This window comes from Martes martes (genome assembly GCF_963455335.1).
Source record: "Martes martes genome assembly, chromosome: 6".
NCBI lineage: Eukaryota > Metazoa > Chordata > Mammalia > Carnivora > Mustelidae > Martes > Martes martes.
The window spans coordinates 68,574,096-68,718,274 of NC_137893.1; the positions used below are offsets into that span (position 1 = coordinate 68,574,096).

The following is a 144,179-nucleotide window of genomic DNA, read 5'->3' on the forward strand; positions in this document are numbered from 1 at the left end:
TTGTATGTAGACTTATAAAACAGAACTGCTTAGTGACACACTGCCATGTAGGGACAAGAAGATCCAATTAATGACTAGTAGGTGTGTGGATGGTAAAACCCACATTATTCCCTTGCTGGCCATTTCATTCATTGAAGTGGTCAGAAATAGCTCTTTAATGCTGATTTCTGCTTAGGGGGTTCTCCATGCTGAGGCCCACACTAAATGGAGTGTAGAAAAAAAAAAAAAAAAGACTTCCCCTTGTAACCCTAGTCAAGCTCAAATCCCATCTCTTCTGTAAGGTTTTCCCCAACTACCCTTGATCTCTCTCTCACCCTGATTCCCTGTTGCTAGGTGTTGTGCAATCTGGCACTCTATTACCTATCATTTTCTTCTCTGATTCATGAATGCATTGCAATAACCATCACTTCTGTCAGCTCTCCGTGAGCAAGAATTGCTTCCCGTTTCTTTGGAGTTCTTCAAGACACCAAGTTTAGGGCTTAGAACATATGAGGGGTGAGACAAATATTTGCTTTTGGTTTACTCATTTGAAAACTTGACCAGATTAAAAAAAAGAATCAGATGATTATAATGATGATGTTTATATTGCTGATACCTAATAACATATTTTCCTTCCACCCAATTAGAAGTATTGTCTTATTGGTCTCACAATGTGTAAGCCTCAGAATGCATTTCTCACCATAATTATTAACAAGTTACTGGGGCCCATTGTCCTTTAAAATAAATGTTTTCTAAAGGGTTGCGGAATAATAGGCAAATTTATGAAAATATTCAAGAAATTTCCCAGAGTAAGCATTTTGAGTGGTTATGAATCACTGGGTAACAAGCAAGACACATTTCATATGGAAAGAGGGGCTGGGTTAATGAATCTCTGAGATATTTTCCACCTCTTTAACATTCTGACACCTTCTATCGAGCAGCAAGGGCAAATCTCACATCATGCTAATGAGAACCTTTAGATTAAATATATTTGCATGTATTGGGATATATATGTAGCTCTATCAAAACCATGATCAGCAGCAAGGTGGTATTTTACTGAGCCAGTCCACAACAGCACAGGCTGAAAAAGGCTCCAGTGTGTCTTCATATTTCACTGATGAAAAACCGTCTGAAAAATGGTGTTTATAAAAACATTCCTTTGTTGATTGTCTACATCCCCTGCAGGGTTCAAGTGAGGGGTCTAAGAATTTGGGGAGGGCAAAGCCAGCGATGGGTGAATGAATCCTTTCTCACCATTCTAGAGGTCATCCTCAATAAGGCACTCTTGTGGGAGGTGGAAAGGAATCTGATGGTGCCTGTTTGCTCTGGCAGCCTGTGCCCTGAAGATGCACACATCCAGGGAGCGACAGAGTCATTTTTCCAGGCCAAGATTAACTTGTGTTTCCATAACACTGTGGGAAGCTGCAAATGCAAGCCACACGGGCTTGTCCCCAACCCGTGTACAAACAGCCGTCTGCTTCCAGAGATACCGTCCCTAAGTCACCTTTCGTTCATCGATGATTCACTTTACAAATTAAGGGAAGAAAAGGCCAAAGAGGTGTCTTTCGTATCTTAATGATCGAGGTTTATCAAAGAGATAAAGACTTTCTTCATCATTATTATCATCCACACCCACAACAAGAGAGGCAGCAATGTCAGCGGAACACCCAGACGTTAGGTCCCCGAGGCCTCCTTGCAAACCTCAGAATATCAATTAATTGCTGTCCTCGGTGTTCATAAACTTATCATTCTGAGAGCCAGTGTTCAAAGAGTCCTCAAAATTAGCTCTCTAACCATTACTGAGTGTAATTATACTTTGCTGACATAAATCTCATGGCTTAGAATTCTTCACAAATCACCTGTTCAAATCACCAGGTTCTCAGAATATAAGGTATCAGGATAGGTTGAAGCCAGAAGGGATATGAAGAGAAGTTAGGCACCATTATATGAAAAGGCTTAAAAGCCTTGTATATAGAATGTCTAGCTGCCTACAAACCATAAGCATCACAGCTCATGAGACACTATTCTGAAATAATAGGTTAATCCTTATTAATTTCTTCCATCTCTTTTTCTTCATAGCATACTCTGATTTTCCCTTTCTATTACTACTCCTTCTTGATTTTGAATGCACTTTACCTATGTATTCACGCTTTTACTTAAATCATCAATGGCAATTTCTGGCATTTTGTCAAGAAAATTTCTCTTTCAAACGCTGTTCAGACTTCTGTTAGTCAAATTAGTAAGTGGGCAGTTGTGTTTGAGCAGACTTTTCTAGCCATTCACAGCCAGCTAGACCAGAAACACAAAAACTTGTTTTTCTGAATCAGATATAGACATAAACATCATAATAGTTAGCCTTTTATCAACCATTAGTGCCTTGTCAAGCACTATACTATTTTATGTGCATTAACTCATTTAAACTGTATTACAAACCTGCAGAATAGAACCTGGGATTATCCTCATTTCTAAATGAGGCATAAGAGTTAGGTGACTTGCCCTGTCACGAAGGGAATGCAGACCGGAGATGAGATATATTGACATATAAGCATAGCTAAAATAGTAAATTAATTGTGCATCTTTGTGATGTCACATTTAATGGCTTTAATTAAAAAAAAAATCCATGAAGCACAACTATTGATTATGGCAGTGTGGTGGACAAGGATTTCTGAGCAACTTCCTACTGAAAGCAACTAAAATGCTGACTAAGACAAATCCATCAATAACCTGGCAGTAAAGGAAAGGATAATTAGAGGACAAATACTAGGTGAAATAAAAACCAGACGGGTGACCTGAATTCTGCTTTTATCTTAAGGGTAGTCAGTAAAACCTGGTGGGTTTGAGCTTATGAAATGAAAAGACATATAATTTACTTAAACCAGGGGTATATATAGGGATATACACACACACACACACACACATACACACACACACATATTATATATATAATGTATATCTAGATATATAATATAAATGAATCTTCATTTATAGTATAAACACATATATACATATATACTAGCATATAAATTTATTTATAGTATACACACATTTTTTCTGAAATGTAACTATTGAATACATGAAAAATCTTTTTGTGATAGAACTCACTGTTAAAACCATTCATAAATGAATGATGGTTTCAGGGTTCAGAAGCAATCTCTAATTTATCTTACAAATGATCTGAACAAGATCTAAAAATCTGTGTGACTCTCTGAGGATCTTTGTGAGTGACCCATAGGCCATAAAGTCTATGTAAGATATGCAGATGTACATCAACTGGGAGAAACATGAGAAACTGTTTTCTAGGCCTAGATAATAATTATCTTTCAATATAATTATCCCTGTGGCACATATAAAGAGAGACTTGACTTTTCTAGAGATCCCTTTTACAACTTTGTGTGTAAACAAATGCCACGCACATTTTGTATCTTTGAAAATGCTTTTGGTGTAGGATGTTGTTTTCCTGGGTAGGTCAAAATATTCCATCTCCACAAGGAGCTCATAGACTTGTTTCTACTTGATCAGTGACTTGGGTAATTAAAAACCTTGTGCATGAGACCAGGGTTGTTACCAACATCCAATTTAGGAAATACATCTCTCATAAATGAGCATTTTTCCTTCAGGGAAGAGTTTAGTCACCTGGCTCTTGTACCTGATTATTAATTCACCGTTAACTATTTTTAAAGTGATTTATAATCACTACAGGACTGTCTTTCAATAATTTTGGCTCACTACTGACAAATACAATGCATCATAGGGTGTTTCCTCAAAATACAGACCCCTGGTTTCTAAAGATGAAAAGAATATTGCAGCGTCTTTAACTGAGGTTTGGATGATCTGAACTTCTTTAACTAGAAGCAGAGTTTGCGTTGCTTGTACTACAGATATTAACTCAGTTTTTGTTAAGCAAACAAAGAAACAAATATTACCTTAAGAGAGTTATCTTAAAAAAAAAACAGCTATGCTTTAAAACAACATTGAAATGACTTGTAAAAACTTTTCAATGACTCAAAATTTTTTACTCTAAAAAAATAGTCATTTAGAATATAAGTAGCTGAAGAATTTTTGGAAATTGAGTGCGGGGAATACAGCAATGAGAAAAGACAGACTGGGGGCGCCTGGGTGGCTCAGTCCTTAAGCTTCTGTCTTTGGCTCAGGTCATGATCCCAGGGTTCTGGGATCGGATCCAGCTCCGCATAGGGTTCCCTGCTCTGTGAGAAGCCGGCTTCTTTCTCCCTCTCCTCCTCCCCCTGCTTGTGATCCCTCTCTTTTGTCTCTCTCTCTCTGTCAAATAAATAAATAAGATCTTTTTAAAAAATTATATATATATATATATAGACAAAGAGAAGTCTGGCCTTCATGGAGTTTCCATTCTGGAAGGGAAAGGCAAGAGCACATATCACGTTCAAGCATATTTATACTATGAAATGTGGTCCCGACATTTAGAAATACCCTTATTTCTTTTCCAAGGATAAAGAAGCACAGAGCAGGCATAATTTAAAAATTATTTATAATTCTTTTTAGACATTCCAGAGCAGTAAAAAAAAAAAAAAAAAACTTAAGATAAAAAAGTGTTTTTTCCTTTCAGTCAAAAATAACAAATGAATGAAAAATTATAATAACTGCCCACCTATGAGAGATCCACATCTCATCCTTTGGCCCCACAGCTGGATCTGCCCTTTGCTCTTGTTTGCTTGTCTATCAAAATCTATAGTCTTTGTTTAGATTAGCTGTTTCAATTGATTTAAACCCTGGATTGTGTTAAATTTTTAAGCAATATTTTGATTATTTCTGTTAAATTACCTACTCATTTTGATCACTTTGTGAACCAACTAATTATTTGGTCAATTAGTCTAACTTGATCAGAACACAATCCAGTGGTCTATGAAGTTGGACCCTTATTTAACTAAACTCTGAGGCATCATAATAAGATTGTTTCTCAAGAAATTTGAGTGTTAGTTGCTGCCCATCTGTTAACAGAAATGAAAGACTGTGGTTGATGAGTAGGCTACTAACGGTCCCAAACCTGTCACAGAGCTCAGGGGTCAAACAAAACTGAAAACCTCAGTGTAAGGGAATTGCATCTATGACTCTCTCTTCCATGTCTGTAATGACTTTGGTGCTACAATCACTCCAGTTGCTGAAAAGAAAAGGCTCCAAGCTATGATCCCCAGCCACCTCTTTGTCCCCAGGATTAGTCATAGGTCTGTACTACAGGCTGGTGTTCCCTACTATTAGTTCTAGAACAAGTCATCTGGTACATTTAATCCCCCAGGCGTTAGAATAAACCACCTTTTATGCAAAGGCCAATCCCCAGCAAAGTCTTTCCATTGGAAGACATATACAGTTTAAAAGAGTGTTGAGGAGACCATAAATATTCATCAGGATGATGAAAGGTTCTCCAAATATTTGTGATTTGGAAAGTCTGGGGTCAACCAAATATTCCTAAGTCAAGAACATGCCCCAAGACTCAGCCTTCTGTCTAGGTGTGAATTTAATGGCTAAGAGCATAGGTAGTCCTGGGTTCATATCCACAGCCACTAACTAGCTCTGCTGTCTTTTGGCCAGATATCTGCCCATCTATGTCCTTAATCTATAAAACGTTTGTATGGTTATCATGGAGATTTAGAAGTTAGCAAATAAGTGAAAGCAAGCACTTAGCTCAGTATTCAGTAAAAGTTTGCTATTATTAGTTGTTTTAGGTGTAATTTTATTCTGTGCCTGGCTTTCAACTCCAGAATGAATGTTATCTAAAGCCATTTATTTCAAATTAATATTCACAATACATAACTGGATATAAAAATAAATGAAATTCACATTAATGAAGAACAAAACAGAACATATTAAAGATCACCATATAAAATAAGCTTGAGTATACTGTAGAACATGATGACTGTAGTTGACAATATTGAATTATATGCTTAAAATGTGTTAAAAGGGTAAATCTCATGCTAAATGTTTGTACTACAATAAAAAGAGAGAAAAATTAATAAAAATAAATAAGATTTAAAAATAATAAGTTCAGTTTCTTGGTAAAAGATAAGCATGAGTGTTCTTTCATGAAAATTTGTTTTAAATTATATATTTGGATGGAAGAGCTGTGTGTGTGTGTGTGTGTGTGTGTGTGTGTGTGTGTATATACATGTATCCCAGTGTAAAGTGTATTTCTTAATATGAATCATATCCAAAAAGCTAGAGAAGCACTGATCTAAAGTTCACTGTGTTAAATTAACTTGTTGGGTCTGATAGAAATGAACCTCTGTTCTTGGTGGAAAGGCAAATGTTCAGCAAAATCCCAAATGGCCCAGCAGTTCTCATCTTGGTATTGTTGAATAAAATTCGGTGGTAATGTGGTAATTAAAAAGGCTATATGTAGGAATCATATTAAGTGGCTTAACTTGACATGAGTCAATGGCTTCCCGAGATTGACTCAGGGTCTGTGAGTTCATTGTGTAAAACGAGGTATTTTGTGCCCAATGCACCCCTTCCAAGATGAAAGCATGAAACCATAAATTGCATTACACTGGGGATTTGATGCTGTTGTGCTAGGCTGCACTGTTGACATGTGGGCAGATAAACAGTTGGTGAATAAAAAACATTCTAAAAAACAAACAGAACAAACAAATTCTTCCTCCTCTTCTGCATCTTTGTCCACATGAATGAGTTGTGTATAATATAATAGTATGGCTTTTAAAAATTAGCTTCAACTGATTTGTGTTCACTATCTCAAACAGATGAAGGGGATTCTTAATGAAGTGGCTAAAACCAATTGCATAAACATTCTTGGTAACTAATGAAAACAGTCCGAGAGTATAGGGACCTGATTCTTTCACCTTTCCCCGCTCCAGGGAATTAAGGTCTCACATAACATGGGTTTCGTTCAGTGTTTTCCACTCCAACAGAAGTTTTCTTTGTGAGACTCCTTCAAGTAGCATACCGATGGGGCTAAAGGAATGACTTTTAAAAAATCTGTTCTGTTTCTTTCCCCAGATTTTTCAAATATATTAACTTTGGTTTCAGCTCATCTTTCCCACAGAAAAAAAGTGGGGGGAAAAAAGTGCTTGTTTTCATCTGGCCTGGGCTATGATGTTTTCCTTCGGTACAGAGAGAAGTTGAGAGGCCATGTGTCTGGGTCACAAAGACAGATCTCAGCTGTGTTTTTCAATGTGCAGGTAGGTGGTCTCAGCCTTCTTGGCAGAACACAGTAGTCGTATAATAAAATGACTCCAGGGACAAAGTGCCTTTGTCAACCTGCCATCAAAGACAGGGATTCCTCCTCTCCTAATATAACAAAGTTGTTCTCTTCAGTGTTGCAAACCTTCAGAAAACCCCAAACCCTGTAGGGTAAAGAAATCCAAATGAGTCCCTCCCTGAAAATAACAACAACGACGACAACAACAACAAATAAAAAAGTTTCTTTAAGATGTGTATGGATCACATCAGTGAAACCTGAAGTGTACCTGAGTTACAGAAATATCACGTGAACAACACAAGAACCACACTAGTGATACACAGCTTTGGTGGACAAGCGTTGAGAGAATCACACGCCAGCCACATAAAATCTATTAGAAAATGCTAGAACCACACAAGCTATGTTGTATTATGCAACAGATAAGGAGTAAAATTCTGCCCATCACTCCATTCATAGGAATAAAGCCATGACAACATTGTGATCAATTAAATTACATAGGCCATGGTCTCTTGCAGAAATCTTTTATATGATTCATATGTTTAGAGATCTCAGACTACATAAATTATGGCTTATAAACTGTTAGTGGCTTGGCGAAGGTATTTAGAAGCCTTAACTAGTTCCACATGGAATAACCAACTGATTAGCATATTTTATGATAATATGTTTCTTTCATCTTGTTTACTTTAGCTCCCTTTCCCTGCATTATTTTTATATATGGCAAAAAAAAAAAAAGTCAAATAAGCCAGATACTGAATTCTCAGTTTCTTCAGCATTGCATGCATAAATGTTCATTAGAGGACACGATGAAACTGAGTTGGAATTTGGGATGCAACTATAAAAAGAAATATTCCCTCTCCCAAGTCTAGGAAGGAAGATTGAGAGGTGACACAAATAACATTTTCAGGTGTTTATATAAGGGGTAGGCTTAACTCATATTTCTTATGGATGCTTCTGTAGCCTCATTAAAAGAAACATGCAACCAGAGTAGAAGTTTCTGGGTTAAAAAACTCCAAGAGCATAAAACATTATTTGTCATTTTAGTGTGGGGTCACTATTCCAATACAGCATCTTTATTGAAGACTGCTACCATTATCTGTGTCTTCATAGTCATATTTTTTACATTCACAATATATTATGATTTTAATCATTTTATGACCAAACTTTGTGATATCAATTGTTTAAATTTACATTCCATCTAAATGTCTTAAATACTACTACTCTTTATACTTGAACTAGTTTCTTGAATGGCAATTTAGTCCTACATTTCATGTTGGGAAAAGGATAAAATTAATGAAGAATAGCTTATGAGTTCATTCCCTGCCAATCTAATTTAACATACTTCTCTTCTAAGGTCAGGGAAAGCAGCTTTGTCCCAGCTATCCCCCTCACAAATGTAAGTCCTTGGCCCCACAGTAGATTCAATAAGGAATCAAAATAGAGTTCCATCACCAGTGCTGAGCACACTACTGAAATCCTAGGACTTAGAGACAGTGGGTTCTAAATAAGAACATTTTCATTTCTTTTCATTGATTATCAATAAGCCAATGAGTCAAAGATGCTGAACCAAAACCACAGAGGCAAGATATGCCTATATAATTTCTAACTAGAGAAACAACTTTAGATAGCAGGAAAAAATGCAACAAATCTCTGAGAATCTTGGTATTTGGAGGCAAGATGGAGTTTTGCTCCACCCCCACATAAACTGTGATTACTACTTTTACTGTTTAGTGTTTTGTTCAGTTGTTTTTCAGGGGTTCCAGTGATAACCTTGTCTTAATGGGGATTCCATGATCTGAGAGATCTCATCAATAGGAAGTTTATTCTAGTGTGGTTCTTATGTTTTTAACCAGACATTTTTGAGGTCTTGATGAAGTCCAACTATTTCTGTGTGGACCACATGAATTTTATGGGAGTCATTCCATTTATTTTTATTTAGGGAGGAACCTGTCAGGAATTTCTTTTACCACAGAGCAGACACTTTTTGTGATTATTATTTGTTCTTTGTAGAATACTGATGGAGTTTTTGATGTGTTAAAAGTCCAACAGAGCTGAGAATTTCAAGGTCATAAAGGAGAATTTGGAGAGAATATAAAAGTTTATGGGAGAGAAAATAGTTTCTAGCTTGGCAATTGACAAAATGAAAAATGATAATTATTAGTTTGGGTCTCATGATTCATTGTTATTTATATAGATACTTCAATTATTTTAACTATATTGATTGGTAAATTTGGTAAGAAATCAATAAATTCACCAAAATAATTATCCATACTGGTAGTTTAATCCCTCACAGGTGAAATATTGATTTGTTTGACAATTCATTTTTCACTTTTCAATTATTTGACATTTTGGAGATGAGAATTAATCTAGAGTGGTGAGGAAAAGTCAAATCTAAATGTAAAACATCCTAACTGTATTTTGGTGAGGTTATTGAACATAGAAGGTAAAACATAAAGATAATAGGGCAAGACATAGCATTGACAACTCTTTGTAGGAAGTAATGGAATAGTATAGAGTACACCATATTACTCATATCATTTAATTGTAAAAGAATAAAAAACAAGGAGGAAAAAGAGAATTACAAAATTTCTTTCATCATGATTTTAACCTTAGCTTTCATATTCATCTCTTCACAGACGTGCAAATGTCCTACTTATTTTTCCTTATCCCATAGGGGTTTTTGTTGTTGTTGTTCTCTCTGCCAAAAATACCTCCCTTTCGCTCTCTGTTGGTCAAATCCTCGTCCTTCATGATACTCCCCTGACTGTTCTTATCAACCCTAATCTCAATCTTTACTGCTGTGAATCAGAATTCTCCAAAACAGAAGAATTGAAGCATTTGTTTGTCTTCCAACTTTAGTAGATTGCAAGAGTTTAGTGAAACAAAACCTTGGTTATCTCACAATAAACTAGCTCACTACTCCTAAGAGGTATTTAAAAAAAAAAAAAAAAAAAACAACCCTAATGTGATAAAAAGCAAGGGGAGAAATAACAAAGGAAAGACAAGGAGCAGAAAGGTGCTGGCAGTGAACAGATAAATTAATCCTGTGAATCAAGTGAAAATACAGCTTAAAAGAGGCAGTAACCCAGCATGTCCAGCAAACAAAAATTATGGGACATGCAAAGAAACTGGAAGATTTAATCCAAAATCAAAAGAAGAATCAGTCTATAAAAGAAGACTCACAGATATCAAAGTAAGACTTTCATCAGAAAAATGGAATTGTAAGAGGGAAATTAATGGAAAGTACAGAATGGAAAATACTGTACCAGAAATGAATTCATTTGATGGGCTTAATAGTAGACTGGACACTGCTAAAAAAAGGATCAATGAACTTGAATTTAAAGATAGACCAATAACATTTATGCATACTGAAGCACCAAGAAAAAATAATGCAAGAAGAAAAAGAAAGAAAAGAAAGGAGGAAAAGTCATAAACTTACAAGTGTCTGAGATCTGTGATACTTAAATGATACAATTGTAGTGAACCCCAAGCAAGAAAAATATAAAGGAAACCAAAACTAAGTACATCATAGTCATTCTGCTAAATGCTAAGGGTAAAGTGATCTTGTTAGATTACATTCCAGGAACTACCAATAAGAATAAGAAAGACTGAGTTCTTATTAGAAACAACAGAGGCCAGAATACAGGAAGATGACTTCAAAGGACTGAAAGTAAAATACACACACACACACACACACACACACACACACACACACACATATATATATATATACACACATACTATATTAAAGCTGATCAAAGAAAAATCAATGCTGAGAGAATTCATTTTCAACAAATCTGAGCTACAAGAAACACTAGGAGTTCTTCTATAGAAGGGAAAGTGATACTTGTGAAAACTCTGATTGGTGGCTATAAATAAGGAACATCAGAAAGGAAACCATCCACAAATCATCAGAAGAATGATAAACAGAAGCCAATCTATCTTCAATGTAGCTTTGAGACATCTTGAAACCTCAGAAACATGCACACACACAGAAAGAAAGGAAAAAAAAAAGAAAGAAAGAAAAAAGAAAGGCTACCAAAATAGAGGTCAAATAAGGGTATGTAAAGATGGAGGAAAGGAATGACAGCGTTCAGTCAATGCTGCTGGAGCAACTTTCCCTTATCAAGTAGTACATAAGATGGTTTTCAAATGAAAATCTCCTACTTACAACCATGGGAATGCTGTATGAACTGCTATGTGGAGTTTCCATGTACTCCATTTGAAATTAAGTCTTAAGAGCTGGAAAGGCTGAGATGCATGGGGAATCCCATAAACAAGCCACATTGACCATTTCCAACATGGCTGTCCATAAATTAATCTTAGCTTAGCATGTAGAATAATCCTTTAGTTTGTGACCCAACTTCCACCTATGTTCCTCCAAAAACTAATCTCAGTATAGTATCTGGAGGGATCCTTTGAAAATTTGAATTAGATAATGGTAATCCCATTTAAAACCCATTGTGACTTCTCATCTCAGTCAAACCCAAAGCCAGATCCTTACCAAAGCTTATAAAGTCCTCTGCAATGTGACCCTCATAACCTCTCTGAAGCCCTCCCCATCATTCCTACCATCCTAGTAACATTTGGCATGTCTGCACACTAGACATTTTCTTGCTTTAGGGCCTTTCCTCCTTCATTCCAGCTGTTCTCTCTAACTGGTATTCTCTTGCCCCACATACCAGCAATGCTGGGGACTTCTCCAATGTCATCATTTCTTAAATTCACCCTTTTATTTATTTATTTATTTATTTATTTATTAAAAAGATTTTATTTATTTATTTGACAGAGATCACAAGTAGGCAGAGAGGCAGGCAGAGAGAGGGGGAAGCAGGCTTCCTGCGGAGCAGAGAGCCCAATGCGGGGCTCGTTCCCAGGACCCTGGGATCATGACCTGAGCCGAAGGCAGAGGCTTTAAATTCACCTTTTTAATAAGGCCTTCCCTGATCAATTTTTTGTACTCCTTTTCCATCCTCTCTATTCCCCTTTCCCGCTTTTTTACTACATAGCATTTAAAACCATCTGATACAACTATCCATTTCACTCGTTTCTTTACTCTGTCTCCCTTTATAGAATTATGTTCCCTGCTTAATTCTCTCCTGCATCCTCAGTGCTTTGAATAATACTTGGTGCAGAGTAGGTAATTCATGAATATTTACTGAATACATCAGTAAAATAAGAGAGCATAACTGTTGCACAGGGGAGAGAAACATTTATGAACAGATTTGTGAGTGATTCACTAGAAAATTCTGCTGGGTGAAGATTTTGTAAGAAAATGTTTCTTTCCAAAACTTTAAAAAAGCTTGTTTAGTTTCCAGTTTTCCGAGCCTCAAATTTCCTTTCTGTAAATTGAGAATCATAAAATACATTATGTCATGGGGATGCTGTGAAGTCTAAATAAAATTAAAAGGCATGGAGCACCAAATACAGTTGCTAGCAAGTTTTTACATGGAGAAGTGTGTCTTCAATATGTATTGCTCCCCATACCATTTTTATTTACTGTCATCCAGGGAAACCCCCAAAGTATCTCAAGAACCATACCTGGGACCGTATTACTCTTCTTCTAAGGGGGGAAAAATGTCTACCTTATCCACCCACCAACAAACCGAACAAAAATAGTCTTTTAGTAAGAAGACAGTCTGGGGCTTCCTTTATGGTTCTCCAAGTTTTTTTTTTTTTCCTCCTCAATTTGAAAAGTTAGCTAATCTTGTCCAAATTCTAAAAAAGTAACTTTTATAATTATTTATAAGTACATAACTTATGAAGAGATGTTTGCAACATTTCTTCAAGATTATCTCCACATACATAGCTATCCTGAGTTATGCATAAAGATGCTCATCCAAAAGTCATTTGCTGGATTTCCTAGAAAAGAAAGACAAAATGCAACATGGTTACCCAAGATTTTGTGATGTTTCTGATTAATTTAGAAAGAAGAAAAGAATCACGGAAAGAAAATGTAAATATTAACTCAACCATCCTAATGGGTACTTAAAATAATATGATAATGTTGACAAAGCACAGGTGAAGTGATTGGATTTTTGATATCCTTTCCCAGCCTAAATGAATTAATCTCTGATTTGTAAAATATTTGTAAAATGTTTCCACTTATGGAAATATTTTTCATCTTTCAGGGTCCTCTGAGCCCTGATATTTTCAATCCCATGTTCTGGGTTTGTTTCTGGGAAGAGCATTTCACCAGAGTTATCATTTCCATGGAATATCAGAGGTTTATCATTTGAAACTTTGGAGCAAATTTTAGCAGCTGTGTTTCATTAAAAGCCCTAACCCAAGATAGTGTTCAACTACAGAAATACATAAATCTCCCTCATTTCTTACTTTACTTCTAAGGAAGAAACCTCAAGCTTCATGTGATAATCTTTTTTTCCTAAATACATGTTTTTGATCAGCTTCTTTGACCTCAATAAAGCATCTTAAAAGGTGTCTTGATAATAAGGTATGAGGGAAACCAGTGTCGTCCCCAAGCACATGAAGTGTCTGGCTTGTCCAGGACTTACCCTTACTCCTCTGTTATAGGACCTGCTGGCTGCCATTTTGTTTGCTTGATAACTTGAGTTCAGAAAGTCAACAGAAATGTTATATAGTAAGGACATAATGAAAACACAACCTTGAGAAAAGATTACTTTTTATCTTGAGATAAACCAAGATAAATTGAGAAACCAATTAAATTGAGAAACCAATTAAAACTCTATTATTAAATTTATTTTATGCCTTATGCAAGTTATCTATTGGCATTATATGAATATTTCCTAATGGCTAAGGATAGACTGGATGGGAAGACATGATCAGTAGATCAAAGTCAGGAGCAGGGTAATACACTAAGTGAAACTGTACTGGAATTTTTCTTTGGTATAACTATATTCAAATAATTATAAATTTGATTCCCTTAAAGAGCTCTCTTTCTTTTATTTTTCTGGTCCCTTCCAACTTCAGCCTTTTTCATTCATATTTCTCATGCTATCCAAAAGACTACTTCCTTGTTTCCATCTTCTTCACTAAAAGAAAAAATGAGCAACTGTCTCTTAAATAGGTTTTCTTAAATTATTTTATAATAGATCACTTTTCCCTTGCAAGAAGCAAAAATATTGTACCTGATCAAGAGAGATATGGGTTGGAAAAATTTCTGACCATTCTTGACTGCTGTTGTTTGGGAATTCTTATTTTTTTCTGTGTCACTTAAAGGACAAATCAAACTTTTTAGGGGAAATAGTATATCCCCATTAATTGTGTATAGTTATTTGGGATGCAGAATTTTTTTTAAATTTTTTAAATTTATTTGTCAGAAAGAGAAAGAGAGGGGCGCCTGGGTGGCTCAGTGGGTTAAAGCCTCTGCCTTCGGCTCAGGTCATGATCTCAGGGTCCTGGGATCGAGCCCCACGTCGGGCTCTCTGCTCAGCAGGGAACCTGCTTCCCTTCCTCTCTCTCTCTGCCTGCCTCTCTGCCTACTTGTGATCTCTGTCAAATAAATAAAATCTTAAAAAAAAAAAAAGAAAGAAAGAAAGAAAGAGAAAGAGAGAGTGCACAAGCAGGAGAAGCTGCAGGCAAGAAGGAGAAGCAGGCTCCCTGCTGAGCAAGGAGCTTGATGCAGGACCCTGGGATCATGACCTGAGCTAAAGGCAGATGCTTAACTCAGAGAGACACCCAGGCATCCATTGGGAAGAATTTATAAAGCATTTGGCATCCTCTTCAAAAATTTTTACTTTCTATGTGGTTCAGAGGTTTGAGTATCTGGGTCTCATTGAGAAATCGGGTAATGTCAAATGAACTCATAAGAACATTAGCAGGTAATTCCTGCTCTGCCACCAGCTATGTGAATCTGAGCAATTTAGTTAAACTTTCTAGGCCTTGACTTTAAAATAAGAACTTTTAACTACATGTCTAAGATCGTGCTGGGTTCTAGTTTCTTTAATTCTGAATACAGAGAGACAGGTCAGTTTATGGAAGAAAAAGGGCTTCAATTTATTATGTGGTGCTTTTGGAATATATTTTTTTCTAATATGCAACAGATAATCTCTCAACCATGTCTTAATTTTTCCCCTTGGGATAAATTAGAATAATAATAATGACTTCAGGGATGACTGGGTAGCTCAGTTGGTTAAGTATCCGACTCAATTTCAGCTCAGGTCATGGTCTCAGGGTCATGAGATAGAGCCCTGCTTTGGACTCTGTGCTGAGTGGGGAGACTGCTTAAGATTCTCCCTCTCCCTCTGCCCACCCCCACCCACCCATCACAGGCACGTTTGCGCCAACTCTCTTTCTCTCAAAAAAAAAAAAAAAGGCATTAACTGGAGAAGGGTTTCCCTTCCTGTACCCTTAGATAATGTTTAAATAATATAACATGCAATTGACAATCAAGACCTTAAAGGCAAATGGAAAAATAAATTTTGATATAAAAATATACATATTACATTTGTAGTATAGCAGAAAAAATGTATGAAGTCACATTGGCCCAGTGTTCTCACATTGCGCTTTTCTTTGATAGGAAATTCCTGGTAAGGGATATGTTGTAAGAAAAATACAGTTCTCACTGAGATGTCAGTGCATTGGAATTTCATTTCCTAAAGAATCCCACAGAGAAGGCAATGTGTGGGGGCTACTGTGTGTGGCAGAGGCTGTAATACCATTTCTCCCAAAGTACCTTCTCAGACTCACCATGATAAAAGAGCACTGAGGTAGGTCTCACAAGAAATTGTAAACAACTGCCAAGAGTTAAGAAGACTGACCCAAAGCTCATGACTGAGATGAGCCTGTGGTAATACCTTTGGCCCTTTTCTTGGTAATTCTTTAATCAAGGTCAGATGCTTGTGGAAGAATATTCCACTTTTCAGATGACTCCAGGAACCCACCAAGGGACATAATAGTGAGGGTCATCCTGTTGTGTGTCTGGGTTTCACTTTCTCTGACTTCTTACTCATTTCATAAAAATTCCTGCCCGTTACACCGTTTGGGTCATTTGGCTCAATTCACTGCCTTAATGACATCTGCATCTTGTAACCTTTCTGAGTTGTGTATTTTCAGTTTAAACGTGTTCGTGACAGTTTTACTGTCACAAAATGAACTTGTTTGTGCTGGCATTTGCCAATTCACAGATGTCTTATTTATAGGATACAAGAGGGCATTTTTCTCCATTTAGAACACACAGCTCATGAACCTTCACAGTCTTAAAATTCTACTTAGCCATGAAAGCTGTGAGAATAGCACTGACCCAAGATTAAACACACTTCGATTGGCCAAAATCCAGAACAATGGAGTTCAGTGAATATTTAGAAAAAAAATTCTGCTGCTCAATCCCCCATACCTTTTAATGACTTGAGTGGCTTTGTGGATTGTGCAATGCATGTTCCTCTCACAGTTTGCTGAGACAGAGTTTACGTGATTGCTTTTAGTGGAAGCTGGTTATCAAATAGTCTAAGAGGCAAGGGGCTTACTTCTAGTGGAGTAAGAAATCAGTGTCTACTTGCATCAGAAATGCATTCATTGATTCAGTGGGGCGTGTTTGTTTACTGCCTACTGTAATACCAAGCGCTGTTGGTTCTGAGGGTACAATGATAATCAATTTAGACGTGATCCTTGCTCTCACTAATCTCAGACAAGAATAAGTGGACAATTATAAGACAATATATAAACTGCTGGGATGAGGCAGTACCTAAAAGGGATGCCCAACCGAGACTATGAGGTTGGAAAAGGCTTCCCTAAAGATACAAAATCTGTATTGAGACCTGGAAAGTGATCTGATGGGAGCCAAGTGTTCTGGTTACCTACTGTCACATCACAATCGACCCCCAAACTTAGAGGCTTTATGCGACAATTGTATTATGTTTCAGTTGTATGGGTAAGGAATTTGGGTAGGGCTTAGCAGAAAGATTCCTGTGCTCTACGTGAAACTCAGACACTGTGTTCTGTTCCAACCCCTATCACAACAGAAGCACTTCAAGGCTCACCAAGAGTGAGAACCTAAGAGATGGAATCAGACTTCCCCTGATCAAGGCTCATCTACCCTATAGCATTATGTCTTCAACATCATATTGTTTCCTAATGAGTCATGTTTTCCATCCAGATTCAAGAGGAAGAGATACCAAGGTGATGAGTAAAAGGAGGCACAGTTCTCTGGGGAGCTAGTTGCCTCAGCAGGTGATGAGGGAAAGAGGAGAAACTGAGTCTCAGGCAAGAAGAACATGGCTTTTTGAAGAATTAGAGAGCTTAGCTGCTCTATACTCTGTGGCAGTGAAATACATGATATTTGCCTCCTTTTCTCTTTATCCAATACCAATCACACTTGTCATTTGGGAGTTACTATTTATAAGATTTTTTGGAATATACCTAGCCATTTTTCTCCTAAGAAACTGCATAGCTTCCAATTTGCCAGAGGGAAGAAGAAACCATGAAAGCCACTGACCATGATCTGTTGCCATTTGACCCTTGCCTGAATGTCTCAGAAATCTTTGAACTACTCAAACCCAGTATACCAGCCAAGTTTGACCTATGGAACAAATATTTTCTGTTATGACATGAAAGGACTGGAGCTTGTATGTTACACCCTCGTCAACGTAACGACTTAATACTAACTTGTCTCTATCATCATCTGATACTATGCTCTTTTCATAATATATAATATGAAGTCCTTTTCTTAATTTGAGGCAAGCCTCTAATCTTATCCATTTTTCTGCTGATTAATCTCCTTTCTATTCCTCCTGGTAATCAGGGCCAAGAAAAAACTGGTCCAAGATCTGAGAAAGCTGAGAGGGACATATTCCAAACACTATGATTTTTAAAAATAAGGCAAACCCTACTTGTTATAATTCATGTGAGATCACCTACTGTTTACTGCTAATCAAAGGGTGTTACCTTCATTTCTACTACTTTGTATTTTTAATTTAGGTATAAAATGTATTTTTTTAGATTTAGGGCCTCAAGGCAAACAATTTCTAGGTTAAAAAAATAAAACGATAATCACTTGATTGTGTCATAAATGGCTTAATCAAAGACAAAGACAATTTTTTTTTCTCTTCCTCTTCTGGGTAGACGTCTATTTGAGCTGCTTGCACATTAAATCCACACTTTATATAGGAAATAACTTCTCACCTGATAGGCCAAACATTTTTCTTTTCTTTTCTCTCTTTTTTTTTAAAGTTTAAACAGAATATAATGTTTTGAGATCTAGAGGGCATCTTTACTCACCTGTGTTTCAGATATTCAGCACAGTATTGTCGTGAACTGTGCACAATTTTCTTTTTTTTTTTTCTATTTAGAAAACTTGCTTAAATTCCTTTGCAAAGAGTGCATGTTATTTATCATAAAGCCTTTGTTTGAGTCTAAAGTGCTGGTGGAGACAAAGACCATTGTAAGTTTCCCAGTGGAGGAGAGACAAGACATCTTCAGAATCCACCTGCCTAATGTTCAAGTTGAAGTTTGAATAGATGTGACTAAAATTCTCTGTCTTCCTTCTATTCCTTCTAATCTTCAGCGACATTTACTATATACTCTGACATGTCAAGGCTGAGTGGGTATTTTTTTTATTAACATTTAATGTACTATTAGCCTGAGTGGGTATTTTTTTTTAGAAATTAAGGGTGGATCTGGTTTCATGCCTGGGTTGCCATATTGCAGACAGGGGATGTATGGTATGAATGCCAAAGTCCAGAGATGGAGTGGCTTTGAGTGTGTGAGCCCTCTGGACATTGGCAGAAATCTTGAAGGAGGGTTTTGGACTTCTGTGAGCATACATGTATGTACAAGCCAATCTTACTAAGGTCTGGATGGGGTGGGAGAGTCACCGGACACCTTTGTCAAATGAAGATGGAGATAATAATAGAAACTATATGAGACCATCTATAAATTGTGACATCCTACAGAAAGGTAGTATTATTTTTAAAATACAACTTAAGCCTGTGATTAACATTCTTATCTCTAATGGGTTTATGAAAAAGGAAAAGAAAGAGAAAATAGTCATCATGAAAAATGGCACATTTCTACAAAGAAAATACTAGGTATGACAGACCCGTTAAGAATTAGTCTCTTTACTTGGTAAGTGATATTTTAAATTTAGTAGACACAGTACTCTTTCTGTTAGTTAAGAACAGCCCTAAACAGTGTCATCAATCTCCAGTAAATGTTAATGAATATTGTTTTACATGTAGGTGTCAAAATGAAATGTCTAATATGAAAATAAAGTCAAACCATTTAACGTATCTTACTCTGTGACAACATGAGATATAACTGAAATTACATTTAATAGGAAGAAATTTTTTTTTTTTTTTTAGCAGAGAAACTGCCTCACAGGATTTTGGAACAATATATTTAAGCCATTTATATCAACATGTCTATTTTGAGATTATGCATCTTTTTCTTTTAAAGATTTTATTTATTTACTTGAGAGACAGAGAGCATGAGCGGCGGGGAGCAGAGAGGGAGGGAGAGGGACAAGCGGGCTCCCCCCTGAGCACAGATCCCAGTGTGGTGTTGAACCCAGGACCCTAAGATCACCACCTGACCCAAAATCAAGAATAGGATGCTCAACTGATTGAGCCACCCAGGTGCCCCAAGATTATGTATCTTCTAGCTGATTATTGTCAAATTTGACAGACATGATTAGAAAATAACAACAGTATCTTGGTTAGAGCCATTTTTCACTATCGTTAAGAAAATAAAATGCCCATATTTCGATTTTGGAATAATGGTATTAGTATAATACACTGACCACTAGATGGAGACAAGCCCTCCTAACTTCACCTATGTTCCTTTTCTTACTGTGAGTAGAAACCGGAAACAAAGGATGAGGTTCAAGCAGTACTGGATGCTCAGAATCATCACAGATATAGGTCTTCTAGGCTTCATTTACCTCCAACCCTACAGGTCTCAGGAGCCATTTAGTCGGAGGAATGTTTACACAAAATTTTCTACTATCATTAGAAATAATTTCCAAACTATGGTGACCATTATAAAAGCAGGTCCCTTTTCCTTTTCTAAATAATTTATCCAGATCTTCAGAATTCTTTGTTTTTGCTTGTTTATTTTGAGGTTTAGTCAAATTGTTTTTTGTTTTGTTTTGGTTTTATTGTGTTATGTTAGTCACCATTCAGTACATCATTAGTTTTTGATGTAGTGTTCCATGATCCATTGTTTGTGTATAATACCCAGTGCTCCATGCAATATGTGCCCTCCTGAATACCCATCACTGGGCTCATCCATTCCCCCACCCTCCGCCCATCTAAAACCTTCAGTTTGTTTCTTGGAGTCCATAGACTCTCATGGTTCAACTCCCCCTGTGATTCCCACCGCCCCCTCCATTTTTCCTTTCCTTCTCCTAATGTCCTCCATGCTATTCCTTTTGTTCCAAAAATAAGTGAAACCATATGATAATTGGCTTTCCTTACTTGACTTATTTCACTCAGCATAATCTCCTTCAGTTCCATCCATGTTGATAAAAAAGTTGGGTATTCATCCTTTCTAATGGCTGAGTAATATTCCATTGTATATATGGGCCACATCTTCTTTATCCGTTCACCTACTGAAGGGCATCTTGGCTCCTACCACAGTTTGGCTGTTGTGGACATTGTTGCTATGAACATGGGAGTGCATGTGGCCCTTCTTTTCACTACATCTGTCTTTAGGGTAAATGCCCAGTAGTGCATTTGCAGTGTCATAAGGTAGTTCTATTTTTAATTTTTTGAGGAAGCTTCACACTGTTTTCCAAAGTGGCTGCACCAACTTGCATTCCCACCAACGATATAAGAGGGTTCCCCTTTCTCCACATCCTCTCCAGCATTTGTTGTTTCTTGCCTTGTCAGTTTTTGCCATTCTAACTGGTGTAAGAGGGTATCTCAGTGTGGTTTTGATTTGAATTTCCCTGGTTGATAATGATGATGAACATTTTTTCATATGTCTGTTAGCCACTGTTTTTGATTAAATGTCAGAAATAGTCGTTCAATCATTATATTATTCAAAGGATATTTGGTGTTCCAATTTCAAGTGATTGTTTGCTTTGATATGATATTTAGGGAAAACTGACATGAACTCATACTCAGGTTCTTATGTGATATTTCATCATATGACTGAAACAGATTTAATAAAATCAAGATTCTAGTCACTACTTTACATTCTAGCATCATTCTTTCCCCTCCCCTAACAAGCACTTTATCCAGAGGTCCTCAAACTTGCTTATAGTGTTTTTTTAAAAAGATTTTATTTATTTATTTGACAGAGATCACAAATAGGCAAAGAGGCAGGCAGGTATTGGGGGGAGGAGCAGAGAGCCTGATGCGGGGCATGATCCCAGGACCCTGAGATCATGACCTGAAGCTGTAGGCAGAGGCTTAACCCACTGAGCCACCCAGGTGCTGCCGTTCATAGTGTTTTGTAAAACTCTGTACACTCTCATACATTGTAAAGAAGATATCTATATTTTTTAATTATTTTTGAAGAATGAGATTTCCAGTGCACTGTAAAGTGGAATAAGCTAAAATTTTTAGGTACTTTTGTATTACTCTTTTTACTATTCCAGTGGGATCTAAGATTATAGCATATGACCATCACCATCACCAATTTTAAAGTTTTTGTTTTGTTTTGTTTTGTTTTGTTTTGGACAGGGAAAGAGAGAGAGAGAGAGCACAAGGAGGCAGAACAGAAGGCAGAGGGAGGGGGAGAAGCAGATTCCCCACTGAACAGGGAGCCTCATTCAGGGGCTCCAATCCAGGACCCTGGGATCATGACCTGCGCCAAAGGCAGACGCTTAACTGACTGAATCACCCAGGCGCCCCAACCATCACCCATTTTAAAAAGGCATGATCAAGCCTTTCCTGTGAATGTTCCTTTTTTCTTCTTAAACTCACATTTCCCCCTACCAAATACCCTAATATATTTTATGCTTGGAAGCCATTCAACACTCTACCACATTTTTCTGGCACAAAAATATGTGTCCCTACCATTACATTTTCTATGTGTTTGTTATCTGGTTTTTATCTAAATCCTACTTATTAGATTGCAAACTTCACATGGATAGAAATTTTTTTCTGTTTTGTCACTGCTGACTTCCTAGTCCTTGAAACAGGGCCTCATACAGAGTAAGTGTTGACTAAGTACTTTTTTTGAAAAAATGAAAGTGGAATTTAAAAGTTTTCAGCTTATCTATGACCAGGAAATTCTATGTTTTAATTGTTTTGTCTAGTTTGAGTTATCAAGACAATTATTATTAACATTCAATTTTAAAAACAATATAAAATACATTAAACTGTTGGTAATTATTAAGACAAAAAGTAAAATGTTGTTAGAAATAGTTCTCAGTAAGGGGAATGAGGATTTTCTTATTTTTATTTAGTCACATATCCCGGGAGGGAATATTACTTTTTTAAAAAAAAATTTAAATTCAATTAGCCAAGATAAAGTACATCATTAGTTTCAGATGTAGTGTTCAATAATTCATTGGTTGTATATAACACCCAGGGCTCATCACATGCCCTCCTTAATTCCCATCACCCAATGATCCCATCCCCCCTTCAGCAGCCCTCAGTTTGTTCCCAGAGTTCAGAATCTCTCATAGCTTGTCTCCCTCTCTGATTTCTTCCTTTTTGCTAGAATGAGAGTTGTTTCAATTCGCTTTCATTATTGAACTTTCACAGATGTAAACTAAAAAAAAAACTTTTATCACATAAATAAAACTGGGAGGCGACTTTCAGAGCACTAGCATTTACTTGTTGAACTACACTTAAGTGCCAAAAATATCTCATTATCTGTCATTGAAAGAATTTTAATAATCTATCAGTTAATAAACTCATTGGGTTCTTCTTTAGTTTTGCTGGAAGTTGAGCGTTAAAACACTTGACTGGCAATGTGATGTCACAAAGACACCAGGGGTCCATTGTCCTGTTGTTTCATGTCCTTGAAGTATGCATTCCCTGGATGTGCATTTCTTTTGTAAAGTGAAAGTGGACTATCTAAAAAGGAAGGGGGCAGTCATGACAGAACGGGAGGAAGAGTGGGGTCCTACTTCCTTCAAGACACTTTCTCAGATCTGCACACAGATCATTTTGAGGAAAGGGTGCAAACCGAACTAAAACACCTAACAATATACTGTCTTAAAACTGTGCCACACACTATTTATTTTTTGTAGATGCCCAGGTTAGCCCAATATTAGGGCCACTGTTCTAGGCTACCTTCCAATTCTTTAATTCTTCGGACTCACACTACTCTGAGCTGATGGAGCGCAAGTAGAGTGCTGCCCTCTCTGGTGGCAACGGGAACTGCACCAGCAGAAATATCCCACAATAATGACGTGCAAGCAGTTCCTGTTGGGCCAATCAATGAACTACTACATAGAGCATTAAATGATCCTGTACTTATCTGAACAACACAGTCTTTCCACCTGATGGGCACAGTTGGTCATAAGCCAGTCCAGGGACGGTTGTGTTTTCTAACAGATTTTTTAACCATTTGAGCCAGAATAGTGTATCTAATTACTAGAATTATGACCACTATAGTTTATTGAAAAAACCACCATGATGGTGCAATTAAAAACATATGTCTCGTCTCTCTAACCTGATGAGGTAGGCAGTGCTATATCCATCTGCTAATGATAAATATGAGGATGAAAGCTGGTGAGAAACTTGTCTAAGGTCACATAGGCAGTAACAGATGGCATAATGGCCACCTAATGAACATATATAACAATATCTACTCCGAGTAATAACAATGACAATAATAACAGCATGTAACCCTTACTGAGCACTTACTGTTATTCAACTCTAGAGCATTCCGGCTGGTGAGTCTCAATGATGAAGTATCAAAAACCTTGATCTTTGAATCATAGCAGTAGCAAGGAAGTAACACTTGAAACACTCTTGCTTAAAATCATACACTTTGAGAAACGTGGTCATTTGAAGTTATATTAAAACCACAAGATTAAAAACAAATTAATCCTAACCTGGAATATATCAGAATACCACCCACATTAAAGCAGATGTGCTTAAAGCTGGGAGCCAATCAGAGTTGCTCCCTATGTTTGATAGCCTTCTTCAAAATCTCTGCTTGTCTAGAATTATTTTCAGGTTTTTCTTGGAGAGGTTGTGTTTCTGAACACAGATCTCTCTTGTCTGGCAAGTTTGATAAAATTGGCTTTGTATTTTAGAATCATGCTAAACTCTGAATGAAACATTGTTCTGAGCATTTTATTTATTTATTTAAAGATAGATTTATTTATTTATTTATTTATTTTAGAGAACAGAGACAGAGAGAGAGGAAGGCAGGGACAGAGGGAAAGGGAGAGAGAGTCCCAAGCAAATTACACACTGAGTGGGGCTTGATCTCACAATCCTGAAATCATGACCTCAGCTGAAACCGAGTTGGATGCTCAAATGAGTGTGCCACCCAGATTCCCCTGTTCTGAGTATTTTAGATGCTCAGATGCCCCTGTTCTGAGCATTTCATCCTCAGAACAGTCTCATGAATCATTCTGACCTCCATTTTACAGATGAGAAAATTGAAGCACAGAGAGGTTAATAAACTTACTCAAGGCCACATAGGAAATAACAAAGTCAAGATTCAATCCAGGTAGCTTGTGGCTGCCGTATGGTACGTGCAAAAAATGTTTTTTTAAAATTCATAACTATACTAGAAAAACAAAGAAAAATCTCTCACTGACCAGAAACTGTAGGGAATAACTGAAAGATGGAAAGCAAACAGGAGTAGGGCAACATTGGGTAGACCTTGGGAGCAGAGGGGGTGGATGGGGAGAAGAAAGAAGCAGGGGTAAGTAACTCTTAGGTCGGTCCAATAGCAGGAATATCTAGGAGGTCAAACTCCTACTACATGACTTCTTTGCTAGGCAGAATGTTCTGCATCCTGGAGGCACCAGTAGATGGGAGCTTGGGTTAGAGAAATGAGGCAGAACTCCAAGTGGTTGGCAAGACCTAGGGAAGTCCTCACACACAGAAGACTAGCTGCTGAAGTATTCAGTGCAGTGGAATCTGTCTCTTTCAGGCCATCTTTGGGCAAACAGACTGCTGCACAAATATTAACAGCTCATCACAACTGGTAAACCCTCCTTGGGTTGTGCAAACACACACAGCAGATAGTCCAATCAGAAATTTCAGCCTTCAATTGAGAGCACAATCAAGAACCAGTGAACATTTAAGAATAGAGTGAAATGGAGCCTACATATTTGAGTAACCAAAAAATTTACCTAAAAACTGAGAATTCTACAAGTAAACATGGAGCACATAAAAGAAATAATTAACAGATCATGAAAATTAAAAATCTGACCATAGAGGTTAAAATTTGAGACAGGACTGGTAGATGAAACAAAACTGGTCACATATTAATAATTATTAAAAATAAGTTAATGACAGATGCATAGATTTAATTATAATATTTTTCCTATTGTAATATGTTTGAACTTTTCCATGATAAGGGACTACAAATCATTGTCTTAAAAAAGCTGAAAAGAAAAATTAATATGATGAAAGATCAAGCCAAGGAATTCTTATAGAACACACCACAAAAGATAAGGAAAATAAAACTTGTTTCATTTCTCAAGAAAAGTTAAATAACATAAAAGGTAGATCTGAAAGTTGTGACAATAATCTTATAGAAGTTACAGAGGAGTGATGGGTCACAACATACAAAGAATTAATGAAACTGGGTTGAAAGGGATACCAAATTCTGGGTGGCTCAGTCAGTAAAACATCCAACTCTTGATCTCAGCTCAGCTCTTGATCTCATGGTCATGAGTTCAAGCCCTGCACCGGGCGCCATGCTAGCCATGGAGCCTGCTTTAAAAAAAAAAAAAAAAAAAAAAAAAGGACACCAAATAGCTAATAGACAGTGTTAAAATCAAACACAAATGAGAATTCCCTGAGAAGACAAAACCAGTTAGTCATACAAGCAAAGCTTAAGTTAGTTTCTGTTACAAGACAAGTGAAGTTAACTTGACCAGGGTCACTTCTTGGTTATGCCTCTGAAAATCATAAACAAAACTTAAATAGTTACCTAAAATTGATATGAGGTCACCACTAAACAATTCCCTTTCATTTAAGAAAATTCTAATATTGTCATCAACCACTGTAAAAAATAAACACTGCCTTCCTACTCTGTAAGCTGTTTTGTAACAATATACTTCCATGCTTTAATCCATGTTTTACTTTGCATGCTTCTGGTTTGCAAACTGTCTTTTTGGTGTGTGCACAATACATTTTTACTGATTTCTATTAAGTGATTTGTTGATTTCATTCCTGCTTTTTCATGAGCTTTTGACAACAGGTAGGTAGGTAGAGCTAGCTAGCTAACTAGCGAGGTAGATAAACTACCAGTGACACCAAAATTCCTTGTGTGGACATCACATAGCAAAATTTATAAAAGGCAATGTAAATGTAATGAGTAAATGACAGAGGCAGAAGTCAAAAGTGCGAAAAATTTCAAAAGTATTCTTTCCGTTGCACCACATCGAAAGCTAGGTTGTAGATTTCTGTTAGTATTTCTTCCTTGTAAGGCTGCTGCGAGAATACAGGCTGAAACATGGGTCCACAAGTTATGGAAAGTATGATAAAAAGCTGTAAATAAAAGGGATTAAAGTAATTTGAAGTTCAAGAGCACTAAATGATAACCTTTCTATTGACAGCAAACAAAAAAAGAAAAGAAAAGAAAAAAGTCCAGATTAAAGTTCTCTGTATTATGTTTTTTGTAATGTTTTTAAATGAGTTTTTAAAAGATTAAATATATACTATTTCTGACATTTTTAATACAAATATCTTTTTCACACTTCCATTTTCTATTTCTGAAGGCCTCTTCCACATAGATATAACCCAAAGAGTTATGTTTGAATATATTATTTTCTGAAGGGGATTTTATCCTCATTTATATAAATCATGATTTAAAGATTGTTTTAGCTGAACTAGAAAGCCCAGTCCTTATTGTGAGGAGCCATATTTTGTTTTGTTTTGTTTTGTTTTGTTTTCATTTTTCAATTGCACATGCCCAAAGACAGTGCCTGATTATTTTCAGCTGGTAATGGATTCTAGTTCTAGGTTGTTTGTTTGTTTGTTTGTTTGTTTTCCTCTCTGCCCTATCATCCCATTCAAATGATTAATTATCAACAGATATATATGACACTGGAGAAGCATAACAGGACATTATCATTAAGGCAAACATTTTATCATTTCATGTGGATCATTCTCTCTCAAGTTCTTTCTCTTATATGTAAAAGTTTTTGTATATCAATTTTTCATAAGACAGGGAATAAATGGTAATTTTCTTAACCCTCTGAGTATAACTATTAATGATTCATCAGAATGGTAAATATATGCAGTTTTAAAATTTTACCATTCTTGGTTGTCCCTCAAATGGGACTATCCTTAACCCTGGAAAAAGAAACAGAAAAAAGCATGTATCACCTAATGAAGCAAGATTAAAGCATAAGATGTTCACAGAGTGAGAAAAGTTAGACTCCTAAATGCATTTATTAGAAAATAAGACTGTTTTGAAAATTGATGAGCTTTTTATTCAAGAAGCTGGGAAAAAAACCTACAGAAAGAAGAGAGGATCTTAGGTATGGAAAAGCAGAAATACATGAAATGACAACAGAGAAATAATAAAAGGATCAGCAACTAAAATATGGCTTTTAAAATGACTAATAATATGGCAAATATTTTACATGATTGATATAATAAAAAAAGACATAAGTAACAAATTAAATAGTAACAGGACATAAATAGAGATCTAATGCAATTGTAGACGTCATTTGTGAATGCCAGTAACAATTTTTGTTCCATACATTTAAACGAGATCAAATGCATATTTTATAAAAGAATTGGTAATAATTGTGTTAAAAGAAACAGAAAAAAAAAAACAAAAAACAAAGAAAATAACTAACTGTTGGCACAATGAAAACAATTATTTCAGCATTCTATGGGACTCTGACCTTTCTCTCCAAATTAGGACTAGAAAATTCTAGATGTGAGTTTTATGAAATGGTCAAAGGATGCAGAACCTCTACTATGTGTCAACTGTAAAAGGAATGAAAATTGCCAAAATTGCCAACTGGTTCTTTTATATTAATATATATGATATATAGTAATACTGAAGCCAAACAAAAATAGTACAAGAAAAGTGAACTATATAGTACAACAAAAATAGTACAAGAAAAGTGAACTATATAGTACAACAAAAATAGTACAAGAAAAGTGAACTATATAGATGAAACTTCATTGTGAACTTGGAGGTGAAAATTTAAATGAAGTACTAAGAAATTAAATATAACATTTATTAAGGACCTATCTTAGTAGGTTGAAAAAGAAACATATGATCAACTTAGTATTGTTGAAAGAAAATTTAAGAGACTATTTTTAATGACCTTAGGATGGGGAAGGAGTTCACTGTGGATAAACTGGAGTATATTGATTTTAAGAACATCTTTTTGGCCAAAAAAAAAAAAAAAAAGAAAGAAAGAAAGCCATACTGATGAACAGGGTTTTGAAAAATCTGCATTTTGGAGTGGATATTTATAACACCAATATCCAACAAAGAATAACTATGTAAAAGTAATGAATAACTCCTATATCTTTAGCAAAACCAAGCAATGGATTGGAATAGAAACTGAAATCTCATGAACACGGTAAAGAGGCTAGTAAAAAAAGAAATTCACACTTGAAAACCACACTTCAGATTAACAAAAATTGTGTCTATTGTTGGCAATGTCTGGTGTTGCTAAGGTTTGGAGCCTGCTAGAAGTGTAAATTGTTATATCCATTTTGAAATTTGACATCAAATAGAGTTGAAATCTAGAGAACCTGTGGCATATGTGCTCAAAGAGATATGTATGAAAATGTTCACCGTGTCATGAGTAATGGCAACAAAATGAAAAAGATCGGGCTGGTAAATTGTAGAAAAATCTTGAAAATTGATATGGGACACTAGGGAAATGGTCGACAGCCGCCCATATCAACTTGAGTAAGTTTCAAAGGCAATAGTAACTGAAGAAAGGACATTACTGAAGGATGCATATGATACAATTTACGTAAAATCTTTTTTTTTTTTTTTAGAGATTTTATTTATTTGACAGAGAGAGATCACAAGTAAGCAGAGAGAGAGAGAGAGGGAAGCAGGCTCCCCATTGAGCAGAGAGCCAGATGCGGGACTCGATCCCAGAACCCTGAGATCATGACCTAAACCGAAGGCAGCGGCTTAACCCACTGAGCCACCCAGGTGCCCCTACGTAAAATCTTAAAACATGCCAAACAACTCTGGACATTGCATTATAATAGGGCAAACATGCATGAGAATGAGACCCAAATTTAGGTTGGGTCTCTGGGAAGGCAGAGATTGAGGAAGGAAATGCCATAAGATGTGAAAAAGGTGGTCAGGGGACGTCAGTCATATTTGTAATGAGCTGTTTCTTAACAACAACAAAAAATAAAAGTTGAAGCAAATATGGTTAACTGTTAGAACCTGATGGAGCTTCATAACTAGGTCTTGGTTCCAGACACTTGCTATGGTACAATCTTACCTTCTGTATATTTGAAGTATTTCATGATAACGAAAGTAAATTCATTAAAAACAAGAAACTGGAAGCAATTCTTTAAAAGAAAAGGGGGAGAGGGTTTGGCAGGGACTTTATGCAGGATGGAATTGTATTAAAATGTTTCACTTCCTGCTCTAAAAACCTGGGGACTTCATTTTAAGGAAATCACATTCTTATCTTAACCTCAATCTTCTGGATAAAAGTTTAGGTCTGTTTTCCCTGACTTTTGGAATTTTTCCAAATGCGATCTTTCAGCAGTAAGGATTCAGGGGTCTTATGGTAGGAGTGTCTTTGGACAATGTGATCATTAAAGGAAGGTTACCTTGAGAAGTGAGAAAAATGATTTCTTTAGATTCAAATCAAAGTTTGGATGCATATTAAGGAACAAACAAACCCTGTATATATACTCTGTGTGATTAGGGGGAAAAGTTTGTACCGCCTTTTTTTTTTTTTTTTTTTTTTTTTTGGTTAGCTGTTTCTGGAGAAGATTTTAAAAAGAACTCTTTATAGTCTCTTTTGAGCATTTTGTTTTCTTCTTTTCTGGGCATGGTTAACAAATTAAAAAGCCTATTTCCTCTCCACAGCTGTGCGTCATTACCTTGGGGACTATTATGGGAACAAATTCTAAAGGAGTTCATTCTGCTGTCTAGCAGCAAGAGCTTTTAACATAAACAAGCCTGGAACCTCCTTGATTGTTCCTCTACTCAGACTGTCCTGCCAGCTGACTGTGGTGCCTTCCCTGATAGCAGACCCCTGACCTCTGAAGTAATGCTGCCCTGAAGATACCAGGATGCAAGCACAGGTCTGAAGTAAATTCAGTAACTTTGCTTACTGATGAGGTCCTGAAGAGGTCATGGGTGCAGCATCCGCAAGTTATGGGAAACTGGATTGTTCAAGGATATTGTGTGGTATTTAATTTTTTTTTTAAAGATTTTACTTATTTATTTGACAGAGAAAGAGAGATCGCAAGTGGGCAGAGAGGCAGGCAGAGAGAGTGAGGGAAGTAGGCTCCCCCTGAGCAGAGAGCCCAGTGCGGGGCTCCATTCCAGGACCCTGAGATCATGACTTGAGCCGAAGCAGAGGCTTAACCCACTGAGCCACCCAGGAGCCCTGGATATTGTATTTTAAACCTATTGGTATTTGTTAATTTTTACTCTTCCCATGAAAATGAGAAACTAAAACTAATTTTTTTTGAAAAATCAGTATTTTCCAGTAGGGAAAACTAACATATTTTAAAGTTCTGACTTCTTAAATAGCTGAAATAGCATGTTATACCAAAGATCCATCCACGAAATGAGAGTTTTATAAAGATTATTTAAGGTTAACAGGACGATAATGAAGCCGTTGCTGGTTTTGTTTTTAATGCTAGTTTGACTTCAAGTATTTAAATTTACTTTGTTTGCTAGGTATCCTCACCTTATCAGAAAAAAATTTACTTAACAAGACTAATTTGGAGAATTGAGAAAGTTAAGACTTTGGGAAATGGGACAAGGGTAGGGACAATATAATTTTCTAGGATATTAACCATTTATCTGCTTGAGAGACAAACAGAATGATGTGGGTGCTTACTGAGAATGAACTTGACTGTATATAAAATTAATAAATCCTAGTGGATCCTTCTAATTGACTTGCAACAATAAAAGGATGTTCGTAAATGGTGCTGGCATATGGTCAACTCCAGCTGAGATCACTGATCTCAAGACTCTTGGATTTTTAGAGTTGGAGCAGTTTTTATATCGATGAGGAACTATGGCTCAGACAGGTTAATGGACTTGGGCAAAGCCACACATCACAGTGGTCTAGGTATCTTTTTTTTTTTTTTTAAGATTTTATTTTTTTAGAGCAGTTTTAGGTTCACAGCAAAATTGAGAGGATGGTACAGAGATTTTCCATATACGTCCTGCTCCCATCCAAAAATCCCCCCACTGGAGTGGTAATTTGTTACAAGTGATGAAGCTATATATCATAATCACCTAAAGTCCATAGTTAACTTTAGGGTTTTTTTCCTTGGTGTTATACCTTCTATGGGTTTGAGTAAATGTATAATGACATCTATCCATCATTATGATGTCATACAAAGTATTTTCACTCTCCTAAAAATCCTCTGTGCTCTGTACTTTGACTATCCATTCTCCCTCCCCAACCCCAACCAGCAGCCAACCCTTGATGACCACTGATCTTTTTACTGTCTCCACAGTTTTGCTATTACCCCAAGGTCATATAGTTGGAATTATACAACATGTATCCTCTTCAGCTTGACTTCTTTCACTTAGTAATATGCATTTTAACTTTCCTCCATGTCTTTTCATGGCTTGATAGCATGAAGAGCTGAATAATATTCTACTGTTGGGATGTACCCCAATTTATCCATTTAACTTCTGAAGTATATCTTGGTTCATTTCAAGTTTTGGCAATTACAAATGAAGCTTCTACGAAACACCCGTATACAAGTTTTTTGGTTTTTTGTTTTGGGTTTTTTGTTGTTGCTGTTTGTTTTGTTTTGGCTTTTTGACGTTAGTTTTCAACACTTTGGGGAAATACTAAGGAGTGCAATTGCTGGATTATATGGTAACAGTATGGTTATCTTGTTTTTATTTTTATAAAACTGTCTCCCGAAGTGGCTGTACCATTTTCCATTCCCACAGTAATGAATAAGAGTTCCCGTCGCTCTTTCTCCTCTCCAGCATGTGGTGGTGTTAGTGTTCTGGACTTTGGCTATTCTACTGGATGTGTAGTGGTATTTCACTTCTATTTTAATTAGCAGTTAATGATAACATATGATGCAGAACATCTTTTCCTACGCTTATTTGTCATGTGTATATCTCCTTTGATGAGGTGTCTGTTAAGGTCTTTGGTCCATTTTTAAAGCAGGGTCTTATGTGTTTTTACTATTGTGTTTCAGGAGTTCTTTGTATACTTTGGATAACAGTCCTTTATCAGATGAGACTTTCACACATATATTCTCCCAGTCTGTGATTTATCTCTCATTCTCTTGACATTGTCTTATCCAGAAATTCTTAATTTTAATGAAATCTCATTTATCAATTATTTTTTTCATGGATCATGACTTCGCTGTTGTATCTAAAAAGTCATTGCCACATCCAAGGTCATCTAGGTTTTCTCCTCTGTTATCTTCTAGGTGTTCATAGTTTTGCATTTTACATTTATGTCTATGATTCATTTTGAGTTAGTTTTTGTGAAGGGTTTAAGGTCTGTGTCTAGATTCTTTTTTTGAGGGGGGGGGTGGGTATGGATATCCAGTTGTTCCAGCACCATTTTTTGAAAAGACCATCTTTGCTCCATTGTATTGTCTTTGTATCTTTGTCAAAGATCAGTTGTATATATTTATTTATGTCTATTTCTGGATCTCTATTGTACTATGCTGATCTGTCTATTCTTTCTCCAATGCAACATTGTCTTGATTACTGTAGCTTTACAGTAAATCTTGAAGTCAGGTAGTGTTAGTTGTCCACCTTTGTCCTCCTTCAGTACCATGTTGGCTGTTCCGGGTCTTTTGTTTCTCCATATAAACTTTAGAATCAATTTGTTGATATTCATAAAATAATCTTCTGGGGTTTTGGTTGGGATTGCGTTGAATCTGTAACTAAGTTGGGAAGACTTAACATCTTGACAGTATTGAGTCTTCCTATTGGTGAATATGAAATATTTCTCCATTTATTTAGTTCTTTGATTATTCATAGCTTTAGTTTATTTCATTTCCTTTGTGTCCCAGTCATGCCTTAATTATATGATCCTTTCAATCTGAGACCATAAATAATGCCCTATTAAAGAAGTTTCCCCAAAACTCTTCTAGAGCCTTTCTGAGAGCTACTTTACCCAAACTTCCAAAATTCTTAGCAAATTAATGAAATAACCTTTTGTTTTGAAATTCAATATGTTTAGAAATTCAATATGAAAGATATTATGCTCTGTTCTGGAGGTGAAACAAACTAAATCATTGTTCCTCAAGAAGCTAAGCTTGATGGTATAGATGAGACACCTGTAGAAACCTACCCAAAGATTTTTAGGGGTATTTGTGCTCAGGAGATATCAGGGACTTGATTTTTCCTATCTCTTATTATCTTGAAACAAGGTTATTACAGCTGAATTACAGTGGGATTATTTGTTATTTGAATGAAGATTGTGTCCACATTACATTATCCCAAGTGATATTACCTGATATATAGGAAGGAAGGGTTTTATAATTGGTGGCATCTTGGCTTTGGCTATGGTGCTTTCTTAATATTTTGGCTGGCTTAATAAGCATTGTCATTTCCTATATTAAATGGTGTATCCTACACAAAACATAGACCTAAATAGTGCTGTATATAATTATCATTGTCTGTATGTTTTTTGGTGTGGTTGTTGTTTTTTTCTTTTTTCCTCTACTGTCTTAGGCAGAAATCTGTTCCAAATTAAAATAGACTTCTGATTAATCATTTGGAAAATGGCCTTCTGTTTGCCAAAGATTTATTCAGATTCTTTTATTGCAATATTATTAGCATTTCCATTTTTCCCTCTATAATCCATATTTTAAGATTAAATTTACAAAATAGGAGGTTATCCTTGAACTAGTAAAAAAGGAAAAAATCCAAAATCCAAGAATGTGATTATAACTTGGTGTAGTCATGAAAATTCATGCTTCCAACCCACACACAAGACAAAATTTTATTAGTGTACAGTTTGTACTGTATGACCTTACATTTCAGTCTGTCATGCCCTAAAAATGCTTTTTTTACTTGGATAAGTAATAAAATTCACCCAATGGCTAAGGCTGTTTTATGTCTGATTTCCACTATGTGGCCGTACAACTTTTGGGAATGTCTGATCAGTGCCAAACAAGAGCATAATTTTACCAATTGTACATCTGTTGGCAGAATGTTTGGTGTTTGGGCTCTGTCTCCCACTCAGAATTTTATCCTTACATGTAGTTTGTCTAGTTTTTATTTTACAAGTCCAAGAAACAATTTCATTTTGGCCTAAAACACACCTTTTTTTTTTATGTACATTGTAGTGGTTTTCTTGCTGTTACTTTTGAGAAGAATTTTAATGAACTCACAAAAAGTTGAATTAAATTAAAATATACACAACAAAACATTAGGCATCTAGAGGTTCAGAATCATGCATTCAGAGGTGACCTGGTTGGTTCTACCACTGAGTAGCTCCCTTACTTAAGAATTTGCCATTCTTACATAAGAATTTGTCATTGTAAAGTTGTGCAGGTGAGGTAAACACACCACCAGGCAAGGTAGGCACAAGGCAAGATTTATTAAAGGCACTCTCCTGCGAAGTTTCAGGGCTCAGGAGAAGGGGAGCCAGGAAAGTCACACCGGGAGCAGGTTGGCACTCTCTCAGGGGAAATTCCGCAACTGGGGAAGGGGAAGTCGAGGAAGTCATGCTGGGAGGGTGTCAGTAGGGTCTTTTATTGGGCCAACGCAGGGCATGGGTTCACATCCATACATGGTAAGGTATTTGATAATCGGAGGGTATGGCGGGGGGGGGGGGGTCCTGATACTCCTGTTTCCTGCATAGGTATCGGGTTACCTATGGAGACATGACCTGGGCATACATCCTTTTGGCAGGAGAGTCAAGGGTTAAGGAAGGGGGGTGGTGCTGGAAGATGACGGGGTGGGGGGGGGTGGTCATTTCTACTGTTCCTCCTGCATTCCTGGAGCCTCCAACCCAACACCATTACCATGTAATGCACTAAAATGAGAGTCCAAAACCCACTCACATGAAGTAAGCCCTTTTCAAGTCACATCAGTACAAAAATTCAATTAAAAAGCCTAAATATGTCATCAGACAATTGCATTGATCAAGCTCATTACTAAAAGACAGGCAGTATCTTACCAAGTCGATTTTAAACTTCCTAGATACGTAAATTCTTTGGAAAAACGAAAGGACAATATCTTGGGATACATGAAGAATAGACAGGGCATTAGTCCTATATGCATCTGACTAAACACAATCCAGTCTTCTCAGGAGCTGCTTTGAGAGAGGGAGTCCCAGCTGTCAGCTTGGAATCTTCTTTTCCATAAGCACTTCCCTGTGCCAGTGGGTGGCCAGCACATGGCAGTTACTGAGTCAAGTCTTAAGCATACAAAGAAGCCCCTCTTCTCCAGTGGCAGTCCCAGGCACCTCTGACAAGAATGGGGCCATCTGGTGGGTCCCCAGCCTCTCAAGCTCATCCTCCATCTCTACTTATGGTAGAAATAAATTTTGGAAAACTGTTTGTTTGCTTTCCCCTAGCAAACAGATAGACATGCTCGTCTAAAATAACTTTTTCTTTCACTTTGCAAACTTGCTATTTTATTTCTAAAATTCTAGGATTTTCAAAATGTGTTTAAATGGGGATTTTCTAGCTCTAGCAGCAGGCTTAAGAAGAAGTAAAAACTATGGCACCTAAGGGAATGTATAATTGTGAATAAAAATTGAGTGGCTAATAATGTGAAGAAGTTTTTTTAATATGTATTTACAAAGTTGATGGTGTTGCTTAATTAACAATATAGTATTCAACATTCAAAGACAGGAGGTCATAAAATGTGACATGACTTAAAAGGCAAAACCTGAGGAACATCCTTAACACAAGAGGACAAAGAAGAAGGAGAGCCCAGAGAGACAGAAAAAGACTGGCCAGAGAGGAGATGTATTAGGAGAATTAAGGGATTGACAAAGGCCATTGAATGATAAAAGTAGGGTCTCTTTTACAGTGACTTAAGATGTGATAAGACAATGAGAAAGAGAGTCAGTATGTACAAACATTTCTTCAAAAAACTATTTGGTTGTCAAAGGGAGGAAAGAAGTAGAGTAATAACTAGGGGAGAAAGTGGAAATTGGAAAGATCTTAAAAGTGGAAGAGGCTTGTATACTTTTAAAATACTAATAGAAAAAAATCCAGTTGAGAGTAAGGAACTTTAGATACAGGAGAGGAGGTAGGCAATGAATAGATTAAATTCCCTGAAGGAAGTTGGGAATGTTGGCACCCAGACAATGAGTAAACAGAGTAGCTTCAGATGGAAGAAGAAGCATCTCTTCCATTATGTTTGTGTGGATAGATACATAGATAAGTAGATATAGAGATAGGTAGATAGATATGCATATACATCTATATCTATCTATCTGACAAGATGATTTGCGAATGCACATACTTATGTAATTTTGATAGTTCTCATCTTACAAGTAATTTTTATTTTGTATTATTTTATTTATTTTATTAAATATCATGATATTTAAAAATCAATCCATGGGGCACCTGGGTGGCTCAGTGGGTTAAGCCTCTGCCTTCAGCTCGGGTCATGATCCCAGGGTCCGAGCCCCGCATCAGGCTCTCTGCTCTCTGCTCTGCGGGGAGCCTGCTTCCTCCTCTCTCTCTCTCTGCCTGCCTCTCTGCCATCTCTATCTGTCAAATAAATAAATAAACCTTTATAAATAAATAAATAAATAAATAAAATTAAATAAAAATCTATCCATAACCAAGCCTCTAATGATTGTCATTCCTAAGCCTGGTTTTATAACTAATATTTTTATTTAATGTAATTAATGTAATTAAATGAATTTCTCCCTTCTGGACAGTTTTGAGAATTTAGCATATTTACAACATTGTTTTGAAATATAAAGTACTCAGGTATATCATGCTTTGCATCATATACAGAATTTTTATTTCTACCTTATATAGTTTCTATCTTTATAGTATACATTTATTTGGCATTAGGATTTCCCTCTAGTGGATGGAAAATCATTTTGAAAATTTTGGTTATAGCTTTTAGATTTAGATGGTAGTCTGTATAAATAACTTAAGGTGTGTAGCTTAAGAAATAAAATGATCAGAAATTCTGGAAAAATGTTTGCAAAAAGATGTTTATTGTATCATCATTCATAAAAAATACATAGAAAAATTGGACACAATCTAGAATTCAATCATAATGGATGAGTATATTATAACTAATAAAATACATACCTATTTATATTATTCACAAAATTTAAATAATATCAATGTTTATATGACAGTGATTGATAAATGGCATGCAAGTTTTATAAGTGTAATTTCTTTATTATGTTAATATAACAATGCACTGAGAGAGTGTAGAAGATCATTTGATAAGTTGTTTGTTTTGATTCCTTGTTTTTTATGCTTACCTGTGTTTTTAAAAATAGGAATGTAAAAATTTTATAAGCAGAAAAAAATTAATATATTTTGAGAGACATGTTATCGATTGTTCTATTTTGAGGAACGTATGTTTACATTGTTTCTAATCACTAAGCTTTTAGGTGATATGCCCATCTTGTAATAAATCTATTGTTTCATCTTAAGTGTCAGACTTGATATTTACTTCGATACCCATTTCTATTTTATGTGATAAAAATGATGTCAATTACATTTCAATAAAAAATCTTCTTTTTCTTCTAAATTTGCCACAATTTTTTCCCCCTGAAAATTAAAACATTTGCATATAATAAAGGGAATATAGGCTAAATGCAAAGGCAAAAAAGAGTCAAGTCCATTCCACTTAAGATTTGTGGTAGTTAACATAAATCATCTTTCTCTGCCTTTCCTCTAGCTCGTTCCAGCTGGACCTCGTTCCTTGGTCTGTGCCTTAAGTCAGAGGACAGTATGTGCTCTACCTGTACTGAGCATTTTATTATTTGTTAGAATTTTTCCTAGTGCTAGGTCATTTTGGGCAAGAAGTCTTTGCCAGTTAGAAAAGAGGCAGAAGGGAAAGCAAAAATAATGTACTCTAAAAAGGACAGTACTTGCAAGTTGCATATAATTGTATTATTTTAAACCAGCAAGAGTTGGGTTTAGTGGTGGCAGCCACATCCATCCTGGAGCTTGTCACTGAAGAGAACCAGGTATTACAGGAGCCACAAGCAGACTGTACAATTAGGGTTAGGTGAAAGGATTGGGTAATGCTGCAACAGTCACTGTTACATAACACCCCAGTTGCTGCCCAGGGATATGAGCGGTAACTGAATATTATAGCGGGAACTGTTAGCTTTGTCGCAGCCAAGGGTCACTTGTTGTTTCCATTATAAACCTTGTTTTGTAGTTAGTTGGTTTATAACCTAGACAGTTTAATTCGCATCAGGCCGAAAGCTGGCATTCAAATTAGAAGCCCAGAGGCACTTTTTTTCCCCCAATGATAGAATTTTGAGCTAGAAAGAATCTGAGAGATCATTTAATCCAACTTCTATTTTGCAAATAAGTAGACTAAAGCCCAAAGAGGGAGCGAAATGTGCATAATGTTAGATGGTGACCATGAGGCAGAACCAAATCCATGATACAGGTTTTTCTGCCTTCCTGATTAAAACAAAATACAACAAAACAAAATGAACCTTTACCACCCTATGGTAATATAATTTCTTTGTAACATAGCCACAGGGAACAGGTGCTGGCAATCTTATCTATACCAGGGCTCCCCTTTGATATGTTGAAGTGACTTGCCCAAGGATATGCAGCATGCTGAATGGCAGGATAAGAAAGAATGCAGGCCTGTTTTGTGACTGTTTTTGCATTTTTAGATTCTTTTTGTCCAGTCTTATCAATTGATATTCCAATGACTTATTCAATATCCCCAAAGAAATGACTCTTAAACCACTGATAAGTGGGTCTCCAGTTCAGTACATTCTCGTGGCCATAAAATGAATGAAAAATTGAATTGGGGGGGGAAAAAGAGGGTTATGAAACAAGAATCATATTTCTATAAAACCACGGTTAGCTGAAAAGTGAGTTGAGTCAGTCAACTGAACTTCATTTTATCTCCATAATATCATGTTTTTTTGTGGTGGATTGTTTTTCTTTCATAAATTGCAACAGTTGTTTTTTCAATACTAATGAAGTCAGACTTTTTGATGTAAATAGAGTAAATGGCATTTTCTTGAGCTGTGTATTTTATCCACTTGGCTGGAACTAGATCTATACAACTTGACTTCATGCATAGCTGGCTTTCCTGAAATCCAACCCAGAAAAACATCCTACATCATTACACCATGGCTGAGTATTTAAAAGTGACCTTGTCTCCCAGATCTGGAAGCCCATTCTACCAAGGCAGTAGAATAGGATTTTTTATAAGCTCATGCCATAAAATTAGCATTCAAATGTCAAAACATAGTTTTAAACCCAGCATGCAGTTAGTACTCCCACTTTTCTTTATCTTTACCTCTTTGTTTACACCATGACTCTTGTTACTTTTTTTGAACAGGTCTTTTTGCCCTTATATTTATTAAGTTTTTTTTTAGTTCAAGGACCATCCATATTTACATTCCTTCTTCCATACATGGTAACTTGTGTGGAACCATTTTGATTTTCATTTGTATGATCAAAATTTATATTATTCGTGATATTATTTACTTGGAGATATACTTATGCAAAATACAAAATTATTTTATTAACAGTGGTCATTTCCTCTAGAAGAATATGATGAGAAATTGAATTAAGCCCAATTTAGGATAGGAAAAAGAGGAAAATGCTATGAAAACTGAAACTTTTTTTTTACTTTTGTTTATGAGAAATCAGAAAGGAGCTGGGAGATAGAATTCTCAGAATATAATTTGATAAACTTAACCCAACCAAGAAAACTTCTCTCTTGTTTCTTGTACATTTTTCAGTACTTTTGTGTTCTTTTTCACCTTTATTCCCCAAAATAAGATATTGGCTTATGATTACATTTTGTTTATACTTTCTGTCTGTGGTCATTGTTCTTTAAGTTTATGATACCAACAGCCTGAAATTCCCATAAACTAGGAAAACCATATGGAGGAAGTAGGTGGTAATTGGCAAAAAGAAAGCATAATATGGAGAGAATTAGTCAAAGGCTGTTGTAATAATTTGGCTCAGTTAGGGGAATCATTTGTTTTGCAGTTCTTGTCCAATATATTATAACATTATTGGAGATGACTTCATAGGTCAAGTGTCACTAAGAAACCTCATATTTTTATTTAGCATGAAGAGATCCAGACTTGCCAGAAAGTCAATATTTATCAGGGTAACTTCATTTAATATTTTTATTTTCTCCATAACCTAATCCCAATTTCTGGAGTTGACAACGTTAGTCAGTGGTTTAGGTTTCCTCATTTTGTTGGAAATGGTGTATGCCACCAACCTAACTTTTTGTTACTAAGCAGTGAGACTAGGCTAAAGGTGCTTTCTCACTGAATAGCACGTATCTGTGGTTTGAAAGCATGGGTATTAGTGGACTTCCTGGAATTACTATTGGGTTTCAGGTATGTTTGGGGGCCTATTTTAGGAGTTTGGGATCACCAGGTTGAACATTAATATCTTGTAGGAAGCACATGTCTTTAAGAAAAATCCATGTGCCCTCAGATTGCATAATAATGAAAACCTAAGTGTATTACGGAGAGCTTGACAGACAAATGCAATCGTGCTGTCTGGCTGTAAAGCCACTAAAAAGGAAAACTGAGTTGAGATGAAATGACAGCTATGCAGAATCCTTGTTCTAAGTCTGAACTTCAGTCAACCCTTGAAGAAGGTGGTAAAACTGACCCATGTTCTCTCATGACCACCACTGTTCTTTTGTGTAGACCTACCCAAGCATGGCTTACCTACAGTCACAGAAGTATCAGACCATGCATAAAACTACATGCTACCCATGTTTCTGGCCTGAATGAAATTGCATCTTGTAACTTCTAGGAACCTATGTAATTTCCAAAGTGCTGAGAAGTAATTCCATAATAGAAGGTATCTTCTGAAAGAGAAAGTGACTTAGTCAAATTAGACAATGCTACTGAATAATCAGATACACACACATGGACATCCTTACATCTTTATCTATTAGGTGAGTGTTTGTCCCGGACCATTTTCTGTCCGAATATGTAAAATTCTTCCATTGTATATTATATTCTATTACCCATTACTAATGCTACCTTTTACGTGTATAGTAGCTTAATACCCAAAACACTTTCACGTCTATACAATTTTCATCTGTTTTTGCTTTTCATTCTAGGAGATTTTCCTTGATGTGACTAGGTTCTTAAACCAGGACTATTCTTTTATTCAATCTTTTTATGAATAATTTTATTTCCACAATCATGGTTTTAAACTGTTTTTATTTTTGGAGGCATAGTTTTAAGTTCCAATAAAGTTTTTGGTTCTCTGGCTGTTCTTCTTTCATAGCAACATATTTTTGTTTTATTGATAAAATATTCTCTGGGATCTTGGAGGATGATTCTTTCAAATTCTCCTTTGATACAATTTCTTTCTTTTGCCTAGAGTATCAGCTTCCTTCTTTGTTCTTTCGGTTTTCTTTCAACACCTAATGAACTATAGTGTTGGGTTTTTGTAATTTTGTTTTTGTTTTTATGTGTATGAATGAAAGGCAGAAAGGAAAGAGCAAGATAGGAAAATGGTATGTTGATTTATCCATTGACTAGGTTCATTATGCCTCCCAAAATTTACGTTGTGTTATTTTAATACGATGGCACTAAATTTAACACTAAATACAAAATTTAATACTACAGTATGTGAGAGAGGAAAAATTATGCCTCATACCTATGGGTGCAGTCTAAAGTCCATCAGTTCGACCACCGAAATCTGTATACTTTGATTCATCAGTTTTATTTCTAGAAATATACACTAAGGAAATAATTAAGGTTATATTTACAAAGAACTAGGTGCAAGAACATTCATCACACCATAATAATGTAAGAATGCAATGTCAATGTTAAGACTGGTGTGCTTGGTAAATAAGTCACAGTGATTAAGATAATGGAGACTTTAGAAGTTCTATCTTGAAGAATGATTTAAGAAAAAAAGGAAATGCTCACAATGTTTGTAAAAAGAGAAAATGCAAAGTAGTCGAAATAATATAATACTATTTAAAAAATAAAGGAAATATTTGTGTGTGTGTGTGTGTGTGTGTGTGTGTGTGTGTACTACAGGGAAATACAACAAAATATTAACCAAGGTTATCATTGATGATGAGAACATTATGGTTGTTGTATTTTGTTTTATTGCAGTAATATTGTTCCTCTTATTTGTAACACATAATTTTAAAAATTTTTATTATATAGTACTTAATATGCATAACATATGTAACATATGTATAAGTTCTGAAACATAATAAAATAAACAACAATTAATCAATTTCTAGATTTATAAACTAGAGTATTATCAACAGCTTTGGAACTACCTGTGTATACTTGTTTATTTTTTTCATATCTTATCTTCCTGTGCCCAAAGGTAATCACTCTCCTGAATTTTGAATTTATTGTTCATTTTTTAAAAGTCTTCCAAAATACATTCCTTAGTTTTTCTTACTTTTGAGTTTTACAAAATTGAATCATATTTATAATGTTTTATCACTTTTTTCCCTGGCACATGTTTAACGCTTCATTATTTTCACTCCTGTATAATATTCCAGTTTATCACTATACCCTTTTTTAATTAAAATGTCTTCTGTCCCTGATCATTTAAGTTTCAAGTATTTTTATTATTTATTTATTTTAAAATATTTTATTTATTTATTTGACAGAGAGAGGGGGAGAGAGAGAGCACAAGTGAGGGGAGCAGCAGGCAGAGTTGGGGAGGCTCCCTGCTGAGCACAAAACCTGATGCAGGGCTCAATCCCAAGATCCTAGGATATGACCTGAGCCAAAGGCAGACACTTAACTGACTGAGTCACCCATACACCCCTTAAGTATTTTTACATGAGTAATATTGTTAGAAAATTATTATACTTGGCTCATGATCTAGAGGTAAAAAGATTACTCTAGATAGTAACTTGCAGAATAGCTGGGAATATGGATATCTGTATAATAGGAAGTCTTCTTTGAAGGTGGCAAAGCTTTAATTTATTTAGATCTTCTTTAATGTCTCTCAATAACATTTAAATGTTTTCTCCATGAAGGCCTTATACATTTTCATTGGATATATTTCTATGCATCTTGTACTCTAAGCTGACATAACAAAATAGTACCTATTTTACAATTTCATTTTCAACACTTTATTGCAACTATATACAGGTTTCTATATATTAATTTTCTCCAAGTATGTGGCCATATTGTCTCATTAATTCTGTTGATCCTTTGGGGCTTTTTCCATCTGTAAATTATAAAGATTTTAGTTTCTTTCCCCCAAATTTTAGAACTTACTTTTCCTTTTGTCTTACTTGACTTTCTTAGACTTCCATCTTCAAAGGAATAGTTTGTCTCAAAGCCTGATGTTTAATATAGGTTTTCTGTTGACCTCTTTTATCAGATTATAGAAATTTTGCTACTCCTGGTTTATTAAGAGATTTTAAGATAATAAATAATTGAATTTTAGCAATTGTTATAGCTACTGAGATGATTATATGTCTTCTTATTTTATTATTTTTTAAAAGATTTTATTTATTTATTTATTTTAGAAAGAGGGAGAGAGAATGAGAGTGTGAACAGGGGGAGGGGCCAAAGGTGAAAGCCATCTCCCTGCTAAGTATGGAGCCCAAGGTGGGGTTTAATCTCATGATTCTGAGACCATGACCTGAGCTAAATCATGAGTCAGGCTCCCAACCTACTGTATTACCTAGGTGCCCCTATATCTTATTCTTTTAACATACTGAATTACACTTATAGATTTTGCTAAGCTATTCAACAATGTTGAGTTTTTTGATCATAATATGATCATGGATTAAGATTCCCAAAGTATTCTTTTGCTAAAATATTGTTTAAAATACTTGCATAATAGTGCACCTGGGTGGCTCAGTTGGTTGAGGGTGGGACTCTTGATTTCGACTCAGGTTATGGTCTCAGGGTTGTGGGATCAAGCCCCTCCCTGTCCTCTCCTGTTGCCCCTCCCCCCACTCATACACATGCACACACACTCACTCTCTCTAAAAATAAATAAATAAAATCTTTAAAAAATACTTGCATGTGTGTTCATAACCTCTAATTTTCCTTTCTCATATTTACTTGTTGGGGGTGGTAGGCAAAAAATTGACCCCACCCATCAAATGATGTCCACATCTTAATCTCTGGAATCCATGTTACTTGGGAAAAGGAACTTTGCAAATGTGATAAACATTAAAGATCTTGAGAAGAAAAGGTTAGCTTTGATTGCTCAGGTGGACCCAATCTAGTCCTTCCAGTTCTTTAAAGCAGAGAACATTCCCCAGCTGTGGAGAAGCAGACAGTGTGAGAACTCAGCCCACCTTTGATGCCTTTGCAGATGGCAGAAGCCACAAGGTTGGAAACACGGGCAGACTCTAAGCCCCAGAAAGAAACAGCTTTGCTCACACCTTAATCTTACTCTGGTGAGATCTGGGTCAGACTTCTGAACTTTAGGACTCTGAGAAAATAATGTTTGTTGTTTTAAGCAACAAAGCTTATTGTTGTAATTTGTTACAGCAACAATAGACAACTAATATATCTGGTTTTATTATTAAGATAATATTTGACTTACATGATGAAATGGGGTTCTATTCCTTCCATTTACATTTTCTGGAAGAATCTGTACAAGACTGGAGTGATATTTTAAAAGACTTAATAAAACTTTAAAAAATTATCTGGGCACGCTACTGGCTTTGTAAAAGTTTTTTCTTTTTTCTTTTTTTTTTTTAAATATCAGTTCAATTTTAAATTGTTGTAAGATTTGGAGGAGAGGAAAAGATTTTCCTTGACCCTCTTAGGGTTCCTGGCTAAGTCTGAAAATTTAACTGACCAAGACAGAGTAGCAGGAGAAAAGCATACAAATTTATTTCATATAGATTTTATGTGACATGGGAGCCTTCATAAAGCGATGAAGATTAAAAAAAAAAAAAACAGAGTTGAGTGCATGAATGCTAGGTTTAATGAAGAGTAGGCAGTAGCAGAAATATAATAGGTTAAGGAATCTGAAGAAATTGTAGTAAACTGGGGAAAACAGTAAATCCTATGTTTGGATTCTTCCTGGCATTCCTTTGTCGTTGGGGATAAGGATGCTTCTTTCCTCTTGGTATAGGGAAGGCACATTCCACGTGAGGGTTTTACGACCCATTGTGGGGAGACGAGGGGAAAGTCAGAGAGACTGTCCCACTTCTGCCATTTTCTCAAGGTCCTTCAACTTAAAATATTTAATATGCCAATGCCCTATATTTTGGAGTAGAATATCCTAAAGCCAATCAGATTATTCCTACTCTTATTATTATTAAATTCTCCTTATTATAAGATTATTCTTTTGTTGTGCAACTTTTCCCCCAAGAATTTAAAATTTTCCTCTATTTAAAGGTTCACAGAATTCTATTATCTTTTTAATCTCTAATTATCTTCTCTTTTCCACTACAAATATTATTTAGCCATATCTCCTTTTTATTCTTCTTGAACAATTCAGTAGCTTGACTGTTTTGTACATATATATTTTTGCAATTTCTTTACTTGTATGCATCTTTGATCTTCCTCTTGAAGTAATTTCCTTTTATGCTGAAGAACCTACACCTCAGAAGTTGGCTTACTGAAATTCTGCTGATGGTGAGAGAGTCTCAGTTCTTATTTATATAAATATGTCTTTATTTTGCCCTTGTTACTGAAGAGAGTTTGGCTGGTTATATAATTTGAGGTTGACAATTGTGTCATTTCACTCTGTCCTGGCTTCTGTTATTGCTATTAAAGAAGCATGTACTGTTAGTTCAATTTTTTGTTTCTGAGAAAATCTGTTTATTCTCTCAGGTTCTTTTATGAACTTCTTCTTGTCTGTGAAGTTTTAAAAGTTTCATGGAAGTTTTAGTCATAGATTCATTTTTATTTATGCCATTTAGAATGCACTATACTCCCTCTGTCTATAAATTCTTATCTTTCATTATTCCTGGAAAATCCTTTGTCATTACCTTTTCAAAAGTTACCTCTGCTCCATGATCTCTATTCTTTTTTTTTTTTTTTTAAGATTTTATTTATTTATTTTAGAGAGAATGAGAGAGAGAGAGAAAGCATGAGAGGGGATAAGGGCAGAGGGAGAAGCAGACTCCCTGTGGACCCGGGAGCCCAAGTGGGACTCAATCCCAGGACTCCGGGATCATGACCTGATCTGAAGGCAGTTGCTTAACCAACTGAGCCACCCAGGTGCCCCTCCATTCTTGTCTCAAACTCTGCTAAGATAAAGCTTAGGTCCTTTTGTTCTATTTTCCCTATCTCATTACCTCTCTTAAGTAGTTTTCATTTCCTTTTGTCTTTGTGCTGCATTTTTCAGTATTTTTGTGATAAAACTTTCAGTTTACTTATTGGCTTTTCATCTTTGTTAATCTGATCATCCCATAAATTTTAATTTGAAGGTTATATTTTTATTCTTTGAAGTTTTAATTTGTTGAAATCCCCCTGCCAGTTTAAGAAATATTTTACCCTCAATTTTAAAAATATTTTATACATGTCTTACATCTCATAATTCTCATATCTGCAGTCCATGAGACCTATATTGTTCGTTGATTCTATTGACTCTCATCAATGCCAGTCAGTCCAATTTTGCTGTAATCTTTGATCAGAGATAATATTTTACTGACATAAATAAATAAAAATCCTGAGGACCTGAATTTAAGTCAGAGTGGATTAATACAATAATAAAATCTGTTTTTTCCCAAATAGTTGAGTAAAAATTTTAGGTGAGAATACCTGTTACTGATACAGATTTTTCTAAAGGAGAAAAACTTGAATCATTACTGTTTATTAAAATTGAATATGTTAAATAACAAAATTTATTTTAAGAAAGATTAGATGGTAGTAGAAAGCTTAACAAAAATTCTTAGTGTGAGGGTGCTTAGGTGGTTCAGTTGGTTAAGCTTCTGCCTCTTGACTTCCGCTCAAGGTCATGATCTCAGAGTCATGGGATCAAGCCCTGCATTGGGCTCCTCAGTCAGTGGGGAGTCTGCTTGAGATTCTCTCTCTCCCTCTGCCCCTCCTCGCTCCCCGCATGCATGCATGTGTGTGCTCTCTCTCTCTCTCAAATCAATAACTCTTTATTTTAAAAAATTCTGTGTTTTTGATGCTACTAAGTTCAAGTCACTACCAAGGCAGTTATGAGTAAATCAGTGAGGTCTTAGAGTGAGTTAATTATTATGTCTAGTGGGTAACCTCAATTTCATACAAGAAACATAACTAAAAACAAGTGAATACAGTGTTTTACAAGAAACATTAATAAATGTACTATACTATTTTTAAAAATATACTTGTAATTATAAGTGAAAAATCCTTAGAATCTCTTAATAAAGAAGAAAAACTTTGTCCTTTTTAAATGAACTTTAGATTAAAAACTCAAATTTCATAATGAGATATAAGCTAAGCATAGACTTTCAGAACTTATGAAGACAAGCCTGTAAATATTTCCTAGCCTTTTTTTCCATTGTCCTGATAAAACATAATGGTTATATGAGAGCTTTTTCTTTTCAAAGCAGCTATATCAATTGTCTAACCATTATATTTAAGGTTCTTTATTAAATTTTGCTATAGATTGAATGTTTGTGTCCCTCCAAAATTCATATGTGCAAACCTAATCCCCAATGTGATGATATTTAGAGGTAGGAATTTGGGAGGTGCTTAGGTCATAATAATGAAGCCCACATGAATAAAATAGACCATGAACTCCTTTACCTTTTTTCCAGCATGTGAGGATACAGTGAAAAGATGGCGGTCTAGGAACTAGGAAATAGTTTCCTCACCAGATGCCGAATCAGTCAGTGCCTTGACCTTGGACTTCCCAGTCTGAAGAACCATGAAAAATACATTTCTCTCATTTATAAGTCATCAGCTGCTTTTGTTAGAGCAGCCCAAATGGACCAAGAGTTCTAATTAAATTCTCTAGTTTCTGTGTTTAGGTACTTTTCTAGGAAAGGGTTACCATTTTTTTTCCCCCCATATTAGGGAGTGAGTCACTGTTGGACACACCTGCTCAAAATGTTAATATTAACAACCTCTTGGTTGATAAAATGGGCAAAATATATTAAAATTAAATATATCTACTACTTAATCATTCCACCTGGGAAATTATCCAATAGAAATAAACAATACATAGGAATATTATAGCAGCTGTTATTGCTTTTTAATAAAAGAATGGCTACAAATGGGGGGAATGGAGAGTGGGAAGTTGAATACATTAAAGTACATCCAAACTATGGAATGTGTTGGGAAAAAATTTTCCATGGGTCTCACAATTTGAAACATCTTAGGAACAGAGGCACTGACTTTTTTCTTCTGGACTACCTTCTTAAGGATGTTTGTATAATGAGTAACTGAATGATAGAGATAGTGTTTCCTCCTGGAACAAATTACATGCTTACTGTCTACTATAAGAAGTGTTGTATCTTCCTCTCAATTAAAGAACAGACATGCTTACTGCTCATTATAAATATTGACATTCTTTATGCTAAGGGTTCCTCTCCTGGCATGCAAACTACTGTATATGTAGGCTACATCTGGGCCTATCTATGTCACCTCCTAGGACTAGGGAGGAAAAGGAACTCTCAAAAATAGGTTGATGTTCATGTTGCTTATCATGCTTATCAAGGTGTCCCTTAGTCTCTTCCATTAAGGCCCCAACCTTCTGTTCCTACAAGAATATTACCCCTATGTGCCTCCCCCCGATACAAATTCTAATTTGTTAACTTGCAAGTAAGAGAACATATCAGACCCTGCACAATTCTTGAACAGTTTTGGTGACAATGATAGGATGCTGACTTCTGGAAGAGAAAGGACAGGTTTCTGCAGGCCAGGTCTGGGAATGTGGCAAGATTCTCTAGGATCTGACAGCAAATGTTGGGTAAGGGGGAGGTGGTGTGGTAAAGCCCCTACTGTCTTGCTAGTTAATAAATGTTTAGAGCAGTGAGAGGTAGGATTGAACCAAGGTCCCTAAATGGTGCCTTGGTTATTCCTCACTCTCCTCTGGGTCCTTCCAGAGCAGAGTGTGCAACACGAGTTAATGTATATAAGCTAATGTTACCTTGACAATGGGACAGCAAGGACTACAGCCTCAGCTAAAAGGTAATGAGGCTACAACTGATGAACCAAAGAGGTTCCACAGGCAAAATAACTGGTCTCAGCGCTGAAAACCTTGCTATTTGACACAGAGCTTTGGGCATACCAAAATCATTAGAAGTTCTTTTTATTGAACTCTAAGCAAGAATGTGCTTAATACCTGCTCAAATTGAAGGCAATACTTTGTTTACTGGCATGGATCCCCTTTCTCCCTCCATACCCTCTGATTACTCTCTTCCTTTCTATACTAATCTCACCTGCTATACAGAGAGGTCTACCTGTCCTCAAACGAGACCACAGGTCATACATACCAGTCTCACTCCTTATGCTAGGGAATTCTGCTGGATACAACTGCCCAAGTCACTATCTTACGCAGTCCTGTGCAGTGAGTGGGGACCCAGCTTCAGTGAATGGAGTTCGGGCAGGGTTCACAGCGGGAAAAAGAGGTTAATAGGGCTTTGGAGGTTGAGAAATTTGGGTCAATTCAATGTACTGTTGTTGTTGCTTCTATATCTGAATGTACTTCTTCACCCCAAAAGTGCTAAGGGGATTCTCCCCATCATGAAAGCCATATACAGAAAAAAGCTTATAGAACACACACCCCTAATGACACCTTTGAGCTCAAGTTCCACTGACAAGTTTCAGGCAGTTGGGATTTCTGGCAAAGGGAGGTAGTCTCTACCCTGAGGGACACTGGGGTTTCAGACTTATCACCTCTCTGGTGTAGCTTCCAGGTATGGCTTTTTGCTACTAGGCTTTGAGCAAAGCTGAATCCCTGATGCATGGAAGCCTTGTGACTCTCTGGTTTGACTGTCCCATTTCTGGGGTGGGTCAACTGGAACTCAATGACTTACACAGTGAGAATAGCTTAATTAGCCAAGTTTGTCAGGTGAAAATATATATATTCAGGAGCAAAGTCAGCCTGGCCTGGCTATATCTCAGCTTGCTACGAGGGGAAATTTAATTTCCCAGTGTGCTTTCCAAAGTTCAAAGGGGCTCTCAATTCACAGAGGTTCTCCTACACACCTGGTTTGGTTTCCTGTTGGTAAATCTATGTACATTTTGTTTTGACCTCAGGAATTCAATTTCTAATAATTAAGAGTACAAGTATATTGATATGTTTGCATACCGTTATGTTTGCAAGGATGCTTATTACAACATTGCTTTTTATAGCAAATGACAAGGAACTATTAAAAAAATCTCTAATTTAGCAGTGCCTGGGTGGCTCAGTGGGTTAAAGCCTCTGCCTTCGGTTCAGGTCATGGTCTCAGGGTCCTGGGATCGAGCCCTGCATCGGGCCCTCTCTGCAGTAGGGACCCTGCTTCCTCCTCTCTCTCGGCTTGACTCTCTGCCTACTCGTGATCTCTGTCTGTCAAATAAGTAAATAAAATCTTTTAAAAATAATAATAATAAAAAATTTATAGAAGAATAAAAAATCTCTAATTTAGGGATTAGACAGAGAAATGAATTGTTCCATACAAACCACGTCAAATTATCCCAAAACATGACAAGTAAAAATAATGTTAACTTTTGTTTTTATGGACAGTATTTTTTCAGTGTTATGTAAAGTGTGAGTAAGAACATGGTTCATAACCTTTTCCATTTACTGATCAGGCAAATACAACCTAACAAATAATTGTGTGCTTACTTAGTTAGACAGGTAACCTTAAGGTAAGCCCTCTTGTCCCACAACAACATCACCACTATGTTCTGTCACACAAAGTCTGGTTTCAAGATTTATTATTACATAAAAAGGCAAGGCATTAAAAAATGTAAAAATTTATCATTTTCATGCAAAACAGCACATGTAAAGATGTTTGTGTGGACAACCTGTGAAAGAAAACACAAGGCACTGGTAAAAGGGTTTTCTCTGGGAAGAGACCAGGGGAACCCTAAAAAGTCTTTGGTGAAAATAAAATTTATTTTCATTGCTATACATGAAGAATCACACTTAGGTTAAGAAGTATTATCTCTGGGTGGTGAAATCCAAAGGATGATTTATTTACTGCCTGTCACTCATTTTGTATTATTCATACAAGGAACTTAAATTTACTCCAAAGATTAAAAAAAACATTAAAAATAGTTTAAATATTTTAAAGAAAGGATTAGTCCATAATTTGGCAGCTGGGAGAGCAACAAAAGTTGTTGTAATCTTCTTGCTGAAAAGAAAAATACAATCCTGAATATAAACCCGGATGCTGACATTAGAACAGGGAAGAAGTAAAAATGTCACACAATTAGTAGGCAAATGGTTGGTAGAAAAAAATAAATCTGGATGCAAAATTACCTATAAGAAAATTACACAGATTATATAACCAAATGAAAATTCAAAGACCAATCCAACAATATCTTGCTTTTATTATTTATTTTTTATGTCTTCTTAGGTCCAAGGATATGACCAATCGAAGAAACAAACAGTATTGTAACAAGAAATTCTCTGTTCCATTCATTAGGTTTCAATAGCTGAGTTTCTCCCAGAATTCTATGTGGACTAGCCTCAGTCATTACCATACCATACAGACAGACAGATCTCTCTGGGGCTTTTGGCGGAGATTCTTTTATTCCCACAGCACTTTGAAGGATTTCAGATGGAGAACGCTGTACCATTGCCTTTGCACGTCTTCCAGACAGTGGAGAATGTGTTTGGGAGCAACAGATTGAAGTTCATCTTCTGGGGGCCTGTGAAAATATCTTCTGCTTTTGTAGATTGGTGAACCAAAAGAAAAAAAAATACCCTCAATCATTGGATTGGTATTATATACTACCAGTACTCTTCTCATGGTAATGGTCCCACACAAACCAGTTTATAAAACTCCAAGAATGTGAGATAGATCCTTCATCTTTTAGGAAAACAGCAACTCTTAAAACAATTATTTTATTTCATCCGTGGATTGTTGCTAATGGCAACAGAAAGAATGCACTGGAGTGTCATAATAATCCTCCATTAAATCCGTGGTGTTTAAATTTTAATGCTATAATTCAAGAGCTGACAAAAGCCCATTGAGTGCGTCTATGGAGAGGAAAACAGGCGGGTCCATTTTCTCAGGGGTGATGCTATAGCAACATGGAATGAATTTGGGGTCAGGGAACAAGCAGTCTCCAAGCTTTGTTTGCATTTCCTGGCTAAAAGTAGAATTCAACATTATAAATTTTACCCAACTAAGTAGTTATTTTGAGCAGCAGGAAGATAGCTCCCTTTGCACCGCTGTTTACATTGAAAACAGAGAACAGGTAACAAAACCAGAACTGGAAGAAAGACATACCGACAAATATATTATGAAATGACTCTCAAAGTGACCACTTTAGAAATCCCAAAACTTCCTTATGCTTGATGCCCAACCCTTCTCCCCTGGACAAATGATGCTTTCAAACATGGAAAAATATCACAATTCCCAAAATGCCTTTTAAAATAAGGAGACACAAAAGTCTGATCAACAGTCCCTGAATGGGACCTCCTTCCAGTCAAGCAAGACATGGCAAAGTACAGTGCTGTTGATTACGTCTAGCTCTTTATAATGGTACTATTGTTTCAGTGGAAGGATTTTTTCCATCAGAATAAACAAATATACCTGAATCACAACTGCCCTACAACATAAGGCAAAGAACAAAAAACAAACAAATAAAAAATATCCTACCCAATTCCCAGAGGTTTGTGCTGCCAACTGTTCTTTCCCTAAGAATCTGTGTTTTCACTTTTGGCTTTAGTGTTTAACAGCAGCCTACGGAGTCAATAATATAATATGCTTAAGGTGCTTATCCAGTGAATGTGTATCTGGTTATGGACTCTATATGGCTCACGATATACAGACATGAAGAATGTTAGGTTTTCAAGTGCTAAGTTGTAGACAAACACACCTGTAAACCATGTAGGTCAACAAAACCCAAAGCTGTTCCTTCCTTTCCATCTCCTTGTCAAGGCCCTCACTGTCACCTCAACAGTGAAAAATCCCTGCCCCTCCCAAACTCTCATGACTGCTGGTTCCCACCTCTAACAATTCATCCTATGGCAATATTAATCATCTTCTTAAAATAGACAAAAACAATTTTCCCCTATTCAAAAATCTTTGATGCCTATAGAATCAAACTCACAGATTAATTTTGCTGTTCGTTATAAGTAAAGCAAACTCTATAACTTGCTGTTCCACTAATATGGCTTGTTTATACTCTCCTCATAATATATTTAGTTAATGGACTCTGACTAGAATTTTCCTAACATAACTCAGTTCACCCTTCAAGCTCAATTTAAATGTCACTCTTTCCAGGAAGCCTTTCAGGATCACTCTGTCAAGAAAAGAGTTCTTCTTTTTTCTCCATGCTTCCATATAACATGTAAAAGTGTCTTTTGGAATTTTTTACTTTTTTTCTAGTACACCATCTGGCTATTATTCCCTGAGAACAGGGACTATAGATTCGACTGGGAAGAAAAAAAAAATTTTAAAGAAAATCTTCCCTAAGCTGCATTACTTACCTGGTTTTGCCAGTTAGGTATGCCAAGTGTAGTATTATCTATGAAAGGAAGCTATGAAATAAAAAATATTAAAAAGTTATATTATGATCAAGTGTAAGTATCTTCAATAAAAGAATAGCTTAGCATAAAAAGGAAAATAAAGGATTAGTTTAGGTTATTCTGCGTGAATAAACAATCCTAAATCCAAGAAGTAGATCATGATAAAAACTAAATTTCTTCTCATGTTACCCATCCAGTGAACATTGGCAAAAAGATCCTGCTCACCATAGTCAGTGCGGGATCCAGGCTGTTGGAAGCTCCTTCTGTACACAGGCTTACGATAATCACTAAGTCAGAAAAAGGGAACCTGGCAAACTACGACACACTGGCTTTGAAGATTTCTACCCATAAACAACATATATCTCTTCCATTCACAACATAAACCAAAGCACATAACACAGCCAACCTGACTTCCAGGGGAAAAGGCAGTGCAATCCTACATGAATTCAGAAATGGAGTCATTTTGAAATGTTTGAAGACTAGCACTTATGAAGACTGCCCCATATTTTCTCAAGAGTTGAAGAAAAACAAAAGCGTAAATTTCAAAATTTACTTAAAACAGCAAAGTACTTAAAAGTAGGGAACTCTCTAAGGTTGATCAAATATACCTTTCAGTAACCTAGGAAACTGTTTCCCTATGGTGAAATTTTAGATATCTTCCCCCTAAGATTAGATTAAAAACAAAAATACTTATTATCCTTCTTTTGCTCAATACAAACTGCAAGCCCTGGTCAAGACAGTAAGACATTAAAAAGAAAATGAGGTACAAACTTCGGAAGAAAAGAAAAAAAAAAACCTTCCACTTCCAATAGTACAATATGAATTTGTTGATACTGTTATCTTTTGATTTTTTCAATTTTTCTATCAGAATAATTAATAATCATGTGCAAATTTAGCACAGAAATTATGTTAAAAATCAAAAGCAAAACATCAGTGATCTGCACAAAAGCATCAAATGAAATAACAGTTGTGTAACTGACATCCTAGAAAGAGAGAGGAGAGAGTATGGGGAGAAAAATTATTTGGGGGAAAATTGGTAGGAAATTTTCAAAATTTTATTTAAAAATCCACTCATAATTATAAGAATCTAAGTAAACATCAAGCAGAGGGAAAAACCCTACAGGCACATGATGTTAAGCTGCTGAGAGTCAACATCAAATAGCACATAAGAAGAACAGGAAGAAAATATACCTTAAATATAAGAATCCACAGTAAGATAGCTGACCCCTCATCAGAAACAGTGAAAGTCAGAAGACACTGGAATGACATCTTTAAACTCACTAAAGAAAAAATATAAACCTGTTAACCTGGGGAAGTATTACTCTGCAGCAGACATGCACTACAAGAAACGCTAGAGGAAGTTTTTGGCTGATGGTAAATGATGCAGGTGAAAATTTGACTATACAAGAAAAAAATGAAACATTAAATACTGTGATAAGTTTTATGAAAAAAATTAAACAAATCAGATGAAAAGGGTAAACATTTTTTTTGAGAAAAACACCAAACAAAACTGATAAAAGAAAGAAAAAAATGGAGTAGTCCCATTAACTAAATAAAAGTCACAATTAACCAAAAGGCACAAATTTCCAGGTATAAAATAAGTGCTGTGTAAATAACATACAGTATGGTGACTGTAGTTAATAATACTGTATTGTATATTTGTACGTTGCTACATAGATCTTATATGTTCTCATCACAAGAAAAATGTGTAATTAAGTGTGGTGATGGATGTTACTATATTCATTATAGTGGTCATTTTGGAAATATGCATATATTAAATTACTATGTTGTACAACCTAAATTTCCAATATAATGCATGTCAATTATATCTCAAAAAAACAAACCTTCCCTCCAAGAAAATGCTGGGCTCAGATGGTTTCACTGGTGAATTTTATTAAGCACTTAACAAAATTATCCCAATTATATTTAACTTTTTCTGATTGTTTCCCACAGAAATGTGCACTTCAGGGAATAGTCTGAGTTTATTTGCTGAGTGGAGATATTTAGAACTCAGATCTGGCCAATTAGGAATTTGACTATAATTTCAAGTGGGTTATAATATTACTGAGCTTATCCACTTGTTCTTAGGTTAATATTTGACCCTGATCCTTTACTTCAGCCAGTTCCCTGCCCCCACCCCGCGCTCCCACCCCCAATAGAGGCTTATGCACAACAAGAGAAATGACAGACATAGGAATCTGACACGGCTGTTGGACAAACAAATGCAAGTTACAGTCTTCTTGAAGGTGATTAAAATCAAGACTGACATAAAGTCAGTATGTTTGAAAGAAGAAAAAAGAGGAACACTGATAAACTTGAGCCTAGATCAAGCTGAGTTTTGCATTTCAAAATATTTAGGCCAATTATTTGTTGGACTAAATGAATTGCAATTCCTTTCAGTCTTTTTATCACAGGGTACTTGCTGCAGATAAAAATGAGGTAAGAAAGGACAGTGGTTTTTTTTTTTTTAATTTTTTTTTTTAAGATTTTATTTATTTATTTGACAGACAGAGATCACAAGTAGGCAGAGAGGCAAGCAGAGAGAGAGGAGAAAGCAGGCTCTCCACGGAGCAGAGAGCCTGATGCAGGGCTCAATCCCAAGACCCTGGGATCATGACCTGAGCCGAAGGCAGAGGCTTTAACCCACTGAGCCACCCAGGCGCCCCAAGAAAGGACAGTGTTTTATGTGCTTTTCGTTCTCAATCTAACAGTTGCTATTCTGGCTTCTAGGAGAAAACTTCCCCAAATATGAAAGAGAAGAAAAAAAATCAAGGAAGGGAATGCTGTGTGTCTGTGAACAGACCCTGGAAGGTAAGCTGCCAAGGAAGAAGGAAAGCTCTGGCACGTTTAAGCAGCGTGCTTTCACTGTATCTTGAAGGGCCTGGACTACAGTGCGTGTACTAATGTTGCAGGTCAGATTCCCCAGAAAGTTGGCTGGGAGATGGAGCTTTGTGTACACAAAGTTTGGGGGGACTTGCTGTCAAGATCAACACTTGTGCAGGATGGTAAGTAAGCAGAGTTGGGCCAAGGGAGAAACTGAGCTGAGTGCAGTAACAAATGCACTTGGGGTTGCCCTGAGGTTGGAATGGCCCTTTAGATACATCCTGAGTTGGGGAAAGGGGATCTGGCCTTCAACCAATCTTGGGAGGCATCTTGCCCTCCAGAGAAAGAAGGATCTCGTGCACTGTGGCTCTCTTCAGGGGAGAACAAAGCCCAGAGAGGATTGGGAGCTGAGAGCTATCATCCAGCAACACACTCAGTAATTAAGGGGAATTAGTCCTTCCTTCCTGGAAGAGGAATCTGGGCAGGGTAACACAATAGCCATTACTGTCCACTTTTACATGTCTTCACTCCTCTTGCTTTACCTAAGTCCTAAACGTCATTCCTCCAGGGCTGTGGTGATTGTTTTTCCCTAGGGCAAATTTATTAGAGGAAAATTAACAGAGAAAACCCTAGCTCTCACAGCTACAGCTGTGGTAAGTTACTGTCTCCTTAGTCTACAATCTATCCTAGATTCTCTTCTCCTACAGATAGTACCTGTGATGGTATTGGTGACTTAGTCTACCAAGACATGGGATAACCAAAAATCATATCTTTTTACCTAAACCCCAAGTCATTAAGCCCTTCTGAGACTGTGGCTACTGTATTTGTCCATTTACCATCGAAACTGGGCAAAGAAGTACTAAGAGATAATGGCTCCTTGGCATGAGGAGTATGAAGTCCACGGGCATAAACCGTACTTTGTGTTTTCATGGTGGGTGTTCTCCATCTTAGGAACAAAGACAAGTGAACACTCAAGAGGTCAGAATTTCAGAAAAAGGAAGCAGAAATTCCTTATGGGTCATTCTTACTTTCACCCTTTGATTCCTGGCACCATGTATTCTAACTAATGGGGCACAGCACCACATAGTAGTCATTGATATGAGTCTATCCTGGGTCCTGGAAGATGACTCCCTATCTTTGCATGGTTTCATTTTTGAGCTTTATCTGTGATAAATATAAGCTATTCTATTGCTCTTCAATGCCAGCTGCTTTTGGACACTGTGGTATGTGACAGGACCTGTAGTTCTTCAGATTGTGGGCCCACTGTTGCACCTCCTTTGCCATAAAGTGAGTCTCTTAGTCCAGAGGTTTTGAACAGCGGAATATTGACATTTTGAGTGAGACAATTCTTTGTCACGGGGAATTACGCTGTATGTTGTAGGATGTTTAGCAGCAACTCTGGACTCTAGCCACTAGATGTCAGTAGCATCCTCTCAGTTGTGCCAACCAACTGCATCTCCAGATTTTGCCAAATGTCCCCTGGGGGGGGAAATTACCCCTGGTTAAAAACACCTTAGTCTGATGCGATGTTATTTGGAATTCATGTGGATCAATTAAACTTTCTGTAATCCCATGGATAATGATGCTGTCTGAGGTTCTTCAGACAGGAAAGGCAAATCCATACCTAGAATATGTGTAGATTCAAAAAGCGTTGGCCTCTTGAAAGAATGGTGCTGTATTTGGGGGTTAGCACTGTTCTCTCTTGCTAACTGCTGGGTCATTTAGCAGTGGCAAGAGTTATATCAGTCTTAGTAAATGGGACATCACATAGCTGGGCCCATACACAGCCTCTATCCTTGACACCACAGTTACTTTGTTTCTTTGTTCCCCCCAGTGTTCAAACACTGGGGTCAGAGAAAGTTGGCTAACATGGACTGGCTGACATTTTGTCCACTTTGCTTATTTGGTTGTTCAATGCCTGTTCCAGGGTAGATGTTCTCTTGTAGACACAAACATGCAACACAAAGATCTCCACACTTCATGCCCACTCCCATGAGTCCATCCACAAATCTTGACTGCAGACCTTCTTGTCCCTGATCTTCCCACCTTTTTCCTCCCAAGCTATTTGTCATCTATGAATTTACATAGATTTTAATCTTGGGCTATTTTCTTTCTGCCAAAAGAGGAATATCAGTTGTACCACCTGGAGCTCTGCCTATTGAGACGATTTCCACCAACCAATGTCTTTCAAGGTCGCCATGGAGAGTGGCTACAGTGAAGTCCCAACCCATTTTTAGCTTGTACACTCATACTTAGCTGACAGTTCATAAATTTGCTCTTTTCCTTCTTTGTCAGCTGTTGTAAGGCATCCTATGCAAAACAGGTAAACGTTGGTTAAGAGGTCTCGCTTCGTACAATGGTGGTGAATGAAACGTAAGGCGACGCCTCCAGACTTTGCTGCTTGCTTGGGTCTTTGGGGGCTTCCTGGGCCTAATCCTCATATACCATTTTTATCTTAAGACCTCGCAGGTCTGATGAAGTGTAATTTGACCTCTTTGACTATTTTCTTAATCTCTAGAATGAGAGGTAAACGAAATAACATCTCTATAACATCTTTTCCAATTCTAGAATTCTATGAGAGGAAGCATAATTTTATATTTTGAAGGATGATAAACATTGGAAGCTATTGTACCCTTGCTTTATGACCGTGGGTCCCTCGCATAGTTTTATCTATGAATACCTCAAATGCCCCTGTTTATCACCTTCATGACCAGTTAAGCCATTGTTACTATGAGAAAACCGATGTTTCCAAAGCCAATTAAAATCCTGCGCCCACAATAGCAACATTGTTTCAAGTGTTCACCACTCAGTTTCTCGCTCCAACTTGTGCAATCATCTATACACCCAACTTAAAGTAAATGTTACATTTAGAATAATAGATTATAGGTGATCTCTGGGAGAAACCTTAAAAATGAACTTCCTGAGCCTCCTGGCCACGTACAGCCTAATCTGTCAGAGGGAAAAGTCAGGTTCATTGGCCCATCTGGGACCTCTGTGGTCTTTAATACTTTGGGTGCACTTTGGTCTGCAAAGAAAGAAGATTCAAGAATAGATTCACTAAGCAATCAGTGAGAGCTGTTGACTAAGTCAGAGAGATACCTTGAAGTGGAACTGTGAGGCATGAGGACTGCTGTTTAATTTATTTGCAATGGGAAAATGATTTTAAAGTTAATTAAATATACTTTGAGAAAACGAAACAGACTGTATTAGCGAGGGTTCTTCAGAGAAACGGAACCAATAGGATGTGTGTGCGTGCATGCGTGTGTGTGTATGTGTGTGTTAGAGATTTACATATATATAAAGATTTATTTTAAGGAATTGTCTCATGCAGTTATGGAAGCTGTCAAGTTCAAAATCTGCAGGATGGGCCAGCAGGCTGGAAACCCAGAGAGAAAGTCAATGCTACAGTTTAAGTTCAAAGACTGTCAGGCTAGAAAATCAGGGGAAAGCACGTGTTGCTCTTCAGTTCAGAGTGTTGCAGAATTCTCTCATGCTTGGGGAGCTCAGTCTTTTATTTTTCAAGACTCGAACCGATTAAATGAAGTCTATTTACACCATGGAGGGCAATCTGCTCTACTCAAAGTCCACCAATTTAAATGTTAATCTCCTCTAAAAACACCCTCATAGAAATATCCAGAATAATGTTCAGCCACATATTTGGGCACCATGCCCATCCAAGTTGACACATAAAATTAGCCATCACACAGATTACAAAATAAATTTGTTTCAGAATTATTTTCAGAAACAAATTTTGTACATGCTCCAACATTATACTTGGATGCTACAGTGTGTATCATTTATTTACATTTTTGGAAAATTGGATAACATTTTGAAACCCTCAAGTGACAACAAATTAATGAAGGACTGCTTAAGTCCAGTGAGAGTTACTGCATTTCCTGATATGAAAAGATACAATTTTTATTGCTTGCTAAAAACATAGCCTATAAATACTTTTTTTTATTTGACCTTGTGCAACAGTTTGCTCACCACTGATTTAGTATCTCCCCACCTCCCCCTTTTTTAAGGGCAGAAACCCAAAGTCCTGAGAAATCTATGATACGGTAAAGAGTTTAATGTCAGTCTTTGAAATACTTACTTTTTCCTCTAAAGATTTAGCCAAATAAACAAGTTGAAACATGAATCATATTTATTTATATAACCTAAATATAGTGAAAAACTTTTAATTTCATTGTTAATACAAGATGTGCTTTGTATATGGAAATTGTTCAATGTCCAATTCAATGCCCACACATTCATTACTCATGTTCACCTCTTTTTGGTAACAGTACTTTTTCTCAGATATTTAGAAAATGATTAAATTTAAATTTTTTTAGAATTAAATTTTTAAAATTTAAATTTTCTAGATTTAAATTTTTAAAATTTAAATTTTCTAAATTTAAATTTTCTAAATTAAAATATTTTTAATTTTACTGGTCTTTGATAACTGATTAATTAAAGAAAAACCCCACTAAAGACAGGATACATTTATAGACACTCCTAGATCTACTTAAAATTTTGAAATCTTAAGCTGAGCAGTATCTAAGATTTACTCACTGGAAAATTATTGTAAAAATTAATTTAGCAAACTTATTTTCCACAAAAATATGCAAATCTTTCCATAATTTTCACAGTGCTAGTTCTATTTATCTATATATTTTTCTTTAGTTCTATTTATCTATTTATTTTACTATTTATTTTTCTGTTTATCTATTGCCTATTTATCTATTATCTATTTTTCTATTTATCTATTATTCATCTATCATATATGTCATTTAATTTACACTAAAAATTACAGAAGTAATACATTTTTTGAAACTATATTCAAATAACAGGAGAACATATAAAGTAAAAAGGGAAAACAGTAATTCCCTTGCTCCTAAAATCAGGAATTCATATTGATCTGCTTCTTCAATGACTGTATAATATGCCAGAGTGTGAATATAGTATAATATGTCCAAGCATAAAATATTGTTATTTATTATTTCTAGTTAATCATGATCATAAATGATGTATAGTCAACATATTTATTTATCCTTGTGCATGATTGTTTCTTTACACTGGGTTTCTACAAGAGCCACAACTAAGCCAAAGACTAAGGAAAATTTTATGTTTTATTATTTATTATAAAATTTCCCTCCAAAAAAATCTGTGATAAAACTAATACTCCCACCAACTGTGTGTGTGCATCCATTTCCCTACCAATGTTGAAAAATTTTCATCTTTTAATATAGTTAGAATCTGTAAAATATTGTTTCCAGTGGAAAATTCTTTTTTTTTTTTTTTTTTTTAAAGATTTTATTTATTTATCTGACAGACAGATCACAAGTAGGCAGAGAGGCAGGCAGAGAGAGAAGGGAGGAAGCAGGCTCCCTGCTGAGCAGAGAGCCCGATGCGGGGCTCGATCCCAGGACGCTGGGATCATGACCTGAGCCGAAGGCAGCGGCTTTAACCACTGAGCCACCCAGGCGCCCCCAGTGGAAAATTCTTTTAATGTTATTTAACTCCACAATGCAATGGTCCGTAATTATTTTTAAAAGCTAAATTTTTAAAGTATTAATTGTAGGCACTCTTTCATACTCTTTCATTATTCTTGTTATTTTATTTGTATATAGGATCAGTATGTACTTATCCTAGTTTATCAGTCATTGCCTATAGGAGTCTACTTACTGTTAATCAAGATCTATATCTCTATCTTTATAGCTATCTTTTTGTAATTTGACTCCAACATTAAACTTAATGTCTGAGTCCATACAATAATCATCCAGTGAATCTGGAATCTCCCAATGCCAAGACAACAGTACATTTATCATTGGTAATCTCAGGTTCCACTAAAAATTGTATTTAATTAAAAGCTCACCACACTACAGATGCCTTCTGCAAAATACTATTAGATATTGTTCATTATGATTCCTGCTACATTATTTACTAGAGTTTTATTTTATGGAAACATAGTAACACTGAAAATATTTTCCCAAACTGACAAAAATATAATATTTATTGTTGGGCAACACAGTAGTAATAAATATGCTTTGAGACAAAAAGGATACCGTGTTCATTTATATGAGTAGTTAATAATTGAGTATTTATGAGTATTTCATAATTGACTATAAATCCAGAATTTATCACTGTATCATTTCAGACTGTTAATGACTTTTATAAATGACATTGAAAGAATTTCTCTAATACAGCATGGGAGAAGTAACTGACAGCAAGAAATTACATGACCTTAAATGGAAATTATCCTAACCCCAGATACCTGTAGGTAACATAATTTTCACTCCAAAATTTGAAAGTAAAGTAATTTCCAGTAGCAATTTGACCTTATAAACCTTAATTTTAGTGACTTTTACTGGGCAGATTAGAGCAGAAATAAATGATATAGAAACCAAAAAAACAATAAAACAGATCCATGAAACTAAGAGCTGGCTCTTGGAAGAGATCAACCAAATTGATAAACCTCTAGCCAGACTCATCAATAAAAACTGAACAAACAACTAAGTAATAAGAAAAAAAAGAGGACCCAAAAAAACAAAATCACAAATGGAAGAGGAGAAATAAAACCCAACACTAGAAAAATACAAATAATTGTAAGAGAATAGTGTGAAAAATTGCATGCCAACAAACTGGACAATCTAGAAGAAATGGATAAATCCTAAAAACATAGAATCTATCAAAACTGAAGCGGGAAGAAATAGAAAATTTGGAGAGACTGATTACCAGCAAGGAAATTTTGGAAAAAACTTCCAAAAACAAAAGTCCAGGACCAGATGGTTTCGCAGGTGAATTCTACCAAACATTTAAAAAAAGAGTTAGTATCTATTTTTAAACTGTTCAAAAAAATAAAAGAGGGAGGAAAACTTCCAACTTCATTCTATGAGGCAAGTGTTACCCTGATACCAAAACCAGATAAAGATACCATAGGAAAAAAAGAGAACTATAGGCCAGGATCTCTAATAAACATAGATGCGAAAACCCTCAACAAAATACTAACAAACAGAATCCAACAATACAGAAAAAAAAAAAAGGCACCACAATCAAGTGGGATTTATTCTCAGGATGCAAGGGTGGTTCAATATTCACAAATCAATCAATGTGATCCATGACATCAATTAGAAAAAGGGTAAAAACCAGGGTGCCTGGGTGGCTCAGTGGGTTAAAGCCTCTGCTTTTGGCTCAGGTCATGATCCCAGGGTTCTGGGATCAAGCCCTGCATTGGGCTCTCTACTTGGCAGGGAGCCTGCTTCCCTTCCTCTCTCTCTGCCTGCCTCCCTGCCTACTTGTGATCTCTGTCTGTCAAATAAATAAATAAATAATCTTAAAAAAAAAAAGAAAAAGGATAAAAACATGATTATTTCAACAGATGCTGAAAAAGCATTTGATAAAGTACAACTTCCATTCATGATAAAAACCCTCAACAAAGTAGGTCTAGAGGGAACATAACTCAATATAATAAAGGCCTCATATAAAAAACCCACAGCGAACATCACATTCAACGGGGAAAAACCGAGAGCTTTTCCCTTAAGGCCAGAATCAAGACAAGGATGTCCACTCTCACTGCTTTTATGCAACACAGTACTGGCAGTCCTAGCCACAGCAATCAGACAAGAGAAAGAAATAAAAGGCTTCCTGGTAAGGAAGAAGTAAAACTTGCACTATTTGCAGATGACATGATGCTACATATAGAGAACACTAAAGACTCCACCGAAAAGCTACTAAAGTCACAGGATACAAAACTAGTAAAATTGCAGGACACAAAAATCAATACAGAGGGGCACCTGGGTGGCTCAGCGGGTTAAGCCTCTGCCTTCAGCTCAGGTCATGGATCCCAGGGTCCTGGGATCGAGCCCCGCATCAGGCTCTCTGCTCCGCGGGGAGCCTGCTTCCTCCTCTCTCTCTGCCTGCCTCTCTGCTTACTCGTGATCTCTGTCTCTCAAATGAATAAATAAATTCTTTAAGAAAAAAAAAAAAATCAATACAGAAACCTGTTGCAGTGCGGCTCCAGTGGCGCAATCGGTTAGTGTGCGGTACTTATAGGACAGAAATCTGTTGCATTTCTATACAATAATAATGAAATAACAGAAAGAGAAATTAAGAAAACAATCCCATTTACAATTGCACCAAAAAAATAAAATACCTAGGAATAAACTGAACCAATGAGATGAAAAACCTGTGCTCTAAAAACTATAAAACACTGATGAAAGAAATTGAAGATGACCCGAAAAAATGGAAAGACACTTCATGCTCATGGGTTTAGAAGAGTAAGTATTATTAAAATATCTATAGAACCCAAAATGATCTATAGATTTAATACAATCCTTATCAAAAAACCAACACATTTTTCACAGATGTAGAAGAAACAATCCTAAAATTTGTGTGGAACCACAAAAGACCCTGAATAGACAAAGAAATCTTGAAAAAGAAAAATAAAACTAGAGGTATCACAATTCTAGACTTCAAGTTATATTACAAAGCTATAGTAATCAAAACAGTAGGGTACTGTCAAAAAACAGATGCATAGATCAATGGAATAGAATAGAAAACCCAGAAATAAACCCATAATTTTATGGTCATTTAATCTTCAACAAAGGAGACTAGAATATGCAATGGGAAAAAGACAGTCTCTTCAACAAACAGTGTTGGGAAAACTGGACAGCTACATGCAAAAGAATGAAACTGGACCCCTTTCTTATACCGTACACAAAAATTAACTCAAAATTTGATTGAAGACCTATGAGACCTGAAACCATACAAATCCTAGAAGACAGAACATGAGGTAATTTCTCTGACATTGGCTATAGCAACATTTTTCTAGATATGTCTCTTAGGAAAAGAGAAATTAAACAAAAATAAACTATTGGGACCACATTAAAAAAAAAAAAAAAGGTTTCTGTACAGCAAAGAAAACAATCAGTGTAAACCAAAAGGCAACCTGAGGAATGAGAGTAGACATTTGCAAATGACATATCTAATAAAGGGTTAGTGTACAAAATATATAAAGAACTTATATAACTCAACACCCAAAAACAAATAATCCAATTTAAAAATGGGCAGAAGACATGAACAGGCATTTCTCCAAAGACAGATAGCCAACAGACACATGAAAAAATGCTCAACATCACTTATCATCAGGAAAATACAAATCAAAACTGAAGTGAGATATCACCTTACACCTGTTAACGCTGGCTAAAATCAACAATATAAGAAACAACAGGTGTTGGCAAGGAGATGGAAAAAGGGGAACTCTCTTGCATTGTTGGTGGGAATGCAAACTGATGCAACTATTATGGAAAACAGTATGGGAGTTCCTCAAAAACTTAAAAATAGAACTACCCTATGATCCAGCAATTGCACTATGATATATTTACCCGAAGAAAAACAAAAATACTAATTCAAAGCGAGACATGCATTCCAATGTTTATAGCAGTATTATCTACAATAGTTAAATTATGGAAACAGCCCAAGTGTCCACTGACTGATGAATGAATAAAGGAGATGAGGTATGTATATACAATGGCATATTACTCAGCCATAAAAATGAATGAAATCTTCCATTTGCAACAACATAGATGGAGCTAGAGAGTATAATGCTAAGTGAAATAAATCAATTAGGGAAAGAGAAATACCATATGATTTTAAGAAATAAAACAAATGAGCAAAGGGAAAAAAGAAAGAGAAAGGCAAACTAAGAAACAGATTCTTAACTACAGAGAACAAACTGATGGTTACCAGTAGGGAGGTTGGGGGGAATGGGTGAAATAGAAGATGGGAATTAAGGAGGGTGCTTGTAATAAGCACCAGGTGTTGTATGGAATGGAAGTGTTGAATCACTTTAGCTCACTCCTGAAATTAATATTACATGTATATTAACAAACTGGAATTTAAATTAAAAAAAATCTTAATATACAAAAAATAATCGGGATTTCTTGATTTAAAAAAAGATGCAGCACATTTCCATCACCACAAAGATCTTTCATTTTGTCCTTGTATCGCTACCTACTTCTCTCCCATCTTCCTTTCCCTCCCACCTATTTCTAACTCTGGTAACTACTAATCTGTTCTCCATTTCCACACTTTTGTTATTTTTAAGAATGTTATATAAATGAAACTGTACAAGGTGTTACCTCTTGGGATTGGAATTTTTTAATGTAATGTAATTCTTTGAAGATTTATCTAAGTTGTTATGTGTATCAGTAGTTAATTCCTTGTTATTACGGAGTTATAGTTGATGATATAAATATACTACAGTATTTATAATCATTCATCCATTAAACAAAATCTGCCCCCATCCCAGTTTATATTACCTATGATGCTCCTGTGAACATTTGTGCACAGGTTTTTGTGTGAACATAAGTTTTCATTTCTTTGGGATGAATGGCCAGGAGTACAATTGCTGGGCCGTAGGGCAGCTACATGTTTGGTTTTTAAGAAACCAATAAACTGTTTTCCAGAATAGCTAGATCATTTTAAACTCCCATCAGCAATGTATAAGTGATCCAGTTTCTCCACATTCTTACTAGCATTTGGGTTGTCACTATTGTTTGCTTTTAGTCATTTTGATAGGTGTGTAGTACTAACTCATTGAGATTTTAATTTGCCTTTCCCTGATGGCTAATATTGTTAAACATCTTTTCATGTACTTATGTGCTATCTGGGCATCCTGGCCAGTGAAATGTTTCTACCACTTTTCCAATGGAGTTGTTTATGTACTAAGTTTTGAGTCTTCCTATGTTCTAGATATGCATCTCTTGTCGCATATGTGGCTTGAAATTTTTTTTCCTCATCTGTGGCTTGTTTTGAGCATCAAAAATCATTTGGGTATAATTGTGCAAGTCTATTTCTGGATTCTTTATTCTGTTGCTTTGATCTATGTGTGTATTCCTCCTCCATCACACTATCTTAATTACCATCACTATATAATAAGTCTTGAAAACAGGAAGAGGAGTTTCTTTAGAATAATCTTTCACTGCACAAAAACTTCGCTGGGATTTTGATGGAAATTGTGTTACACCTCGATGGGAATTTGGGGAAAACTGATATCTTTATTAAGTTGAGACTTTCAATTCACAAACACTGTATGGCTCTATAATTATATCCTTTTGGATCTCTTTCATCAGCATTCTACAGTTCTCAGCATATGTGCTTGTTCGAGCTATACCTTAATCTATCATTTTTTTTAGTGAACAAAAATGGCATTGTATTTTTAATTTTGATGTCTGTGTGTTCATTTAGTATACAGAATTACAATCCACTTTTATTTTACTATTTTTTAATTAAAAAAATCTTCATTGCATCATTTCCCACCTGTAGCTGCTGCCACTGCTATGGACCTTACTGACCTTGCTGACCTTGGCTGACCATGCCTGACACCTGTGGGAGACCTACAATTAAATTTTATATGCTTATCTTTTATCTTGCAATCTTGCTGAACTCACTTATCAAATCTAGGAGTTTATAGATTCCTTGGGATTTTCTACAGAGACAATCATATCCTCTACAAATATGAACAGTTTTATTTTTTCCTTTATAATCTGTGTGGGTTTTTTTTAAGATTTTAATTTTTTAGAGCAGTTTTAGACTCACAGAAAAATTGAGAAGAAGGCACAGAGATTTTTCATAGACCCCATGCCCACACCCATTATCAATATCCCTCACCAGTGGGTACCTTTGTTATGCTAGATGAATCTACATACTGAACATTATTATCACCCCAAAATCCATAGTTTACCTTAGGGTTCACTCTTGGTGTTACACTGTCTCTTGATTTGGACAAATATGTAATGACTTGCGTCCACCATTATGTTATCATGCAGAGTATTTTCACTGCCCTAAAATCCTCTGTGCTCTGCCTACTCATCTCTCTATTCCCCAACCCCTGTCAACTGCTGACTTTTTTTTTCATCTCCCTAGTTAGTAATTTACAGGATGTCATATGGTTGGAATAATACAGTGTGTAGTGTTTTCAGAGTGGCTTCTTTCACTTAGTAACATATGTTTAAGTTTCCTCCATGTTTTCTCATGTTTTGTTTTGTTTTTAAGATTTTTTTTGTCAGAGAAAGCACAAGCAGGGGGAACAGCAGGCAGAGAGAGAGGGAGAAGCAGTCTCCCTGCTTAGCAGGGAGCCTGATGCAGAGCTAGATCCCAGGACCCTAGGATTATGACCTGAGCCAAAGGCAGATGCTTAACCTACTGAGCCACCTAGGCATCCCTCTTTTCATGGTTTGAAAGCTCATTTCTTTTTAGAACTGAATGATATTCTATTATCTGGATGTACCACAGTTTATTTAACCATTCACCTCCTTAAGGACATCTTGGTTGCTTCCAAGTTTGTGCAATTATAAATAAAGCTGCTATAAACATCTGTGTACAGTTTTTGTGTGGACATAAGTTTTCAACTCTTTGGGTAAACACCAAAGAGGGTGCTTGCTGAATTGTATGGCATGAGTGTGTTTAGTTTTGTAAGAAACTGCCAAATTGTCTCCCAAAGGGGTTGTGCCAGTTCATCCTCATCAGCAATGAATGAGAATTCTCATGGCTCCACATCCTCACCAGCATTTAATGCTAGAATTCCTGATTTTGGCCGTTCTACTTGATGTATAGTGGTTATCTCCTTGTTTTAATTAGCACTTCCCTGATGACATATAATATGGAGCATATTTTCATACACTTATTTGCTATCTACATATCTTCCTTGGTGGCATGTCCTCTAAGATCTTTGACCCATTTTTAAAATTAGGTTGTTTGTTTTCTTATTTTGGAGTTTTACAAGTTCTTTGTATATTTTGGGAAACAGTTATCAGATGTGTCTCTTGCAAATATTTTCTCCCAGTCTGTGCCTTATCTTCTCATTCTCTTGGTATTACGTTGTGCAGAGTAGGTTTTAATTTTAATGCAGTCCCGTTCATCAATTATTGTTTTCATGGATCTTGCCTTTGATGTTGTACCTAAATGACACCCAAGATCATCTAGATTTTCTTCTATGTTATCTTCTAGGAATTTTATAGTTTTGTACTTTAAATTTATGTCAATAATCCATTTCAAGTTATTTTTTGTGAAGTGTGTAAGGCTTGTGTCTAGATTCATTCTTTTTTTTGCACGTGGATGTCCAGTTGTTCCACCACATTTGTTGAAAAGACCATCTTTGCGCCATTGCATTGCCTTTGTTTCTTTGTCAAACATCAGCTGACTCTGTTTCTGTGGGTCTATTTCTGGGCACTCTATTCTGTTCCAGTGATCTCTTTGTCTGTTCTTTCACCAATATCACTCTATCTTGATTACTGTAGTTTTATAGTAAATCTTGAAGTCAGGTAGTGTTAGTCCTCTAACCTGTTCTTCGATACTGTGTTGGCTCTTTTGGATCTTTTGCCTCTCCATGGAAACTTTAGAACCACTTTACTGATGGCTACCAAATAATTCTCTGAGATTTGGGTTGGGATTGCACTGAATCTATAGGTCAGTTGGGAACTGACATCTTAACAATATTGAGTTCACAAACATGGACTATCTTTCCACTTACTTCTTTTTATTATTTCTTTTTCATCAGAGTTTTGTAGTTTTCCTCATCTTGCACATATTTTGTTAGCATTATACCTAAGTATTTCACTTTTGGGGGTGTAATGATTTCTATGGTTTCTGTCTCCTTTTCTTATCATATGGATTGACTGGAATTTTCAGTTACTTTTTGAACAGGAACAGTGAGAGCACAAATCTTTGGATTGTTCCTGATCTAAGGTGGAAAGCATTCAGTCTTTCATCATTAAGTCTATCTTTTCTGTAGGGTTTTTATTTTTGCTTTTGAAAATGCACTTTATCAAGTTGTGGAATTTTCCCTCTATTCCTAATTTTCTGGGAGTTTTTAATCATGAATAAATACTGAATTTTTGTCAAATGCATTTTATGTACCAACTGATACCATTATGTGATTTTTATTCTTTAGACTGTTAATATGGCATATCATATTACTGATTTTCAAATAGTAAACTAGCCTTGCATCCCAGAAATAAACTTTGCTTTGTCATGACATATAATTCTTTTTATATATTGCTGAATACTATTTGCTAATATTCTGTTAATGAGGGTTATTAGTCTGTACTTTTCATTTTTGTACTATTTTTGTCTTGTTTTTGTATCAGAGTAATATTAGCTTCATAAAACTAACTGGGAAATGTTTGTTCCTATTCTTTTTTTTTAAATATTGTATATATAATGGATATTAATTTTTCTTTAAATATTTGTATAATTAGTTTCAAAATTATGAATTCAATTCCTTTAGTGGTTCTAGTGTTATTGCAATTATTTTCATGATCTATTTCTTATTGGGTGAGTTGTGGTAGCTTGTGTTTTTTGAAGATTTGGTCTACTTATTCTAAGTTATCAAACTTCTGTTTGTAGATTATTGATTTGAGATCTCTTCTCTCTCCTAATATAAACATTTAGTGATATAAATTTCCCCCTTAGAACTGCATTAGCTATGACCCACAAATTTTGATATACAGTATGTTAATTTTCACTCAATTCAATATATATATATATATATATGTTTTTAATTTTCCTTGAGACTTTCTCTTTGACCCATGGTAACAAATGTGTTGTTTAGTTTCTAAATGATTAGAGGTTTTCCTGTTATCTTTTTGCTATTGGTATGTAGTTTGATTCTAGTGTGGTCCAAGAACACACTTTGTATTAACTTTAGTTATTTTAAATGTGTTGTAGTTTGTGTTGCTGCCCAGGGTATCATCTATTTCAGCAAAGTTCCATGGATCTTTGAGAAGAATGGGTATTCTGCTGGTATTGGGGCAGTTTTCTATGAATATCAGTTCAAGCCTGTGGGTTGATGGTAGTGTTGAGTTCTTCTATATCTTTGTTGATTTTCTCTCAATTATTGAGAGAAGGATGTTGAAATCCTCAGCTGTAACAGTGGACTTATTTCTCTTTTCAGTTTGATCAGTTTTTGTTTCCCCTATTTGGATGCTCTGTTCTTTGGTGCATATACACTTAAGATTGCTAGGTCTTTTTGGTGAACTGACATTTTAACATTTTGTAATGTTCCTCCATATATCTGGTAATTTTATAGCTCCTTCTTATACCACTGTGGCAGGCGAAGTGTGGGCATTACCTCACTACTGCTAGATGGGTTTTTAGTTTTTGTTTCAGCCCCTGTTGATTCCTGAAAAGAGAAAGGGCTCCTTATTAGTGCTTGATATGGGTGAGAATTCAGACCCCCCAATAAGCATCCTCTGATACCATCCTGTTGGTAGAGAAAGGAGTACATCCTATTGTCCTGCACATGACTCCAGAGAATGGGAAGATGGCTTTGTTACTGCTGGATGGTGGTGAAAATCCTGATGCTACACTAGAGTTTCTCTGACCTTGCCCCAATGTTGAGGGGCATTCCTCATAGCCTGATGATGGTGGAAGTCTAGAATCTTCTGTTAGCGTTCACTGGCATGGATGAGGGTGGGGCCAGATTTTTCTTCCCTGTGGTTATTTAGCTAAAGTAGAGCAGTTATTGTCTAAAATAACTGCTTTTCTTTCTTGCTAGACCATCTTAATCCTGGTCCCTTAGCTAAGGAGAGCAGGCTTTTGTTGGGGATTTTTGGGTCCATATCCACTTGTGTTTCTGAGTTACCAGTTTCTTTAGTTCCAAATATGGGATATATGAGGCAAAAATAAAATACAGGGAATTCACCACTGTGTCATTTCTTGGGTCTTGAGTTCCTAGTCAGTCTTCCTTCTTCTCTCATCTTTCAGTCTTCCTATATTTGTTTTGTAAATCTTCCTATATTTAGTTTTGTTTGTTTGTTTTTTAAGGAAGGTAACCTGGAAATAGAACAGCTGGAAGCTGGCACAGCTTGACTGCCCCTGTATGCCTCTATTTTTTTAAGATTTTATTTATTTATTTAAGAGAGAGAGAGTGCGTGAGTATGAGCAGGAGGTGAGGGCAATAGGAGGGAGAGGGAGAAGCAGGCTCCCTGCTGAGCAGGGAGTCCAACATGGGGCTCAATCCCAGGATTTTTAGTTGTCCATGGCGGGACGAATAAGGAAAAGTATGTCTATTCCATCTTCTCCTCTCACTGACAATTTTAATTGAACTCCTACCTCTCTCTCTATAAACATTTGCATTTCAAAAACATAGCTTGAAATCAGCTCCATTGACTGTATTACTTCAGTATAAAATGATCCCTCTCTATATATGCTTGGATATAAAAAATGTGAATCATCTTAATTGCAATCAAGTTAAGCCTGTTGTCTTTGGAAAGATTCTACTGGATCAGCAATTCATAATCATAGACAAGCCCCAAACCATGCATATATAGCATCTTCTGATCTAATGATAATATGGCAAATTCAGCCAGTATGTAAAAGATGCACAATATTAGCTGGACTTTCAGTAAGTGATTTGCAGGAGGAAATAAAGGAAAAACAGAAAGGATTCCATTCATGAAATTTACAATAGAACAAATAGTAGGTGGGGGGAAATGCAACTTCTAAAACCAACCACAACAGCAGCCTTTGGGAAAGGTTTTCTGCCATGTCACAAGTTCTCCAGTTTGTTCATTGGGGGGAAGCAAAATTTCTAGTGTTTTGGGGGGTACTACTTTGATATATGTATCATTAATGTCAATATGTAAATTTAGACCAATATTAATATAAGAAAATATTCCTTTATTCAATATCAAACACCAACTCTGAGTACAATAAGCAACAAATCAACAGTCTTAGACCCATTTCCACAATTTTTTTCTTTTAAGAATACTTTTTTCTAACTCTATAATAATTTTATTACAGCACAACATAGACTTTTAAGAAATATATCTGAAGGAATACTTGAAATTAAAGAAATTCTATCCTCTTAAATTTTGAAAAACAATTACTATTTTAAGAAAAGAATAGCTTAATTCTTCACAAATACCTAAATGACTTTGTAGCAAGCTACAAAACTGAAAAAGTCATGATAAATGAACTGTTGTTTGATCTGAATCTGAGTGTCAACTATCAACTTGAACTAGGCCTGTATCTTTAGTGTTGTGCTTTGGAATGACAATGTGGTCATGACAGAAGAAAGGTAGGAAGGAAGAAAGGGAAGAGTAAGGAAGGAGCGGGGAAGTGTGGGATGACAAAAGGGCAAAAGGAAGGACAGATGGAAGGAAGAGAGAGGGAAGGGGAAAATCGGGAAGAAGAGAAAAAGAAAAAGAAATTTCAAATATTTCAAATAACAAGGACTTGTGGGGTAAACTATTATTTTTCATGCATATACCTCATTGGTTCTAACTTAAACAAGGAAAATAAACAAAAAGCAATTGGATTTTTTTTTTCTTGCCTTCTCAAGCTTCATTCCTATCTGTCTGCTAATAGTACCCCAGTTTTACTATGGAAATCTATGCTCCCTAAGGGATGTGGTAAGCCCTTTACCCAGCCAGGGCAATCAGTATGTATAATACAAAATGTTAAGAACTTTAATAAGACCCAATAAAGCAACAGTATTTGTCTCTACCTAAAATTTTGTTCCTTAGCCTCATTCAACTAAAATATAGAGTTTATCTATAATTATCTTGAATAAAACCCATTTGAACGTCTAGCTTGAGTGATGACCATAGTTTTGTAGAATGCCTTCCAGTATTCACTTTAAAATGCCCAGGTTTCCATATGGATTTTATATCCATAAGAATGTTTACTGCTTGAAAAATGACTTTCTCATTGAAAAAATTCAACCAGACTGGTCAGGACAAATGTGCTCTTAAAACGGTTAAGGTGATTGGTCTGCCTTAAATGGCACAGGCTACAACTTCAGAGACAAACCACTGTCAGAACTCTCTACTGGTTAATTTAAATAGGTAGGCTGCTCATGAGACTTGCATATAATTTGCACTATGATGCAGGGGAATGTTTGTGGTCTCTGGTAAGCTATTTTATAACATTTTTCAAAAAACTTCTAAGAAATCCATATCCGCAGAAGGTATTACTTGAAGGTACTGGAAGGCATCAGCCTTTGATTACAGGGATAAGTATTTCTGTTGAAATACAGTAAAGAATAGAAAAATATATAACTTCTAATGGGTTGAAGGCACATTCTACAGTTCATATTGAAAACTAGATTATGTCAGGTGAAAATCAGAGCTAGGGTATACATTAGAGTAAAACATTCTGGAAATTTTCATTGTTTCCTTTCATTTTAGAGCTAAGTTGACTAAATATGATGAAGTAAAAAGTTAGATTGAGAGAAAATATACTCAGTTATTTGGTAAATAATTTCACATGAGGTATTTATTATGATTAATACCTACTAGAGCCTGAGGATTTAAAGCAATATCTAAGAGTTAAAGAAATGGGCTTTTGCATGAGACAACCTAACACACACAAACCCATAAAAACGATGTTTCTTAACCCACACTTGCTTTCATTGTTCTGTCAGTACTACATTTTGGTGTTTATTCTCTGTATTAAGCAGCAATCACCTTAAACCTTGCCAGATCCAGCCATTTTGGGGTCATCAAGGCAAACGTTTGCATCCGTAATGTCACTTCATAGTGAAAAATGTGATTTGTGACATCTGTCAGTACGAATATATTTATAAACAGCTATCTGATTCCTTATATAATGTAAGTAGAATAGAAAATACATTTTTTATGTATCACAAGAATAATGCATGAATGAAATACAGTCACAGGATAATAGTATTTTTGGACCATAAATATTCCAGTATAAAGCCCTCATGACTAGACGGTAAAGAACAGAATCAGAACTCAGGCTCTTGGAAATATATTCTGCCTTAACACACTGCCCCTTCCAAATCAATCAATCAATCAATCAATAATAGAGAAATAAAAAACAAAAAAACCCTACACACATTACATTTAGAAAAGTGACCATTTTGAAAAAATTCCATACTCTCTAAACAAAAAGATAAAGACTATTAAGAACTCGATGGTGCATTTTTATCTGATTTATTTTTTTCTATTCTAACCTTAAAAGAAGTCATAGTTGTATTAATGTAGCATCATATAATTTTAGAGCTTACTTTTCCATTTAATTTTATAATAAACACAAACCATAGTTTCCACTCTTGTAAATATGCCTGGGTGGTGTTTCATTGAATTGGATGTTCCATAGTTTAGAAAATGATTTCTATTTTTGGTCTAATTTTGGAGTGAAGTCCTCCAGATTTAAATACTTTGCACTGATGCCTGAAAATAAAATCATTTTGTCTTGCATTTCTTGTGACTTTAGGAGCACAGTGTTCATTCTAAACTCAATCTTTTTCAAGAAGAATCTTAAGAAGTAAATCTCAATGGCAAAGTGTGAACAAGCAAAAGATCTGCCAATAATGAGAAAAGAGCTATCCCTATGATGTTGTAATTCTCAGAGCCAAGGAATAAGTCCTGGATATTTTGGGATTGGTTTGTCCAAATATCCGATGTGAAGAAGTCTTCAGGTTCACATTTTTCCTGGATTAGCCAGTCTTTGACTCTTTATCCTTATATAGAAATGGCTGGACTGGTCACATTTTAAAAAGAAATGAAGAAAAAATTTTTCAGGCCAAATCAAATTTTATGTTTCTGTTTCTCCCAAATTATTTTCAGATGCAAGAAAAAGCAAACCACACAGAAGAACTGCACACTGCAATGAAGTTGGAATGCAAGTCTTCATCAAAAGGGAGGGAACAAACTTTGGATAATCCAACCACAAAATATGTGAACCACAAACAAGTGTAAACACACAGGTAGACACAACACACACACACACACACACACACACACACACACACACACACACTAACACAGGTCGGCCCTTTCCCCAGGAATTTTCATCAATGTAGGGTTTTTTTTTTTAAAGCTTATTAACATCCTAGTATTAAAAAAAGGTATGAAAATATATAAAAAGTATATAAAAATATATAAAAAGTATATAAAAATTTCATGTCTGTTTCCATGTTTAAATGCTTGGCTTTACAAATATTGCAAACATACAAAAACAAAACAAACCTAAAAATAAAAAAAATGCAATTCATGAAATTCAGTTTCTAATGATCAGACCATGCATAACTGATTAAAATAAAAATAAGTTACTATGCTTCAAATCTTCCTCTAGGACACAGGCTCCAAATCTCTCCCTAAAATATAGGCATTTTTACCACAAATTGTCTTTTTTTTACCTATATCATTTAGGCTCCTTCATGTAGAGAACAGAAAATTCCTTAAAAATAAAGTTAGGGATTAAAGACACTCATCAGGCTGCCTTTTTCTTGGGTGCAAACAAGTTAAAACTAGGCAAATAAAGCACAGTGGTCTGATATTAATTGTAGTATCTTTTTTAAAGTATCTAGTTATGCATAAATTATAGATTTTTAGCAATATTTTGACTGTTTAACTTTCTCAGGTAATTAAGATTTTTCACTAGGCTATGAAATCTCTTTCAGGCATCTTTGCCATAAAATAAGAAAGTTTTTATGACATCCAAATCTTTTGGGGAAATAGTAATGTCTTACATTTTTTGACTTTGTAGTTATTTTTCAAGGATCTTATGCTGTAAGATTATATGATTAATTCCATTCATTTCTTCTTTATTCCTTTATTGTCTCATATATATCAGGCATGGGATTAAGTGTCAGGGATTTCTGCATACATCACATAACGCATATCCATAAAAGGCTTTCATTTATCTCCAGGTAAGCAGGTAATTTAAAAGATGATTAGGCACTTTTATTTTTGAAAATATGGTAGGATAATTGTTCAGAAAGATTCTCCCAGAAAATAATACCTACAAATACTGAATAAGTTTTTGTAAAATGATATATTTCTGTACTACTTGTCTGAACTGATGAAAAAGACAAGGAAATCTTAATGGGCAGATAGCAAGAAGGTATGAATACAAAGAAGCAAGCAAGTTCCAAAATCATTGTTTGTTCTGAGAGCATGTGCCACAGCTGGTGGTCTACAGCTGCATGGGCTATGTAGAAACAAAGCCTGGAGTCTATGCAAGGGAAGATACAAGAACAACAGCAACAACAACAAAAAATCCAACACAAAAGCCTCCAAACAGTGACATCTCAGTAAATGAACTGAGAAAGAACATTCTCAGAAGGAGATTGAAGCCAATCAAGCAACTGTGAGTGGTCATCATCAAAATAATCAGACTCAAAATATAGTAGGTTTTGAAAAGGTACATACAGACCCTGAAGTGAACATCAGTCACATGTTTCAAGAAGCAAGATATCAAGATTACCAAGAGGACAAGAAATTGTTCAAAAATCACCTGATACCTGTAAAAAAAGAACCAAATAATGAAACAGGAAAGGCTTTAAACAGAATACAGTACAGAGACAAAGAAATTAAGAAATATGAAATATATAAGCAAAACAGAAGATCAAGAAGGTAACTGAAGTTTCGGAGGGAGAAAGAGAGTAAAGAGAGAGGGAGAAAGAATGTAAGTAAGGAAACCGTCAAAGTGTTAATGAGTTAGACTTTTCTAATATTACAAAGGAGAGCAACTTTTAGCTTCAGGGAAGTCCAAGTGTAAAAAGCATATCCAGGTATACTGTCAAACATCACATCAAAGATGAAAAGATCTTAAAATAGAAATAAGATAAAGTAACCTCAAACAAATAAAAATTAAATCAAAGCAGATCTCTCAGTAATAACACTGGAAGTCAGAATAATATCTTTAGAGCTCTGAAAGTAAATTCAGAAAGAAATGAAGAAGCAACAGCTTAGAATTTTATACTCAGTAAAACTATCTTTTAGGACTAAAGATAAAATGAAATGAAAACTTTTTTTTTTTTTTTTTTGTATTTCAAGGAAAACCTACTTGAATATAGAATACTGGAATTTGAGACATAATCCAAATTATAAAAATAATCTCTTACATTTTGTTCTGCTTTGTAATTTATGACATTCTTTCACAGTTCTTTTCTTGCTTGAGCTATAGCAATGTGGTGATGGTCTTGCCCCAAGTAAGAAGCTATGTTTTTCCAAAATTTGAAAAACAAGTTTTGTTAATTAACTTTAAAATGACAAAAAAATATGTAATCAATCTAGCTGACTTGGAAAACACTGAAAGGGGGAGAAATAAAAATCATCCACTATCTCATTCCTCAAAGATAACCACTGTCAGTTAATATTTTGCTCCAAAACCTTCCTAAAATTTTTCACACAGATGTCTTTTTATAGTTTTCTTTTCCCTTGAATATAGATCATAAGCATATTACTATGCCAATCATTTTTATTCTATTATGTTATTATTTTTTTAATGATAGATAGCCTGTATCATATGAATCTTGCTTAATCATTAAAACACTATTTAGCTACTGTGGTAGTCTGGGTTATTAAACAGCAAATGTTTGCTTCCCTCCCCTCCTGCACCAGATCATTTTCTAACACTGTTGATTTCAAGCATAGCCATGGACCTTATTTTGGCCAATGGAAGTTAATGAATTTTATGCAGAAATGATAATTGTCCTTGCCCAAATTGGTTTGGGTCTAATATTTTGATGACTCACTGTAGATAGCTGCTGGTCCTTTCTGTTTGGGACCTCCAAAAAATAAGTACATCTGGAACAAATCTGAACCCAAACTGGACAAGTACTGTCACCACAGAGCAGCCCAGTCAAGCCTGGTCTAAATCAGCCAATCACAGTTGATCTGCAGACCGATAAGCATTAGAATAAAGGCTTGCTATTGCATATAACAGACTGTGGAGATGCTTTTTTGCATGCATTATTGTGTCAACATCTGATGAATACAACTGGCATTGAACACTGAAGTTATTTTCCAGTTTTGCTTTTGTAAACAGTGCTTCAATAAGCATGTCACTACAGCTTTCTAAAAAAGTGTGATTATTTCTCTTTCACCAAGGAAGAATCTAGGGTGTGGTGGCAAAAATATAATATGAATCTGTGTCTGTCTGATGCAAAAGCCCATGTTCTTTACAAGATACTACATTGCCAGTCACTGAAATATGTTCACACTTTGGGATAAATGCATATTAAAATAAGTCTGGTGTTTTATAATAGCATAGAAAGGTTTTGACTGACAATGTAAGTATTAACTGATTTTAGTCTCATTTTCATTTAAAATTAAATTTTGCACTGAATTCTTGTTACATGAAACACTAGAGTCTCTATAGCTGTCATTTAAAGCAACTTAATTTGGTACAATGTGTCTTTTTTTTCTGAAACCAGACACTGAATCAGACAATAATTTGTAATGGAAATTGTAGGTTCAATATGAGAATAAGTGCCTAATTAAACTTTCATTTCTTAATTCCCCTCTTTAAAATAGGCGTTGTTTTCTTACTATTACTGAAGTTTTACTCATATTTTCATAAACACACACAGTGAGGTAACATTTGAGAGAATATGATGGTACTTTTTATTAGAAGTCAGTAATATTCACACGGTTCATGTGGCACAAGGATCATAAGGGAGTAATATACATCTTATGAACAAGCAGACAGGCAAATCAGTAAATGCCAAAAGAAGCCCACATTCCACTTATGTTTGTTAAGTTAAACATGTTTGATCTTTATGTGGTCCATTTAGAATTAAGGGTATGTCTGTAAGTCAAGAGAATACCATTCTTTTTTTTTTTTTATGTTCAACAAACATCTAACATGACATCATGAACCCAAAAAGTAAAATGAATTTAGTTAGAATAATTCCAAAAGGCCAAAACCATTTTCCTCATAAGCCTTCTCTATAGGAGATATAGATTTTTTTTAACTTGGAGGTCAAGGGATATTATTGTCAAAGGGAGAGATTATGGGGGATCAATTTGCAAATGCAACCATTTCTGTTTATAGCCCTTTTGTTACATGACTACAAATATGTACGTAATATTTTGATTGGCTGGATTCAGTCACAAAAAGAGAAGTCAAATTAACTCAGTGTAAAATGCAGATCAGCTCTCTCTTTCACAAACAAAATGGCCTAAAATAAAAGCTAACAGGTCATTTCTAAAATGTAACATTTGTTGAAGTGCACACCCAATATCTTCGAGGATGTACCCAAAAGATGATGACACAAGAAGGAATGGAATGGAAAATGAGAGACATAAAAACATAGTCCTGAAAGCTAGCAGAGGATGAGGTCATTGTCAAGTTAAATCTTTCAGAGAAACTTATTCATATCTTTCAGTTGTCTTAAAGGAGAATTACAGAGAGTAGTGATACTGGGTAGAGGTAGTAGTGCAAAAGCAGAGTAAGAGTATGATGGAAGGATATAGGTCTAGTTTCGATGCCATGTAGAATCTTAAGAGTAGTAAGAGCTAATATAGGAAAAGTAGATTGAATGTCCATGGAGGATGATTTTATGTATATCTACATCTGAATATGAATATATATGTGTAAGTATATCTCTCTATATCTATACCTACATCTACTGAGCTGGAAGTTATCTTTCCATATAATCCTTAAAATATTATCATCATGAGGGACGCCTGGGTGGCTCAGTTGGTTAAGCAGCTGCCTTCGGCTCAGGTCATGATCCCAGCATCCTGGGATCGAGTCCCACATCGGACTCCTTGCTTGGCAGGGAGCCTGCTTCTCCCTCAGCCTCTGCCTGTCACTCTGCCTGTGCTCGCTCGCTCTCTGTCTCTCTCTCTGACAAATAAATAAATAAAATCTTAAAAAAAAAATTATCATCATGAAAGCTTATGCATGCAGATTTAAGAATTTTCTGAATTTCCTTCTTTCCAGAGCAACATTGCATCCATGCCTAATGCATATCAATACTACAACAGGGAATTAACTGGCATCAATGAAACAAGGCATTGGTGTCTTAGCGTTCAGACTCCTCACGCAAACATTTTCTTTTAAAGAGTTCCGTTCAACAGAAGCTCCTCCATATTAGCTTTATTCACTCTAATGTGTTAGAAACATGTGGGGCCAGTATGGGGCTTGCAGATGTATCCAACTCCTCCCCAAGAAAACTCATGCTGAAGGGTGTAGTCCTGGGTGATGATCAACTATTTCTCAGGCCTTAGAAACTGCTTAAAAACCATTGTTTACTCACTGAACATCCAAGACCCTGCATGTCTGTGGCATTTCTCTTCACCCCAGGGATTCTCAGATCTTCTTGGTCCATGAATTGTCCATAAAATGATGTCATAATGAATGCATTGAGGAAGCACTGTCAGATGGTGCTCACAAAGATAGGATAAAATCACAGGACTGTCAAATGCTTCCCTGCATTCCCAGAATCAGACTTGGATAGTCTGTATCAGCCAGATGTGAACTTAATCCACTGCAGTCAGCTAACTTTGGGATGACTCTACTCCCACATTGCTGACCATAATTATTTCCTGCTGTAGGAACACTACTCTCACTGCATGTGAATCTTTTGTTAGTTTTCCTATATTGGCCACCATGTCAGGTTATAAAACAGGTGTTTTTTTTTTTTTTCCAAAGCATGAAATCTATATAAATGTAAAATGTTAATTAGCATCCCCAAATTCTTGCTCCATGATGTTTATCTAGAGAAAGACTTCTCTTTCAGTATTTATAAAATATTACTTAAGGTCTCTGTTATAGGCCCAAGAAGCTGATTCCCATGGACAATCTAATTTAGCTACAAACCACATGACTAACCACATCCTACTTCATTTAGCACATACTGGAGGGCAAGAAAAGGTCCATTCCAAGCAACAATAAGCACATGGTGCTCACCTCCAAAGTCCTCCATCCTTTTTGAATACTGCTCTCATTCCTCCTTTCTCAACAACAAAATGGTATGGGGGTATATAATAAACACAGGTTTCCTCAAAAAGAAGAAATTTTTTATCTCGTCAAGAAATTTACACTATGGGAAAAATGCTTTTTGACATTTGAGTTCCACCTAAAGATTCGTTAAAGTTTCACGTCCCCGAAGGAACTTGGTGCATCCTGTTATACAGCTAGGTGAGAGTAAGACCTGATGCTATCTGCGTGTCTGATGGCTAGTGGCTGAATCAGCCATTTCAGGCTGAAATGAATTCTTCTGTGCTGTCTCTTACTTGAGAACAGTGGCTCACACCCTTCTCCTCTCAGTAACACAGCAAGCAACAGCATGTATCTGCTCCATATTTGGGCGTGTGTCGACTTTCACATCCCCCACAAACTTTTAGAACCTAGATATAGTGAAAGACTTTCAATTTCATTGCTAATACAAGATGCGCTTTATATGTGGGAATTGTTCCATGTCTAGTTCAATTCAGAAACCCCACAGTTGTTAAGGACCCACCAACAGCAATCTCTCTCACTTGGTTGTTGGAGGCACGGAGGTGAAAGGGCTGGTTTTATTGCCACACTCCGTTCCATTTGTTTAATCTCTACTGAAAAATCTGTGTGTGGGATGGAGAAGTGAGAAGACACAGGAGATAAATTAGAATCCCGCTCGGTCTGATGATGGTATAATGCAGATACGAGTTTGTTAGAAACAACAAAGACTGAGGGAAGTTGGAGCAGTGATCCAGCTTGAATTAAAGAGCTCCCCATCTGGCTTCTCAGCCAGTTTCTCTTAAGTCTGGGGCATCACAAGTGCCAGTGAGAAGCTGAGAAGATCTGTTAGTTGTACAGTATAAATGAGTCACTGATCAGAAAGGTAAGAAATGGTTGATATGGGCTTTGGGACTCTGGACATATGGGCTTTGGGACTCCGGATATTATTTTGGCCTGAACATAATTTGTACTCTCTCTCTCTTCCCCTGAACCCGTTCTCCCTTGATCACTTCAGATCTAAAGATTCATTACATTTATGATTTTTGATGAATTAGTGCTACTCTGGGATTAAATGATGGGGACTGGATTTTCAAGCTACTTCTTTGTCTGTAGCAGACTCCTGTAAAAAAGCTGATTGGAGAATATCAATGCATGGGACCCCTGTTCCAGTCACCTAATCCTGTGAAGTACAAAGCAGCTTTTCCACACCCCTTAATGACACCACAGAGTAGATTCTTGGAGACGTATGTACTCTGAGAGGCAACAGCAAAACTTCTGAATTCAACTGCACAATTATGCATGCTTCTTCCCGGTGGCCTTGCCCCAACATAGGAAACAGATGCTGGTGAACTTCATGTTAGTTTAAATTTTATAATTTCAATACAGGGCCTGACTACCCAAATTTATTTAAGAGACTAGTCTATGGTAAAAACCCAACTGATTATCATAGCCACACATATTTCGTGTGTGTGTGTGTGTGTGTGTGTGTGTGTGTGTATTTTCTGGAGTCTATTTGTGGAATCTGATGACAAATAACTTTTAAAGAATAATGTGCACAGTAACTCTTCATCCCACTTGAATGAGAACACACTGAAATGGCAGTCTGAAAATGTCATAATCTAGTCTTAAAATCAATCTTTTCAAGACTCAGTTAAAACAAATAAGAAAAGCCTCTTCCCGTCTCCAAACAAAGTCTGATAAGCATCTGGGACAATTTCTCCATAAAGTCTTCATAAAACACATCCCACATCCCCAGATGCTTTCATGAAACCATTCAAGTAATTGTAACCATTTTCCTCCTTCTGTTGTTATGATCCTTAATAGACACACAGACACACGCACAGACACACACACAGACACACACACAGGCACACACATACATCTGCTCATAGTCCAGAGGTATTTGCTGTACAAACATCTCAATATCCTCACTTTTCTTTATCTTGGACTTGGGGCATGCAACATTTTTCAGACTTTTCAATAATATGCAGATAGTGAATTAGGCTTTTATATGATCTATGGATTATGTTCTTCCAGGAACTCCCAATTTTACTCTAATATGATTCCAGTATGCTGAGAGAGTTATTCCAACTAGAATGTGCTGAAGAGATGAATGTGGCTTCCATGCAGGGCATATTTCAACTTTTCCCAAATAACATTCTTGTAGAGATTAGAGGATAATCTGGCAGCCAGACCAAGCCAATTAAAACAGTAATTGAAATGGTTGGAAATGTTTTCCTTGGCAAAATCTGATTATTTTGCTTCATTTTGGGTTTCCTTGAATAACAAAAAAACAAAACAAAACCCAAAAAAAGGGTCAATCATAAGACTGTTAATTTATTTTCTTGGTTATCTTTTCTCATCAAACAAAAAAAGGATTGCTGTGTAGCTGAAAAGAAAAATTGAACACTGTGGTACGGGTTCTCATAGAACCCAGAGAACGATTCTTAAGCTAACACCAGTAAATCTATTCTCAGCATAGACTATGTGGGAATTTCTGTTGTGGGTAGAAGGGGTAATATGAGGGGAATTCAGTAGGAAATAAAAATACACAAGAGACATCCTTGGAAAATGTAAGTTTACTTTTCCCAGATCAATAGATACTTAAAAATTGAGACTTTCAATTTGAAGATATTGGAGAAAAAGAATTAAAAAATCAACTTATGTGCTATAATTCTCTTCTCCTGAAATCAGCTGTGTGCTACTAAGTGTTTAATAGTCCTCTCTGGGATCCGAGAGCATCTGATCTTTTAGCATTCGCTAATGTCCATGATGCAAACACTTTTTCACCATGGCTAATTTCAATCTACCAACCCAATGTTCCTGAACATAAGACTTGGAACAAAACAGGCACAGTCAGCTCTTGCAAGCCACCATATACTGTTCCAGCACATCACAGAGTGAAGTCATCGTTTTACAAAGAAGACAGATAAGAAAATGCAATCTAGAGTAACATTTGGTAAAAATACTGATAAAAGAAATTAGCGGGTGAAGATCATCATCTCACAAATTAATGAATCAAAGTTTTGCCGATTGAAATGGTAAGACTTGAGAAAATCCAAATGTTGGAATTGATTTTTTTTAAAGATTTTATTGATTTATTTGACAGAGGGAGAGATAAAGATAGATAGAGAGATTGAAAGAGCACAAGCAGGGGAAGTGGCAGGCAGAGGGAGAGGGAGAAGCAGGCTCCCCACAGAGCAAGGAGCCTGATGTGGGACTTGACCCCAGGGCACTGGAGTCATGACCTGAGCGGAAGGCAGACACTTCACTGACTGAGACACTCAGGCATCCTTGGTGGAATTTGATTTTAAAAGGAAAACACCTTTTTATGTCAATCCATGCTTCTTCCTTTTCAAACCCTGCTTGTAACCTCAAATCCTCTAAAGAAGTCTGAAAATAGGTGGTGTAGCTATTTTAGCATCCTCTTGGACTTAAGATCAATTCAAAATGCCATGTACTAGCCAGGCTAACCCTGCACACTAGAATCATGTGGGGAGCTTCCATAAAGTACTTACTCCTTGATCCCACCCAGGACCAACTAAATGAGAAGGCTTTGGGGGGTGCCTGGGTGGCTCAGTCTGTTAAATGTCTGCATTTGCCTCAGGTCATGCTCTCAGGGTCCTGGGATCAAGCCCCACGTTCAGGCTCTCCACTCAGCAGGGGGTCTGCTTGTCCTTCCACCCCTCCCCCTGCTCATGAGCTCTCCCTTTTTCTCTCAAATGAATAAATAAGATCTTTAAAAAAAAGGGCTTTGAGTGAGGCAAGGTTCTGATAGTTTTAAAAAAACTCCTCAAGTGTTTATTTTGTAAGCAGCTTTGTAAACAACTACTCCATATATTTATTTGTCTACATTCTCAATGATAATATTCTGATGGGAGACTGTAGTCCATCCCATTAAATTATGAACCCTGGCTGGACCAGATATGTGATTTCCTTTTTTCTCTTTTTATTCCTTCTCCCATCTCCATAGACTCAATTAAAAAAAAAAAAAACAACCTTTAAGTTTTGGATGGACTAGGAATGTGACACTATTCTATTGGGCTCACATTTATCCTTACTCTCTCTTTTTTAGATTTCAAATCAAGCTCAGAAATTTTTGAGATGGATCACAGTCACCAGAAGCATGTACTAATTAATAATGATTTTCAATGATCTCAGGACACCCATGCAGAAAAAATCACCTTTCTACTTAGAAATGGACACTAATTATACATTTGATTTATTGAATGATTAACACATAGGATTTATCCACATATGTGCTGGTATAAATGTCAATATATAAAGCAAAAAAAGAAAAAAAGAAGAAATAATCCCACCTTTAAAAAAATGTAAAAAATACATTAAGATATGAGTGAGGCTTTAGTTTTTTTCCAGGAAAGGTGAACTATATGATATTATAACATTATTTTATATGATTTAGTTACTTGCACAATTACTTTCAGGAAAAAAAAAAATCAGACGATGCAAAAGTGAACCTGACCTTTTTTCCAAATGCACAGTCCTCATCATTAGTGGCAGCCTTGATCAAATTTGAGAATCTTGAAAAGACACGCTATCTATGAGTCTTGGAAAGACACACTTCACGTGTAGAAATCTGTGCCACCTCCAGGCATGGCAACGGAGCCAAGAACAGCAAGAAACACGACAAAGAGCAGCTGTGGCTCTTCGCATGTGTGGTACCATTCGGCTGATGCCCAGGATATTGTATCATTTGTCCAAAGGGTGCAGCTGCACCAGCTGGCAGACTGGGGAAGGTGGCACAAACACAGAAGGCAGAAACTGGCACCAAGCCTCACCTCTCCCCACGCTCACTCACTTTCTGCAGCACTACTCTGGGCCGTGTTCACAGAGGCGTCAGCATGCGGGCAAAACCTCTACTATAATGCAGCCAGAGAGCAAGTGCCATCACTCGACTCTGTCTGTGGTTGGTCTTCTGTGGAGGTGTATCTGAAATGAAGTGTATTAGTTCACCTGTTACACCACAAACTACCCCAAACACAGAGGTTTCAAAGAGCCATCATTTATTATTATTTACTCCTATGTGAGCAGAGGTTCAGAGCATCAAGCTTGGGCTTGGCCGTATGGCTTTGCTATTCACTGTGTTTCTGCGGATTGACGGAGGCAGTTCTGGCCAGTGTGTATGTTTTCCGGACCGAGGCTGCGGGGGCAGGAGCAAGCTGGGAGGAAGCTCCTAACGCAGCCACGGGAGAAGAGCAAAGGTGCCAGGGGAAGCACAGAGCTTTTAGTGCCTAGACTCAGAACTGGCAGACTGTCACTTCTGCTCCTATGTTATTGACCGGAACAAGTCATAGGACTGAGTTCAAATTCCAGCAGCGAAGAACCACCCTCTGCCCTTGAAGAGGCCATGGCAAAGGCATAGACACAGGACGGAATAAAGAATTAAGTGTCCAATGGACAGTCCATCACATAAACCTGTCAGTGTTTATGGACAAGAATAATGAGAATGAGAATGGTGATAGCGATGCTGATGATACTGGACATGGCAGTTCAGAGCGGTTTCTGGAGCTCTCCTGCCAATGGCCCGCCTCAGGGCTGCCAGCAGCAATAAGGTGGTTGCTTAAGTTTCTAGGAACTTCCTGGGTTACCCCAAGGTCACAGAGGCTTGCTCTGACCCTCACTCCTCCAGTGAGTTTTTTCAGTGCTTAATTCCCTATGTGAAATCCTCTGGCTGAAGTAACAAGTAGACTACTCTAGTTGATTAACCCTGACTGTTTGAGGCGATGAGTACTGAAAGCTTATAAATATAGAGAAGTGTAAACACTGATGGTAAATTTGTCCAAAACAGAATGATTATGTCCAAAATATTCCCAGAAGTTAAAAATCTATAAACAAAAAGATGATATATTAATAACAGTAATTTAGATTGTAAAGTACTGTTAACAAATAGGAGGATATTGGCTAGGCAGATTTGTGAAGTTACAGAAGAAAAAGTATTCTTTACCTTGCAAAAATGAGAGAAGGTTATTCTTTTTTTTTTTTTTTAAGATTCTATTTATTTATTTGCTAGAGAGAGAGAGCAAGTAGGGGGAGCAGCAGGCAGAGGCAGAGGGAGAAGCAGGCTCCCCACTGAACAAGGAGCCTGATGTGGGACTTGATCCCAAGACCCTGGGATCATGACCTGAGCTGAAAGCAGATGCTTAACCGACTGAGCCACCCAGGCATCCTGAGAGAAGATTATTCTTGAATTTATGGTCAAAATATACATTCAGGAATGTTTTTGGAAAACAGTAATCATTATTAGAATGAAAAACTACCTGTGTCAGTCTCAAATCACTTAATAGTATTCAGTCAAGCATAACAAATTTGGAAAACAAAACTCATTCATTTTCTCTCTCATTTGTTTGCCAATTTTTTCATGAGAACCTATGACTGCCAGACAGTATTTAGATTCTGCAGAAACAGGAGCAAACTAAGCAGACAAATCCTAGCCCTCAGAGAACTTATTTTCAGTATTGAGATACAGACAATAAAGATGCTGAATAAATACATTATGCAGGACTTTAAAAGAACTTAGTACAAAAAATAAAGTGGATGAAGAATTCTAAAGTGTAAGCTTACAATTTTATTGTTCAATTTAATTTTTTTCAAGTTTGTATTTAAATTTCAGTTAGTTAACATAGCGTGTAATATTAGTTTCAGGAGTACAATATAGTGATTCAACACTTCCATACAATAACATCCACTGCCCATCATGACAAGTGCAATCCTTAATCCCCATCACCTATTTGAAGCTTGCAGTTTTAAACTGGGTAGTGAAGCTAGGCTCTACTGAAAAAGTGATATCTGACTCAAGACTTAAAGTAGCAAGGAACAAGGGTGCCTGGGTGGCTCAGTTGCTTAAGCATCTGCCTGGGGGTCAGGTCCTGATCCCAGGGTCTTGGAGTCAAGCCCCACATCAGGATGCCTGCAAAGTGGGGAGTCTGCTTCTCCCTCTGCTCCTCCCCTCCACTCATGCAATCTCTCTCTCTCTCAAATAAATAAAATCTTAAAAAAAAAAAAAAGTAGCAAGGAACAAGTCATGCAGATAATGGAGGTGAGAATTTTCCAGGTACTGGAAACTCTGTTTGGAAAGAACCTGAGGCAAGAATGTGACTGATATATTGAAGGAAGGAAGAAAGGGAGGGAGGGAGGGAGGGAAAGAAAGAAAAGAGAAAGAAAGAAAGGAAGGAAGGAAGGAAGGAAGGAAGGGGGGGAGAAAAAGAAAGAAAGAAGGAAATAAAGAAGGGAGATAACTGATGGAAGGGTTAAATTGAGGAGGTAGCTAAATACTAACAAAAGATCGATCTAGGTGTTTTCAGTTTTTTGGATTTTTTATATTTTATTAATTTACTTAGCTAATTAACCAGCTAGGTAGGTAACTAATTTTACGGAGATAATATATGCAAATAGTAAATTTTCAGTAGTACAAAGGAGTGCATTGGGAAGTAAGCCCTGCCCTTTCCCTACCCGGAGTTCCCAGCTCCCACCCCAGAGGAAGCAATGTTACTAGGTCTTCTATGTATCTTTCCAGATATTTGATGACTTTTTCCTGTATACGCCCCCAAGTGAGGTCATTTGGAAAAGCAGAATGTATCTTTGAGGGAGATCTGGATGAAGTTTGCTTTTATAGATGCACCTTAGTCTTTGTGCTATAATTATAGGTCCCCAATGAGCATGGCAGCCTGAGTCATGATCATCCCAGATGGGTGGGGTGGGCCTACCTTGTGACATCACCAAGTCACCTCAAGAAGAAGCTACCTGCGTATGGCCACAATTTATTTTGAGAACTATTTCTGTTCCCACATTCAGAAGGAGATTCCATGACTGTCATTTCTTGTGTCATTTTCTCCCAAGGATAAGGAGTGATTTCACTTAGCACTTGAAAACAGGTGTAGTGAAGTGAAAAAACAAACTGTAAGAAAAAAAAAGTAAAATAAAATATTAATAAAGTAAAAAACAGATGGAAAACTTCTGTGTTTCACCAATGGGTAGGGCAAGGTGATAATAGGTTCTTTGTTTGATAAAAGTGTGAAGGTGCAGGGTAATCCAATATTTTCCTGTAAATGCAGCCAAATTATGTGTCAGGCAGGTGTGATGACCACCACACTATGGAAACCAGCCAAATTATGTATAATGTATACTTCAGACTTTCAGACATTTTCCTTGCAGGTAAATAAGTGGAAATCCATAAACTCCTCGTGTGTCTCTGATGTTACAGTTGGTCTGCTATTTTAACATGGCCCTCACAGTCTCATTCTGCTCAATGAGATCTCCTATGTCATTTTCAGAAAGTGTTAGGAAAATGCTATATGATTATTATATCTACTGTTCTAATCTTAGTAGGATAAAGAAAAAAAAATGCTTTATTCTTCAGAAAGATCCTTATGATCCAAGCCAACAATGGCAACAAACTCTTTATGGGGCACCTGGGTGGCTCAGTGGTTAAGCATCTGACTTCAGCTCAGGTCATGATCCCCAGGTCCTGGGATGGAGTCCCTCATCGGGCTCCCTCAGGGTCCTGGGATCGAGTCCTGCATCGGGCTCCCTGCTCAGCAGACAGCCTGCTTCTCTCTCTCACTCTGCCTGCTGCTCCCCCTTCTTGTTCTTTTTCTCTCTCTCTCTGTCAAATAAATAAATATATTTTTAAAAAAGCCTCTTTACCATTATTAGTGCATAAGTTTCTTGATCCACATAATCCCAGGAAGATGCTAAGTTAACCACCACCCCCACCATCATCATCATCAAAAATGAGGGTAAGAATGTTACCAATTGAATTTAACTTTAGGTATTTTTTGTAAGGTCTATGGCAACATGTATCAAACTTCTAAAGGCCACTAGAATGTAAGTTCCATGAGATGATGCCTATTTCCATGATGTTTAGACCTGTGCCTAGCCCTCGTGTCAGGGTTAATTTTATGCATCAACTTGGCTAGGCCATAGTACCCAAATATTTGGTGAAATGATCTTGGAGATGTTTCTGTGAAACTTTTTTAAAAGTAAAACTAACATTTAAAACAGAAGCTTTTGGGAAAGCAAATTATCTCCATAATGTGTGTAGGTCTCATCCAATCAATTAAAAGGCTTAAGAGAAAAAAGACTGACCTGCCCAAGCCAAGGAGCAATTCTGCCAGCACGACTAACAGACTCAAACAGTAACCCTTCCCTGGGTCTCCAGTCTGAAGGCCTATCTTGCAGACCTTGGACTTGCCAAGCTTCCACATCATCTAAGCCAATTCCTGAAAGTAAATGTCTCTATAGAAATGTAACCAATAGACATATACACATCTAGGTAGTTCTGTTTCTCTGAAGAACCCTGACTAATACAATTGAGTAGGCACACAGTAGTTCCAAGTAGCATTCTTTGAATGAATAAATGAATGAATGAAATACTAATTCATGACCAACGTGTGTGTGTTTCTTTGGTGGATGTGTTTGGCATGTGTTCAAATATTTTATTTCAAAATAATCCTTACAACTCTTATTGTACAAACTCCAGAATTTAGAAGTAAAATTTAACTGTTAGAACTCTTGCCACTATTTTCCTGGTAACCTAAATTGATGGTATCCAGCTTTCTCTATTGGTAAAGGAGAGGAATGATTGCTTTATTGCTTTATTCTGAATTACACCACTCTGTTCTCAACACAGTAAAATTGTCAGAGTTTTAACCAATCTCTAAAATCCAATCCGAAATATCATCTTCTAGAAAATAGTCATTGCATAGCACTAGATTTTCTCTAATCTGCTGGACATAAACAGATGTTTATAGCTACCAGGGATCATTGATCATCAAGTGAAAACTAGGTATATAATGCATAGCTCATAGTTTATCTGGTCCAAAGCATCAGCTTCAACACACACACACACACACACACACACACACACACACACACACACACAAGTGCTCATGTACTAAAATGCATTTTGTTGCTTTATCTGAAAAGAACAGCAATGAGAGCAAGGCCACAATGGTCTTTTCACTAGGCTGAGCTGATACCTATTTTCTAACAGGTTATCTCTAGAATTAAAATGTATGGTTAGCTTGTACTAGTATTTCCAGTCTCCTCATTCCAACTTGTTTTTTCTTAACTTAAAAAAATGACCTAAACTCCATTTTCTTTTACATTCCATGCCTTGCTTGCCTCCCCTGACATTTGTAAACCATCATAAAACTTGATTACTAGCTTTCTTGTTTTGTTTTTCAAAATTGTTACCTAATCTAATGCACATATACTATTCTAAAAGGACCTCTGGACCCAGCAAAATCTCATTTAATGATACACACTTCAGACTTAATCTGAAGATACAAACTGATTAACATCAGTGAAGACCTTTGAGAAAGAAGTCAATAGATGTATTAAAGATGCCTGAAATACAAGCAACAGCCTCCAAAGACAGGTGAAGAGAAAACTGCGATTTATTCATGGTCTATTTGGCACCTTCTCTTATTTGTACCTTAATCTTCCACTGCTATTGTCCAATATGGACTTTCTTTCTCAACATAATCAATCTAGACCATGTGGGCTTACTATAAACATATAACCTTCTGTCCCATGCTGAGATTTAACATATAAGGCTAATGTACTCTTTGGTTCTAATGGGTTAATATTTTGACCCTGCCAGGTGCAAACTGATAGAGTGTTTTAGAAATTATGTCTTAATCTGAACAATGTAGTCCATTAGTTAGTTATTAAAATAAATTATTAGTTAGAAGATTAGTTATTAAAATAAATTGATCAACAGGAAAAAAAAAAACCTAGGATAAAAATTGGCTTTTGGAACCCCCTAAATCAAACCAACTAGGAAGGTGCCTACTCAGACTTCATGGGGAGTTTACTAAAACTATGATTTTGCTAGACACCCAGCAAAGAATCTAGAAAAACCAAAACAGGAGAGAAGATAGATATCATAATTAATATCAGCTTTGGGGGGAATTTTATCATTTAATATAATTACTGGCTCCTTAAGTTCTTCATAAGTAAATGAATCTGAGAGGAATGACTTCTGATCAATAGTCGGACTGAGGAGGCACTTCAAATGTAGCTTCCATGTAGGAACAATTCAACTGGATTCCTCTGTAAAATGGATAGATTACCCTCCAAAAGGCAGGCAGGAGGGAAGGAAGAGGAAAGGAAAGGAATGGAGAGAAGAGAGAGGTGAGGAGGAAGAAAGGAAAAAGAATTTATATTTAAGAAATTAAAGCTGTTGGAGGTCTTCTAAAATCAGTCAGCATTATCCATTTAAGGAATTATAAAAGAAGAGAGAGGTAAATTAGGTTAAATTTTGCAGTTGTAGAGATGAAATAGAACTTTTTCTAAGAGAAGTTAATAAACTCAAGATTAGTTATTAAAATAAATTCCTTCGTTGCAAAGATGAAATGTATGAAAGGGATTTGTTTGGGGAGTTGCTGCGTAAAGCCTCTGATGTTGGGCGAAGTAAAGGAAAATGTTGGATCTTGAGTTTAATTTTTTAATTTTTTTAGTGAGTAGAAATGAACTCATCTCAATAGCATTTCCTCTTTTGTATTTGCTTAAGCTATTCTTCTAAATTGTAATATTTAGCCCTGCCAATTCCCAAAGATTCTCATATTTCTGTCTCAGTGCTGCTCATGAAGTAAACAAAATTCCTACCAACTGGAGCTACATCTTAAATCGATTTATACTATTAGTAAAAACTATGGTGGAGTAAAAGCACATGGTACGGGGAGCCAAGAGGGTCCACGTGGTAGACTCAGCTCTTCTGCTGGTTCTCTGACAAGGACCCCTCTGTGCCTGGGTTTTCTCCTCAGCAAAACAAGAGAGATGTAATAACTAACTGCTCACTGATTTTTCAGCCAGCAGAATTTGTCTGTGTTTTGTAAAAGTAGCCTGGTCGTGAATAACAATCTTAACAGCAGTGAGAAATGCATCGAGCCACTTTTCAACAACTTCGACACACTTGTGTCTTAAACAAATGTTTGGTAATCATATAAATTTGTCCCCCATCTTCAGTCAGAACTTCATCTTAACCGTTCAAATATGCTCTTGCAGGCAAATCTTCAAGATTCTCCCCAGGAGGCAAACGTCACAAGTTCATCTGTAATCTTAAGGCCAGAAATGGCTTCCTTCCTTCTGGTCTGAGGTGACTGGCTGGATTTTCAACTTAATGTCATGTCTTCTATCCGTGGCAGGGAGGGAATACAGTGGGGCTGACCATTTACGCGCTATCTATTATTAATCTGAGCCATGGTAAATTTGTTTGGACTACAGTTTCTGTGGTCTTACATTGCATTCCAGTGAAATGATAGAACCTGATCTTCAAATGGAATGTTCTCTCGCAGGTTTAAAATGACCAGATGATAAAGCCAAACAGACTGGCAAGAATACCGTGCAGTTCTTGATAGGGGACACAGGGAAGGACATTGTTTCTCTCACTGACCAGTCTCCTAGCAGCCTAATTAATGCACAGTGGCTCTTGATAGCACACTCTCTAAAAACCCAAACTTGGAAATATTAAATCAATTCTTCTACAATGAAATATGGACTCGGGAAATTGTGTTTTTAAATGGTAAAATTTCTAGTAGTCCCCAGTGCTTAAGAGAGACAGGGTTTTTTTTTTCCCCCTCGAGAGAGCGCCCATGAGCAGGAGCAGGGGGAGAGGGCCAGAGGGAGAGAGAGAATCCTAAGCAGGCTCCAAGCTCAATGCATAGCCCGGCACGAGGCTCCATCTCAAGACCCTGAGATCATGACCTGAGCCAAAATCAAGAGTCAGATGTTCAACCAACTGAGCCATCCAGGTGCCCCCCAACGAGACAGGAAAATGTGGTGAAAGGAAACATAACAATATTGTGTATCCCCACCTCCTGCCTTCTAACAGGTGAGCTCTTATGATGCCCATTCTATAGACAAGGCAAATAAAATGGAACAGGAACCCTATCAAAAAGGAATGCGCCACGAAAGAGGCAATGCTAACAATAGAAGCTATTTAAGAGGGAACAGCACAAGATGTCGAAAGGATGGTGAAAGCTGTTTTTCTTTGCTGATACCCAAAAAGTAACCAGAAAGAGCTTATCCCTTTCCTCCCCCTCCTCTTGAGTTGTGCTGCTATCCTGTGAGAAGTGTGGGGGAGGGCAAAGTGGTATTCCCCGAGGCCGGGCTTTCCCAGCCTCCTCCAGAGCAGTCCAGGTCTGTGAATCAAGGCCGGGGGTGGGCCCCCAGTTTTCCTTTCCCCACGCAGGCCATGATTAAGAAGGCATCTGTCAACAGAGACTTTCAGCTGTATTCCCAGCCCAGCTCCCTCCCAACTGACTCAGCCAGTGATGCCACAATCTAATGTTTATGACCTAACAGTTGATCACCATGGAAGGAGCACAAACCTTAGACTGTTGAGGAGTAAAACCAGTGCTGAGATGCTGGACGGTTTCGGAAGAGGCCGAAGAAGACCCTTATTCACCAAGACCACATGTGAGGACTGAACACCGTATTCCTCATGTGGGCACTTCCACCGCTTGCTAAAACTGCCATGCGGATGACTTCGTGCCTATTGGAGGACCCAAATAAGGACTTCGGGTGACCGAGTACAAACAAATGCCATGGCATTTAGAAACGAAGAACAAGAAGCCAAAGGGAAAATGTGTATGTAGCCATTTAATGAGGTTTGGATGACAAATTCTGTTTCCTTACCTTTTTGCCAGCATGTGGCAACGGTTTTCAAAGAGAAAGAAAATGTGCTGAATGCCAGGAAAAGACTAAGATCCCCCCAAACTCGACCTTGCAAACAGTGCTGCTGGTATATTCACAAGCCGGGAGTATCAGGATATTTCTGGTTGGCTTTCTGCTTATTCCGGGTGCCCCCACCCATAAAAATAAAAGCCAAATGAAAAAACAAGCCAATGGAATAAAATAACTGCTTTTTAGTACAGATCATTGTATCAAATGCTGTAAATGGCAGGAGGTCTTGGCACAGATGTGGTAACTGGATGAGGACGGTGGCGTGGTCAAGGTGAAGTGAGTCTGCTTTCCTGGACTGCCCTTCCCAGACTAATAATCAAAAAGAGCTGTCCTTCTCCAGCCCCAAACAGCCGTGTACGAACAGTGTCTCCCAGTAGTGCTTGCGGCTTACAAGTAATGTGAGAGTCTTTTTATAACCGTTGAGGTTTAATTTAAAAGGAAGCTCAGAATCAGCGGTAAAGGGAGGGGAATGTTGTGAACTACAGACCATCTGAAATGGGGAAAATCATAAATACCAGAGTGTCTGATTATGTGAGCGTCTCTTGAAGTCGAATAATGAAACTTCTTCATGTTCTGCTTTTCTGGACTTGGCTCCCTCTGACAAATTTGCAGGCATCAGGGTCTGTCTGGAATTCATTCCAAGTTGGAGGGATATTTTTTCCCTTGACATTTTGCAGCTGAGACAGCCCTGAGCAGGAAGCTGAGGAGCGTAACATTACCAAATATGTCCTTTCTCCTGCTCTTATATTTTATTTCCACAGGAAAAGAAGGCAGATGCGGGCCAGTGGGAGCTGGCCAATGAGAATGCGGCCACAGGGGCGGCCTTTACGGGAGGTGGGGAAACTGATCAGATGCCAGTTTTCACCAAAAAAGAGAAACTATTCTAGGTACCACCAGTTGAAATGTGTGCTCTGCTGGAGGAGACGTCTGACCGTTTCCTACAAATCGCTCAGCTAGTCCAGGGGAATTACTTATCACTGCGTTGGTCTCATTTTCTCATGTAGGCCTTTGCTAAGAAAGCAGGCATGCGGCATATTGCTAACACGTCTGTGCCTTTGACCAGATCACTTCACCTTCTGGGGCTTCAGATTCTTTATTGGTAAAAGGAACACTTGGATGTGATGATTTCCCAGATCTCTCCAGGTTCCCAAAACTAAAGTCTGTAAGCTAGTTTGATCACATGCCTCAATCACTAAAATATATTTGAATATCCATCTAGTTACATGTATATGTATATGCACTGCTTTATAAGTATATTATAAACTTACAAAATATGTAAAACATACAAAATACAAATTAAAAGGGAGACCAAATATGTAACTTCTAGTATTTTCCCTCCAAACCTCAATAGTTTCTCTTAAACTCTGCCTGGGGTCTCTTTGGAGATCATGGCTCCAGGCCCCTTTTCAGCTCTGGTTTTTCTTTATGGGTGTAAGACATTAAATCACCATTTCCACAGGGGCTAAGAGAGAACATAGGTCAGTAAAGTGACTGCAGATTACATACCTTTTGCTTGCATATTAAATACATAAGAAAGCTTTTTATTATTTTTAAGACATTTTTTATTTTTTTTAACTTTTTAAAAGATTTTATTTATTTGACACAGAGACAGAAAGCACAAGCAGGGGGAGCAGCAGGGAGGGGGAGAGGGAGAGGGAGAAGCAGGCTCCTTGCTGAGCTGAGAGCCTGACTTAGGGCTCCATCTCAGGACTGGGACCTGAGCAGAAGGCAGATTGCTTAACTGACTGAGACACGCAGGAACCCCCCAAAAGTTTTTTTAAAACATAATATTCTTTGGTTAATCTTGTTGTACTACTTCTAAAAGAGAATAGTTACAGAGAAATTTCTTTACTGAGGAAAACAGCAATGTAAATTTGTTGTAAATGGCAACTGACGATCTTGAGTCAGGGAAATATTTGAGAGCAGTAGAAATTGGGGTAATCTGGAGTGGGTATGTTGTGTCCAAAGACAGAAGCTGTTCTTCAGCCCCAGTGGGCTTTCGTCATCCAGGAAGGGAGGCCTAGTGCTGCCAAATGTGATTTTTCAAAAGAATTGAGATACACAGATTTTAATGTGAAATTAAGTTAATTTCTCAAATTAACATTGCTCAAAAATTTTAGAGCCAAGCATAAGATGAACTATCCTCAGCTAATGGGTAGGCCCTTGGTGATCTCTGACCTAATAATCAGCTGATTTAGCTCTAATTTTTGTGACAATATTGGCCCTGTATTCAGACATCCAAGTCTCTGGGCAGGGTGGTTATGTATGCGTAAGAGAGAGAAACATGAAATGGCATTTCTTTAAGATCATGTTTTTCTCTCACCAGCTTTTTAAAAGGGGTCACTTCTTGGATACTTCTAAGGTTGCCCCATCAGACCAATAATCTATGTTTTTTAGTCATAAAGATAAGAAAATATTACATTGTTCCTGATACACCTGCTGCTTTTGTATATGGAAATACCATAGAAAAAAGTATTATCTTAAATTTTGATGTTGTATTGATCAGAGATTGGCAAACTTTTTCACATATTTTTCAGTAAATATGGAAGCCCCGTGGGCCATCTGGTTGCTGTTGCAACAACTCAGTTCTGCATGACTGCGTGAAAGCAGCCATAGACAATACTTTGCAAACAAATGAGCCTGGCTGAGTTCCAATAAAACTTTATTTATACTAACAGACTGTGGGCCAGATTTGGCCTGTGGGCTGCAGTTTTTCAGTTCCTGTTTTAAATCATAAGCTCTTCTAGGGTGTAACCTATATCTGATTCAACTCTGTATCTTCAGTCCATGCAATCCTGGCCCAGAGGAGGTATTCCACGAATATTTGCTAAAATAAATTGAAGGGTGTGGAACTTAGCAGTTTATGTCAATAATAATTAACTTCCCATTCGGGAGATAGAAAACCCACAGTAGGGTTTATGGGTTGTGTCCACCATGAGGCTTACATCAGCATATGAATTCCCTTAGGGAATTCGTGGTTCATCCAAATGTTCTGAACAAGGAAAAGAGGTCCTCTATCAGGCTAATGAAGCAACCTGAGACTGCCAAGACCCACACACAGACTGAAGGATCAAAGAGCAAGAGCCACAGAAGACCCTCAGAATTTCATAGATAGGCTTCTTCCAAATCTTTCCTCAACTCCTCTTTTTTAACAACTTAAATGACCAAATACCAGGTGTCTATTGTGCTCTTACACTGTAGTGCTGAGCTTCTCAAAATTCTGGTCATGACCCACTAGGCACACACTAAAATATTTCCCAAAACAATTCTTTCTCGTCCCCGATTTCTAAATTCTGTTTTTAGGAACTGAGGTATAATTGACGTATAACACTAGCTTCAGGTACACAACATCATTGTTCAGTATTTGTATTTATTGTGAAATGATCACCATGACAAGCCTAGTTAACAACCATCGTCGTCAGTTGTCATAGAGTTACAAAATATTCCTCCTGCAGTGAGAAATTTTAAGAGCTACTTCCTTTGCATCTTTCAAATATGCAATGCAGTATTATTAATTAGATTTTCCATGCTGTACATTATATTCTTTATGATTTATTTATTTTATAACTAGAAGTTTGTCTTTTGACCCCCTTTACCCATTTCTTCCATTTCCCAACCCTGAGCTCTAGCAAGCACCAATCTGTGTTCTGTATTTATGAGCTCATTTTTTTGTTTTTTTTATATACCTCATATAAGTGAGATCATAGATTATATGTCTTTCTCTGTCTGACTTATTTCACACAGCATAATGCCTCAAGGTCCGTCCATATTGTCACTAATGTCAAGATTTCCTTCTTTGTGGCTGAATATTATTCATATATATATACACATATTTTTTCTTCATCCATTCATTTTATTTATCCATTCATCCACTGATGACACTTAGAATGTTTCCATATCTTGGCTAACTCTTATGCTTATTATGAGTAATTCACTGGGATATCCTCTCTTTGTTTATATTTGATTTATTTTTATCGTGGGCCAAACTTTCTAAATGGATTTTATCACCCACTAGATATGGCATTTGGTTTGACAATCATAGAAACATTCAGCTCTTATTCTAAAGGGATTTACACGCTAACTGGAGAGATAAGGAACATTTAGGGAACAGAGTAACAGGAGATAAGTTAGGGCATCTGTAGCACTTGGAGCTCTTCACTGGTAGTAGCTGGAGTTTTAGAAACCATAGGTGGTATTGGTCTAGGCTGGAGGCTGGAGACACATGACAAATTTATCTGAAAGGAGGAGTGGGGGAGAAATAAGTGAATTGGGATAAGGCCTCACTTTAAGAAAAAAAATATATATCTTCCAAATAAAAATGTAGCCATTTCTTTTCTCCTGATTCCATTCCCAGGATGAAGGAAAAGGGTCTCAATTAAAATTTAGCAGGGATTTGTTTATTGGAACATTATGTGAGAGGATTAAAGAAGAATGAGAGGTCTATATGATTCGTTTCCAAAACCCAAATGGAGCCATGGAAGGGCATGGTCTGAGAAGAGTCTGATTAGAAAAATCACTTTCACTTAGAAAACAGTGAAGATAACTCTTTGGAGAAAAGAGAAGACAAAATTTGAAGATTGGTGAGATCACTACAGACATGCAGTTAGAAAACAAAATCACATTTTTATTGGCTACTAAGATTTTTATGTGAGGCAAATATAGAAGTACTTTGGTAGTTTTGTCAAATCTGGTGTGGTTTTGAGATAAAAGGGAAAAGAACCAAAAGGGTAACCAAATGGTCAAGCAGATTAATTAACTTCGATAGCTGTATTTAAGTCATGAGTAAAAACACACTGATTGTGGGAGTGAAGAGGCAAGGAGTGGAAGGGATGATATTGGCAGAGGGCCAGTAATCAAACATATAAAGCAATTATGCAGATTTCCATAAACATAAGGAAACTAGAAAGCAAGGGACCCTTGCAGAAGAGTTCCGAATGTGAGAACCAAACCAAGCTGAAAAAAGTAAAATGAATAGAAATGCCTACAAAATAGCATGGGACAGATAAGCCCAAGAAAGACAAGCATATTTGAGAATCAAAAAGCAAAAGACTGTACACTACAATTTAAAGAGAAAAGGACACAAGGCATAGAGAAAATAGAGGCGTAGGTTGAAATTGGAAGAGAAAGAAATAATGTAAATGCATGTCGATTTTCATTTTTAGGTATGATTCTAATTTTATAACAAGAGGAAAAAATCACAAAAGTAGCAAATAACTTGTTTAAAGATCATTTCCACTTTGACAATTCTACAATGCAATTTTCAGTCCAAAGGGCTTTATGAAATAAATAAACAAAACATATAAGAAAAAAAGAAGTATAACCGATGACATTCTCTCTGTGACACAGATGATGGCATCCTGGAAATCAGTAGTCTGGTTTATAAGACACTTAAAGAAGGGTGTTTATAATTATGTCCCAATGATGTGAACTGCCAAATTTTTTTCAAAATATAATTAATCTTAAACCACTTTTAAAACATCTTGGATGTTATGAATAAATCTAATGTCACTAAGTTAATCAGAAACCAGACTTTACTTACTTTACTGACATAATATGCTTCACACAACATGTTTAGGAAAAACCAGACATTTTTTTAAAAAATTTTTATTTTTTAATAAACATATAATGTATTATTAGCCCCAGGAGTACAGGTCTGTGAATCGCCAGTACATACTTCACAACACTCAGCATAGCACATACCCTCCCCAATGTCCATAACCCCACCACCCTCTCTCTACCCCCTTCCCCCCAGCCCCCCTCAGTTTGTTTTGTGACATTAAGAGTCTCTTATGGTTTATCTCCCTCCCGATCCCATTTTGTTTCATTTATTCTTTTCCTACCCCCCAACCCCCCCACGTTGCATCTCCACTTCCTCATATCAGGGAGATCATGTGATAATTGTCTTTCTCTGATTGACTTATTTCACTAAGCATAATATTAGCTCCATCCACGTTGTCGTAAATGGCAAGATTTCGTTTCTTTTGATGGCTACATAGTATTCCATTGTGTGTGTGTGTGTGTGTGTGTGTGTGTGTGTGTATATACACACACCACATATTCTTTATCCATTCATCTGTTGATGGACATTTAGGTTCTTTCCATCATTTGGCTATTGTGGACATTGCCGCTATAAACATTCAGGTGCACCTGCCCCTTTGGATCACTACATTTGTATCTTTACCCAGTAGTGGAATTGCTGGGTCATAGGGTAGCTCTATTTTCAACTTTTTGAGGAACCTCCATGCTGTCTTCCAGAGTGGTTGCACCAGCTTGCATTCCCTCCAACAGTGTAGGAGGGTTCCCCTTTCTCTGCATCCTCGCCAGCATGTGTCATTTCCTCACTTGTTAATTTTAGCCATTCTGACTGGTGTGAGGTGGTATCTCATTGTGGTTTTGATTTGTATTTCCCTGATGCCGAGTGATGTGGAGCACTTTTTCATGTGTCTGTTGTAAAGCCAAATATTATATTCTCTCTTAAGGTTTATCACTTTCCAAGTGGTTTATCCTACGTTTCCAAGCATGTCTGGAAGAAACAATCTTTAGAAATGATATTATAGTTTCAAAGGCAAGGGTTATTGAGCTTGGTTTCAAAAAGCTACTTGAGAATCCTTAACTTTTCCTCAGAAGAAAAGGCCCAAGTCTTTATCCTAAGACTAGTTAAGAAATAACAAAGAACAAAATCAAGCAGCGGGACAGGTCCAAATAGTTTTGGGTCTCTATGTAAAGTAGAAGGTAGGGGCTCCCACTGTGGAACCTGGAATCTCAGGTCTAAGTGCGGGTGCATTTAAAATAAAAAAGAAGGGGCGCGTGGGTGGCTCAGTGGGTTAAAGCCTCTGCCGTTGGCTCAGGTCATGGTCCCACAGTCCTGGGATTGAGCCCCACATCCGGCTCTCTGCTCAGCGGGGAGCCTGCTTCCTCCTCTCTCTCTGCCTGCCTCTCAGACTACTTATGATCTCTGTCTGTCAAATAAATAAATAAAATCTTTTTAAAAATTAATTAATTAATAAAATAAAATTAAATTAAATTAAAAAGAACAGCAGGAGGCATAGACTATCCAGCCTAGCTGTAGGTCTTTCCTTCAGGAAGTCGTCCTATCTTTGTCATTTGTTCTCCGAGACAAAGCACTATCTTCTCTCTGCTCTGGGCAATTTACCCTAATAGATAGCTTTTACTTATACTATTATAGAAAAATTTTCCTGGGCTCTGTATCAGCTCCCAAAGTAGTTTTAACATATTTTTTTACATCTCTTCTCTCTATTACAGTTTATTTACAGAGGTAAATTCATTACAAACATATATGTTATATATGTTTGTGGATGCTGTGTGTATACCAGCAAACAGACTAATGTGACATCCCATTTTCTCATCCCCCCACACAATGCATAGGCAATATTAAATGAGGGGTGAAGTTATTACACAGTGTCATGGACAGCCAGCAGTGACCTTTGAAAAGTGAGGTTTCCCTAAGTCTTTCTCTGTATAAGACCAGAATTTATTCTGCATGTGTTCTATATTGCAATTCATGAAATGGAAATTTCAGTGACAAAATGTAAGAAGGCAGAACATAAAAATGACTGACTTTTTTCAGGAAGAGAAATTCCTCTTTAGAAAAGAAACTACATTATCAGAATCAAAGGCATGTAACAATATTTTCTGAGTGCACAGTAAGATATTTTCAGGCTAAGATGACATAACTTCTTTTCCTTGTTGAAAGGTCACTACTAATAAGCCAGGTCACCTAACTCTGGTCACTTGGATAGTACTGGGTCAAATGTGAGCAGACAGGCCCAGGAGTAAGGGTTGCAGAACTCAAGAGTATAATTGGAGGGAAACCTGGATGGCTCAGTTGCTTAAGCATCTGCCTTTGACTTAGGTCATGATCTCAGGGTCCTGGGATCAAGTCCTGTATTGGGTTCCTTGCTGGGTGGGAAGCCGCTTCTCCCTCTGCCTCTGCTTGCCAGTCCCCCTGCTTGTGTTCTCTCTTGCTCTCTCCTTCAGACAAGTAAATAAATAAAATCTTAAAAAAAAAAAGAGTAAAATTGCGGGGCTCTCTTCAACAGCACATATACCAAAATCAGAACAATACAAAGATTAGCACATTCCCTGTGCAAGGATGACACATAAATTTGTGAAGCCTTCTATGTTTCTTTCATGTTTTCTGCATATTAAAAAATCCTATTGTACCCATTCATAAACTATTGAACACCTATAAAACGAAAAAAAAGTAAAATCAGAGGCCAGCATACCATATTGTCTCAATAATTAAGTTATAAACCAAGTTAACACACTGTAAAAAATGTTTTTTTCTCTGACCTTGACATACATCACTGTCATAATGACAAAATTGGAAATACGTCCAAATTTATGGCTTTTATATGACTGGAAGTCAGCAAATTATCAAAGACAAGCACATTAATTTTTATTGTGCACATCTCTGTGTTCCGTTGGTGGTCCAATGATACTTGGATGACTAATGTAATGCATATGGAAATTTAATAGTAATATAGTAAATACTCCATAAACTAAGAAATTCACAGTACTATACAAAATATTCCACAGCCACCATATACAAGTGCTACAAAAAGCACACTCGTCTAGTCTGGGAGTAATCTCAGGAACCATGAATCAGGACCCAAAGAAGAGCCCGAACAATGGCTGCTCAGCACTACTGGGAAAGCACACTTCATTAGGAAAGAACAGATACGCGTTTCTATGATCTCCAACGAGGGACTGGATAAATCACTCAGTATATTTTCTCATACTCAAGGGTTTTTGCTGTTCAAAGCCTGCCTTCACTCCAAAGTGGTTTCTTTCTCCAACAGCAACAGAGAAAGAGATACCTTTTTTTTTTTTTCCCCTAGGACATAGGGCACAAGATACGCATGGACATTTCCCTGGAGCCTGAACAAGGTTAGTCCCAGTGGGAATGTCTAGGGTTCCAGGTTGTCCTGTGTTGGGGCTGAGCGCTGGGTCCATAGTAAGGGCACCTGTGTTTCCTTACAAAATTCCTTTATCCTGGGTTTGTGATATGCAGGGCCTGAAGTGCAGGATACCTTTTACTCACATGTGAATGCAGTGCCGGATTTAGGTTATTTCCTGAGCTCTTTCACAGATGTGCAGAATCTAAAAAGGCTTAAGGCACGAACGAGCTTCTGTAGAAAGCTGTTATGACGGGGTTTCTTGATGACTAGAATTTGGTGATCATAGGTATAGATTGCTAAGGTGGCCATTGCCACGTAAGAATACAGTTGTAGATTCACTTCAAGCAAAAGAACTTCAGCAATCCTTTTTTTTCCTCATGAACACAGTCAAATCTATTCCAGGAGAAATCAGATTTTCTCTAGTATTTTGTTTGGTTTTCTTATGAGAATTCCTGATTCAACTGAACTTGACAACTCCTTGATCTTGAGTCCTGTTTTCTTGCTCTCTTGCCTTTATATCCTTTCACCCAAAAAACCCCCTGTCACCACTGGTTTAATTCCAGTTTAATTAGAAGCATTTCAATTTCTGATCCATCAAAAGTCTGGTCTTCCCTAAGTATGCATTTCCCACTGCAGTCTCAAAACACTTTACAGGCTCTGAACAATGGTTATCTGTTCCCTCCTGCTGGGTTTCCAGAAACAGGCTTCAGAGAGCTGCCATGTGTTTATCTTTCTTTACACTCCAGCAAGCACCCCTCCGTGACTCACACACTCAGAAAGCCAAAAGGTTTATTCTCACCAGCTGGATGACCCTGCACGTGGCTCTCAGCATGGGCGAGGATTAGAGATGTTGGGGGGGTATGGCATGTAGATTTCAGGACACACAAAACTGCCTCCACTTGCGCCTTGCTTAGGTCTTCTCCGGAAGCTCAGAATTAACCATGGAACTCAGCTCAGCTTGTCATCTTCGTTTTTTTCCCATTTATGCACAGATGGGAGAGGAAGGATCAAATAGGATGGCCAAGAGGAATACAAATACGTGGGGACTTGCCATTTTCTAGTGCTTACAGCACAATATTCAGCCTTTAGAACTGATGTTTGGTAGACAGGTGGCACATGACCATTGATGGTCTGATTAGATCAACTTGCTACACCAGCTTCAGAGATGGACCATCCTTCTCCCCAATCACAAATTACATGTGAGGCCTAGGAATTAGTCAGTTTAGAACTTCTTGATCATCTGGTAATTTTCTGCCTCGTTCTATGGAGTTTTGTCTTATGCATGCCCAGTATTCAGCAACAGACACATGTTGTGGGATAGAGTGAAAAAGCCAACAAAAAGCCTCACATGCCATAGTTAGAGACGAGGAGATCAAAAAGAAACTGGTCCCTCAAAAGTCATTCTGTTTATTGGAGAGATCCATCAATTCTGGTCTTACGGAGAGTATACTGCTATCCTTGCAGAGGATAACAATTGTATCCTGCCTCTTCCTCTCAGACATCTGACGAAGACTGGGTAGGATCACAAATAAATCATGAGGACTAGGCTATGGGAAAAGGAGCACACACTGGATGAAAATGGAGAAACTTGTGAAAACAGAGGTGGTTCTCAAATATTTAACACAGCCAAGTCATGTTCACTCTTGTTAACTTTGGTTATGCAACACCATTGTTTAGCTTTTTTTTTTTTTAATTTTCAAAGCAATATATAAAGGAATCCGAAACAAAACCATAAAGATTATAGCTCTTTAAAATAAAAAGCTCTAAATAGAAACCCACATAGTTTATCAATAGTACTTGCCATTTTTAAGTGTACTTCTCTGAGTTTGACAAGTTTAAGGAATAAAGCAAAAGAGTATCATTTTTTTTTTCTCCTAGGAACTAATCCTCTGCATACTAAGGAAACATAACCAGAAATTGCCATTATAGGAATGCTGACTTGATGACTCCTTAGCGATTTTTCTTTATAGAATCACAAATGTCTTCAAAACAGCCATACTCAAAATACTTTAATGCCACAGTGCAAAGCTTTTAAAGATATGAAGTTTGGGGTTGGGTTCAACTAAGGTTTAGGGGAGTACAGTCTTCCTAAACTAAACTAAAAGGAAAGTTATCTCTGACTGTCAACTACAAACTAAAGTTTTAGGCTTTGTGGGGCGCCTGGGTGGCTCAGTCGGTTAAGCAGCTACTTTCGGCTCAGGTCATGATCCCAGGGTCCTGGGATCAAGCCCCACGTCAGGCTTCCTGCTCTGTTGAGGAGCCTTCTTTTCCCTCTCCCACTCCCCCTGCTCATGCTTGCTCGCTCTCATGCTGTCTCAAATAAATAAATAAAATCTTTAAAAAAAATTAAAAAAAAAAAGTTTTAGGCTTTGACATGCAAGCTGGTAACTGCCGATAGAGGCAACCAAACAAATTAAAGCCTAAACAAATCCAGTATTAATTACCTTGACCTATACATGTAAGGACAATCAACATTAAAAATGAATATATTTGAATATGTAAGTTTGGGGGTTGTTTTTCTTCAGAAGTGAAGATTATGTGTAGGACTGTAAGGATTTAATGAGAGAATGCACATAAAGTATTTACCCCGGGACTTGGCATCTAGAAACACTCAAATGAGAACTATCATTATTATGATATCATCACACCAGCCAAGCCAATTCCATTATGTTATCCTTATTATAAATACTGTGAGATTTTATTTTTGCTTTCACTGGTGTGGTCTAATGATTTGTCTCTAAAAACGGGTTATATCAGTAGGTCCGTTTGAGTTTAGGAAGTGGCAGATGGAAGTTAGCAAACACAAAGTATCTCCCTCAATAGTCCTGGTACTGAGAAGGAGTCAGGAACTGTTGAGGCTAATGACTAAAGAAACCCCTACTAAGATGTTGCAGTTACTACGGCAAAGGGCTCTCAGTCTGCTCTGGTCTACCTCCCTAAACCACAGCGCCCATCCTACCCCCTTCTACAGGTACGAGGGATCCCAGACTGTGCCAGAGGCAGCCGGCTCTCCTTGACAACTCATTAACCAGTCTTCACTAACTGTCTCTTTCCAAAGAGTGTAAAATAACTTGCCAACTCTTCAGGCTCATTATTATTCCCTTTTTTGGACCCTTTGTACTGTTAGCTTTTATAGCCTTCTCTTTATCCTTACCCTGTTTAATCTCAATTCTAAATGAGATGTTCTTTTTCTGTTAAAAGCCTAGAAATACTGAAATTGGCTTCAGAACATGCAACAGTGTGGGTTACAAAAATCCTATAAATTCTGCTCTACCTCATTTTAATTTTTAGGTGTTTTTTTTTTTTTCCTCCTTGAGGGTCTTTTATAAGGTTTGATAAAGATCGAATGAATGCTTAGTGATTTACCAATAACATTTATTGAAAGAGAGTTGACCATGCTATCTCTGTGTCTTTGTGGCCCTTATCTTTCTGAATGTCCATTAAATTTCATATATATCCATGCTCAGTTCTAGGCTCCCATGCAAATTATCTCTCTCAACAATGTACTCCTTCTACATGTTTCAGTTATGATCTATATGCTGATGACTTCAATATATTTCTGGCCAAATCCAATATCTAGAGCACAAAGTATATATTAACAATTATCTTACTCCTCTTGGATATCCCACGGATACCTTGACCCTGATCCCATGATCTTCTCCCAACAGCTTAATTCTCTGTAGTTCTATCTTCAGTGGAACCACTGAATTAGTCCACCAGGAGTCCAAATCAGAGAGAAAAATGTCATCTCTCTTTTAACCCACACATTAGTTAAGACTTACTGATTTCACCTCACGTATTTTCTTAGGTTTTCCATCTGTGTACAACACCACTGCCTTCCCTAGTCTTAGCCACTAGGACCTCTAACCTAGAACGCTGAAGACCCAAATAACTGGTCTCACTGACTAGTCTTGTCCTTCTTTATGATCAGGTCACGATGATCTTTCCAAACATCTGTGATATATAATAACAGAAAGGAGAGTACAGAAAATGGAATTAATGCCTACTGAGAAGCAACACTGAGGAGTTTATCCGAATTTGCAGATTCATCAGGTCATTTGGGGATTCAGGAGAAAAATTAGCTCAGATTCACTGAGGGCTTTTCTTAGAACTGCTTGTAATGTTGACATAAATGATGATGATGAAGATGATGATTGTGAAGATAAAATAAAACGATGACTTGTAGGTCCCTAACTAATATGAAGAGACTAGTAGGGAAGTAACTAAATGGGGAAATAGTGGGATTAGGCTCACATAAACCAATCTATCTATTATAGCCCTCCCCAGAATAGGTGGGGAGGCCAGAACAAATTTGTGTCCAAACGAGCAGCATTCAGGAAGATATCAATACTCAGGAATGCTGACCTCCTAGCAGAGATGTCACAGGCAGTACATAGGAACAGGCGAGGACAGTATTTTCAGCCTGGATGTCTGAGAGATCTGGAGGACTAATAGCAGTGGGTATTAGAAAGGTGGTAGAGGCCTCAAGGTCATAGCAAAGCAGGCTGAGATTTACGGTAGGGTATACCTAAAGTGTAGGTAGGACATAGAGAATAGGATAGAACTACAACTTAAAAACTAATGCAAAACCAAGTTGTGAATACTGAGCAAACATCTCTCTTCAGACAAACTGGATACAGACTGAATGAAAGAGAGGCCTAGTCACCTGGTCTAAATATGGTGGATTTCAGTACTGCAGCTGGATAGAAGCGGTTAGAAGAGAGACTAATGGAGTAACAAATCCACTCTTTAGTCCAATAAATATTTCTTGAAAGCCACTGCATAAAAGACACTTTATTATCATAATGGGTCAGGCCTTGCCTGGGGTTAATACTTCAAATATATCTTCCAATGAAATTCTTACAATCTTAAACAGAACCTTACTTCCATGGCTTTTTGAAGGTTTTCATCAACCATGCAAATGGGTCGTACCAATCTCAAGTAACATGGCAACAGTAACCAACCTTGTCTTGGCATCTAGAAAAATGGCTGGCAGCAAGGATGAGAGAAACCTCCTTTGAAGAGCTGCTTTGTTACTCAAAAGCAAGTGAAAGAGGAAGTCAAAGACACAGTCACACTAAAGGATACCTTAAGGGGGTGCCTGGGTGCAGCAAGCGGTTAAGCTGCTGACTCTTGTTTTCAGCTCAGGTCCTTATCTGGGGGGAGTGAGATCAAGCCCCAGGTCAGGCTCCATGCTCAACGAGGAGCCTGCTTGAAATTCTCTCTCCCTCTCCCTCCACCCCTCCCCCTGTCTGTGCACTCTCTTTCTCTCAAATAAATAAAGAAATCTTAAAAAAAGAAAAAAGATACTTTTAGGCATCAGTCCTCAAAATGTGGTTTCCAGGGCACCTGGGTGGCTCAGTGGGTTAAAGCCTCTGCCTTCAGCTCAGGTCATGATCTCAGGGTCCTGGGATCGAGCCCCACATTGGGCTCTCTGCTCAGCAGGGAGCCTGCTTCCTCCTCTCTCTCTGCCTGCCTCTCTGCCTACCTGTGATCTCTCTGTTGGATGAATAAATAAAATCTTTAAAAAAAAATGTGGTTTCCAGACTTCTAAGTTTCTGGACACCTTTTCAGGGGTCTGCAATCTAAAAATTATTCTCATTATAATATCCACATTATTTGCTGCTTACATTATGTGAACATACTCAGAGTGTAAAAATGACCAGGTTAAAAGTTCTGTTGCTTGAGCAAGACTCAAAGGCAGTGGACTCAGACTATGCTAGTAGTGATTCTATCCTCACGGTTGTGCCCTCACCATTTTAAAAAAAAAATCAAGTTTTGCTTAATGTTTTTGATGAAACAATAAAAAGAATTAATGTTATTAAATCTAAACCCTTAAGTACATATCTTTTTACTCTTAAGTATGATGAAATGAGAAATATGCATAAAGCACTTCTTGCTAAAATATGCTGGCTGTCTTCAGGAAAAATGTTTGTGATCTTTTTTGAGTTAGAGTCAGGGAACATGATTGTCATTTAAGAAATGACAGACAGACAAGCTATATTATTCAGAACACTGGAACATTTATCAGACATTTTCTCAAAAATGAATTGAAGTGATCCTACTACCCCAGGAAAAACAACTGACAGTTTCTGATACCAATGATAAAATCAGAGTGAAAGTGAAGATTAGAATTTTGGTCATTTTGAGTTTGACACTTAACACATTAGGACTTCTGATGAGATGGGTGGTGATAGTAACAAAGGCAAGAAAGATAAAGATGTAATATATATTTAAACATAAAATTTAGTATTTTAAAATATAATATATAAGTAACATTTATAGATAATTTTAATATATTTATATTTATAAATAAAATAATGAAATCTTACAATATTTGTAAGATTTCTATAACTCCATTAACTAATATGTTCCAAGTGATACATGTGTGATTCTGCAAAATAAAAGACATAGTCAAAATACAGGACAGATTTTAAAGTAAGAGTAAATTAAGAAAGTTCATCCATGGGGTTTAAGATCTCACACTATTACTCTTAAGAAATTGCCATTTCTTGATTTTTGATACAGTATCAGAGAAGAATATCCATGATTATCTAAAAGCACTATTAAACTACCTCTCCCTTGGGGTACCTAAGTGGTTCAGTCGGTTAAGCATCTGACTCTTGGTTTGGGCTCAGGTCATGATTTCAGGGTCCTGAGATCGAGCCTCACCTGGGGATCTGGGCTCAGCATATAGTCTGCTTGTCCTTCTCCCTCTGCTCCTCCCCCCATATGCACGCTCTCTCTTAAATAAATAAAATCTTTTAAAAATAAATAAGATAAAATTCCCCTTCTTTTTTCCACCTACATATTTGCGTGAGGGCAGATTTTCTGCATTTACTTTAATTCCAAGCGACATATCACAACAGATTGAATCAGACACAGATGAGTAGCCCTCTCTCTCTGATTGGTCTAGACACCAAAGAGATTTGCAAAAATTTTTTGTTTGGAAAATATAGTTAATTTTCATAAAGACAGGTTATATGCATGTAGTAGTAGATTTACGATTTTTATTTTAAATGAGTCAATCAATAAACTTTTTTTCTTTTCTTAGTTTTCCCATATAATAGCAATAGATATAATAACAATAGCTATAACAAAACCACTTTGGGGTTCTCAGTAACTTTTAAAATTATAAACAAAATCACTTTGGGGTTCTCAGTAACTTTTAAAATTATAAAGGGATATTGAGGCCCCGAGTTTAATTAAGAACCATTACCTCTAGGCAGTGAACTCATGAAGGCTAACCAGAATGGCTGGCAACAGGCAGAATGGGTCAATTTGAACAACATGAACCAATTTGAACAAAATGAAGGAAGGAGCTGCAGGAGTACTGTTGAAAACTCAAGGACCGTTCCCATAATTAGGCAAAATCAGTGGAAAATGCTCGATCCTCTCATCCTACTGGTATGACCCCCTTTTCCCCCCTCATGTAACAAAGAGCATCAGTATGGCACTATCTCCAAGCACAGTGACCACAGATATATTAAAAACCTTCCATGGCTTTTAGGAAAGTCAAAGGGTGTGCCAGAGTTCTCAGCCATGTTTACATGGGGAGATAAAAGAGTGTAAGAGTTTTGACTTTGCCAGCACTTCCCAGAAGGCGGGGGCGTAGAAGATTTATGTGCAATAATGCAAGGACGTTTCTCTTTCAAAGCTGCAGGACCAAAGTGGAGTGGGAAAATGGGAAAAGGGCATATGGAGGGAGGCAACAACCCAAGAGGTACTATTTCAGAACACAGAGATGTAAAATACACTCTCTAAACTCAGTGATATTGCATGGTGTCCTTTGTCATCGGGTTAAGACCTCCTGGAATACATTTTTAAGTGTGCCATTTACAACAGTTGTCAAAATGAGTGAAAGTAATCTCATTTTATTCTATTTAAATGGTGTACCTAAACAATATTGCCTGGAGAGAATTTCAGAAACTACAGTAATCTTTCAAGCCAGATGGCTAGTATTTCTACTACCATTCAATTCCATATATTTAAACACTAGGCACAAGGCTTGAGTACATCCACAATAAATATTAAAAAATAATTCATGTTTATTGAAGATGAGGCCAACTTATATTCTCTTTGACTGTCTTGTTTTTCAGCTCATGCCTATTAACAGTATGATGTGAGTGTGAATTTACTGGAGCACAAGTGAAAACCTGGGATCTGTGTTGTAACTGTGGGAACTGACAGACTTGCCAAAACTTGTATTGACTGAAACGCAACTCTTCCTTTCTAAGCATATTCAGCAGTCCTGGATATTCTGATGTATCTACTTTAAAGCTTCTTGCAAAGATATTCCCCACATCTGAATAATGGAGCTTCCCATGCAAGTAAGTGAAAAGTAAGGTTGTTTTCTTCGGAGTAATGGTAGGCAAGCCATTATAATACCTCAGAAAACCAAGATGTCAAAAATCTGATGAGATCATTTATTTGGTCAGCTCCCATTATGCACACACTGCACTGTACGGGTGATCTTAGCAGCTTATTTTCATTTGGCTCTTAGTTTTCCCATGGGGCATATTCTTTCAAAGTACTTGCATTTTGTTTTGTTTTCAACCATTTTTGCTTTTGGTTTTAACACTCCCCTCCGGTGCTTATTTTCTATGGGTCCCAGGTTCCGATGCTATCTTGGGTATCTGACAGTAAGTAGAATACTACACTTTAGAACCCAAAGGAAAAATATTCTTACTGTTTTGCAGAACGATTAAGAACAAAGAAACTAATTTCCAGATCATTTAAATATATATTCTTTCAGAGGTATTATGTTCTCCCAGATAAAGCATTCTCATTTTTATTCATATTAATTTCTAAAACAGAGAAATAAAATATCTCAAACAGTTTTCCAACAATGTTATCTTTTACACTCAACTCAAGCATTCTTTACCAATTACAAAGTTCACAAAGCTTATTTTATGAAAATAAGCCCTAAATGAATGAGGCCTATGCATCAAAGCAATTAGGTAGCATTTAGCCAGTTAGCCCACATATGTTTTCCTCATCCCTGATTTAACTCACTTGTCTGCATTAAAAACAGTGAGATGTGAAAAGAAAACAGTTAGCGGTGGACCCTTATGATTCTATCCAAATGATTCACTGATCAGTAGCTCTCATTTACCTTCTATTTCTGTTCTAATGCTCCCTCATGAATTTTTGAGATCAGCAAAATTTCCTTCTATGATTTATTGTTCATGAAAACTTTCTTTACTCATGTTTTAACACATCTTGTCAGTTAGTATCTTGAAGTTCTAAGAAGCTGTATCTATTGGCAAAAATTCTTTGTAAATCACCAGCATTTTTCCCTTTCACCAGCTGAAGAGCCTGAGGGAGGAGGAGGACATAAGTAGTGATACATGGTGACACATGCGTCTGTGGGCTTTTAGCTTCAGCATCTTAAAGAATGTGGACATGGGGAAATATTTCAAAGAAATTGTGTTGTCTTCTGGAAGAGGCCCAGTTCTAATTGTTCTCAAGGTATTAAAATGTTTCCCATCAGTTTTCTAATAGAACAATTACTGAGCACCCTCCATATTCCATCCAGGCTTTTGGCTGGACTCCAGGAATACAGATATGAAGGATACGAACAAAACAGAGTCCCTGATCTCAAGATGCTCATAGTCTCAATAAACAGAGACACACTAAAGAGAATCAACATAGGTTGGGAATATCACACATTCACTCACACATATGGAGATCCTCCTACACCACTTACTGGGTTCATCATGACAGCAGAAGGGAACTCAGGGGAAAGGCCATTAACCCAACTGGAGATTTCAGGGATGTCCTCCTGGAAGAAATCACATTTGAATTTTTGTTATACAGATGGTGACAGGGGCGAGGGCATTTCTGGGTAAGTAAAGGGCATAGTCAAAAGCAGAGTCATGTGAAATGTCATGGACAAGGCAGGAATCTATGCTATTTGCTATTTGTAGAACATTAAATGCTAGGATTAGAGAAATGACAGATGAAACTGGGGTTCTGTGAAGGAGAAAGAGCCGGGCTGGAAAGAAAGAGCTCATCTTCTCAAAGTCCCCTCGGCTAGATGGAACTTGGAAAGGGTGAAGGTATTCTCTCAGCAAAGTATTATAAACTCATTAGGCTAACTTATTAAGACTATAAGGAATTTGGGTTGGAACTTCCTATCATCTGGTATAGAGAGAAAAAGCAGGTTAGATTTATACTACGGAAATAAACAAGAAGGCTAGCTGGACTGAGGGATTGAATTATTCACAGACATACAACCCACAAATTCACATACACACACCAATGCTGGTAAAGCAATTTATTTGTTTTATCTAAAAAATATTTACTTAGAATGTAGTATGTCTAAAGGCACTACCCAGATCTTGATTACCCCGAAAGTGAGTGAAAACAGTCCAAGCAGTTTAAACCAGAGTCCTGCTCATTTTAGTTCCATGTGCTCTCCCAGCATCTGCAACTTCTAAGACTGGAGATAACCTTACTATATGCTTCTGTGGGGAGGTTAAGGAGAAGACAAAGAAGTCTTATCTCTATATCGCTCACTTTTTCATAATCTCTTTCTAGCTCTCCTTCAAGGAGCTGGAGAAAAATCTGTTCTATGATGAGAACTGCATACAAACTATTCACAGTTGACCACATCCGCTGGGCAAGACTCACCAATCCCAAGGAATGTACAAACTCAGGTTCCAAAACACAGGCCGACTGATCATTCTGGCCAACTAAACTGGGAACTAATTAAATGTTTTAACTGGAAGTCTCTCCTCACTGCAGCAGAACAGAGTCATTTTGAAGCAAACATTTCAATGAAACACTTCTTAGGGAGAATCCAATTTAACTACAAGAAACGACAGCTTCTGGTTGGCAGCACAATGTATTCCCACTTGATCCACCCCCATACCCACCACCATGTAGACACACAGGTCAAATGTTACTTATGCTCAGAAGGATAGCCACAGAGAAAGATATATTTCATCCATATCAAAGTCATCAGAAATGGTCTTTTCTTACCTATGTAGGATTTTAATCCAGTCCACTGAGGCAGACGAAAGATTATATAAGTTATTCACATAAAGGAGATTTTTAAAAGAGTATTTAAACATGTTGGGTGTTGTTTGAATGTAGTAAGAGTGGGAGGTTAAGTTATTCCTTTCATTTCCATTAGTAATTAGATGTTGGTTGAAGCATTTCTCCTGCCTGGCAATCCCTTAAAAAGAGGTATAATGTTTTGAGGCAGCAGAGCACTCATTCCCTCCAAGTGGGGAGTCTCCACAAGAACTTACAGCCCCAGCATGTTTAGAGGGGCAGTTGGAATTAGATTAGCCTATGTGGGTCTAAGAAGGGAATCCAATCAGAAACTCTGAAGGCCAGAAAGAGGAACTTGCTAAGTGTCCTGAAATGAGAAGTCTCCTCTAGGACTTCTGGCCCAAGCATCCTTAGAATATCAGAAACCTTTTGCATGACAAAGTCTCCCATGTTATTATTAGGCACCATCTACTCACTTGTTCTAGATGCAAAAATTAGTGTCAAATATGAAAACTGCTGCAACAAACACACAGACAAGACTTCAAGTTGTTTAGCAGCTGCTCTTGGGCAAGAACTGTCTAGATCGCAGATTGCCATCAATGGTGAGTGACTTAAATACTTAATACGAGTCAGAAACTGCACAAGGTGATGGTGCACAGACATGAAAAAGACGCATAAATGGGCAGATACATAAAAAAAGATAACTTCAGATATTGTAAGGTAAATTCCAAGAGAGAGACAAGCATAGAGTGGCATAGAAGCCATTCTAATGGTAGGGCCCCAGGGAAGAAATTCTGAAAGGAAATCAGGTCTAACCTAAATTTCACACAATGAACAGGAGTTGGCCAATTTAGGAAGGAAGGGGATGGGTACTGAATTAGAGGGAGCAGAAGCAGCAAAATAACAAGTGTATGGTTTTCCTATAAGCAGTTTAACATTATTAGACTTCAAACTGAGAAATGAAGGTCGGTCAGTAATCAGAAAAGAGAACTACATAAAGACAAGAATGCATCTCTAGCAAAGAAAAGAACTCTTGTAAACCAGAAAAGACAGACATTCAGATTTCAAATATGGTCAGAAGATGTGAACAGGCATAGTACAAAAGTGAAAATGTGAATATCCAAGAAACATAACTATTTGATTGTCTCACTAGTAATCATGGAAATGCAATACCATGACAACATTGTATTATGCTACGATAAGAGACATGGACTTTATCCTCTGGATAATGGTAAGTTATTGGATAATTCTGACAGAAAACCAAGAAAAAAAAATCCGGACAACAGAAATAGTTTCACAGAGGATCCAGATATAGATATGCTAGTGATACGGAAATGTAAAGGGCCAAGAACAGCCATGATACTCTGGGAAAAGAAGAGTAAAGTTGGAGGGCTCGTTTTACCAGATATTAAGACTATTATAAAGCAACAGTAGTAATAAAGACAAAGTTTAATGATAGACAAAGTAAACCAATGGAAGAGACCAGACCAAAGTAAACCAATGGAAGAGACTTTATATAAGTATATATACTTATATAAACACTATATTTTGGTAAAGTCAACACTCCCAGGCAGAAGGTAACGTACTACATTTCAGTAAATGATGCTGGGTCCTCTGGATATGCACAGAGAAAAAGAAAGTAAAATTTAACTCCTACTTCATATCACATACTAAGGTCAATTTTAGGTATACTGTAGAGTTAAATGCAAAAGGCAAAATAATAAATCTTCTAGAAGAAAAGATAGGAAACTAATTCATGATTTGGGGAAAGGTAAAGATTTCTTAAACAGAACTCATAAGGCACTAGTCTTAAAAGAAACAATTGATAAAATGCATTAAATTAAAATTAGAAACATCTGTTCATTAAAAAACTATTAGAGAGTGCAAAAGCATATATATATGTGGAATAATTATGTTATATTCCTATAATGGAACACCAGAGATGAGAAGTAGCATTCCATAACTATATGCCAACATCTGGGGAATGTTCACAAACATGATACTAGAGAACAAAGCTAGACCCCAAAAAAGTATATTTCATATGTCACTTTCACAAAATATAAAAGTAGGAAAAACTATTTTATGTTTTTGAAATCAGGATAGTAATCATCTTTAGGGGTAAGTAGTGATTAGGAGATGGCAAGAAGAAGACTTTTATGGATGTTGATAACAGTCTGAGTTTATGTGTGTGGTCATTATACAGATACAGTCAATTAATGAAAATGATCTGTCTATACACTTATGGTATGGGCATCATTCTAGATACTCTGTATATCTGATTCAACATAAACGCTAAAAAGCATCGATAAAGGTTGGGCAGATAAAGTACATGAGAAAATCAAGTTAGCTGTAAGTAAAGTGCTGCCTATACTTGCTACAGTTTGTTCTTAACAGCATCTTGGACAGTCTTCTTTTGACAGACATGTTTGCATATTACATACCTGAGAATATTCTTTATTAAAATTGAACAGGCTGTTCGGAATACCCAACAGCATTGCCAAATCCAATATAATGTTAAGTGGAGGAAGTCAGTCATTGCATGTATATAAAGTTCAAAAACAGGTAAAACTAATCTATGGTATTAAAAGGTAGTTTGGGTAGTGTTTGGGGACATAGTGGGGAAATTTAAGATGCTGACAATATTCTATTGATTGGGTGGTGATTACATGTGTTTACTCTGTGATAATCCATTAAAGTACACACTCTAGATTTGTGCACTTTTTGTATGTTAAATAACAATAAAATTATATTAAAACACAAAAATATACACTATACCTAAAGAGAGTTGGTGAAGGATATAACATCCTTATTTAGAGCTAAGAAAAAAAAGTAGGAAATTGGCAGAAAAGGTGGAAGATCTGACTGTACTAAAAAGAATACTGTTGGGCTTATATTACATTGTCCCTCTCCAAGGTCATTCACAATCTTTGACCAAGTAGACTTTCAATAAATATGCTCCCCTTCTAGCTGCAGAAGATCAGCCTGGTGCATTTTTCTGAACAGAATTTTTGAGCTTCAGTGAGCCTTCTTTGGGAAATATGCACAGAATAAACTTTCACAAACTTTTTCCCAATTATTTACAATCTGTTTCAATACTCCGACTGTATGTCAGTTTCTACCCAAAGGCTTTTGTTTTCCAGCTAAACTTCCATCTTGAAACTTAGCTCTCTTTATATGTAAGCAAAGTTACCAATTCATTCTAGGCATTTTGCAATACAACTGTAGCCTGCAGTTCCAAAGTATTATGTATTTCAGCTTGGTTTGGCCAATTCCTCTTCTTTTTTTTAATTAATGTTTTCGTTTTTGTGTGTTTGCTGTTATACTTTGAGGGGCTCAGGTAACTTGCCTCCAAATAAGCATCTTCTTTGTGGATTGTTCCCTTGAGGTTAGTCTTTATCCTGCTATTTGTTTTCAGCAGTCCCCAGTATGACCAAATCTTTTGCAACCATGCTTCATATAACCACAGATAATTCTGCACCTTGTCTGCTCTGCATGTCCTTCTTCAGAGCATGACAGCTGCTTAGAGTTACTTCTAGCCTACATTCTTCATATATATATTTACCCTAGAAGACAGAAGAACAAAGCTGGAGCAAAGACACGGCCAAAGACAATGCATTTTTTTTTTTTTGCAGCCCAAAGGTTGAAGGTGGTGATGTCCTTATCTTTTATGTATCACTCACAGTCATTTTGATAAAGCCCTTGCATAAAGAATTTTTAAGGGTAACAAATCAATCAATTGCCATGGTACCATGCTTTGGAGACCCTGCCCTGCTCGGTGCATGTGTCTGATTATTCTTTCCTGGCAGGAGGGTGTCCAAGTAAGGGCTAGGAGGGCTAAGAGAGTAAAACCAGAATAGCAGTAAGCATGAGTCATGTTCTGGAGTGGGGCCGGAGGCTGATACTGGGGTGGCAAATCTGAAAATTGTCATTGATGCAAGTGACAAGAGAGGGGAAGCTGAGATATGTACGGGAATCATAAAACAGGGAAATCAGAAATGAGGAGGGGAGTAGACAACCGGACGCATGGTCTAAATTGCTAGTTAACAAACCTCCTGTGAATTAGGATGACCTGAGTATTAAGAAATCATTGATACTGGGTCCCCAACCGTACACACACTGAATGAGAATCTGCAGAATGAGGCCTATGTATCTGCCTTTCTGTAGCTGACACATATTTTTGATTTCCTCTTTCAGTGGAGCTGTGTGTGAGGGAACGACCACTCTGGAGAAACCTGAAGGCAGAAGTGGGGGCTCTCACTAGCTTTTTACAAAACTCCAGCATAGAGCACTCAGGGAGCCTAGAGTTGTTTAAAGGGGCTGGCGTGAGGTGAATAGTTTGTTAGTGATTCACGAAAATGGCATCAGTAGAGAATATTTGGTTCACACACTAAGAAGGGAAGCCAGTTCAGTACTAACCTCTGTCATGGGAATGAATCTAGAATATTGTCTGTCTTCTCAAAAATGATGGGAACATTCCTAGTAGATCATTTCCCTCTTGGTGGAAAAGGTACTTCCTACTTCAGGTGAAACATTCAGGAAGCAAAAGGGAATGACAATGAGCGATCTGACCATAAGCTGAATATTTGGTTCTCTCTGGTTACTGTCACAGAAGATGATGATACTTGTGTTTTCAAATGAAGGAGGGGGGTAAATAAACTAACGTCAGAGACAGCTGCCCTTGGGTTGGCCCATGTGGAGCTCCAAAGGGAGCCTCACCGGGAGCTCTGAAGGCCAAAAAGGAGGAAGTTGTAAAGTGTCTCATTCAGGGACAGAAGAAAGCACCAAGACTTGGTTACCTAATATGATGAGTGTTCAGCAAATCCCAAACACGTCTTGGTATGACAACATGAACTGCCTGAAGCAAGACAAGAGTGTGCCTGCATGGCCCTGGCTTGGCTCTCCCACCTCCAAGGCCAGCATTGTGTCTGTGCCATTGTCCATGTCCCTAAAACAGAATTAAGGGAGCTGAGGTAAGCCATTGACCAGAGTGTTTCCTCAGCTCCTGAGGAATGTTTACTGAGGTGTGGTGTTTTTCAAAGCCTTTAATAAGAAGTACGCCATGTCCTCCGTACCTTTATTTTTCTAAATGTGTGGGGAGGACACACTGTTTTTGCTCCTTTGCCAGCATTCCAAAACATTCTTGTCTCTGTGAATTCCGTGGCACCCTCTGAGGGGGGACAGCAGGAGGAGAGCTTTGTACTGTAATATGATATTCAGGTTTTCCAAAGAAAAGAAACTGGACTCTATAGAGACATGCTAAACTAAGGTCCCTCAAAGATGTAAAAGGGAAATCTTTTCATAAAAGGCAATGGGCATGAGAATAAAAATAGAATTCACCTTTGCCTTCAGGATTATAAAACAGAAACAGTTAAAAAAATGCTTTATTTAATATCTTCTTCCTGGCATTTTGATCTCTCCTGAAATCACTATCAATAACTTAGCCAGGCCACAAAACAATGTATCAGAAAGCAAGCTGTGCATTTAATAATATAAATATTTATCTTCCTAAGGCAAGCAGTGAAACTTTACTGATTTTATTAGTCTCCACCAACCTCTGTGACACAGAAAATGTTCTCTCCTTGCAGAACAACTAGGCTAGTATGGGGCTTTTCCTCTCTGCTGAATAAAAACAATATGGAAGTACATGTCACCCAGATGACAACAAGTAAAATAGGAAACACGGCAGAGAAGAAAAATACTTTTTGTCTCTGTTAGCTGAGAGATGGAGGTTTACCAAGAATCCACTGGGGAGCTTGGTAACTCAGCTAAACTAAGGTTCTCAGCTAAACTAAGAACAGTTTACAGACTTTACAAAAATGCCCCTGGATTTTAAAGGATATGAGAAACTTTGAACTCAGTGAACTTAGGGTGCCCATGTTTTGGGAATTACAAGTGTGTATGCTGATTTTGGATTTCTTTTCAGAGCATCCCACAGTTACACTCATGCATCATTTTCCAAAGTGGGATAGCATGGTGCACTGTGGTTATTTGTTAACAAAAATTAATGTCTGGAGAAACATGAAGGGAAGTCTCTGTAGGAACTACCACAGTTGAGGGGCTGGAGGCTTCATCATGCAAAGAACTTTTTTTTTTTTTTTCTTAGATTTTATTTATTGGGTGCCTGGGTTGCTCAGTAGGTTAAGCCTCTGCCTTTGGCTCAGGTCATGATCTCAGGGTCCTGGGATCAAGTCCTGCACTGGGCTCTCTGTTCAGCAGAAGTCTGCTTCCCCCACTCTCTCTGCCTGTCTTTCTGCCTACTTGTGATCTCTCTCTGTCAAATAAATAAATACAAATCTTAAAAAAGAAAAAAAGATTTTATTTATTTATTTATTTGACCGAGGTTAGGGGGAGAGAGAGAGAGAAAGAGTATAAGAAGGGGGAGCAGTGGAGGGAGAGGGAAAAGCGGGTTTCTCGCTGAGCAGGGAGCCCAATGCTGGGCTTGATTCCAGGACCCTGGGATCATGACATGAGCCGAAGGCAGTTGCCTAACCTACTGAGCCACCCAGGCGCCCAGAACTATCTTTTTAGAAGCCAAAGTTGGAGCCATAGTTTGTGAAAGGGAAGGTCCAATGGGTTCACTGGACATCAGTGTTTCAAAGAATTGGCAATAGATAGTAAATTACAGAAATTGCCTTAAGATTGGATTGTACCATTAGATCTTATATATCAAAATATGAAAATAGAAAAGAAAATTGACTATAAAGAAGTAGAGCACTTTAATTTTTCAAAAATTAAGTAACTAAGACAGATACAGTAAATACAGGAAGATAGTTTGCTGTAAAAAACACATACATGTCAGAACGGTAAAAGAGTTTTAAAAGACACTCCTCTATTAAATCAGCATCATCAAGGCCATTTTATCCATTACTCATTTGAGCCCAATGCCAATGGCCTGTGAGATTTTTAAAGGTCTAGAAAAATGATTGAAACTCAGAAAAAAAAAATATATTGGCTCCAAACTACAAAATGAAAGCTGCAAGATGAAAATTAATTAACTTAATTGAATGTCTACAAAAACATAACATTACATCAATGAGTCAACTGCAACTTTATGCTCATAACTGCAGTATAAATTATATTTACTGCAGGATATGGGTGGATTTTAATTGGCCTGATATGTTATACACTCAGAGCAGCCAAGAGTAAGAGGAGAAGGCCTCAAAACAACCGTGAATAACATTAATGTGAGCAAAATGGCAGCCTGCTTTCCTAAAGGCACTGGAAGTTAAACAAGAGAAAACAGAACTAGGAATGCCAATAGTAAGGAGCAAGACAGTGGGCTTTACGGAAAAGAGTACCACTCCTCCCAAGAATAAGCAATACTGGCTGAAATCTTCACCTCCTCTTCTCTGAATCCAAGCACTGGTGTATCGTAGTGTCATTTGGGGGGAGGTGGTGAGGGTTGTTTTTAAATGGCAAGTTTTCCTTAGAAGAGGTAAATATGCCATTTATACCTCTGTGCACCATATTCAGAAAAGTTAGAAAATGAGTTCAACAGCGTTTCCTGAGGAGAGGGATCTAGTGAGCGAGCAGGGTCGGGGGGTGTGGAGGTGAATTTCAAAGATGAAAGATGATCTAGTTCTAAGCAAGGCAGGCCTGTCTGAAATGTAAGATTAGTAATGTTTGGGCTGCAATGTACTGGGTGAAGCAGTTTAGTTTGGGACTAATCTTAGATGTTGCTATCTTTACCCGATCTTTCCTATTGAAGGAAAATGATCTGCTTCTTATGATCCTCTTTTCACCCAATAAGGATAGTAATGTATCCATTGATACCATAACAATGTAATCCACATTCAGTGGACATAAGGGAGAAAGCTCAAAATAGTTTCCTTAAAAACTACTCCTTTAAAGCCTTTGTGAAATCTCTCTCTGTCTTTCTCTGTCTCCTGGTCTCTCTATCTCTCTCTACACACATGGGTACACACACACACACAAATTGTCAATAATTATGTGATGTTAATTATTAAATCAGGAGCTATGAAACTAAGCTGGGGAACCTAGACAAACAGCTCAGAGCTGAAAACCTTGTGATTTGAGGAGTTATGGTATGTTATGGAATATTAAATAATACAGATTATCATGGAATGAATAATTTTTAGGTTTTTATTAATTATTCATGAAGTGACTTTGGACCTCTTAAATTGGGAAGGACAGAAAGAAAACCAGGCCAGGAGGTACATGAGGAACCAAAGGAGTCAGGCCTACAAAGCAGGGTGGGGGTTACAGGGAAGGAAGTTACTCAATTGATTTAACAAAATTATTTTGGATTTCCCAATAACTCCTTGTGTTTGTTTTTTTTACATAACAGTTCTCAGCTTGGAATGGTTCTGTTGATCTACAGAGAAATCGGGACTGAGGTTCAGAGGTAATTTAAATTTATTTTTCATTTCTGCTTGTTTAAAAAGCTGATTACTTGGACAAGTTCTTTCCTATCACCCTAAAGTTTTCAGAAGCAGCTCTTTAATTAAACTTTATTAAAACAAAAAAACAAGACCTGTAATTTACCTTGGATGAATGAAGCCTTATGCTTTTCACTGTGAGAATAGAGAGAAAATACTGTTTTCTTTGTATATAGTTTTTGAGAATTAATTTTAAATAAAATTAATGCCTACCTGTTGTAAACCAGTCTAATGATATAGAAAGGAAAAGTAGGGGCACCTGGGTGGCTCAGTGGGTTAAGCGTCTGCCATCAGTTCAGGTCATGATCCCAGGGTCCTCGGATCGGGTCCTGCTTTGGGGTCTCTGCTCCACGGGGAGCCTGCTTCTCCCTCTCTCTGCTCCCCAGCCTTGTGCTCTTTCAATTTCTCTCAAGTAAATAAAAAAAATATTTTTTTTAAAAAGAAGGGAAGAGCACAGGTACTCCTGTGCCACTTTCCTCACCCTTTCTCATCCTATCCCCTCACGTACAATCATTACTTGCATTCCGTGCATTTGTTCTCCATTGTTAATGGGACAACAAAGATTTCTGCTTCTCATAAAATAGCAATACAGGCATATCCTGCATAATTAGAACAAACGATTTTCTTTTGTACCCTACACTTTATCTTTGACTTGAATTTTTTCAGGATCCTGAAGTACATCCTACCACAGAAACACTCACATCTGCATAAATAACTATGAAGCATTGTGTGAAACACTGCAAATTCAGAAGTGGCTTTAAATATCCTATCAATAGAAACAAGGTACATCTATATTAATGACTAACTGTCATTAAAAGGATGAGATAAATTTATATGTACTGATATGCAAATACATTTTGTTTGATAACAAAAGCAAAGAAAAAATGTCCTTTTTTTCTTTAAAGGTTATTTATTTCAGAGAGAGAGAAAGAGATCATGAACAGAGGGAGGAAGAGGGGCAGAGAGGATTTCAAGCAGACTCTGACATGGGGCTTGATCCCACTATCCTGAGAACATAATCTGAGCCAAAATCAAGACTCGGTCACGTAACCAACTGAGCCACTCACGCACCCCAAAACATGACCTGTTAAATGCCAAAAGCAAATTACTGAATATGTATTGCATGGTTACACACAACACCTCTGCAAAGTTAACCTAGCTTATTACTATGATTCCAAGCTTTGCTCTGCATTTATATGATCTCTGCATCTGGAACATGGTGAGCTCTCAACAGAAACATATGGAAGGAAGGAACAAATCTTCCTGCTCTCGTATTAGCAAAACTGCACATCATAAATGATGGATAGATTAGGCCCAAAGTACAGAGGGAAAAGAAACAGGACTCTATTTATAAAAAGAAATCTATAAAAAGATATAGGAGGGGTCAGAACAGTGAAGAGATTAAGGGCCCATCCTGAAGGTCCGCACCACCCTTTACCAAAGGAAAGTCTTAAAGTTGATGGGTTCTGCACTCAAACTCTTCCAATGATGAAGAACAGCATAAAGAGATGCAGTTGTATTCATGATTCAATTCAGGAAGACAACTTAGGCATTGCAGAACAATTTCTATATTGGCAGGGAGGGAAAGGTGGCCCAGGAAACCATGGTTTATATTTGTTTGAATATAACCTTAGGTCCCAGCTATAGGTGAATACAAATTAGACACTCTCCTTCTTTCTCTCTTTTTTTTTAAATTAATTTATTTATTTTAATAAACATATAATGTATTTTTATCCCCAGGGGTACAGGTCTGTGAATCGCCAGATTTACACGTTTCACAGCACTCATCATAGCACATACCCTCCCCAATGTCCATTTCCCCACCACCCTCTCCCGTCCCCCCTCCCCCCAGCAACCCTCAGTCTGTTTTTTGAGATTGAGTCTTTTATGGTTTGTCTCCCTCCCAATCCCATCTTTTCATTTTTTCTTTTCCTACCTCCCCCCAAACCCCCCACATTGCATCTCCACTTCCTCATATCAAAGAGATCATATGATAGTTTTCTTTCTCCGATTGACTTATTTCGCTAAGCATGATACCCTCTAGTTTCATCCACGTAGTCACAAATGGCAAGATTTCATTTCTTTTGATGGCTGCATAGTATTCCATCGTGTATATATACCACTTCTTCTTTATCCATTCATCTGTTGATGGACATCTAGGTTCTTTCCACAGTTTGGCTATTGTGGACATTGCTGCTATAAACATTCGGGTGCACGTGGCCCTTCGGAGCACCGCATTTGTATCTTTAGGATATATACCCAGTAATGCAATCACTGGGTCATAGGGTAGCTCTATTTTCAGTTTTTGGAGGAACCTCCACACTGTTTTCCAGAGTGGTTACACCAGCTTGCATTCCCACCAGCAGTGTAGGAGGGTTCCCCTCTCTCCGCATCCTCACTAGCATCTGTCATTTCCTGACTTGTTAATTTTACCCATTCTGACTGGTGTGAGGTGGTATCTCATTGTGGTTTTGATTTGTATTTCCCTGATGCCGAGTGATGTGGAACACTTTTTCATGTGTCTGTTGGCCATCTGGATGTCTTCTTTGCAGAAATGTCTGTTCATGTCCTCTGCCCATTTCTTGATTGCATTATTTGTTGTTCGGGTGTTGAGTTTGCTAAGCTCTTTATAGAGTTTGGATACTAGCCCTTTATCTGATATGTGTTTGCAAATATCTTCTCCCATTCTGTAAGTTGTCTTTTGGTTTTGTTAACTGTTTCCTTTGCTGTGCAAAAGCTTTTGATCTTGATGAAATCCCAATAGTTCATTTTTGCCCTTGCTTCTGTTGCCTTTGGCGATGTTCCTAGGAAGAAGTTGCTGTGGTGGAGGTCAAAGAGGTTGCTGCCTGTGTTCTCCTCAAGGATTTTGATGGATTCCTTTCTCCCATTGAGGTCCTTCATCCATTTTGAGTCTATTTTCATGTGTGGTGTAAGGAAATGGTCCAATTTCATTTTTCTGCATGTGGCTGTCCAATTTCCCCAGCGCCATTTGTTGAAGAGGCTGTCTTTTTTCCATTGGACATTCCTTCCTGCTTTGTCGAAGATTAGTTGACCATAGAGTTGAGGGTCTATTTCTGGGCTCTCTATTCTGTTCCATTGATCTATATGTCTGTTTTTGTGCCAGTACCATACTGTCTTGATGATAACAGCTTTGTAATAGAGCTTGAAGTCTGGAATTGTGATGCCACCGACTTTGGCTTTCTTTTCCAATATTCCTTTGGCTATTCGAGGTCTTTTCTGGTTCCATATAAATTTTAGGATTATTTGTTCTATTTCTTTGAAAAAAATGGATGGGATTTTGATAGGGATTGCATTAAATGCATAGATTGCTTTAGGTAGAATAGACATTTTCACAATATTTGTTCTTCTAATCCATGAGCATGGAACATTTTTCCATTTCTTTGTGTCTTCCTCAATTTCTTTCATGAGTACTTTATAGTTTTCTGAGTATAGATTCTTTGCCTCTTTGGTTAGGTTTATTCCTAGATATCTTATGGTTTTGGGTGCAGTTGTAAATGGGACTGACTCCTCAATTTCTCTTTCTTCTGTCTTGTTGTTAATGTAAAGAAATGCAACTGGTTTCTGTGCATTGACTTTATATCCTGACACTTTACTGAATTCCTGTATAAGTTCTAGCAGTTTTGGAGTGGAGCCTTTTGGGTTTTCCACATATAGTATCATATCATCTGCAAAGAGTGATAGTTTGACTTCTTTGCCAATTTGGATGCCTTTAATTTCTTTTTGTTGTCTGATTGCTGAGGCTAGGACTTCTAGTACTATGTTGAACAGCAGTGGTGATAACGGACATCCTTGCCATGTTCCTGACCTTAGCGGAAAAGCTTTCAGTTTTTCTCCATTGAGAATGATATTTGCAGTGCATTTTTCATAGACGGCTTTGATAATATTGAGGTATGTGCCTTCTATCCCTACACTTTGAAGAGTTTTAATCAGGAAGGGATGCTGCACTTTGTCAAATGCTTTTTCAGCATCTATTAAGAGTATCATATGGTTCTTATTCTTTCTTTTATTAATGTATTGTATCACATTGATGGATTTGCGGATGTTGAACCAACCTTGCAGCCCTGGAATAAATCCCACTTGGTCGTGGTGAATAATCCTTTTAATGTACTGTTGGATCCTATTGGCCAGTATTTTGGTGAGAATTTTCGCATCTGTGTTCATCAAGGATATTGGTCTGTAATTCTCTTTTTTGATGGGATCCTTGTCTGGTTTTGGGATCAAGGTGATGCTGGCCTCATAAAATGAGTTTGGAAGTTTTCCTTCCATTTCTATTTTTTGGAACAGTTTCAGGAGAATAGGAATTAATTCTTCTTTAAATGTTTGGTAGAATTCCCCTGGGAAGCCGTCTGGTCCTGGACTTTTGTTTGTTTGGAGATTTTTGATGACTGTTTCAATCTCCTTACTGATTATGGGTCTGTTCAGGTTTTCTATTTCTTCCTGGTTCAGTTGTGGTAGTTTATATGTCTCTAGAAATGTATCCATTTCTTCCAGATTGTCAAATTTGTTGGCATAGAGTTGCTCATAGTATGTTCTTATAATTGCTTGTATTTCTTTGGTGTTGGTTGTGATCTCTCCTCTTTCATTCATGATTTTATTTATTTGCGTCCTTTCTCTTTTCTTTTTGATAAGTCTGGCCAGGGGTTTGTCAATCTTATTAATTCCTTCAAAGAACCAGCTCCTAGTTTCGTTGATTTGTTCTATTGTTTTTTTAGTTTCTATTTCATTGATTTCTGCTCTGATCTTTATGATTTCTCTTCTCCTGCTGGGTTTAGGCTTTCTTTGTTGTTCTTTCCCCAGCTCCTTTAGGTGTAGGGTTAGGTTGTGTATTTGAGACCTTTCTTGTTTCTTGAGAAAGGCTTGCACCGCTATATATTTTCCTCTCAGGACTGCCTTTGTTGTGTCCCACAGATTTTGAACCATTGTGTTTTCATTATCATTTGTTTCCATGAATTTTTTCAATTCTTCTTTAATTTCCTGGTTGACCCATTCATTTTTTAGAAGGATGCTGTTTAGTCTCCGTGTATTTGTGTTCTTTCCAAATTTCCTCTTGTGATTGAGTTCTAGCTTCAGAGCATTGTGGTCTGTAAACATGCAGGGAATGATCCCAATCTTTTGATACCGGTTGAGACCTGATTTATGACCCAGGATGTGGTCTATTCTGGAGAATGTTCCATATGCACTAGAGAAGAATGTATATTCCGTTGCTTTGGGATGGAATGTTCTGAATATATCTGTGATGTCCATCTGGTCCAGTGTGTCATTTAAGGCCTTTATTTCCTTGTTGATCTTTTGCTTAGATGATCTGTCCATTTCAGTGAGGGGAGTGTTAAAGTCCCCTGCTATTATTGTATTACTGTCAATGTATTTGTTTGATTTTGTTATTAATTGGTTTATATAGTTGGCTGCTCCCATGTTGGGGCATAGATATTTAAGACTGTTAGGTCTTCTTGTTGGACAGACCCTTTGAGTATGATATACTGTCCTTCCTCATCTCTTATTATAGTCTTATATCAGATCTAATTGATCTGATATAAGGATTGCCACCCCAGCTTTCTTCTGATGTCCATTAGCATGGTACATTGTTTTCCACCCCCTCACTTTAAATCTGGAGGTGTCTTCGGATCTAAAATGAGTTTCTTGTAGGCAGCATATTGATGGGTTTTGTTTTTTTATCCATTCTGATACCCTGTGTCTTTTGATTGGGGCATTTAGCCCATTAACATTCAGGGTAACTATTGAGAGATATGGATTTAGTGCCATTGTATTGCCTGTAAGGTGACTGTTACTGTATATTGTCTCTGTTTCTTTCTGATCTACTCCTTTTAGGGTCTCTCTTTGCTTAGAGGACCCCTTTCAATATTTCCTGTAGAGCTGGTTTGGTGTTTGCAAATTCTTTCAGCTTTTGTTTGTCCTGGAAGCTCTTTATCTCTCCTTCTATTTTCAATGATAGCCTAGCCGGATATAGTATTCTTGGCCGCATGTTTTTCTCGTTTAGTGCTCTGAATATATCATGCCAGTTCTTTCTGGCCTGCCAGGTCTCTGTGGATAGGTCTGCTGCCAATGTAATGTTTTAACCTTGTATGTTACAGACTTCTTTTCCCGGGCTGCTTTCAGGATTTTCTCTTTGTCGCTAAGACTTGTAAATTTTACTATCAGGTGATGAGATGCGGACCTATTTTTATTGATTTTGAGGGGCATTCTTAGCATCTCCTGGATTTTGATGTTTGTTCCCTTTGCCATATTAGGGAAATTCTCTCCAATAATTGTCTCCAATATACCTTCTGCTCCCCTCTCTCTTTCTTCTTCTTCTGGAATCCCAATTATTCTAATGTTGTGTCATCTTATGGTGTCACTTATCTCTCGAATTCTCTCCTCGTGGTCCAGTATTTGTTTGTCTCTCTTTTGCTCAGCTTCTTTATTCTCTGTCATTTGGTCTTCTATGTCATTAATTCTTTCTTCTGCCTCATTTATCCTAGCAGTGAGAGCTTCCATTTTTGATTGCACCTCATTAATGGCTTTTTTGATTTCAACTTGGTTAGATTTTAGTTCTTTTATTTCTCCAAAAAGGGCTTTTATCTCTCCAGAGAGGGTTTCTCTAATATCTTCTATGCCTTTTTCGAGCCCGGCTAGAACCTTGAGAATCATCATTCTGAATTCTATATCTGTCATATTACCAATGTCCGTATTGATTAGGTCCCCAGCCTTCGGTACTGCCTCTTGCTTTTTTTTTTTTTTTTTTTTTTTTTTTTTTTTTTTTTTTGTGGTGAGTTTTTCTGCCTTGTCCTTTTGTCCAGATAAGATTTGGTTTCTCCTCCTCTAGAATTCCGCTGTTATTGGTGAGTCCCTTCTTTCTCTTTTAATGCTCATTGGCTTTCTTTAGTTTTTGAACAAAGAACTTATATTTGAGTTATAATTGAAGAATTTAAAGCTTAAATTGGTTGAATTAAAATATATTCAAAAGGGCAGGGATGATATAAATAAACTGGCCATAATATATATCTATTTTTTCTGATGGTTATCGCTCTAAAGTTGAATCTGTTATTAATAAACAGATTACTATCCTTCTCAAAGTCTTTAGTTCCCTGTAGGACACTTTCTCCTATAACTAATTAAATTTATATAGTAGGAATCTGGATGTATGCAATCTTTTAGAAATTTTTAGGGACACTTATTCACAATCATTTACAGTTAACCCTTGAACAACTTAGGGGTTAGGAGCTCCAATTCCCTACATAGTTGAAAATCCATTCGTAACTTTTAACTTTCCCAAGGTCTTAACTACTAATAGCCTGCTGTTGACCAGGAGACTTACCAACAACATAAACAGTCTAACATACATGTATTTTGTATGTTATATGTATTATGAACTCTATTCTTATAGTATAGTAAGCTGGAGAAAGAAAACATTATTGAGAAAATTGTAAGCAAGAGAAAATACATGTAGACTTTAACCAGGTTGGAAGCATGTATATTTACAGTACTGGACTATATTAAAAAATATCCTGCATAAGTGGATCCACAAATTTCAAATCCATGTTGTTCAAGGGTCAACTATACTTTCTTTTTTTCAAATATGGCTTTTATTCCTGATAAGATCCAAGGTACCGGGCCTACACAGCACCAAATATTCACAAAGATATATAGTGTGGAAGAATAAGAGCTTACACTTTACAAAGCCTAGATACATTTTTATCACACTTAGCTATTAAGATATATCTGAACTAAAGAAATAAAATATTAGACTTGGACATATGATTCTCTGTGGGGTCAACTGATTGTATGTTCTATCTGCCCAAGACAGTTCCAACTTACCACCCTTGTCCTGGTAAAATTATTAAGAGGGTCCCCTTTCAAATCTATCCAGCTTTGAAAATAAGTTACATGGTTATCTTCTGCTAATTAAAAAATGGTTGGCCTTATTTCAAATTTCTGTCTTTACTCCCTTCTACTCCATATCATACTCATTTTTCAGATGCCCAAATCACAGGCCATTGGTTGGCTAATGATGGAAAGATAAGGATATCTGAACCTCCCCCAGGATGTGGAGAAATATATTAAGTTGGGCTACCAAAGGGTTGCAGCTGGCAGAAATTCAGAGCAACTATTTCAGATCGTGCTTTTGCAAGAGGAGAGTTGCTTGCTCTTGGGCCTTCTAATTGAAATGAGACAGTCCGTGCTTCTCCCTGTCTCTGCCTCTCCAAATTCCTCTGATTAGGACAAACAGCATTATTACAAGGAAACTGCTAGTCTACTCCCTGCACATCTTAACAGATAAACTGAACATCCCAGGGCAATAAAATAATTTGGAGTCTTTCTTGAGAGAGCTTTCAACCTGCACATCAAAATCAGTTCAATACTTTGATAAACTTGCAGCCTAAATAACTCTGGTCCTAATGTAGCTTTCTGAGCTTATAACTCCACCATTTCTGATTCTGTCATTAAATGAGTTCACTTATCTGATATTCTTAAGATGCCCTTAACATTCCCAGGATATTTCTTCTACTTCATAATCAGTTTCTAGTTCCAATTTTTTATTTAGATGCTAATTTGACTGACTGGCACTCTTTAATTAAGTTGGAGGCATGTATTACTCAAAGCCAGAAAAAAGTGAACTAAATTGGAATGCACCATAAAAGGTGGTCCTGTGTTTTTTAAGAAATGGTGGTAGTAGTGATAGAGGTGGGTTTTATTTTGATTTTTTGTTTGTTTTTAGCTGTGGCTACTGCCACGACTCAGATCTGATAAGGTATGCTGGAAAGCAACTTCTTCCTCTACCCAAGCATTCAGTGAGCAGTTGACATTCTTGTACAAATATTTAAGCTAAACATTCTTTGAGTTAAAATAGCATTGTTGTATTAATACCCGGTAGAATGTTTACTTTGGCATTTTGGATCCGATCATCAGTAGTTTAAAAAAAATAAAATCATTGACTCCTACTTTGTTTCCCTTTCCAAATATGTTTTGCATTTTATTTGATTATAAGTATCTGTAAATGTAATTCTGGCTTCAAAGAGACCAAATTCCCCCTGCCCAAGTTCTCACTGGCTATTGAAAGCATCTTGCCTTGGCAGTTTTTATAAGGCCATATTTCCTACTTTTATCTGTACAGCAAGCTGGGCTGCTGGTCATCTATGTCTGAGCTTCTCCTCCTCTATGTGTCACTTTGGCCTCTGCTCTATTTTATGCCAGTCTCTATTTTATGCCAGACCATTAAAGCTGCAACGACAAGGTGTCTGAATATGATCCAGCTGAACTAAAAATACCTTGTTTTAATGGGAGGTCTTGTGAGACGAACTTCCCATACACTTTTGCGCTGTTAAACCGCACCACAAAAGCTGGGTGAAAGTGAGGGAGAGATGTTGGCAGCCTAGGAGCAACTGTCATAACCCAGCTGAGCTATTGTGTGGACCTGCCCTCTCAATCCAGATCCACAGACACAATTCCCAGGTTTCTATCTTCATTCTGATTTTGTTGGCCTCTTTTCTCATTCATCTGAAATTGGAAACTTAATCCATGGCTATATCCCCAAACTCCTCTGGGCTGACTTCAAGTCCAAACGTTATACTCCTCTGGGCTGACTTCAAGTCCAAACGTTATACCCTCCTCACACCCCAAACTCTACTGAGTTGTCCATTTTGGCTTCATAGTATAGATCTTGATCTCCATTCAAATTCAAGACTCATATCGATGAAAAGAATTCTCACTTCTAGAACCCTCCATCAGCAGAAATCTCTAAATCGACTCAAGCTATTCAAGACTGCTGAGACTCTGAAACTTGCTCTTTTGATAGTCTTCTCCCATGGTAAATATGAATATGGGGAAAAAATAAAAAATAAATAAAAAAATAAAAAAATAAAAAAATCAAGGTCTTTCAACTCTCATTAATCATTTATCTGCTTAATAACTTCTGGTGGTTCTTCATAAATGATAAGCAAATTGCCTGCTTTGGTAGTTAAATGGCTTAAGATCTTATTTCAAACAACCTCTCATCTCTAAACATTAGCATTTTATAACTATCCCTATGTGCCCTACACCTTGGGTCCTAATTAAGCAGGACAACTCACACTATTCCCCCAATTTATGTATTTCAACATTTCATGCAATTACTCTTTTTCTTTGATCGGTCTGGAAATCCTACTCATCTTTCCCCCAGTGAACTCTATTCATCCTCTCTAGACTCACTGAGGGTCGTCTTCTCCTAGAAAACCTTCCTCAACCCATCCAGAAGATAAAAGCCGCTTATTTATCACTTACTACACTGTGTTATTAGTGTTCTTATGATTTCTCAAGCCATTGTTATTTGAGGGAAAAATATCATGACTATAAGATGTATTTGTACTTGCCAAACTAGAAAGAACAAGTTAGAATATTGGCTTATAGCATATAGCATACAGAGTTGCTGAATCACTATGTCATACACTGGAAACTACTATAATGTATGTCAACTGTATTTCAATTTAAAAAAATAATAAAATAATAATAAGAGTATGGGATTTTCAGCCTGCAAAGATCATTTGTGCTTCAGCTATGATGTGAGGTTTTCACTAGCCCTACTCTAAAAAATCAAGACATCAGACAGGAGCAAAGGCTTGCTGTATAGAAGAGGCATTACTGGAACTCTCTGGACTCCCCAGGGAAACAAGGCTTCTCTTAAAATCCTGAAACCTTACAGAATCCTACATCCAAAAGCCTTTTTCTACTTTCCAACAAGAAGACTGACTCTAGTAATAGTAGATCCCATCTTCTATGAGATCAACAACCATGATTCCACTCTGCTATTTTTGAACAACCACTTGTCCATACTCTGAGATTTTCCCAGTGTTCTATACAGTAATTCATTTATTCAGTAAATAGATCATTGACCAATGGTCAGGCATTGTTCAAAAGAAAACCATAGGCCCCAAATGGAGTCACTTATGCTTGGCAATGACACCAAACCAGGACTTCTAGTATCTAACATAATTGCACATTCAGCCTCTCCCAGAAGTGTAGTCTCAACCAGTTAGGAATTTTCTGGTCAGCACCAATGAGGTCATCTGTCAGATGGACCCTCTCCATCCCCACAAAGGAAGGTAAAATGACCTGAAATAACCCTTTCTTCTGTTCATGACTCCCTTGTCCTGCTTTTAAAAAACCTTTCCCTTTCTGTAGCCCTTTGGAGTTCCCGTCTACTTGCCAGTGAGATGCTGCCTGATTCATGAATCAATAAATAAAGCCAATTAAATCTTCAAAATCTATTTGGCTAAATTTTGCTATTTAATAGTTCTGGTGGTGGTGATGGGATATCAGGTGAACCCCGATGGCATTTGGGGATAATGAGAAACACAGTGTGGTGCCCCATAATTCACTGTCTTTATCACCATTTCCAAGTGCCACTGGTGAGCTCATCTCAGTTGAGCTCTGCGATGTTTGCATTTGCACTTCCGACCCAATTAGCTTTTTAATCCAAGGTTAACATGTCAGTCTAGACTGACAGGAGCCTCTAATGGAGCACTACTCCTTAGTCCTTGTTCAGTCCACAATTCCATGCTTCAGAGTCCCCTCCCCAGTTCCAGTCTGCAGTCTCCATAGTAGGGTCTGTTGGTTTAGTCCACACTGGGAATTGTTGGTGGAGAGCACAGTCTGCTCTTGGCCAGTCCACAGTGACATCTTTAGGTCACTGCTGGCGCGTTGAGGTGTATTTTTTTTGTCCTGTTTTGTGTAAATAATGGCTATTGCCTGTGGGGATCTAGGAGGTATAAAAAAGAAAACCATAGGCAAAAATTGGTGGGCACAGGTTAAGCATTATTAAGGAGGGCATGGATTGCATGGAGCACTGGGTGTTATATGCAAACAGTGAATCATGAAGCACTACATCAAAAACTAATGATGTACTGTATGATGACTAACGTAACACAGTAAAAAATAATACATAATAAATAAATAAATAAAATTTTTTAAAAAAGGATAAACATCTAATTAAAAAAAAAAAAGAGCTGTTAAGAGTGCTTGCCAACTAACTCAAAGACTCCCATGTTCTGATAAGTTGGTCATTGAACAGGTTAGATTGACACTAGGCCACCTGTCAACCTCAAGGAAAATAGTGCCTTAGGTACACTGTAAATTATGAATAATCTCTAACCCAGTGGCACATTCTTTTTAGGTATTAGTTTAGCTCTGAGTGACCAAAGGTTTACTTAGTAGGATCTTTTCTCCACATCATTGCCAACATCTGTCTTTTGCTGGCTTGTTAATTTTAACCATTCTGACCGGTGTGAGGTGGTATCTTATTGTGATTTTTAGAGAAAGGGAAACCCTCCTACACTATTGGTGGGAATGCAAGCTGGTGCAACCACTCTGGAAAACAATATGGATGTTCCTCAAAAAGTTTAAAATAGAGCTACCCTATGACCCAGCAATTGCACTACCAGTTATTTACCCCAAAGATATAAATGTAGTGATCCAAAGGGGCACCTGCACCCCAATGTTTATAACAGCAGTGTCCACAATAGCCGAAGCATAGAAAGAGCCCAGATGTCCATGGACAGATGGATGGGTAAAGAAGATGTGGTATATATACACAATAGAATTTTACACAGCCATCAAAAATGAAATCTTGCCATTTGCAATGATGTGGATGGAACTAGAGAGTATTATGCTGAGCAAAATAAGACAATTAAAGAAAGACAATTATCATATAATCTCACTGGTATGAGGAATTTGAGAAACAAAACAGGATCATAGGGGAATGGAGGGAAAAATGAAACAAGATGAAACCAGATAGGGAGACAAACCATAAGAGACTCTTAATCTCAAGAAAGAAATTGAGGGTTGCTGGAGTGGAGGGAGGTGGGAGGGATGGAGTGGCTGGGCGATGGACTTTGGGGAAGGTATGTGCTATGGTGAGTGCTGTGAATTGAAGACTGATGAGTCACAGATCTGTACCCTTGAAATAAATATACAATATATGTTAACAATTAAAAAAGATTACAACTTCCTGAAAGTTCAAACAATGGTTAACATTTTTAGCAATAAAGTCCTTTTTAATTTAGAAAAATAGAATCCTTAAATTCCAAAGAGTTGCGTGTGCCACCTTCCAATACACTTGCTTCTTTTATGCTAAGGACTCTAGTCCCCAAAGTCACAGATACCTAGTAAAATGGAAAAACCTTACTAAAAGCAACCTAGAATTACAAGGCCATTTTGCAAAAATGTTACAATTAGATAGTATCATTTAAGAAGAGCACTTGAAAGCAAGGGTTCCTAAGGGAAACAGAATTAGATACTTGTTTTAATCAGCATGCAGAAGTCTTCAAAGTCTTCACAATTCCAAAACAGTTTCCATTGAAAGATTTGTTGCAAATGGCTAATGAAAAATTAAAGATGTAAGAGGCCTAAAACAAAAGACGAAGACTGACATGACTCCTATTTCTTCTAACCTCCTTTGAGTAGTCCTGTCTCAATTGTTCTTTCACTGTGGGAAAAAAATGCTGAATAACTGTAAACAAAAGTCCATTAAGTTTTTCAGACACGCCATATCTACCTTCAGAGAAGGGCCCTCAAATGGGCCCCTGCCAGAGTTGATGAAAGTGAGGAATTTTCTGGTAAAATGCTACATTATTCCCTTAAGTAGCCAACAGGAAACTAGATAACAGAGTATGCAGAGGGGATCCTGGAAAAACTGGCAGAAACCAGAGGAAGGTAAGAATTCTTTCCAGAATCAGTTCTAACAAAGCTGTCCATAGTGCCCAGTTGAGCGAGGAGAATAAAATTACACATTGTCCCTTCCTTTCCTAATACAGACCCAATGGTTATTGATCCTTTATCTCCTAGGGATAGCTATTGGCTTCTCCCTTGTCTCATTCTGCATTCTAAGAACTGAGCTTGGTTATCTGCCTGCCAGGACATAGAGATTGTTAGTTCTTTCTTTGGGGGAGTGACTCTCAAACTGGGGAAGACAGTATCCCTTTACCCTCTTTGGGTTAATTAATACTGTCTGAAATATTTATTATTTGTGCCCACTGAAGACTGACAATATATTTAATCAAATATTTTGAAAAGGTAGTTCTATAGTCAAAAGGTTGCCCAAACTGGAAACTGATATTCAGAGCCTGATAGAAATTAGATAAAATTAGAGCTATGTACCAGATAGAAAGAAGCAAACTGAAGATAAGGTTATTGGATAGGTGGACCAACCTATGAGATCATTTAGATTACAACCCATTCTTTGAAGAATTAAGAACAATTGTCCTTACCTTACAAATCTTCTGCAAAACTAGAAGTATAGCTCTAGAGGAAGGTCAAATTGTACCCATTCCTTTTCACCAATCCCAAAACCTCCCCTCTTTATTTCAAAAGGTTTGTAACCTCTCTGGAAACTTATTTAGATCTTCTCCAATTCCTAAGACTGAAGAAAAAAAAAAAAAAACAGGAAAAAAAGAGGGCTTTTAAAAAAAATACAAATGGCTATAAAAGAACCCTTGCTCAAAATCTAGCCCATGGCTTCTATAAGGTTACTCGTCAAGGACAAATACAAATCTTAAGTGTCTTCTCTATCACTATTAGTAGAAAAAACTTCAGCCATCTGAGCAGGTAAGCTTAACTTACTCCATCTGCCAGAAAAACAGTCTAGATTCCACTGTCCTTTTATGAACTCTAGTGAGTTTTGCTTTATTATATTTCTTATGGCTAAAAATTTTAAAACAATAAGGTGTTTGCATCTGTCTGCATGTTCATGTTTGTTCCCATGTATGTGCTGTGGATGTGTGGTATTTTCTACCTCTGGATGTTATTGCCAAAATTCATTTGCAAAAGAGCTCATTTAATTGGCTTAAAAAAATCATTGCTTATACAAATTAGACTTTCAGAAATATAATAGAAACTTAGCCCAAATGCTTTTCAAGTTCAGGTGATCTAGGATTAATCTTTAATAAATAAAAGCTAATTGACATTTGTTGGTTTAACTAAAACAGATATATTTTTAGTTTTCAGTCTTAAACTTAATACTTTTGGTCTACCTACATTCACTATAAGTCAAATAAACTCACGTTCTGTCACAGAATTTGTTAGCAAGAAAGGTAACTTAAAGACAGTGCTTAGCTGTTTAATGTCTTGTGATGTTTTAAGACTAAACATATTTAAACAAATGAATTAAATAGATGTAAGATTAAAAGTTTATAAATGGGGGCGCTTGGGTGGCTCAGTGGGTTAAAGCCTCTGCCTTCGGCTCAGGTCATGATCCCAGCGTCCTGGGATCGAGCCCCGCATCGGGCTCTCTGCTCAGCGGGGAGCCTGCTTCCTCCCTTCTCTCTCTGCCTGCCTCTCTGCCTACTTGTGATCTGTCTGTCAAATAAATAAATAAAATCTTTAAAAAAAAAAAGTTTATAAATGAATTTTTCAACAACATTTATGTCTACTTAATTTTCCCAGATCATCTTGGTATCTTAAAACCTTAGGGTTTTTCTAAGGTAAATTAGATGATGGATAACTGTTATCTAGATCATTTCCACATAAGACCCAATACTGCGTCACCTGCAAAGCTCAGTTGGCTAAGCTTCTGCCTTCTGTTTGGGTCATCATTCCAGGGTCCTGGGATCGAGCCCCATGTCTTGTCTGCTTCTCCCTCTCTCTCTGCCTGCTTCTCCCCCTGGTTGTACTCTCTCTCTCTCTGTCAAATAAATAAATAAAATCTTTTTTAAAAAGACAAAATACTAAACTTAATTAGTGAACATAGGTTTCTGTACTTTGGCAGCTTATTACAGAGAAACTAGAAAACTGGAAAAAGCATAAGCTTCTAGAGATTATGAAACTGGATTCATAAATTTGCAAATCTAAAGAATACTAGTATAACAGTTCATACATCTTGTACTTAACTTTCACTAGAAATTTCTAAGGGTTAAGAAAAATTTTAATATATGTAATTAAAGCCATTAATGTTTGTCGAAAAGAGATCTTCGGAAAGAACTTTTAATATGTAATCAAGCTTGCTTTCATGCAAAGACATTGGCAATAGAATCTAAAAAAAAATTGTGGCACACATGGATGAAGTGCATTCTACTGTTTCTCCTTCAACAAAAGACTTCCTGGGGCCAGCCTTTTGCCAATCTAATGTCCTTACAACATGGCAGTAGTATGCTCCTGAATCAGAGAAACTAAGGTGGGTAAACAATGGTTGAAAATTAATAGCTGGGGCTATGGGAAACCCAAGATATCTACTTGGTTCTTCCCGGATCCCTGGAAAATCCCATTTTTCAACGTTTGCATTCCTTTACCCACCACAGTACATTTCAGATGACTCAAATTATGAATAGACATTGGTGGGGAGACTTTCATAAAATTGCGGAAACAGTCTACTGGCAACACTTGACCTGTCAGGTCCGTAATCCTGAAACAAAAAAATTTTATCCCCACAGGCCTCAGACCTCCTCCCCCTGGACCCTTTAAAGCCTGCAGCTGGACTTCATTCAACTGCTAATTAGTACAGGTTATCAATATGGCCTAGTTATTGTACATAAGGTTTCTAGATAGGTTGAACCTTTCCCCTGGCCAGAGGCTGATGCCCTCAAAGTGGCAAAGAAAATGTGTTTCCCCTTTAGAAAGTACCCTTCATGATCTCCAGTGATCAAGGAACCAACTTCACTGGGCAAATAATATGATGCTAAGGCCCGTCATCAACAGGTTAAAGAAAACATTCCGATTCCAATTCAAAGGATCTTGTTGGTCACAGCTTAGGGCCTGGTAACTGAATATTCTGGACATACCATCAGAGGAAGACAGCCCTCAAGTTCCATCTGAAGGGAATTTACCAAGTGCTCCTGACCCCCGACACTGCTGCAAAACTAGAAAGTACTGAGCCTTAGATACCCATCCCACAGCTAAAGACTCCACCTGACACTTGGTCTTGTTTAGACATTGGAGACCTCTGAATAAAGTGACTGGGAAGAGTAATAGTTGACACTGTGGTAGACTGCTTCCAGTCCAGATGATGAGTCAAGACTTCCTGCTTAAATAGAACGTGAAACCCTTTCTCCTCTTCCCTTCCTTTACTCTGACATTGGCCTAAAAAGATGACGCTTTCCCTGTATCTCCTAGGCCATTGGTAAGGGGTGTAACCTCTAGAATTTAGAACAACCTTTTATTATGACTAGGAAAAAATCTAACTGAGCCCCTCACTTTTCACAAACAAAATAAAAATCTCATTAGCTGATTCCTCTGAATTTACCCTGAATTTACATCATTGAGTTAGAAAGGACCTATTAGGAGGCTCTCACAATTTGGATTCACTTCTTTCACCTGGTTAGTGATAAATATAAATGAGGCTATGATCAGGATTTTCTCCTTAATTCTTGAAATTATTGAAAAATCCACTGCTAAGCAGTAGCTATGCAGCAAAAACCCTTAGACTCCCTGGCCAAAGTTGTTCTTAATTATAGAATAGCCCTTGACTATCTTTTAGCTGAGTGAGGGAGGTGTCTATGCTGTGGTCAACACCGTCTAGCTGTACCTGGGTTAATAGTTCTGGGGAAGTTAAAACTCAATTACATAAGATCATTGAGTAAGCCACCTGGCTTAAAAAAAGGTGAGTTCTTCAATAAGATCTTTCTTTGACTTATTTGATTTTGATTAGCTTGGGTCTTGAGGACCATCACTACAAAGTGCATTACGAACATTGAGAATTGTTCTGTTTAAAGTGATCATAATAATCTCCCTGTGTGCTGTATTCTCTCAAAGGCTGTAAGTACATGTTTGCAGCCACCAACCAAGTAAATGATGTCCCTAAGCCTGACACACTGGAAAAGCAAAAAGAGAATGACCAGATTAAAAAAAACATAAACCTGAAGCCATGGCCTGTGATTATCACAGAGGTTAAGCAAAAACAACACGACTATGGGCACCACACAAAGGGAATAACAAACACTGCCAGCACTTCAGAGCGGTAGTGGAGAGGGGCACCATTGCCTCAGTTTTTATCGCATCTCTCCAGTAAGCTGAGAGTCTGATCAAAGCAGTTGGGGGGAGGGGCCATTTAAAAGAAAACCACACACCCAAAATGGAGTTAGTCACATGGCTTCCAAGAAAGTATGACTTGAAAGCTCTTTGTATAAATACAGAGGCAACCCTGTGTCTTTTCCATGTAAAACTGGACTTCATTCTATTGGGAAGGAAAACCATGACCGCGATCATGATTCAGAGCTTCTACTTCTGTTACCGACATCCACTGGCTATTTTTTCAGAGCTCTGGCATTCTCAGATGGGCGCTGCTCCACCCACAACTCTATCTTAATTTCCTTCTCAGCTCTAAAAAAAAACCTACTTTATTTATATACCTAATCTGTTCTAATTTTTTATCTCCATTGGGAACCTGAATGTTCTACATAAGTTCTGTAAATATGATTAATTGTACCCCAGGGAGTTAAGACTTCATTCTGGGGATAACTAAACATAAGAAACAAAGGACTGAAAAGTTTGCTTTTTGTATGCCATCATCACAACTAGGTATAAAAATCTGTTTGTCATTTGGAACATATCCTTGAAGAGGGAAGGGTTAAAAATCAGACAGTGTATTAGTTAACTATTGCTGGATAGTTAACACTCCAAACCTCAGTAGATTAGAACAACAAGGATTTATTGTTTTTCATAATTCTGAGTGTTGGCTTGTCCATCACAAGTGTCCATCACCTGTGGATGCTTTCAGCTAAAGGGATGGCTGAGACATGACTAGAGGCTAGACGATGATACTCATAACATGGTGATCTCAGGGTTCTAACAGAGCCAGCCAGCCCTAATGCACAAGCATGTATTAAGCCTCCACTTATGTCACATTTGTGGATGTCCAATTAGATAAAGCAAGGCATATGTTTAAGGCCAGAGTCAATGTGGAAGGGACTATGTAGACCATGGCTACTGAGAGGTATCACTCATTGGGGCCATTATTATAACAACCTACCATAAATGGTGGTGACATGAGAACACATTTGATATTCACACGAGACAGAACCCTAAGGAGTAATGACTTATTCTAGATTTAGCACAGTTGCATACCTGGAAAAAACCATAAACTAATCTGTGGGTTGTCAATATAAGAACCAGGAATACTGATTAAAGGATTATTGATGTAATACTTACTAGGTAAAAAGACATGGGTTCTCAGATTGAAAGATTACATCAGGCAAAATGTAGGAACAATAAGGATAAATTCACATCTGATACATTATAAGGAAACTATGTACATCAAGGCAATTGCATCAAAGATAAACAAAAAGATAAAAAGTCATTTAAGAAAGGGAAAAGAAAAAAAGAGATAAACTATGAATGAACAACATTCAGGAAGACAAAACAAATTTTATCAGTAACACTAGATTGTATAACACAGTGGAGTAGTATCTTCCAAGTACTGAGATTAAATGACTTATAATTGCAATTCTATACTTATTTCAACATTCATGAATAAGGGAATTTTTAAAATTTTAGACCAGAATAAAGTTTAAGAGTATTTGTTACTTTCAAATGATAGATAAAACTCAAT

At 37.0% G+C, this 144,179-nt stretch overlaps 1 long non-coding RNA gene across 1 annotated transcript; it reads left to right on the forward strand.

The window, feature by feature from the left end:
- The first annotated feature begins 30,331 nt into the window (after window positions 1-30,331).
- LOC308345165 lies at window positions 30,332-76,901 on the forward strand. Its single transcript, XR_013967038.1, has 3 exons — window positions 30,332-30,486; window positions 56,845-56,925; window positions 76,515-76,901. It is a non-coding gene; the product is annotated as an uncharacterized lncRNA (long non-coding RNA).
- Window positions 76,902-144,179: the final 67,278 nt, after the last annotated feature.